At 44.7% G+C, this 132,839-nt stretch overlaps 7 protein-coding genes, 1 long non-coding RNA gene and 1 pseudogene across 17 annotated transcripts; 2 read left to right on the forward strand and 7 right to left on the reverse strand.

Annotated features, from left to right (window-relative positions):
* The first annotated feature begins 7,646 nt into the window (after nucleotides 1-7,646).
* On the forward strand, nucleotides 7,647-9,985 carry LOC123728222 (uncharacterized). Of its 2 annotated transcripts, none has more exons than XR_006760110.1 (2): nucleotides 7,647-8,359; nucleotides 9,052-9,985. It is a non-coding gene; the product is annotated as an uncharacterized lncRNA (long non-coding RNA). The 2 variants fall into 2 exon arrangements; XR_006760109.1 differs by having other exon boundaries at nucleotides 7,647-8,099.
* A 60-nt stretch (nucleotides 9,986-10,045) lies between these two features.
* Nucleotides 10,046-15,377, reverse strand: LOC106576054 (aldo-keto reductase family 1 member B1-like; annotated as a pseudogene).
* A 2,126-nt stretch (nucleotides 15,378-17,503) lies between these two features.
* Nucleotides 17,504-18,816, forward strand: LOC106576057 (short transmembrane mitochondrial protein 1). Its single transcript, XM_014152902.2, has 3 exons — nucleotides 17,504-17,723; nucleotides 17,895-17,948; nucleotides 18,549-18,816. Exons 1-3 carry the CDS (start codon nucleotides 17,709-17,711, stop codon nucleotides 18,621-18,623), a joined length of 144 nt encoding a protein of 47 aa, XP_014008377.1. The 5' UTR covers nucleotides 17,504-17,708; the 3' UTR covers nucleotides 18,624-18,816.
* Nucleotides 18,817-19,578: 762 nt separating this feature from the next.
* On the reverse strand, nucleotides 19,579-20,886 carry smkr1 (small lysine rich protein 1). Of its 2 annotated transcripts, none has more exons than XM_014152900.2 (3): nucleotides 20,681-20,886; nucleotides 20,421-20,496; nucleotides 19,579-20,254 (listed from the first exon to the last, which is right to left on the reverse strand). In XM_014152900.2, the coding sequence occupies exons 2-3, from the start codon at nucleotides 20,421-20,423 to the stop codon at nucleotides 19,979-19,981; spliced, it is 279 nt and encodes a 92-aa protein (XP_014008375.1). In that variant the 5' UTR covers nucleotides 20,424-20,496; nucleotides 20,681-20,886; the 3' UTR covers nucleotides 19,579-19,978. The 2 variants fall into 2 exon arrangements, with proteins under 2 accessions (XP_014008375.1, XP_014008376.1); XM_014152901.2 differs by having other exon boundaries at nucleotides 20,677-20,882.
* A 281-nt stretch (nucleotides 20,887-21,167) lies between these two features.
* Nucleotides 21,168-59,259, reverse strand: LOC106576058 (striatin-interacting protein 1 homolog). Of its 3 annotated transcripts, none has more exons than XM_014152906.2 (22): nucleotides 59,081-59,259; nucleotides 55,763-55,832; nucleotides 54,945-55,019; nucleotides 47,892-48,026; nucleotides 46,226-46,346; nucleotides 38,046-38,114; nucleotides 36,118-36,224; nucleotides 34,490-34,617; nucleotides 34,043-34,231; nucleotides 33,629-33,679; nucleotides 32,478-32,710; nucleotides 31,666-31,731; nucleotides 31,477-31,540; nucleotides 30,928-30,999; nucleotides 30,437-30,511; nucleotides 30,174-30,271; nucleotides 29,712-29,838; nucleotides 27,905-28,005; nucleotides 27,570-27,636; nucleotides 27,266-27,370; nucleotides 26,868-27,072; nucleotides 21,168-24,413 (listed from the first exon to the last, which is right to left on the reverse strand). In XM_014152906.2, the coding sequence occupies exons 1-22, from the start codon at nucleotides 59,099-59,101 to the stop codon at nucleotides 24,160-24,162; spliced, it is 2,433 nt and encodes an 810-aa protein (XP_014008381.1). In that variant the 5' UTR covers nucleotides 59,102-59,259; the 3' UTR covers nucleotides 21,168-24,159. The 3 variants fall into 3 exon arrangements, with proteins under 3 accessions (XP_014008381.1, XP_014008379.1, XP_014008380.1); XM_014152904.2 differs by having other exon boundaries at nucleotides 58,985-59,191; XM_014152905.1 differs by lacking the exon at nucleotides 33,629-33,679 and having other exon boundaries at nucleotides 58,985-59,189.
* A 2,122-nt stretch (nucleotides 59,260-61,381) lies between these two features.
* Nucleotides 61,382-105,159, reverse strand: LOC106576060 (putative adenosylhomocysteinase 3). 3 transcript variants are annotated; one of them, XM_014152909.2, is made up of 17 exons: nucleotides 104,771-105,157; nucleotides 78,388-78,496; nucleotides 76,277-76,420; nucleotides 74,308-74,408; nucleotides 73,971-74,073; nucleotides 73,779-73,873; nucleotides 73,568-73,674; nucleotides 73,255-73,371; nucleotides 73,065-73,128; nucleotides 72,088-72,176; nucleotides 71,920-71,990; nucleotides 69,931-70,025; nucleotides 68,330-68,428; nucleotides 65,997-66,065; nucleotides 65,703-65,781; nucleotides 64,679-64,799; nucleotides 61,382-63,796 (listed from the first exon to the last, which is right to left on the reverse strand). In XM_014152909.2, the coding sequence occupies exons 1-17, from the start codon at nucleotides 105,089-105,091 to the stop codon at nucleotides 63,790-63,792; spliced, it is 1,791 nt and encodes a 596-aa protein (XP_014008384.1). In that variant the 5' UTR covers nucleotides 105,092-105,157; the 3' UTR covers nucleotides 61,382-63,789. The 3 variants fall into 3 exon arrangements, with proteins under 3 accessions (XP_014008384.1, XP_045555664.1, XP_014008385.1); XM_045699708.1 differs by lacking the exon at nucleotides 104,771-105,157 and adding an exon at nucleotides 80,028-80,125; XM_014152910.2 differs by lacking the exon at nucleotides 61,382-63,796 and having other exon boundaries at nucleotides 64,675-64,799; nucleotides 104,771-105,159.
* A 1,014-nt stretch (nucleotides 105,160-106,173) lies between these two features.
* Nucleotides 106,174-111,896, reverse strand: LOC106576061 (transmembrane protein 209). Of its 3 annotated transcripts, none has more exons than XM_014152915.1 (15): nucleotides 111,796-111,896; nucleotides 110,829-110,950; nucleotides 110,652-110,710; nucleotides 110,379-110,510; nucleotides 109,996-110,222; nucleotides 109,566-109,758; nucleotides 109,142-109,317; nucleotides 108,950-109,021; nucleotides 108,749-108,845; nucleotides 108,531-108,656; nucleotides 108,223-108,320; nucleotides 108,012-108,126; nucleotides 107,828-107,928; nucleotides 107,641-107,714; nucleotides 106,174-107,250 (listed from the first exon to the last, which is right to left on the reverse strand). In XM_014152915.1, the coding sequence occupies exons 2-15, from the start codon at nucleotides 110,942-110,944 to the stop codon at nucleotides 107,196-107,198; spliced, it is 1,641 nt and encodes a 546-aa protein (XP_014008390.1). In that variant the 5' UTR covers nucleotides 110,945-110,950; nucleotides 111,796-111,896; the 3' UTR covers nucleotides 106,174-107,195. The 3 variants fall into 3 exon arrangements, with proteins under 3 accessions (XP_014008390.1, XP_014008387.1, XP_014008389.1); XM_014152912.2 differs by having other exon boundaries at nucleotides 110,829-110,998; nucleotides 111,796-111,883; XM_014152914.2 differs by lacking the exon at nucleotides 111,796-111,896 and having other exon boundaries at nucleotides 107,828-107,925; nucleotides 110,829-110,983.
* Nucleotides 111,897-112,151: 255 nt separating this feature from the next.
* LOC106576059 (PR domain zinc finger protein 4) lies at nucleotides 112,152-121,634 on the reverse strand. The gene is made up of 11 exons (XM_014152907.2): nucleotides 121,551-121,634; nucleotides 120,847-120,903; nucleotides 120,611-120,726; nucleotides 120,309-120,497; nucleotides 119,432-120,166; nucleotides 119,071-119,220; nucleotides 117,471-117,589; nucleotides 117,239-117,324; nucleotides 116,569-117,137; nucleotides 113,314-113,482; nucleotides 112,152-113,047 (listed from the first exon to the last, which is right to left on the reverse strand). Exons 3-11 carry the CDS (start codon nucleotides 120,723-120,725, stop codon nucleotides 112,696-112,698), a joined length of 2,484 nt encoding a protein of 827 aa, XP_014008382.2. The 5' UTR covers nucleotide 120,726; nucleotides 120,847-120,903; nucleotides 121,551-121,634; the 3' UTR covers nucleotides 112,152-112,695.
* A 4,438-nt stretch (nucleotides 121,635-126,072) lies between these two features.
* LOC106576063 (suppressor APC domain-containing protein 1) lies at nucleotides 126,073-128,561 on the reverse strand. 2 transcript variants are annotated; one of them, XM_014152917.2, is made up of 4 exons: nucleotides 128,222-128,561; nucleotides 126,950-127,132; nucleotides 126,534-126,698; nucleotides 126,073-126,361 (listed from the first exon to the last, which is right to left on the reverse strand). In XM_014152917.2, exons 1-4 carry the CDS (start codon nucleotides 128,240-128,242, stop codon nucleotides 126,266-126,268), a joined length of 465 nt encoding a protein of 154 aa, XP_014008392.1. In that variant the 5' UTR covers nucleotides 128,243-128,561; the 3' UTR covers nucleotides 126,073-126,265. The 2 variants fall into 2 exon arrangements, with proteins under 2 accessions (XP_014008392.1, XP_014008391.1); XM_014152916.2 differs by having other exon boundaries at nucleotides 128,239-128,555.
* Between the last annotated feature and the right edge of the window lie 4,278 nt (nucleotides 128,562-132,839).

A 132,839-nucleotide genomic window follows, 5' to 3' on the forward strand; every position in this document is an offset into this window, starting at 1 on the left:
TAAGAGGATAAAAAATGTAATAATATCAATAAAAACTGCAAGGCTAATAAAAGCACCCTGAGGAAAAGCAAAGCTAAAAAGGTGTGTTTTTAAGATTTATTGTTTCGGGCCCCTCAGGTTCTCTGGCAGGCTATTCCAGAGGCTGGGGGCATAATAACTAAAGTCTGTCTCTCCATGACTCTTGGTCCTAGGCTTTGGGATAGTTAAAAGGCCAGTGTCAGAGGACCTGAGGGACCTAATGGGTACATAACTTAAAAGGATGTCTGACATGTATTGGGGTGCACAATCATGGATTGATTTAAAAACCAAAAGAAGAATCTTACAATTATTTCTAAAACTCACAGGCAGCCAGTGCAGAGACTTTAAAACTGGTGTAATGTGTGATCTCTGTCTGGTCTTGGTCAGTACCCATGCTGCAGCATTCTGTCTGTTTTGCAGTTGACCAATGGCTTTCTTGGGTAGACCAGACAGGAGAGCATTACAGTAGTCAAGCCTGCTTGCAATGAAAGCATGGATGAGTCTCCCTGTTTCAGCCTGAGATAGAAACAGGTGCACCTTGGCAATGTTCCTCATTGTAAAAAGCGTGTGATTTGAAATTGAGTTCAGAATCTAAAGTGCCACCTAGATTTTTTACCTGGTGTTTTATCTTTATTGCCTATGAATTAAAATGTATAGACAGATTCTCTCAGTGCTTTGGCTTCAATAATAAGGACCTTAGTCTTGTCTTGATTTAGCTTGAGGAAGTTGTGAGTCATCCAAGTATTTCAATCACTAATACAGTCTAATCTATCTGTGGAGATAAAATCCTCTGGTGACACAGAAATGTAAAATCAATGCTTTGCTTTCCGATAGCGCTGTCAAGGGGTAACCTATATAAACTGAACAGTACCAGACCCAAAATCGAACCTCATGGAACGCCACATATGATATCTATAACCTCTGAGTAATGTTCACCCAGGGTGACAAACTCTCGACTGGTTAAATATGTCCTAAACCAATTTAGAACTGGACCGGAGAGGCCAAGCCACCTCCTCTGTCCAGAAGGACATCAGGGACATTAAATCCCAGAGTACAAGGAAAGAGAGCTGTTTGGCATCTGTGTTGGCTCTAAGATAATTTACCACTTTAACTTTAACCACTAAGGCTGTCTCTGTGCTGTGGTGGGCACGAAAACCAGATTGGAATTTTCAAAAATAATTTTGTTGTTTGAAAACCAATTCCTCCAGAATTTTGCTGAAGAAAGGAAGGTTGGCTGAAAATTGCAAAGAGCTGAAGAATCTAGATCACCCTTCTGAAGAAAAGTTTCATCATAACAGTTTAGTGCAGTGGGGAAAGCGCCTGTGAACAGGGATTGATAAACAATAGCTTGCACTTCTTCAGATATGCAATTAAAAACTGTTTTGAAGAAGGTGGTGGTAACAGGTTCGACAAGGCAGGTGGAAGGCTTAAGTTGTGATATCACTTTCCTGAGAATGTGTGTCAACCAGGGAAAATAACTCCATAGTGCCTTTGTGGTAGGCTAGGGCACATATTATCAAACTTATCAGGTCTTGTTTGACTGATAACCAACATTAGGCTGGATATCTTATCTCTGAAATATGCTGCAAACTCATCATATTTGGATGTGGAGGAAAGTTCACATACTGTAGGTTTGCGGGGTTAGGATTTATCAGGCCATCAATTGTCAAAGAAACATGAACATTTGACTGGTTAAAATATGTCCTTTGGTCTGGATTTTTGTTTCCTACCGCCGAGTCTTTGAGACACAGAGTAGGTGAACGGACGATCTCCGCATGTGTGGTTCCCACCGTGAAGCATGGAGGAGGAGGTGTTATGGTGTGGGGGCGCTTTGCTGGTGACACTGTCAGTGATTTATTTAGATTTCAAGGCACACTTAACAAGCATGGCTATCACAGCATTCTGCAGCGATACACCATCCTATCTGGTTGGCGCTTAGTGGGACTATAATTTGTTTTTCAACAAGACAATGACCCAAAACCAACCTCCAGGCTGTGTAAGGGCTATTTGACCAAGAAGGAGAGTGATGGAGGGCTGCATCAGATGACCTGGCCTCCACAATCACCCGACCTCAACCCAATTGAAATGGTTTGGGATGAGTTGGACCGCAGAGTGAAGTTAAAGCAGCCAACAAGTGCTCAGCATATGTGGGAACTCCTTCAAGACTTTTGGAAAAGCATTCCTCATGAAGCTGGTTGAGAGAATACCAAGAGTGTGCAAAGCTGTCATCAAGGCAAAGGGTGGCTACTTTGAAGAATCTTAAATATATTGGTTTAATACTTTTTTGGTTACTACAAGATTCCATATGTGTTATTTCATAGTTTTGATGTCTTCTATTATTCTACAATGTTGAAAATAGTAAAAATAAAGAAAAACCCTTGAATGATTAGGTGTGTCCAAACTTTTGACTGGTACTGTATATGCCAAGTTGCTCCCTCTTAATGGACTTGCAACTTTCTTTCTCTACTTCCGCTCTGTCTTTCTGCAACTTCTCTTTAGTTTATTTGTTACCTCATTCATCCAAGGGGCTCCGCATTTGGATGTGGCCTTTTTAAATCTTACTGGAGTTATGCAACAATGGTTGCCCTTAATTTGCTATTAAACTTATCAACCAAATCATCACAAGAGGAAGGCAGAATAGGTGATGGTGTATTGTTCATAATGTTAGGTTCTAATTTTTCAGAGTAAATAACTTGCAGACACTAGAGAAGCTTAACCAAGTTTAATTCTTCCCAAAGGGTCGTTACAGCTGTAATTCAGATCAAAAAATACATTTCACACAAGCACTGATATTTAACCCTTTCTCATAGGCTGAGTCTCCTCCTCCACAACTGAACATCCAATGCATCTCTGTTGCTAGATAGAACCTTAGTGGTATCTGTTCTTCCTCACTTCATCTAACCTGACCTCTAACCCAAATTGCTCACTCCTCCCCAACTTAAGGCTGTCATGGTTATTGATACAAGACTGTGTCTCCTCTCCTCCCAGAGTATCCTTGATAGTTTCCAAGATCTCCCCCTCAACACATTCCAAAGCCATCTGTCTTTCCACAGAAAACCATTAACTTCTGACATAAACCCAGTCTCTTTCACTCCTTATATTCTATGCTTCTGATCTATCATGTATTTAATATAACAATGTTCAAAGTTTAGCCTGACTTCAACAATACACTCAATAAAATCTGTAGCAAGTTCAGAGGTAAGATACTGTTTCTTAATAATGCATTCAGTATTACATTTTGCTGTAGTAAAAAGCACACAGTGGTAATCAGATAAAGCAACAATCAACCATAGAGGATTTGTCAATAGAAAGCCACTTGGTAATAACCAGGTCCAGAGTATGGCCGCAGTTATGGATGGACCCAGTAACATATTGGATAAAGTCCATAGAGCTAAAAGATGAATCAATTCAATGGCCTTGTTGTGAGTCTCTTTGTCAACATGAATATTAAAAATCGCCCAAAACAATGATTTTATCATAGTCCTCAAGGACAATAGACAAAAGTTCAGAGAAATCAGTAAAGAAAGTGGGGCAGTGCTTTTTGGTGGCCACCAGTGCTGGCTATAACCCTGTATAGCCAGCACTGGGGGCTGACATTTAAACAGTATAGCATGATAAATGAAATGTCCTTACAGCTGACTGCATTAGTAAAATGCCCACCCTTTTCCCTTTGTTTTATAGAGTATGAAAAGCTGTAGTCCGGGGGGAGGCTTCGACAAGAGAGGCGCTACAGTCTGAAGACAGCCATGTTTCAGTGAGAAACATGCGATCAACATTGCGCTCTGTAATGAGGTCATTCCCAAGAAAGGTTTTACTAGTGATTGCGCTAACATTTAAAAGCGCCATAATGACTTAGTGTGGGCCACTCTGCTCCTGGGGCATCTGCTTCCAGGTAACCAATGGAATAACAATCAAATTATTAATATTACAACCACGTTTTCTGATAGTCTCCTATCTATCAGAATGGTAGGATATAACAGTCGTATAAACTCACTAGAAGGCAGAGTTAGAGGAACATACTTCGGTATATATAGTGTATGTGGACACCCCTTCAAATTAGTGGAATCGGCTATTTCAGCCACATCCGTTGCTGACAGGTGTATAAAATCGAGCACATATCCATGCAATCTCAATAGACAAACATTGGCAGTAGAATGGCCTTACTGAAGAGCTCAGTGACTTTCAAAGTTGCACCATCATAGGATGCCAACTTTCCAACAAGTCCGTTTGTCACATTTTTTTATGCTAATTTTACAAAAGAGGAATTTGTATGCAAAACAAATGACTATGTGAATGAATGTTGCCGTCAACTATCTAAAGGTGACTATCGCAAACTGCATTATGTCCCTACCCTATAATTCCACCATAATATCTCATCCACAGTGGAAAGCTGTTTGGAATCAGGACAAATCACCAAAATAGAAGTTGTGTGAAATTTCCCAAGATACCAACTTTCCATACAGTCGCTAAATTACACAAACAAGTGTCTCCTCCTCCAGGTAGACCCATTGTAGCGGCAATCGACTCTGTGACATCCAACATTTTCTAAATTTGTGGATTACCACATTAAACCAATGGTTGAGAATCTCCCATCTTATGTCAGACACTAGTCACATGATCTCATTGATAGAGGGCTTTGGAAGGATACCAGAGTGCACCCTGCTGGCCACTTTTGATGTGGAGAGCTTGTACACTAACATCCCACACACTGGAGGCTTGCAGGCGCTACAACACTTCCTTCAGCAGAGAGACTCTACCATTGCTACATCCAATGATTCCATCTTACAACTTACTGAACTGGTATTATCCAATAACTACTTTGTCTTTGAGTCAGACTTTTCCCTTCAAATTCGGGGTGTAGCCATGGGCTCCCCTTTTCCCCTCAACTATGCAAACCTGTATGTGGGACAATTTCAGGAAGCGCTCATGTACAAAACAGACACACACACCCTATTTTCTAAAATACTCCTATGGAAGACATACATAGATGATGTCTTTGTTCTCTGGTAAGGAAGTCAGCCGGAACTAAATTAATTCCAAACTCTACTAAACGAGAGCTCTGAATACCTCAAATTCACCATGCACACCGATGAGAGAGAAATAAACTACCTGGACTTATGGATCATCAAAGAGAATGATGCATTACACACATACTTATACACAAAGCCCACAGACCGCAATACTTTGCTATGAGTGGATAGTATGCATCCCCTTCCCCTCAAGAATGGTCTACCATATAGCCAGTTATGCAGGGTTAAACAAATCTGTGGCCACCAGACAGATTTGACAGCAATGCTAAAAAAAATACACAAATTCAAAATGAGAGGACAAAACTCTTGATACTGCAATGATGAAAATATCTCAACCAAGAGAGGAATTACTAAAAACTCAACCAAAGAAGAAAAACAACTTAACTGTCTTTTGCACTACGTACACCAAGGGTTCAGAGAAAATGAAAGCAATCCTGAAAAAGCACTGGCATATTCTGCAATCAGACAAAATAATCGCACACCTCTTCAAGGAACCACCACTGGTGGTCTGTAAGCCTGGTCGTAATATTGGAGGTAGCTTGGTGAGATCTGACATGACCCCTGAGCTCACTCAGACACTGTTGACACCTATCCCAAATGGGAGCTACAAATGTGGCTCATGCGCACAGTGCATTAGCACTATAAAAACATCCTTCTTCAGACACCCACATACAGGTCAGAAAATACCTGTTAGGGGTAACATCTCATACAAGACCAATGGAGTAATCTATCTCATCACCTGATCATGTGGAAAAGTCTACGTAGGACAAACGAAAAAGACAATTAAAACAACGCATAGCTGAACACCACAGCTCAATCAGGTGTAAGAACATTGACTATCCAGTAGCAGCTCACTTTGTTGAAGCTAACCATCCATCTCCTCCCTCAAATACACAGGCGTTGAGAATGTTGCTCTACCAATGAGAGGAGGTAACATTGAGATCCTACTACTACCAAGGGAGGCTTACTGAATATCGTATCTAAAAACATTGACCCCTAGTGGTCTGAATATTGACTTTGATCTCAGGCATTTCTTATAAACAACTATTTATTTTATGAACAAGTATTATATATTCATATATTCTTTCTACAGCTTATTAGCGTACACCTATGTTTCTATATGATAAGAATAGCCTAATATATTTAAAATGACAAACTATTGTTTTTTTTAACAGTTTCACTAATTCATTCTAATTAACTTAATCATTATGACACACCCCTCACTATTGTCATTGGTTGCTCTAATTGCACTGTTTGTCTACATAACCTGGTTCAAGTATTCATGACATTACCCTGAAGAAGGCGCCGTGATGCCGAAACATTGGTAAATACCCAATAAATTACTGGGAGTTTATATATGGAGTCTGCGACTCTTTATTTTGATAGTTAATCGTTTTTTTCACCGTTAGTCAGCACTTCCAACAAACTACTTTTTTCTGTGTGTGCACCAGGTCATGTTTTTTATGTTAAATTCTAAAATAATTTGCTGTATTTTTCCATCCAGTGTTCTTTATTTTTGTAATACACTGAGTGTACAAAACATTAAGAACACCTGCTCTGACCAGGTGAAAGCTATCATCCCTTATTGATGTCACTTGTTAAATCCACTTCAATCAGTGCAGATGAAGGGGAGGAGACAGGATAATGAAGGATTTTTAAGCCTTGAGACATGGATTGTGTATGTCTGCCATTCAGAGGGTGAATGGACAAGACAAAATATTTAAGTGCCTTTTGAATGGGGTATGGTAGTAGGTGCCAGGCACGCCTGCTTATGTCAAGAACTGCAATGCTGCTGGGTTTTTCACGCTCAACCGTTTCCCGTGTCTATCAAGAATGGTCCACCATTCAAAGGACACTCAGGCAACTTGACACAGCTGTGGGAAACATTCGAGTCAACATGGGCCAGCATCCCTGTGGAACGCTTTAGACACAGTCAATCCCCGACGAATTGAGGCTGTTCTGAGGTGCAACTCAATATTAGGAAGGTGTTCATAATGTTTAGTATACTCAGTTAATATTACACTTGATCGTTCTTGAGTAAGCTTCTCCAGTTCTTTTTGTCTAACTTACTCTGTGCCTCTATGGTAGTATTTGTATTTAGTTATTTTTGTACTTTACCCCTTTTTCTCCCCAATTTCATTCATGTCTCCTCGCTGCAACTCCCCAACGAGTTCAGGAGGCGAAGGTCAAGTTATGCATCCTCGAAACATGACCCACCAAACCTCGCTTCTTAACACCTACCCGCTTAACCCAGAAGCCAGACGCACCAATGTGTTGGAGGAAATACTGTTAAACTGATGACCAAAGTCAGCTTGCAGGCGCTCGGCCCGCCTCGAGTCGCTAGAGTGCGATGAGTAAAGTAAAGTGGACAGACCCTCTTGTGCTTTCTATTGTCACCATACTGAACAACTTCCCAGGCTTCCTGAATAAACAGCAAAACTTTATTGGGATTATTTGACCGTAATACACAATGGGTCTTAATTAAAATATTTTTTATTTGTAATTAAAATATTTTTTATTTGTAATCCACTATATCATTTAATTCTGGCACCGCCTCCGACCCGTAGAAACAGGTTGGTCAACCGTTTGCTTCCGGGCCGCACAGGCTATGGGTCGTCCTCGCTCTCGTCTTCGTCCGGCTCGTACCTTCTTCCGCAGCTCGTGCCCCCACAGAGCCGCGGACAATCTCATCCCACTAGGAGAGGTACCGGCAACTCTGGTACTGCACCCACCATCATCTGGCAACTCCCTTGTGGCTTCACGATGTTGGCCCATACGGTTGGATACCGCTTTGTGTCCCCATGAACACAGGAAATGGACATCTCCCTACCACGATCAGTCTCCTGGTTCAGCAGGCTCGTGGTTACGAGGGTAACTATACTTCCAGAGTCCAATAGAGCTTCCATGTCGTGTACGTCAACCTTCACCGGGACCATGGGTGCAGTTGATTCATGGTGTGCCCAACAGGAGGTGACGTACTTCACTGCGTGACCCACCTCGCCTCCGGGGCTTGCTGATGGCATAGACTCCTCTCGAGCCGGGCAATTCCAGGTAATGTGTCCCCGGGCGCCACACTCAAAACACCTCATTTGGTCTCCATCTACCTGGGGTCGTCGGTGGCGGGTCGGCCCTACCCCAGCAGTCTCTCCAGGGGTTTGCTGTCCTTTGGCCCTGTCGACTTTCGGTTTGGGGTCCACTGCAGTGGGGCTGTCCTTCCGACTCCTCGCATGGGTCGCTGGCTCGGCCCGGCTCCCACTCAGCAGGGCCTGAGTGTTCTGATGCATCTCCACTGTCCGTTCAAACGTACAGATGTGTGTTTCGATGTCATCGTCTTCCGTTAGCTTGATTTAAAAACTGGTTGGGATGTGATTCAGGAGACGCTCCTCCTTGCAGCTTCCTGATTTCCTCAACGAGGCGGACGTTTTGTAGTCGCTGTTCCTCCAGCGTTCGTTCCTGAACCGCCTGTTCGGTTTCAAGGGTGTTTATTTAAATAATAAATCAAAAAAGAAAAGGATAGGTCTCCCCCATTAGACCCTCTCCGGGATACCGTCTTCTGGGCTCCGGGTTTTGCTGTAGCCTGTCAGGATCAAAACTGCACTCACTCCTGTTACCTCTGTAACCATCCCCAACTATACGGGAGTCCTTTCTTCCCCCACTCTCCCTGTGTGTTGCCCTTCTGGCAGCTTTATGAGCCTTGCACAGATGGTGAGCAATCAGCCCTTGATTACTTACCAACTCCCAATCAGCCCCTATTAGTCCTGGCCGGAAAACCCGTCGAGACCTGACACGTCCAGCAGATGGAGCCATCGCCTCGTGATGTATACTCCATCTGTCACCAGGCCTCGACGAGTCTCCCTCTGGTGGCTGACCTGCTATACGCTACAGTTGATTATGCTGTTACTTTTCTTTGAATGCAAATATATTTCATGTTTATTTGATTTCTGAACATGTGAACAACTGTACTGTCTCTCTGAATGGTGTTTTGTTTTTCTTTGTCACCCAGGAGCATGAAGCACAAGGACTACCCCTTCAATGCTGAATTTTAAGGAAACAGTGGATTCACAAAGTTACATCTCTGGTGCTGTGATTCGCTTGAGATGTCTGCCCTCTCTCTGTTCTCATTCAGATTCATTCTTATTTCTCCCTTTAAGACAATGTGCAGAAATAGCCATCCTTGAGCTAGTTTCTAGCGAATACACTCTTGTGCTAGCAAATACCCATACATACTATGATTTAGTATCTGTGTGTTGCAGTATTGTATTTCTCATGACATATACACTCTGACTTTATTATTGCCTTCTTTCATAGCCTAATGCACAATGGTCATTATTTTTCAACAATCATGGAAACATAATTTGACATAGGATCGATATTGGTGAAGTATAAAAAAGCTTTTGGTTTCTGGTTTGATACTGTAGGAAATCTGGCGCCTTGGATTTGCTAACGCACAATATGGTGTTTGTGGCTTCTCACATGACCCAGTTTGTTTGTTTCTCTTTGGTCACTCACAAGCATTTTCATCAATTAGCATCCACATTTACAGGCCATATATAATCTTATGACTTTAAAGAATTGATGTTAACCATAGGGATTCATAGTTGAACCATAGGAGGTGGGTATGTCATACCTGGTCTTACTGAAGTAAGTTATAGAAATACCACAGTGGTACATGGACATTGTGTGTGTGATGTACAGTATTACATATCAACTGTGAGATGTTTAATTTTTGTTTCAGAGATCAAAATGGCCAAAGAGTGGAACATTGGCATATATAAATTGTATCGACATAGCTTATCCTAATAGTACATTGACCTATGTTCATGAAGCTATGTTGTTGAACTCTCCTTCCCTCCAATGCCTTGTCATAGGAACCCTTTGGCCTAAAATGAGTCATCCACACTCCTTGCCTTACAGGATGATAAAGCACTTCTACTCATTAACTTAGTACTGTGTTCTTATTATATATGCAGATGAGGAAATATTCATAGATCAAGGTAGTCAGTTAGCAATTTATATTTCAGGATTAGAATCTTGTTTCAAATATGTAGAAATAAGTAACATCTAAGTGCAGAACATCAAGGCATTCTGGAATGAGTCACATTTTACTGTGTAAGTTGTCAATGTTAACATATTGTTTGAGATATATCTCTAAAGAGCTGTCTACGGACTGATTCATATAATTTCATATTAGAATGAGACGCACAGGGACACCATGATTTGAAAGGCACTTTCCAACATGTAAGTAAACTTACAACTATGCAACATGTTTAAACTTTGAACAAGTAAAGGCACTATTTGCCACTTATTACATTACACTGACATTTTCTGTTGCCGTTCTGTTCGCCTCCTGAACTTTTCTGTCATGAATAATGTCAAAGTAGTGGTTGAATCTATATACAACTACTGGACTTCTCGCTGTATGTCCCCAGTGTTTTTCACAGACCGGAAGACCGGCACTACAGTATAGGAATGTGGGTGTCAGGTCAGTGTCCTTTCTCTGTCTTTAGCTCCAGTTCCACTCTGAGGTTTCAGTACTCTGCATGCAGAGGGAAGTCTTTGTGCTTGTTGCCCCTGCAGTGAGGAGGAGGGTACGTCAGGGAAGAACAGGTAAAGAGGATAGTGGGGTTGAAGACAGCATCTAGACACTCTGGAACTCTGTGGACTCACCATTCCATAGTGAATCCTCTCCAGTTCCTGTTGAAACCCAGGATGACTTTCACGTCTGCGGGACTTAACTTGAAGTCAGACACCTGTTTATAGTCCACAAAATAACAATTTAGGAGTGTGAAGGAAACAGTGGCTCGGGAGTTACATTCCTGCCTTGAAACCAAGAGCTTGTGGGTTAAAAATCCCACAATCTCTTTTTGCGTGCAACTCTCAATGTGAAATATACAAAAATAAAAGGTAAAGGTCCTAGTGGCTCCCTAGTTAAATCCCTGCCTTGCATGTAGGTTCAAAACTACTCTCGCATGTTTGTGTACGACTCTCAATATCATATACACTGAGTGTACAAAACATTACAAACACCTGCTCTTTCCATGACAGACTGACCAGGTCATCCCTTATTGATGTCACTTTGTCTTGCCCATTCAAAGGGTGAATGGGCAAGACAATATTTAAGTGCCTTTGAACGGGGTATAGTAACAGGGGCCAGACGCACTGGTTTGAGTATGTCAAGAACTGCAACACTGTTGGGTTTTTCAAACTCAACAGTTTCCCGTGTGTATCAAGAATGGTCCACCACCCAAAATACATCCAGCCATCTTGACACGACTGTGGGAAGCATTGGAGTCAACATGGGCTAGCGTCCCTGTGGAACGCTTTCGAACACCTTGTGGAGTTCATGCTCCGACGAATTGAGGCTGTTCTGAGGGGGGGTGCAACTCAATAAGGGAGGTGTTCCTAATGTTTTGTACACTGTATACCAAGAGAAGGGTAACACGTGTGAAGGGGTCTGTGGCTCTGGTGTAAGGAACTTTCCCCCAAAGCACAAGGTTGTAAGTTTGAACTATTGTGCTGGCTCTTGAGCATAGTTGGCTACTGAGGACTCTGCTGGTCAGTGAGTCAAGACAACTTCAGGGAGTGGCTGCCACACATTTGATGTCCGGGGATGACTGGCATTGGCTGGAAGAGCGTGACAAGCGGACGGGCTAAACCACTCCTGGAAAAAGTGGGCACTTAGTTTTAAATGAAGATGTGCCTATATTTAAACAAAGTGCCCACTTTTTCCAGGAGGGGACACCAAGTATTTACCACCATGAGTTCTGACAGCCTTCCAACTATCCCAGAGTAAACGTAACTACATTCAGGAGCTGAGCCTTGGATCGAACCTACAACTCTGTACATCAGAGGTAAGATTCTTACCAGAGCCAACAGCTCTTCCACAGTTAGAATACTGCTCTTCGTATATTTGACATTGAAACAGACGAGAGGAGATTTGAACCTAGAACCTCCAGGTTGGGAGGCAGGGATTTAACCTCTGGGGGACCAACTCCTTCAGGATTCTGTGTAAGCACTCCCTTAAAATGCACTGACAGTGGTTTCCACATCTCTATCTAGGCAGTTATATTTGAATAGAAAAGACACTGCCAAAGTTCAACTTACATTTTACATTTTAGTCATTTAGCACACGCTCTTATCCAGACCGACTTACAGTAGTGAATGCATACATTTCATACATTTTTTTCCCCGTACAGGTCCCCCGTGGGAATCGAACCCACAACCCTGGCGTTGCAAACACCATGCTCTACCAACTGAGCCACACGGGACCTGTGTGGCTCGTGTGGAAGTGAAACATATTTTATTTGAAGTAAAAAATATATATATTTTATTGAATCGCTTCCAGTCACAATGGTAATTGTAAAAAAATACCTGGAAATTTTCCTTGATCCGGGAGGGCGTTGCCGACTTGGGAATGACGATCACATTCCTCTGGATTTGAAAGCGGATAAGGACCTGTGGAGATAAGAACAGGGATTGGTCCCTTGACTGACCCTAGACCAAGACTCCTTTTACCCAGCCAAAGAATGTAACTGTTACCATGTGAGTGTTGAGAAGAGTGTTGTAGAAGAGACTTGTCTTGGAAAACAGCATCCAAAACCTTCACAATTGAATGTCCCCATTCTAATCCCTAGGTGTTTTTCTTTAAATTGTACACAAGGGACCAATATCCAATTTCATACATAGGCTAATCATTATTTATAAATCTATCACCATATATAATTGTACTGTAAGGTTCTTTGAAGAGTGGTATATCAGCCACATTAACCTCAACTTGAATGGACTTTTGTTGAAAATTCAGAACTTCACAGGAGTAAGCATGGTTGAGAACACTTTGTTCTGCCCTTTGTATTCCCTATAGCTAGGACCCTGTGTTTGGTGCAGTCATGTAACATGCCTGGATTTGAACCTTTTTATCAAAGTGTCCTCTTTTCTTTTTACGTCAGATGGTCCAGCACCATCCTCAGATTTCTTTCATTTTTGGTGTAATTCAATATTTCTGGATAAGGCTTAAAATACAGGATCAAATCTTGCTACAGTATGTCACTAAAGGCAGAATTAGGGGAAAGTGTTGTTTCTCTCATACTTGTGCTGTGGTCTTATTGTGCTTATCAGCGATGGCCTTTATCTTTGGGTCCTCAAGCAGGGACGGCTCACCAGGTTTCGCCCTGTTCAAAATGTCATTTCTTTTATGTTGACGTGAAGTCAAACACACGTCATTGTTTGTGGTGGGTGGGGCCTGGAAGAAAAAAAATCTAGGGAAAGAATATGGTCCGACACTCATTGAAACGTTGTCAATAACCAATTAAACACAATGCATGTTTTCGATCATTTCAGTGTACAGGTTGAGTGTATTTAATTCTAGAACCTTCTATTTGATCCAAAGTGACTGTAAAAGTGTGATCTATCTCACCATGGTCTGTCTGGGGAACCCAGGGGGCTGTAGGCTGTCACAGAGATGCCCTTAGAGTGACAGTAGTTGATCAACTTCTCCTGAGTCAGATATGGGTGGCATTCAATCTGGACAAATACAAAGATGAGGTGTTGGGAATACAGAGATGGGGGTAATAATGCCTTGATACAAACTGTATTGACTTGTTTTGTCTGTCTTGATCACCACAGACTACAGTACCTGGATGTTGGCAGGTTTATACTTGAGGCCTGGCTTGTTCAGGATGGATTCAATCTGGTCTTTGTTAAAGTTGGAGACACCGATAGCCTTGACCAGTCCAGCATCCACCAGCTCCTCCATAGCCTATTCAAGAGGTCAAGATCTAGCTCAGTAAATTGTCAAATATCTTGTGGTATAATCTTGTTCGCTGGTGTCGGGGGATGTTTGTTTTGAAATACAGTATACAATTTATGTTTTCCTTACCTCCCAAGTGTCCAGGAAGTTGCTGTCACCTGCGATTACTTGTCCGTCTTCACCTAAAGGAAATAGATTCTCTCCAGGCTGCATTGACAAACAGATCAGTTACAGGGACAATGGTCCTCTCGCTCTTAACCAGGGACAGTTTCAAAGCTGATAGAGTCATTTTATTGACACAGACACACACAGTACCTGAAAGCACATCGGGGCGTGTATTAGGTAGAGGTCCAGGTAGTCTAGTCTGAGGTCACTCAGAGTCTTCTGACAGGCTCCCTTCACCATAGACTTCTGATGGAGAGTACACCACAGCTATTTGGGAGAAACAGTTATATTAGACTGCTGCAGTGCATGTTGAAATACATTTTAAATGACAATATTATCCTACGGACAAATTGAAGTGTGACGTGTGGCAGTTGAGTAAGAGCACACCCAGAACAAATGACAGTACTAGCATGACATTGGTCACCATACAGAGCATGCACATGACATGCCTTCAGCCCGTATGGAGCTCTTTGTCTGCCTGGCGTCTTGTGGGAAATCATATGAACAAATCTACAAACATGACTAACGAGTCTTGTGTTTCTTGACACGTTTTCCACTTTTTGACATAGTTACCAAGTCGATAATCGTCCTCACCTTACTGACGATGAAAAGCTCCTTTCTCTTCACCACCCCTTGGCCAATCATGGTGTGAATGCCATCCCCCACCTCATTCTCGTTCTGGTAATAGTAGGCTCCGTCTATGAGATGGCTGCTTTCACTGCCTCTGCTACCTTGCCCGCATCTGCCTGCACAGGGATTCAGAGGAATTACAGATTAGGGCCTAGATATTGTGTTCTATTGTGGTTACTTCACACTTGATTTGATCCTCTGTCAGAAAGGTTACAAAATACTGTAGAAATACTAATCATGATCGATGTATGATTACACTGTATAATATAGTCATCATCATTAATATCACAGAGTTAGGCCATAATTTAGTTACCTATGTGTGACAGTAAAACAGTGCAAAAATAAGATGCTTAATCTTGGTCGTCATCATAGTTCATTAAAACTCTCAGGATATATGGCAAATGAGAAGACTGTCATTTATTTGAACATAAACACACCGGTAGCTGCCAAAGGAAAGAAACAGTTAACTGCCTATTGTTGATTCCATGAGTTCAGTTCAACAATGATCAATGCCATCCATGCAAGGTGACTAGAAGAAACAAAATTGTGCTTTATCTTACCCTCCATGTCCCCAAGCCTATGATCGGCATGCTGGCCCCGGTGTTGAGAGTTACAGTTGGTGTGGGTGTCATCTTTAAAGATCTGCTGTAGTATCAATCCTAGGATCCTGGGTTGTGAGAGGAGAGGATCCCTGTATTCAGAGTGGAAGGAATAAGGAATCAGTATTCTCAGTGCAGCACAAAGAGCTGAAACACAGAAGTGAGGAGGGTTATGGGGTTTATGTAGAGGGAGAGCGACTGTGTTTGTATGGTTACGCCTGCCTCCCGCAACCCTACATCTAAAGCAGCGAATGGGGACAGAAAATGGGGAGTGAAGGAGTAGCTGAATGAATCAGCATGTATACGTGTGTGTACGTGCGAAAGAGGGTTTGCTTGTCACAATGACAAGGGAAACATTGTTTGTTTAAATAATTCAGCATGTGATGCAGGAGGCAATTCATGCTAATGTTGATTGAGTTGAAGAACATATGATAACAAGGTCAAGTATACAGCTTTTGTTGGTGTTGATCAGTATTTGTAGGTTGTCTAGAGCCAAATCATCTTCCTTATACAAGGTAATAACCTGCTCACAAATAGGCGAGTTTTTAAATACAATATTGGAGTGATTTTTGACCTTGCAATGATTGTGATAAAAAGGACAAGTCATGGGGATTTCAGCAGTCAGAGACTCATGGTACAATGCTTGAGACACTGACTGTTGAAATCAGCATCCTGTGCATACAGTTTTGTATGCAGGTGTGACTAGCATAAAATGTATGGAGGCCTAGCATAAAAACACAATAGATTAAACGCAACAGACCCACAACGACAGACTCCATATTTTATGCAGATCTGCAACACAAGCCTCAAAAGCATAGCTAGTTTACTAAATGTGAACCTACAAGGTTAGGCATACTGTTAGCAGTGTGGTTAAGGTTAGGTTTAAAGTCAAATTTTAAGAAGAGAAATTGGCGGGGTTTAAGACTTTGACAACTACTGACGGCCCTGAAGAGCCTGTCTAGATGTCTCTGGAGCCACAAACTAGCTAGCTACCTTCTGCAGTGCACACATTGTTTCATGCACGTTTATCTGAACTTGAGAAAAGTGGAAATGTACAAACAAAGGATGAAAAGCTGAGGGCGGGGGATTAGTATTAGTGTTACTTTAAATGATAGGTATGTACAATCCTGTTACTCTGGTTGTATAAAATGCTTTTGTCACCTAACTCTGTATCTAAATCCACCATGGCTGTGCACATCTCGTGTTCTTAACCCCACCCCCTGTAAGTCTGAAACTTGCATGTTCGAGATGAGGTATCTCTGTTCCGAACAAGTCTCTTCTTATCCTCTATTCTAAGGACAAACAGTTCTTAGTGCGAGAACACAGAAGACTATGGGTTGGTTTGACACATTGTGACAGTTGTGGTGGATTAAGAAAATGTAACAAGGTTGGGCTATATAAGGCAAGTCCCAACTCAGAATCATTAGGCTTTCACTCTATCTACATCTGTGTGTGTTGTGACCATCTGGCTGTACATACGGCGGAGCGGATGGCCATACTGTTGGCCTTGAAGTGGGTACAGGAGTAGTTATTTGTTCTGATTAATGTACAGTGTTGATGAGTCTCCAGTCCTTTAGCTCACGTAGCAGACAATACCTGCTTTATGAGGTACTACAAACCCATGGCAGGATTAGACAAATGTGTATACAGATAAGATTTACGAGGCAGTTGATGTACTGGCTAAACAAGCACTTAGTAGTGGGCATGTTTGATGTTGTAGTTTCAATGAGCACGGCAGAGGTAAAAAGCCTGATATGGACAGTGATGGTGCAGAGATGGCAGGAGTAGTGGAATAGATACTAAGGGCAGGCATTTATTTCAAGTACAGAGGAAAGTAGGGGAGGGGAGGACAGCAGGAAGGGAGACTATTTTTACAAAATGAAGGGTGGAACACAGTCAGTTGAATAAGTCCTTAAATGTGATAGGAAAGCATTTCGCTACACCCACAATAACATTTGCTAAATATGTGTATGTGACCAATATAATTTGATTTGAAAGCATCCAACAGGAAAGTGGGATTATTGCCAGGAAACAGAGACCATGGAGCATAGATTGCTACAGTGTGGGCAGTATCAGAGAGAAAGAAAGAGAGAGAGAGAGGCTGAGATCTAGTATGGGGGAGAAGGGGATACAGGAAATTAGTTTAAAACTTATATTAAGTACGTCATAAGATATAGCCTTAAATATTGTTTAAGAGCAACGGAGCTGGCAGGAAGGATTTAGTTTCTCCCTGTTTCTGGCCCACACTCCAGTACAGTAGGTGGAGGTAATGCACCTTAACTTTGGATGCCAACGGCCGATCAACCCCACCGAAGAAGAAGCAGCGGTTTTGATCACACAGCATCCGCGTAGACGACAGAAACCTTGCGACAGGAGTCGTGGCCAATGAAAATGCTTTTTGAAGGCGACATGACATGCGCGTTATACACTGTCGATGACTTCGCTAGCTGTTTCGACCGAGCTTTGAAGCAGGATTGCTGAAATACATAAAACTTCGTCTCCTTCGTTGTAGACACGACCATGCTACAGTTTTTGGTGAGTTGATATCGAAATGAAAACCTTCTGCGTCTCTTTGATGTGTTTATTGATGATGGGATAATTATGTTGTATGCCAGCTAGATAACCATGCATTGTCAGTGCTGCTGACCTAGCTAGTAAAAACATGTGTTCCGTCTTGATTAACACTTTTTATTTCTGATCTTGCAGGCTGGGTTTACCTTGGGAAACGTTGTTGGGATGTACCTCGCTCAAAACTACGAGGTACTAAGAGGAACAACTATCGCCTCGGACTAAACTCCACTACCAACCGAGCAGAGTAAGGCTTTGGAGTCTAACTACATCGACGAGGTCAATACTTAAAAATATATATTATGAAACGCCTACCCTGTACCAATGTTTGCCCTCTAGTTGCGTGCCTTTCTTTTGTTTGCTGAAATCCATACTTTTCCAATGAACGTCTTTTCTTGTTGAGATTCAATCGGCGGCATCTGCGCTGAGTTGCTATCTTAGAACAACAACAATGAGCAAACAGTCGGTGGTTGTAGTGGATTATATTTGATTGAGAAAGTCTGGTATTCAGCTAAATAAAAGCATACAACCAGGACAAGCATAAGTACAAGGTAGGCATTTCATAATTCACATTTTTTGAAGTATTGACATTGGGCGAATCGATGTAGTCAGAGATTCCAAATAGCCTGGTCTCTGCTCCAATTTCCTTCACGGTGGAGTTAAGTCCGCTAGGAAACAACCCACTATAGATGTCAGTCAGTGTCAATGTGTATTTGCCTAAACACAATAGGCCTATGTCATTGAACTCTTTCTTTTTGGCACTCTTCTCTGATTACTCCACTTCTGTTTAAGGTCCCCAACATTTCCAAAAAGATAGAAGCCTTCAAAAAGGATGTGGAGGCAAAGAAGAAACCTCCAGCGGAGTAAAGAAGAGATTGCTCAACAACATGGATAGAAAGAAACAGGCAGATTGAAGAGATGGGGACTCTTGGAGCAACAACATACACACTGTAAAGGATATATACCAAATGTTCATCTCATTTAATATTTTCTATCAAAAGCAGTATGTGTACTAAGGTTACCTGGCAGAGGAATAAATTGTAAAAATGTATTCTCCAAAGCAGGGTTTTCACAGTGCCTGGACTGGGCAGTGTTCTTCTTGTTGTTTGTATTCTTAAAGTAATTAGCTACTTTTCAAGATAGTGTTATGATGGTGCTATTTACGACTGGATATGGAAAGATGACTGCTGTGGGAACATCTACACTTCAGAGACCTTGGCCTTATCCTTGCAAGCAGCTGGGCAGGGCAGGCATTAGCATTCATATCAAGTCTATACATGGCATTTTTACAATACACGCTTGTCATTTTTGACAACTAAACAGAGTGCGGTTACTGCTTTTGAGGGATGTTATCATATACATTGAATTGGGAGGCCTGCTCTATGGATTGTATTTCTGTGGGTGTTATGGTACTGAGAATGAGTAGCTCATGTAAATTGCACTGTTTGCAATTCTAATCTAAATGCTATTCTCTAACATCGTAGGCCTCATTCAGATGTGAATACAGTTGCTGAATTTGGGACCGTGTCATAAATTGAAAAGAGAAAGGTGTTGCATCACATAAGATAGTGTTGTCCAGCAAGGGACCGATCTCCGATACTTCATCACCATCCAGTGAAATAGATTGTTTTGTAGGGCAGTTACTCTAACTCGCCATGTTTATTCTTAACATCCGTTATCCAGAGAAGCATTCTTTACACGAGTCACAACAATTTTTCCTGAGAGCATCTGGGTATGGTATGCCAGTAGGCCAGCAGAGGTCAACATATTTCCATGTTTTCTTTCCACTGTTCTCTGTAAATAACAACTAATCCACCAGAGGTAACCAGAGTTCTATTTTTTATTTCAACAGACTAGATAAACTAAAATATACATTATAATTAGGGCTCTATTAAATCTGTTACGGATTCTGCCATAGAAATGTAAAGGTCATTTCCGATTTAGCCAACATAAGCAGCGTTTAGCATGAATGCAGTCTGATAAATCGGGAATAGTGGAGTTGCTTAGGGTTGGAATGGAGTTAATGGAATGAAATCAAACGTGAAGCCAGTCCATTCCGGCCATTATTATGAGCCGTCCTCCCTTCAGCAGCCTCCACTGATCGGGAACATTGCCTTAACATTTATATCATGCTGGAAAGCTGGATTTCCACCATGCGGATTGAATAGAGCTGTACTAAACTGACAATGTTTGCTTTGGTCTTGGCAAGGTTTGTGGTAGAATCACTTTTTGTTTTTTGTTTTCTTGCCCTTCATTCCTGCTGTTTTCTTTTTAGTTGACTCAGGCCATCCAAAGCCTCGGAACGCCAGACAGTCAACTGCATTGTGGGAAATGTAGTAAACATTCTGCATGGCTGCTGGACTGAGAATGTCCACTTCTGACTTGGTGGCTTTGGCACTGACTGATCTCTTCTTGGATGACCTCCTCCTCCTCTCAGCCTTTTTGACAGGCTTGCCACTATGTGACCTTGACTTTCTGGATTTTGTTGATTGTGTAGGCTGTGGACAAACCATTTGATAATCACTATAGATAACATGGAAAAGTGAATGTTAAGCAGTATGTTTAGTAATGTAGGCTACTAGCTCTACACTGCACCCTAGACCAGTGATCAATGTATGCAACAACTGCATCAATGCTTCAAAAACTACATCCAATTTACTGTACCATTGTGTGGACATTCCTCTCCTATTTGATTTGTGAGATCATCATGCATTCTCTGCAAATGTGTCACCAAAGAAACCTGGAAACATCAGGGACATCACACGAATAGGTTACTTTTACTTTTGCCCACATCCCAAACCTTACCAAGTGGCATTTTTCTATTAGGTCCTTGTGAACAAGTGAAAACAATTTTTATGTCAAATGAAATCACACTAGTATTGAAATAACCTAGAATTGTAGTAAAAATAGTTATGCTTACCAACCTTTAAGTGTAAACGTCTGGCAGAGAGACGACTTCCCATGTGTTTGTATCCTGTTGTCGTAGAGACTAGGCTTGTTCTTGGTGTTTGAATAGGCAGCAGCTTTAACAAGGTTGTCCCCCGTCTCTGCTGCTGGGCATGGCGTTTGTTGCGGTCTCACATGTCCTTTGTCTCCCACAAAGAATGTCTGTTTACATCACCATGGTAATCTGCTGATTATCTCCTGGCATCATGAATATTATATTACAAAAACACCATTCCTTATTCACAATCGATAAATAGACCTATTTTGCTTACCTTTAACTTTGGGATGAAAAAAACAACCCTTTCAGGCAAGAAATCATCACGTATTCTCACACTACCTGATCTCCAGGGAAACTATGTGGAATGCACATAAGTCAGACAACACTATCCTGAATAGGTTGTAAAAAGGGCTGGAGTCAAGAGTGTAGACTTCCTAAACATTATCCATAGAAAAATGTATACTAAATTAAAACCAGTGATCTCTTTATTTAGAAAATACAGTATATGAAGGACATAATTATCTTACAAGTTTCAACTCTGATGTCTTTCAACAGAATAATGCTACTGTACAGGACAGTCATTGCACATACCCCTGAACAAAATCAATATTATTATTACTACCCTGTCCTATAATTATGACAAAAACACACAAATAGCAACATCCAAACACTGCAAAACACATCTAGGAACACATCCTCCAACTGCCAGAACTCATACATGTACTGTAGAGGATTTCCAGTGATTGTAGGTAGAAAAAGAGATATTGCATTGTTTCGAATGAGAGGTGCTCTGAGTAAGGCATTCATTTATAATCAAAACTGGCACTCATTACTTTGGCACAAGGTTAGAGTTTCTGAAACAAAGTCAGGAGTAACTGCAACAACAAGTGTAAAGAAATGATCGACATTGTGTTAGGTTACTGCATGTGCCAATCAAAGTGTAGACTACTTTTCAATGCTTAGATTGTGATTATCATGTTATTGCTATTCCACCAGTTGCAGTCATACTTACACACTGTATAGGTAGTGAGGAGGAAGCCATAGTTGTTGATCTTTACAATTATTGTACATTCTGAACCTGAGAACCTCAAGATAAGCAGTTATTTTTGAAAGCTTTTGCGTTCAAGAAAACTCAGAAAGTCAAATGACTTTCTCTTCACCTGTGTGGGACAAACTTGACATGTCTTTTGAGACATACTCCAGAAGCAGACATGGTGCTGACTCAGACAATGTAGGTGCATTTATCAAAACCCTACATATACCAAATCGTGAGTGAGAGTACATTTTGAATTTGTGTTCTATAAACGAAATTTCAACAAAAGTCACATTTTGAAATATTGTATAAAATTTCAGAATACAGTTTTAAATATGACATATTCAAACAGAAATATAAAACTGCAGCCATGCACACTTAGTTTCCACAAAGAAGCACAATACAGTTACACAGTCATCGTTCAATACAAAGATAATACAACAAAGTACATCTCAGGCGCCTACACAAATTCCCCGGAGAGAAACACTAAAGACTACACTAGATAATATGAAAAAGTGACCATGATCATGTCTTATGTGCTTGTGTCATCAGAGAATGTTCCATAACCTTAAGAGAAATGTACAGAACACTCAGAGAATACGTCATGGCCTTGACAGCCCAAGGTAGTTCTGCTTTACAATGAAAAAAAATTGACTAGACAACAGATCTCATAAAAATCAGCACCGTTGTGTGACAACTACTGTGTATTCAGCGAGGGAGATCAGCCTCACAAGGACACGTGTAGCCCTTCAGGTGTTGTGCTGTTATTCAAGGTTAGCTGCTGCGGGGAGGTGGACTGAGGGCTGAACCAAGACAGCCATGACACCTTTGGGAGGACAGAGAGTGAAGCACACAGGACTCTTCGGGTTCCCAGAGGGAGTCAGGGACACTGCCCTCGACTTACCCAGAGACAGCCTTCCCACGTTGGGCCGATGAACCCCCTCAAGCCTCCCAATCCCTGGTCAAACCCTTCAGATCGGCCTCAAAAAGGTTTTCCTGTGTCCTTATCCTTTCTTTTCTCTCCATCTGGCCAAAGGCTTCACAGACCTTTATAAACATAAATTAACTGCCACATATTACTTACAGCCGGGTTCCCCAACTGGCGGGCCATGGGTCGAATTTGGCCTGCGGGTGATTTTATTTGGCCCCCCAAGTTCTTATTTTTTTCTCATTGTTGGACATAAAAAAAAATATTTAAAAAACTTAAAACACCAGGAAATCAGCTCCATGTGATTTTAATTTAGGAAATCTGCTCCCAAGTATTCCCGCGCATAATAGAGAGACGGGGTCACATACAGATGTAAGCAAGTTTGGAAGTTATTATCTTTATCAAATACTATATCTGTTTGGGGTTTTTGCAGTCAATTTTATGTATACAAATTATTTGTAATGATGTTGTTTCGGCCCCCTGACCATCCGCTCAAGAAAAAAAACGTCCCGCGGCTGGATTTAGTAGATGATCAATGACTTATAGGAATATCTGTTTGTGATTACATACATTAAAATACTATTAACCTAGAAAGGGGAAATATTAAATTCTCCCATAAAGCTCAGTGCAGTCAAGAATGTGATTATCCTGTGTTTTATATACATTTCTACACTTTGAGGTTGGAATAATACTGTGAAAATGATGATAATGCCCTTTAAATGTAAGAGCTGTTTCTTCCTGTTTCTTTTGGATGGAGTTTTGATCTGCCTAGTGACATCAGCAGGCGGGGTAAATGAGTTAATAGACTGATAAAAGAATTCAAAACCTGTCTGCCAATAACAGCTAGTTTCCCCCTCTTCACGCAGACCAATCCCAGACAGTCCTAGCAAAATTCTTGCTTGAGAAATTGCTCTTGGCTAAGAAGCTATTTTTGTATATGTTTTACTATTTTAATTGAAAACAATCAATCAATTGTTAGCCTGTTAATACACAGTACTATCTTTCCAAAAAATGCCTTTTTCTAGAAATATATAAATCAACCACGATATCATCTGCAGCTATGAAATTTACAAACTAAAACATAATGGCTGTGACCATGAATAAATACACATGTAAAACATTACAACATAATCTAAAAACAGTGTCGGTACTTAAAATGTACATCTTCATAAAAAAAAGGACATGCCATGGATATACAATTAATTATTCCACCAAGCACAGAAGCGAACCAAATTGAGTGAGGAAAAAAATGAACTGGTGGTTTGGACATATTGGTTGTTGTGACTGACAGAATAGTGAGTGTTCTACATAGCTTGTACTGTAAGAGCCTGCTCCTGCCAAGTTGCCATGACATCGTTATTACTGTCGATATATCATTACTGTACAATTTCTGCATGGATACAGGTGATTACAAACAGATGTTCTATTTCTGCCACATATTTACATGAAGATCACAGTAGTCGTAGGCTTGTGTCCCTGGTATGTGTGTCCTCCTCCCTCATTGGGCCTGTTGTAGTAGACCCTCCCATTGGATAGGCTGTGAAAACACCTCTCTCTCCAGCCACATTTCATAGCTGTAGTGGAAGTCCTCCGGCAGCTCAACACGCTGGCCCAGAACGCTTTGCAGGCAGTTGTCCACCGGGGCGAACTCTCCGTTCTGGTTCTTGTCATAGCGACGGCTGTTGAACTTCTCGATACTCTCCCTCAGGGCGCACTCCTCCGCCTGGAAGTCCCACGGCCGCGCGTCGATATCTGGAGGACAAAAGAACAACAGACTTTTATTCTCAGGTCTATTAACTTGATGAACAGCACCACATAACCCTATCCATTGTCTCTGTCGATTTCCTGTTTGGAAAATACGTTATACGTTAAAGGACAATAGACCTCAATAATCAATCAATACAGAGAAAACAGTGAATTCTGGGATTTAAATTACAGCAGAGGGACAATGTTTACATATCTTACATTACTCATATCATATGTACAGTTGAAGTCGGAAGTTTACATACACCTTAGCCAAATACATTTAAACTCAGTTTTTCAAAATTCCTGACATTTAATCCTAGTAACATTTCTCTGTCTTAGGTCAGTTAAGATCACCACTTTCTTTTAAGAATGTAAATGTCAGAAAAATAGTGGAGAGAATGATTTATTTCAGCTTTTATTTCTTTCATCACATTCCCAGTGGGCCAGAAGTTTACATACACTCAATTAGTATTTGGTAGCATTGCCTGTAAATTGTTTAACTTGGGTCAAATGTTTTGGGTAGCATTTTGGCCACCTCCTGACAGAACTGGTGTAACTAAGTCAAGTTTGTAGGCCTTCTTGCTTGCACATGCTTTTGCAGTTCTGCCCACAAATTTTCTATGGGATTGAGGTCAGGCCTTTGTGATGGCCACTCCAATACCTTGACTTTGTTGTCCTTAAGCTATTTTGCCACAACTTTGGAAGTATGCTTGGGGTCTTTGTCCATTTGGAAGACCCATTTGCGACCAAGCTTTAACTTCCTGACTGATGTCTTGAGATGTTGCTTCAATATGTCCACATAATTTTCCTACCACATGATGCCATCTATTTTGTGAAGTGCACCAGTCCCTCCTGCAGCAAAGCACCCCCACAACATGATGCTGCCACCCCCGTGCTTCACGGTTGGGATGGTGTTCTCCGGCTTGCAAGCCTCCCCCTTTTTCCTCCAAAAATAACAATGGTCATTATGGCCAAACAGTTCTATTTTTGTTTCATCAGACCAGAGGACATTTCTCCAAAAAGTATGATCTTTGTCCCCATGTGCAGTTGCAAACCATAGTCTGGATTTTTTATGGCGGGTTTGGAGCAGTGGCTTCTTCCTTGCTGAGTGGCCTTTCAGCTTATGTCGATATAGGACTCGTTTTGCTGTGGATATAGATACTTTTGTACCTGTTTCCTCCAGCATCTTCACAAGGTCCTTTGCGGTTGTTCTGGGATTGATTTGCACTTTTCGCACCTAAGTACGTTCATCAATCGGAGACAGAACGCATCTTCTTCCTGAGCGGTATGACGGCTGCATGGTCCCATTGTGTTTATACTTGTGTACTATTGTTTGTACAGATGAACGTGGTACCTTCAGGCGTTTGGAAATTACTCCCAAGGATGAACCAGACTTATCGAGGTCTACAAAAAAAATTCTGAGGTCTTGGCTGATTTCTTTTGATTTTCCCATGATGTCAACCAAAGAGGCACTAAGTTTGAAGGTAGGCCTTAAAATCCATCCACAGGTACACCTCCAATTGACTCAAATGATGTCAATTAGCCTATCAGAAGCTTCTAAAGCCATGACATAATTTTTGGGAATTTTCCAAGATTTTTAAAGGCACAGTCAACTTAGTGTATGTAAACTTCTGACCCACTGGAATTGTGATACAGTGAATTCTAAGTGAAATAATTTGTCTGTAAACAATTGTTGGAAAAATTACTTGTGTCATACAGAAAGTAGATGTCCTAACTGACTTGATAAAACTATAATTTGTTAACAAGAAATATGTGGAGTGGTTGAAAAACGAGTTTTAATGACTCCAACCTAAGTGTATGTAAACTTCCGACTTCAACCGTATATACTGTATTCTATACCATCTATTGCACCTTGCCTATGCCGCTCTGCCATCGCTCATCCACATACGTACACACGTACATATTCTCATTCACCCCTTTAGATTTGTGTGTATTAGGTAGTTGTTGGGGAATTGTCAGATTACTTGTTAGATATTACAGCACTGTCGGAACTAAAAGCACAAGCATTTTTGCTACACTCACATTAACATCTGCTAACTGTGTGTACGTGACCAATAACATTTGATTTGAATAACCAATGGAGCTCTCTCCTCTCTTTCCCTCTGTCTATCTGGTCCATTGAGAATAGAACCTGAGACCTGTGATGACAGGCAGTCGTCTCTTTTCCTCTGAGGGCCTCTCACCTCTAACTGGCCCCTGGTTTGGTTGCTATGGCAACACATCCTTAGTTACCGGCCTTCATCTTACAGTAGTTGGCTGATTGGACTTTCAGTTACGGAGATCAATAATCAAAGGCACATAGTATGTACCTACCGAATTACATTTCACATTCATCATCAAATTCTGATTCGTTGCACAGCTTTCACATCTCCTACACACCAGTGAATTAAGAGTTGACTTCAGGTATGCGTTCAAAAGTTTATTTCCTCTGCATCTTACCGTTGCCATAGGCCCAGTCATCATTGAGCCTGTGTCGTACTTTCTGGTAGATGGCTGACATGGTCTTCATGTTGCTCTTCCTCCACTGGCGGCCCAGGTACTTGGTCTGGATCTTGAGCAGCTTGAGGACATACAGCTGCATCATGGCCTGTTTGACCTTCAGCGCCCTCTTCAGGATGGGAGCAGACTTGAACACCACCAGCATCTGGGAGAGGAGGTGGAAGAGAAGGACACAGTGGATCTCAAAATTGTCCCGTCACAAATCTTTGAATTCCAAACTGTCCGCTAGCCTGTACACCCTAGGCACTCTTGTAGATCTGAAAGGATCTGATTCTACAAGTGGGCACTGAATAAGGGACATATGATCATAGAGAGAGGCAACACCAGGTCTCTCTCACCATGGTCCTGGAGTGTTTCCACTTAGTCAGCTTGTTGAGGATCCTCAGCAGGTTGATGCAGGAGAAGAGATTACGCCAGCAGAACTGATTACTGTCTCCAGCTTCCTACAAATCACAGGCAACAACAGGGTTAGGAGAATTGAAACGCCCACAAAGAATACATAAATAACGGCCTAGTATTTAGGATGGGAAGCCGGACACGGCCAGTGTCTAATCACAGCCAACAGATAAACCAAACCCATAGCCAGGTCTTTAACATTTGAACAGTCTGATGTAAACACATGGGTTTGTGATCTGGACTCACCAAGCTCTCAGCCGTGAGCTCAGGCATCTCGTGGACCACACAGTGAGGGAAGTCCAGCACACATATACTACAATGAGACCACAAACGAGATTATTACAGCCCATATTTGTGTCAACAGTGGTGTTACACCTGTCATTGAGGTGAGAGAGACACATTTGCCATCCACATCTGGACCCCCTGTGTTTTGGCATCTCCACCCTGCAGCCGCCGGTGTCTTTTATGAGCAGGAAACAAATACCTGGCAGACGGAAGCCATGCCTTTATGTGGGTGCAGATGCACCTCTGGCACTGTGGCAGAATCTAATTGGCAGTCAGTTGTAGTCAGTGAGTCCTACCTGTTTTTGGCACTGATGTAAGACATGATGTTCTGGTTGAAGAACTTGAGGATGAGTGGGATGCAGTTAGCAAACACCAGGTGTTGAGAGACAATCTCAAACTGAAGAGAGAGAGAGAGAGAGAGACAGGAAGTACAAGGTCACTGCAAAGTCACTGCCTGTCTTTAGTGCACAAGAACCATGGAGGACCAGATAAAGCACTAAGGCCCACTAGCCCTTTAACTCCTAATAATAAAAAATCATAGCTATTAAATAATAAAAGATTAATCCTCCAACCCCCAGTCTTTCTATATTTTATGAGCAGCCTGCAGAGTTCAGGAATAAGCCGATTTCTCCTCTTTTATACATTCTCTGCAATCATTTACTATCATCAAAAGAACCTTCGAGACCACTTTTTGTTAGCACAGCTACTATTATTGCTGTATGCCTATGAATTCAAAGCAGGAACTATGATGAGCATTCTATCATCCGATGTTTGGGGTGTAAAAGACAGTCTGAAATGACAACCCCTTTACATTCTCGCGAGGGGAATGAGGGGGGTTCCAATAAGAGGATTTAGCCAATCTGCTCTCCCTAGAGGTACTCAGCTCTGCGCCACGGCCGTCTAAGAGCTAGCAGGATAGGAGCCATAGGCAGACTCATTTAACCCTTTCACTGAGCTGGGTTCTGCAGTTGCATTAATACATCTTTGTAACAAGCTTCATTTGGCAGTTGGTAGTGGGAAATAAGAGTGAAAGGAATCATTTTGGGCAGTAGATGGCGCTACTATAATTTTACATCCAGCTATGTTTCATCTTTCATCCTATTAAATGGGGAACTAGCTCCTTTTTCATTTAGGATTTGACAGAACAGTCCTGACATGCTGCCAGGTATGGGATGCAGCCAGGTATAAGCACACTATTGTCAAAAGAGCAGCTGCTTCATTTCTCTGTGAAGACGATTCACTACCTATCAATAGTGGTTGCGTGCCAAAAATTAAACCTTGAAACAATCCCTTTTAAAGGTACATGGTTTCGTGTGCTGAAGAGAGACACACTCTCTCATCTCAGGGAGAAGCAGCAGTAGGACGGCGATACATGAAGCTAATCGCCCCAAAATAGGAATTATAATCCTCCTTTACAAGAGCAGATTTTGGAAGAAGCTCAGCTTTGCATTTTGGAAAATGGATGGTGCAGCTATGTACCCATTTCTTGTCTGATGGTACTTCTCCAACCCTCCTCCTCCTCCTGCCTCCCTCTATCCTGCCTCCCTCTATCCTGCCTCCCTCTCTGTGTGCAGGGAGATGCACGAACCTTTGACTGTGTGCCTATCATTCCAGTGCAGGATCTGTGTTATCGGCTGCCAGAAGCCAAATGGGTGGGGGCTGTGAGAGGAGATGGAGACAGAAAGCCATAGAAATGTGGTGGTGAATGTGGAAGGCAGGGAGATGAGAGAGAGTGGAGGCTGACTTAGTGTGTGAGGGTGGGAAAGGTGTGGGGGTTAAGGGGGGGATGTAGTGGTTACATTTTTTGAGGAGATAAACTGTTCGCCGGCTGTGATGAAAAAAGTTACGCTTCCTATATTTTCAATGCAGCACTTTTCTGCAAAAGTGGTTAAACTGCATTTACTTGCGTTCACCCTCCACTACACCACTGGAAGAGATGAGAGCGCGAGAGCAGCAGCAGACCTGAGGGGGTGGGGGAGAGGAAGGGATGGAGAGCAAGAGATAGTGACTGACCTGGTGTGTGAGGGTGGAAAGGTGGGGAACAGAGAAAGAGAGAAAGAGGTAGAGAGAAAGAAAGACAGGTAGTGGTGGTAGGTGGCTTACTTGGTAGATGTGATTGAGTTTCAGGTGCTTGAGCAGCAGCAGCAGAAGTGCAGAGATAGCCTTGACAATGATCTCCTTGTGTCTGTTCACGTCAATACCCAGCTTCATGCTCTGGAGGACCGTGATTCTGCCATCACACACACACACACACACACACACACACACACACACACACACACACACACACACACACACACACACACACACACACACACACACACACACACACACACACACACACACACACACACACACACACACACACACACACACACACACACACCTTTTATGTGATTAGCAATATAGCAACAACTTCCCTTGACATGACAAATCTATAGTCATTCACTTTATTTATGAACAAACAAAATTAAATGTCCTCCTTATTGCCATCACTCAACTTAAGCATGAACAGCAAAGATGACCGTGAGGGAACAAGGAGAGGCACAAGGCTATTACACTCACGGCATCTCTTCTGGCAGCACATCAGCCAGTATATTGATGGAGTCCGTCTTGGCCTTGGAGGTCGGTGCTGCAGCCAGCAGCAGCTTCAGAAGGGCAATCTGATAAATACAACGTGGGTTTTAGCTTTCAACCTCTCAGCTCTGAAACATGACAGGTCTAGACAGCAAATACTTAGTAAAAATCTATGATTATTGAGATGCAAAGTAAGATGACGCCATGTGAAGTGTCTTGGTAGAGCAGAATATAACGGTAGATGTCCTCACCACATACTGAGACAGGTTAGGAAGCATTCCCAGATACAGGATCTCTGTTGGGGTCTCATCCACATCCTCTTCTCCCTGACACAACACAACACCACACAATATGAGTTACACACGGTCTATAGTCATATTGTTTCCATTCACAGAGCCCTGTTCCAACACTTAGAAAATGAAAGATCATATTTTTATTTGACCAGGTTAGTCTCATGGAGATTAAGAATCTATTTTAGAAGAGAGACCTGGCAAAAATAGAATTAAAATGTTATTACAAAGACACATTTACAACATAAAACACAAAGCTCTACAGTTTAAAAATATACACATTTTGACATTGAGCAGACATTATGCTTTTGGGAGGTGGTGCAGCTAGGGGTCAAAACATTGACAGCCCCCCACTTCATTTTCCAGTATAGTTTAAGCTTAGCATTAAACTCATTCAAATAGAGGAGTTCCTGTAATTTCATAAAAAGTAAACAGTGAGAAGCGTCACTGACCAGGGTCATGGGGCACTGTTGAAGCTCCTCTTCCCTCTTGATCTGCATCTCAGCTATAGAGACATATTTGTGCTGGAGGGGAAAGAGAGCATGGTGTTGGATATGGTGAGTTAGCCACAATACAATATAAAGCACTAGGAGACCCAACGCAAAGCACTTCATAACCACAATCCATTCTATTCCACTTCACACCTTTTCAATGAGACATCACCATGGCGATATACTATAGTACTCTGACATTATCTCGTCAGGCAGAGCCCGATGTGTAAACAGAAGCGGCTTTTAACGGGCGTTCATTAGTATTCACAGATTGACACACAGAAGGGCACTCCTCAGTGAGAAGGTGTTTCACAGTCAGCTCAAAACACACAATTGATTTCTAAGTGGGATGTCAACGTCCAGGGATATTGACTAGCTGGTCAAATAAACGTCAATACTTCATCACCAGTGTAACACTCGATCCTGGTGGAGAGAGAGCGATGGAGGGATTGAGAGGAGAGGGAGAAAGGACAGAAGAGGAAGGATAAGAGTGGTTTCTCTCCTCCTTACCTGTTTAAGGGTCTTGACACTCTCGTGTATGGGCCTAGGAAGACCGACCAGTGTCTCTGTGTCACTAGAAAAACAAACATAGCAGCCGAGAGAGAACATTCACTGGCACTGCAATAACTAGGACCACACACGGCAGTGTACTACACGGAGCGAGCCTTTCAGACACAACACAGAGAAAGCGACACTCACTTTCCCAGAGTGAAGCCGATGAACTTGTTCCTGCTGGTCTCCAGGAAGTGCTCGATGTCTTTCTCTCTGTGGAGACAGACCGATAGATTCGATAGAAGCCTGCTGCCCCTCACTAACCCCCAGTCTGAGATCCACCTTCTCACTGATCACACTACTAGACCTACTGTTGTGTCCTAGTCTGGCTTCCCGGGCTTGTAGCGATACTATCTAAACAGACCGATCAAAGACGTACAGCTGCTAACCAGATGATGCATCTCCTCGCCCACAGACATCCATCTTAGAGTGTTTGCACACACACACTTTAGGGTGCCGTGTTGGCCGCTTAAAGCCTCATCAGTCACACTCGATGCTGCCTCTGTACTCTGTGTGATATTGGGATCTGGAACTCCACCTCATGTGCTAAATTATTATTCATGTCGCCAAGTCCACCCACACACACACACGAGAGATAGGCCACTTTCACTAATGTGTAGACAGAGGCCATCTTGCGAGGGGGAACTGGCTGTTACTGTATGAGTGACTGAGGTGGGTTACTTTGAGACCTCCTAAACAGAGGGGGCACTATCAGCATGACGAGTGTGTAGAATAACAAAACTAGAACCCGGTGTACATTTTATTTTGCATGTTATCACTTGAGTTTGCAGATTTGAGTTAAGCAATAAGGTGATAGATCCACCCTGCCTTCTGATGGTTTTTGGGGAGCTTCAGCTATATTACACCTATCCAATCCCTTCAGATCTGCAAACACAGAAGGGTTAAGAGTTATGGCGAGGGGCGAGAAGTTTGTTTGGAACTGGGCGTTCCAGTCTTACCTGACTTTGGGGGCCCAGGGCAGACCCTTGGGGAGGGACGCTCTCTCAGTGGGGGGTCTGAGCGGGGGCGGTGGGGGTGGTGGCTGGATGATGACATCACGGTCCAGGGGGTCCACCTCGCCCTCGATGCCACTGTCGGCTTCCTCGCCATCCTCCTCCTCGTCGCGTGCGTCGTCGTTCTTAAAGGGGTCCCGCTCGTTGTACGTGTCTAAGCTGTCCTGCTTTACCAGGGGCTGGAAACCAGAACAACCAGCAGGGGGCATGAAAGAGGCCGTCCACACACACACACACACACACACACACACACACACACACACACACACACACACACACACACACACACACACACACACACACACACACACACACACACACACACACACACACACACACACACAGGGTTAGGCCCTGGCTTCCCACTTCAACCCCAAGCAACACTCATGACTTACCTACCATAAGGCTGCACTCCAAAACAAAAAGGTTACAGAAACTCCCAGTAAAAAACCTGAGGAATGTTTGGGCCCAACTCCATATTCAAGTGTTAAACATTCCACTTATAACCATAATCAGTCATACAACACAAACCCAATAATCTCAAACCACTTCCATAGTTTTAATGAATGACTGAGGCATCATCAATGCAACAAGCATCAGGCAAGGGGGTTGCATTTAATAGCAGCGGAGCGCCAGTGCAATGTAACGTATGGCGGTGTGGTGGTAGTAAGTAGTCGTCAGGTAGACTGTGTGCTGGTGAGGAGAGCAACAGAGGTAACGGAAGCAGTGTGACCAGCATAGACCTATATGACTCATATCCCATGGAGAACAAGCCATTCAGCTGCGTGGTGGGAAAGAAGCTGCAGTGAACTGTTGTCTACAGCGATACGGTGGCGGCTTAACAACCCAGTGGAGATGGCGACTAGAGGAAAGCTCCCGTCATGTCCGCAGGGACCTCGACCACAGCCAGCCCCTTCTCTGTACCCACCCATACAGTGCAGAACGCAGTGAAGGAGGAGAAAAGGGAAGGAGGAAGAGGAGGAGGACAAGGAATAAGAGGAAGAGGAGAAAGAAGAGGAAAAGAAAGAGGTGGAGGAATAGAAGGTGCAAGAACCAGCCCGAGGCAGAGAAAATGCAGAGGGAAAGTGGGTAAAGACCTGCTTCTTGGGAAAGGGACTGTCTCCTTCCAAGCTATCAACAAAGGCACTCTGTAGGGACACAAGGAAGAGGAGGGCGGTTGAGAGCCTGGTGAAGTCAGAGCCCTAGTCTAAAAACAGCACAGTTAGGATTAGAGGAAGAAGTTAAAAGAACAAACGTGTCAGGGGGAACACAGTACACTGATGGTGTGAACATAGTTCCTATTCACATTCTCTACTGCTATAGTCAAGCTGAGCAATCCATGCTTGTTAGAGGGCATGGCGTGTGAGGCTGTGACTGCACGGGTTTAGTTAGGCTCGCTGTTAGAACACATCAGGTGTGTATTCAGTCAAGTGAGTCTAACGCACAGGTGTGTGTGTGTGAAAAGCTCCAGGAACCGTATGTGCATGATATAATGGTTGTAGAATACGTACCCTGCGGCTGCGGCGTCCTCTCTTGGCCTGCTGCTGCTGTTCTATGAGCTCCATTGCCGAGGCCGGAGGAGAGGCTGCTCTCATGCTCCGGACCACCTTGATGCTGTCCTCAGGTAGGGGGGGCAGGCTCAGCCTCTCTCTGCCTCGAACCTTCATCTCCTGGAGCTCCTCGAAGCCCCCCATGGTGAACTGTAACACGCACAGAGGCAGATGGACACAGAAAGCCATAGAGATGTACATGAACACACGTAACATCCATGCAGATATTGGCAAACTGAATTTTACAAACCCACCGATTCCATTGTGGGAGCTAGTCTAGCCTGACACGACGTTAGCATTCTAACAAGTGTTTTGAATTTACAATAGTGGTGGATGAAATACCTCTGTTATGAAGCGGCTAGCCTACTAAACGGACAGGTAATGGTGTCTGTGTTGTAGCTTACTGACCAGGATGGTCTTCCAGAGCAGCAGCAGGACCTTCTTCATGGGAAAGTGTGGAGCGTTCATACTGCAGAACTTGGTCACCATGGTGAAGAGCAACAGGGCAAATGGCTCTCCGTTGTACAGAGGAGAACCTGAGGTTAGAGGAAAGGGTCAACAGCCAGCACACACATACAGTGCACACACTAAAACATTTCCTGTATCATTTACAGTAACTTACTGGCAGCAATTGGCCAGTAAGTTACTGTACTTTCTTTTACAGTACAGCTACTGTAATCCATTTTACGGTACCAAAAATGTTACTGTAATCTAATTTACACTACCAAGTCAGTTACTGTAATCTAAATTACAGTACCAATTACAATTACAGTATATTTCTGTAATTACCCAGTGTTCTTTGCAAGTTATCATTTTTACATTTGGGTCATTTAGCAGGTACTCTTGTCATTAGCAACTTACATTGTGCATTCAACCAAAGTTGAGAAAAAAAACATATCAAAGTCATAGCATGTAAAAAGTTTCTGAAACCGTTACTGAAAATATTGTTTTAGTTAAGGATACACTGGTCTTCAAAATAATTGTTATTACAGCAAGATATCTTATGATATCTCTGACTATCTCTGGATAGTGCCAATACATTACTGAGATATTCACAGTAACTTGACGCCACCTTCCTGTAAATGACTATAATGTCAAAGAAATGAAACACAGTCCAATACAGTAAAGGTGACTTATAACTGTAGAAAGCAATTATTGCAGTATTTTACTGTAATTACAAGGGATTGGAGCAAGAAGGTTGGCTGCTAGGTATTTGTATATTACATCATATTTATGAACATTTGGTGTTTTATATCACTTGCACTTCTAGAGGCCTAAACAAAGGCTTCCAAACTGGCCGGGAGTACAGGGCAAAACAGATTGAATGGACATTGTTAAATATTCAACCATTAAATGTTTAAGACCCACTGCCACTCTGATCTAGTCTGGCAGACACCAGCTCTCGAGCTGTGTAGTCACGTGGGTCACGTCAGCCAGGCTAACTCTGATCTGTTCCCTATATACATTTCATTGTTAGGGAACTACTACCACATATCAGTTAAATTCGTACAGCATTCTCACTAATATAGCCTCTTAAAAGACAACAATACCATGCACCCACTACTGCTCAAAAGGTTTTTGGCACTCCAAATATGCAGTTTAGTACTGTATTCTGAATTAAAGTCAATTACTGCCAGCAATTGTCAGTAAGTTACTGTAGATTTTCAGGACAAGGTTTGTAGAATTCCTAAAATACAGTATATTACTGTATTCTGGGTGGGTACAGCATTCTCACTCACGGGTGCAACAAATATAGCCTCTCACAAGGCACACATTAACATACAGTATGTTAATGAGCAACACGCTTTCCCCGCTCACAACATTAACCCACAATGCACCATAATTTTTAATTCTGTAAAACACATTTATGGTATTTTACTATGCATTTCACAGTGTTTTACTGTTGAAATTAAAGTCTTATTGTACTGTAAAACACATTTATGGTATTTTACTGCATTCTACAGTGTTTTATTGTTGAAATTACAGAAACGTCTTACAGTGCACACATACACACACACACACGCACAAACACAAACCCAGTTCAGTCTTGAAGGCCTCTCTGGCAGTTCTCCACTCGGGCCTGTCGTCCTCTGTCTGCAGACGGATGGTCTCCACCATCAGGTACATGATGCTTAGCAAGACCCTAGTGGAACACAAGAGGTCAGAGGTCAGAATGAACAGGTGTGTGCATGCATGCATCAAGACAAATAGTCTGTAAGCTACTGAGGTAGAAAAGCTCTCCACTCCAAAAACATAACTGTCTGTGCTTGTGCATACATTATGTCTGCCTATGTGTAGTTTGTATATGTGTGAATCTGTAAATGTGTGTGTGTGCATACTTAATGCTCTTGTACACGTTCCCACATGCACTATCCTAGCTAATGCATCAGCCTAAATCACCCTACAGTAATTATACAACGTTAGCGAGGCAGTGTCCTGTGCATTAACGCCTTGATTCAGATGGAAAACAAGCCATAATGGCCTCCATTTTCTACACGCTATTAGGACGTGTTATTTAGTTTCCCACCTTACTGTCCCTAGAATTTCTAAGCAAACAGCTGGAGGCAGGGCTTTCTCCTATAGAGCTCCATTTTTATGGAATGCTCTGCCTATCCATGTGGGGGACGCAGACTCGGTCTCAACCTTTAAGTAATTACTGAAGACTGATCTCTTCAGTAGGTCCTATGATTGAGTGTAGTCTGGCCCAGGGATGCAAAGGTGAATGGCAAGGCACTGGAGCAACGAACCTTCCTTGCTGTCTCTGCCTGGCCGGCTCCCCTCTCTCCACTGGGATTCTCTGCCTCTGACCCTATTACGGGGCTTGAGTCACTGGCTTACTAGTGCTCTTCAAGCCGTCCCTAGGAGGGGTTTGTCACTTGAGTAGGTTGAGTCACAGATGTGATCTTCCTGTCTGGTTTTGTGCCCCCTTGGGCTCGTGCTGTGGAGGAGATCTTCGTGGGCTATACTCAGCCTTGTCTCAGGGTAGTAAGTTGGTGGTCTGTTGATATCCCTCTAGTGGTGTGGAGGCTGTGCTTTGGCAAAGTGGGTAGGGTTATATCTTGCCTGGTTGGCCCTGTCCGGGGGTACCGTTGGACAGGACCACAGTGTCCCCTGACCCACCCCTGTCTCAGTCTCCAGTATCTATGCTGCAATAGTCTATGTGCCGGGAGGCTAGGGTCAGTCTGTTATATCTGGTGTAATTCTCCTGTCTTATCTGGTGTCCTGTGCAAATTTAAGTATACTCCCTCTAATTCTTTCTCTCTCTCTCCCTCCCCTCCCGGAGGACCTGAGCCTTAGGATCTTGCCTCAGGACTACCTGGCCTGATGACTCCTGGCTGTCCCCAGTCCACCTGGTCGTGCTGCTGCTCCAGTTTCAACTGTTCTGCCTGCGGCTAGGGAACGCTGATCTGTTCACCAGACGTGCTACCTTGTCCCGGACCTGCTGTCTCTGTCTCTGTCTCTCTCACTCACACACACACACACACACACACACACACACACACACACACACACACACACACACACACACACACACACACACACACACACACACACACACACACACACACACACACACACACACACACACACACACACACACACACACACCTGCTGACCTCTGAATGCTCGGCTATGAAAGGGCAACTGACATTTACTCCTGAAGTACTGACCTGTTGCATCCTCTACAACCACTGATTATCAATAGACCCTGCTGCCCATCCTTGAACATTTGAACATCTTGAAGAACAATCTGGCATTAAATGGCCAGGTACTCTTATAATTTCCACCCGGCACAGCCAGAAGAGGACTGGCCAGGTTCCTGCCTTTCTAGGGAGTTTTTCCTAGCCACAATGCTTCTACATCTGCATTGCTTGCTGTTTGGGGTTTTGGGCTGGGGTTGAAGACCTTGGCTTGGCTGATTGGGGGACTGCTGTAGAAATCAGTGAGGTGGAAGGATGCTCACCTGAGTTCTGTGCTGTCCGCCAGAGAGATGGCAGGTTTCCTCACTGCACTGCTGCAGGCTTGGTTGTTACTGCAGAGTCAAACACAGAAGCAGTTTAGCATGCATACAGTACAAAGCATACCACACCACAGCTAAACACAACAGACTAGAGATATCGCTCATGTCTAGGACCTGGTCAGGTCATGGGGTCAGGAAGTTCTCATTTCCTATAATTAAAGTGACAAAGACTAGAATGGCAATGGAATGTATAGCGGTCGTTTTATGAGCTGATCCCCCCCCCCCAAAAAAAATTGTACATAGATGTTTTCCCCAATTTGTTTCCTATGACCGAAAAGAGCTTCAGGACATCAGAACAGCGATCAGTAACCTCGATTTGGAAGAATATTCCTACTTCAATGAGTCGGCAGCTCATGACATACTGCTCACCCCGGACCAGGCCCTATCCCCCAACACTCAGAAGAGAAAGAGACGGCGATATAGAGGCCGACGTGCGGGCACCCTGATGAAACTACGGCTATGGGTAGATAATCCACCTCTACCCTCTGTTCTATTGGTGAATGTACAATCACGGGAGAACAAACTGGACGAGCTCCGCTCGAGACTATCCCATCAACGGGATCTGAAGAATTGTAATATCCTATGTTTCTCGGAAACTTGGCTGAACAAGGACATGGATAATATACATCTAGCTGGCTTTTCTATGCATCAGCAGGACAGAACGGAAGTATCAGGTAAGCTCAAGGGGGGTGGCGTGTGTCTCTTTCTTAACAACAGCTAGTATTAAAGGAAGTCTTGACGTTCTGCTCGCCTGAGTTAGAATACCTCATGATAAACTGTAGACCATACTATTTACCAAGTTTTCATCTATATTTTTCGTAGATGCCTATTTACCACCACAAACCAATGCTGGCACTAAAACCACACTCAACGATCTGTATAGATCCATTAGCCAACAAGTAAATGCTCATCCAGAGGCAGCGCTCCTAGTGGCCGGTTATCTTAATGCAGGAAAACTTATATAATTTCTACCAGCATTTCACCTGTGTAACTAGAGGTGAAACAACTCTAGATCACCTTTACTCCACACACAGAGACACATACAAAGCTCTCCCTCACCCTCCATTTTGCAATTATGACCATAACTCTATCCTCCTGATTCCTGCTTACAAGCAAAAGCTCAAACAGGAAGTACCAGTGACGGAAGTGGTCCGATGAAGCGAATGCTAAGCTACAGAACTGTTTCGCTAGCACAAACTGGAATTTGTTCCGGGAATAATCCTAAGGCATTTTGAGAGTTTACCACATCAATCACCGGCTTCATTAATAAGTGCGTTGACGACATTGTCCCCACACTGACCGTACATACTTTTCCCAACCAGAAGCCATGGATTACAGGCAACATCCACACTGAGCTAAAGCTGCCACTTTCAAGGAGAGGGACACTAACCCGGACAGTTATAAGAAATCCCGCTACACCCTCGAAGAACCATCAAACAGGAAAAGTGTCAATACAGGACTAAGATCGAATCCTATTACACTGGCTCAAATACTCGTCGGATACGGCAAGGATTGCAAACTATCATGGATTACAAAGGGAAACTCAGCCACGAGCTGCCCAGTGACGTGATACTACCAGACAAGCTTAATGCCTTCTATGCTTGCTTTGAGGCAACACTGAACCATGCGTGAGAGCACCAACTCTTCCAGACGACTGCATTATGTGATCACCCTCTCCGTAGCCGATGTGACGTGTACTCAGAGCATGCGCTGACCAGCTGGCAAGTTTATTCACTGACATTTTAAACTTCTTCCTGACCCAGTCTGTAATACCTACAAGCTTTAAGCAGACCACCATAGTTCCTGTGCTCAAGAACGCCAAAGGTAACCTGTCTAAATGACTATCGCCTCGTAGCACTCACATCTGCAGCCGAGAAATGCTTTGAAAGGCTGGTCATGGCTCACATCAACACCATCATCCCAGACACCCTGGACCCACTCCAATTCGCATACCACCCCAACAGTTCCACAGATAGCGCAATCTCTATTGCTCTCCACACTGCCCTTTCCCACTTGGACAAAAGGAGCATCTACATGAGAATGTGGTTCATTGACACCATAGTGCCCTCCAAGCTCATCATTTTTTACATTTCCGTTTTTTGTCATTTAGCAGACGCACTTATCCAGAGTGCATACATTTTCGTACTGGTCCGCCGTGGGAATCGAACCCAGAACCCTGATGTCGCAAGCGCCATGCTCTACCAACTGAGCCACACTGGACCGACCATCACTAAGCTAAGGACCCTGGAGGGTTGTGGGTTAGTGTGTACGGCCCAGTACATCCCTGGTGCCAAGCTCCCTGCCATCTAGGACCTCTATACCAGCCGGTGTCAGAGGAAGGCCCTAAAAATTGTCAGACTCCAGCCACCCAAGTCTGGAACCAACAGGCCCTCGTACAGCTTCTACCGCCAAGCCATAAGACTGCTAAATAGTTAGTTAAATAGTTAACCAAATAGCATTGACCCTTTTTGCATTCATTTTTCTGACGAGTCACATATGCTGCTGCTACTACTGTCTGTCACTTTGTTCCTAGTTATAGGTACTTATCTACCTCAATTACCTCGTACCCCTTCACATCGACTCGGTACTGGTACCCCTTGTATATAGCCAAGTTATCGTTACTCATTGTGTATCTATTATTACGTGTTTGACTTTTCTATTATTTCTCTATTTTCTTTCTCTCTGCATTGTTGGGAAGGGCCCGTAAGCATTTCACTGTTAGTCCACACCTGTTGTTTACGAAGCATGTGACAAACTTGTATTTGATTTGAAGTGAAAAAAAACAGCGTAAATCACAACTGAGAATGAATACCAGTGCAGGCAGGAGAAATGGCAGAGGAGAAATACAGACAGAGATCAATCCCTGTGTGTTGGCTCCGCAGCTTAACAGGTGCTGCGAAGTAGTAGGAGGCGGCTGCTTGCTTGCTAAGGCTAAGCTGTAGAGTCAGAGCTCAATAAGAGACCAGGACAGAAGAGCACATAGACTAAAGGAAGGAAACAACGCCTTGAAGGCTCTGCCGCCTCGCCAGTGAGCTGTGAAGTGTGAATCACAGAGGCCGGTGCTCTGTCTCCCTCTCTGTCTGCTCTCAACCTGTTCTCGCTGTTCTTGTCCCCCTCACTAAGAGCCAGTAGGTGCCTCATATCCTAGCTGAATCGAAGAGGGTAGGAGGTAGGAAGGAAAAGAGAAAGAGAGAATGGTGTATTCATGAATTAACATTTCTGGTGAATGTGTGTGTGTGTGTGTGTGTGTGTGTGTGTGTGTGTGTGTGTGTGTGTGTGTGTGTGTGTGTGTGTGTGTGTGTGTGTGTGTGTGTGTGTGTGTGTGTGTGTGTGTGTGTGTGTGTGTGTGTGTGTGTGTGTGTGTGTGCGCGTCTCTCAGCCAGTCTATGAATGTGCGTGTGCATGTACATGCCTGTGTGTGTTTAACTCCACACTATCCAGGGTCCCTCAGCAACACTCAGCAGGGATTAGCCTGGCCTGGCGGTGACTCTCTCATTAAAGAGGAGCCAAGGGGATGGACAGAAATACCCAACAGAAGAAACAGAACAGGAAGCCATTCCTGGACACTGAGTCATAATCGAGCTGTCTGTCTCCTCTCCACACACACATAGACCATGGCCTGTACCACCTCCCACCTCTCCCAGTCACTCCCACCAGGAGAATAATTAAAAATAGATGTTCAATTCTGTTCAATTCCCTGCCTTCTCTCTCTCACACACACACACACACACACACACACACACACACACACACACACACACACACACACACACACACACACACACACACACACACACACACACACACACACACACACACACACACACACACACACACACACACACACACACACACACACACACACACACACACACCACCTAGCCAATCAGCTATTATCAGCACCATCTCTACCAGCCTCTCCCTACGGCATTCCTATTAGGCAGATTAGTCCATGGCTAGGGTTGGTAGAGATTCAAAGGACTGAGGCAGCAGTAGATCTTCCCTTAGGTAGAGGAGGGAACCTCAGGCAGGAAGGTGACAGAGAAATTGACTCAGTGGGGATATTTAATATACCTACTTATTGATTCAGTGGTATGCTTATGTGATGCCCTTTAAGTGTAAGAGCTGTTTGAAAAGACCACCTGAAATTGTACAGTGTATAAAACATTAAGAACTGACCAGATGAATCCAGTTGAAAGCTATGATCCCTTATTGATGTCACTTGTTAAATCCACTTTAAAATCAGTGTAGATGAAGGGGAGGAGACAGGTTAAAGAAGGATTTTTAAACCTTGAGACAATTGAGACATGGATTGTGTGTGTCTGCCATTCAGAGGGTGAAAAATATTTACGTGCCTTCGAACCGGGTATGGTAGTAAGGCGCACCTATTTGTGTCAGGAACTGCAACGCCGCTGGGTTTTTGCACGCTGAACAGTTTCCTGTGTGTATCAAGAATGGTCCACCACCCAAAGGACATCCAGCCAACTTAACACAACTGTGGGAAGCATTGGAGTCAACATGGGCCAGCATCCCTGTGGAACGCTTTTGACACCTTGTAGAGTCCATGCCCCGACGAATTGAGGCTGTTCTGAGGCCTAAAAGGGCGCTGCAACTCAATATTAGGACGACTGTCCTTAATGTTTTATACACTCAGTGTATAGTATTTGACTTATTGACATACTTGTTCTGAGAAATGAAGGCTATTCCATGCAAGAAATTGCCAAGAAACTGAAGATCTCGTACAACGCTGTGTACTACTCCCTTCACAGAACAGCGCAAACTGGCTGTAACCAGAATAGAAAGAGGAGTGGGAGGCCCCGGTGCACAACTGAGCAAAAGGACAAGTACATTAGAGTGTCTTGTTTGAGAAACAGACGCCTTGCAAGTCCTCAACTGGCAGCTTCATTAAATAGTACCCGCAAAACACTAGTCTCAACATCAACAGTGAAGAGGTGACTCCGGGATGCTGGCCTTCTAGGCAGAGTTGCAAAGAAAAAGCCATATCTCAGACTGGCCAATAAAAATAAAAGACTAAGATGGGCATAAGAACATAGACAGTGGACCGAGGAAGATTGGAAAAAAGTGTTATGGACAGACGAATCTAAGTTTGAGGTATTCGGATCACAAAGAAGAACATTCGTGAGACGCAGATGTTATTTTTTTTAAACGCTGGAGGAGTGCTTGACGCCATCTGTCAAGTACTGGAGAAGGTGGAAAGTTTTAAGTTCCTCGGCGTACACATCACGGACAAACTGAAATGGTCCACCCACATAGACAGCGTGGTGACGAAGGCGCAGCAGCGCCTCTTCAACCTCAGGAGGCTGAAGAAATTCGGCTTGTCACCAAAAACACTCACAAACTTTTACAGATGCACAATCGAGAGCATCCGGAAACTGCTCCACCCTCACCCGTAAGGCTCTCCAGAGGGTAGTGAGGTCTGCACAACGCATCACCGGGAGCAAACTACCTGCCCTCCAGGACACCTACACCACCCGATGTCATAGGAAGGCCAAAAAGATAATCAAGGACAACAACCACCCGAGCCACTGCCTGTTCACCTTGCTATCATCCAGAAGGTGAGGTCAGTACAGGTGCATCAAAGCTGGGACCGAGAGACTGAAAAACAGCTTCTATCTCAAGGCCATCAGACTGTTAAACAGCCATCACTAACATTGAGTGGCTGCTGCCAATATACTGACTCAAGTCTCTAGTCACTTTTATAATGAAAAATTGGATGTAATAAATTATCACTAGCCACTCTAAACAATGCCACTTTTTTCTAATGTTTAGATACCATACATTACTCATCTCATATGTATATACTGTGCTCTATACCATCTACTGCATTTTGCCTGTGCCGTTCGGCCATCGCTCATCCATATATTTTTATGTACATATTCTTATTCATTCCTTTACACTTGTGTGTATATAAGGTAGTTGTTGTGAAATTGTTAGATTACTTGATATTACTGCATGGTTGGAACTAGAAGCACAAGCATTTCGCTACACTCACATTAACATCTGCTAACCATGTGTATGTGACAAATAAAATTTGATTTGATTTGATTTGGTGGAGGCAATGCGATGGTCTGGGGGTGCTTTGGTGATGGTAAAGTGGGAGATTTGTTCAGGGTAAAAGGGATCTTGAAGAAGGAAGGCTATCACTCCATTTTGCAACGCCATGCCATACCCTGTGGATGGCGCCTAATTGGAGCCAGTTTCCTCCTACAACAGGACAATGACCCAAAGCACAGCTCCAAACTATGCAATAACTATTTAGGGATGAAGCAGTCAGCTGGTATTCTGTCTATGATGGAGTGGCCAGCACAGTCACCGTATCTCAACCCTATTGAGCTGTTGTGGGAGCAGCTTGACCGTATGGTACGTAAGAAGTGCCCATCAAGCCAATCCAATTTGTGGGAGGTGCTTCAGGAAGGATGGGGTGAAATCTCTTCAGGTTACCTCAACAAATTGACAACTAGAATGCCAAAAGGTCTGCAAGGTTGTGAATTGCAGCAAATGGAGGATTCTTTGACGAAAGCAAAGTTTGAAGGACACAATTATTATTTCAATTAAAAATCATTATTTATAACCTTGTCAACATCTTGACTATATTTCCTATTCATTTTGCAATGCATTGTATGTATGTTTCTGAAAATGTAGCTACTAAGAAGTTCTAATAAGGCTAAACCTACAGAGCAGTATATTACTTTACTGATTTCCCCTGTTGTCCCTTTCCCCCACTGTGTCTCTTTCCCCCACTGTATCTCTTTCCCCCACTGTGTCCCTTTCCCCCACTGTGTCTCTTTCCCCCACTGTATCTCTTTCCCCCACTGTGTCCCTTTCCCCCACTGTGTCTCTTTCCCCCACTGTGTCTCTTTCCCCCACTGTGTCCCTTTCCCCCACTGTGTCTCTTTCCCCCACTGTGTCCCTTTCCCCCACTGTGTCTCTTTCCCCCACTGTGTCCCTTTCCCCCACTGTGTCTCTTTCCCCCACTGTGTCTCTTTCCCCCACTGTGTCCCTTTCCCCCACTGTGTCCCTTTCCCCCACTGTGTCTCTTTCCCCCACTGTGTCCCTTTCCCCCACTGTGTCTCTTTCCCCCACTGTGTCCCTTTCCCCCACTGTGTCTCTTTCCCCCACTGTGTCCCTTTCCCCCCACTGTGTCCCTTTCCCCCACTGTGTCCCTTTCCCCCCACTGTGTCCCTTTCCCCCACTGTGTCTCTTTCCCCCACTGTGTCTCTTTCCCCCACTGTGTCTCTTTCCCCCACTGTGTCCCTTTCCCCCACTGTGTCTCTTTCCCCCACTGTGTCTCTTTCCCCCACTGTGTCTCTTTCCCCCACTGTGTCTCTTTCCCCCACTGTGTCTCTTTCCCCCACTGTGTCTCTTTCCCCCACTGTGTCTCTTTCCCCCACTGTGTCTCTTTCCCCCACTGTGTCCCTTTCCCCCACTGTGTCTCTTTCCCCCACTGTGTCTCTTTCCCCCACTGAGTCTCTTTCCTCTACTCCAGCGAACAACTAGTGAGAGAGTGAATGCTACTGTGTACCATCTCTGTAGCATTAAAGGCCTAGTGCAGTCAAACATGTGAATTTCCTGTGTTTTCTATACATTAGGTTGGAATAATACTGTGAAAAAAATAAAATAATGATGTCCTTTTAGTGTAAGAGTTGTTTGAAAAGGCCACCTGAAATTTAAGCTTGTTTTGGTGGGATGGAGTTTTGGCCTGCCTGGTGACATCACCAAACGGTAAGTTAGTTAATAGACCAATAAGAAACAGTTCCAAACATCTCTGCCAATAACAGCTAGTTTTCCCCTCCCCACTCAGACCACTCCCAGACAGTCCTAGCAAAATTCTTGCTTGAGAAATTGTACTTTGCTAAGAAACAAATTGAGTTTATTTTTGACCATTTGAAATCGAAAACAATAACAGTAAGGTACTTAATTGTTACCCTGTAAATGATTTGATATTGAGATAAAAACAGCTGCTTTGGACCATTAATCAAGGAGGAAGTAAGTGCTAACCACAGTGGTGTTTCTCAACACTTGTTGAGAAACATAATAACACAGTAATTACGAGACATTGTAGTGATGTTATGGTGCGGTTGTAGTAATGTTGTCCTACTCACTCTATCTCCATGCTCAGCAGCTCCAGGAGAGCAGTGAAGATGCCCATGTCATACAGCAGGAACACGTTGTGGCGAGACCAGTGGATCACGTCCGCGTCCGTGTCACACTCATCAAACACCCCTGGGGAACGCCACACAACAGACACACATAGGCTTCAACAGAAGCTCACTCACCACACAACTCTCTCCCCCCGCTTCTCCACCCAAATCCAGACAGCTGATGTCCTGAAAGAGCTGCAGAATCTGGATCCCCACAAATCAGCTGGGCTAGACAATCTGGACCCTCTCTTCCTAAAATTATCCGCCGCCATTGTCGCAACCCCTATTACTAGTCTGTTCAACCTCTCTTTCGTATCGTCTGAGATTCCTAAAGGTTGGAAAGCGGCCGCAGTCATCCCCCTCTTCAAATGGGGGAGACACTAGACCCAAACTGTTACAGACCTATATCCATCCTGCCTTGCCTTTCTAAAGTCTTCGAAAGCCAAGTGAACAAACAGATCACCGACCATCTCGAATCCCACCGTACCTTCTCCGCTATGCAATCCGGTTTTCGAGCTGGTCACGGGTGCACCTCAGCCACGCTCAAGGTCCTAAATGATATCATGACCACCATCGATAAAAAAACAGTACTGTGCAGCCATCTTCATCGACCTGGCCAAAGCTTTCGACTCTGTCAATCACCGTATTCTTATTGGCAGCCTCAACAGCCTTGGTTTCTCTAATGACTGCCTCGCCTGGTTCACTAACTACTTCTCAGACAGAGTTAAGTGTGTCAAATAGGAGGGCCTGTTGTCCAGACCTCTGGCAGTCTCTATGGGGGTGCCACAGGGTTCAATTCTCGGGCCGACTCTTTTCTCTGTATATATCAATGATGTCTCTCCTGCTGCGGGTGATTCTTTGATCCACCTCTACGCAGACGACACCATTCTGTATTCATCTGGCCCTTCTTTGGACACTATTAACAAACCTCCAAACGAGCTTTAATGCCATACAACACTCCTTCCGTGGCCTCCAACTGCTCTTAAACGCTAGTAAAGCTAAATGCATGCTCTTCAACCGATCGCTGCCCGTACCCGCCCGCCCGCCTAGCAATACTACTCTGAACGGTTATGACTTAGAATATGTGGACAACTATAAATACCTTGGTGTCTGGCTAGCTAGACTGTAAACTCTCCTTCCAGACTCACATTAAGAATGTGACATCCAGTTCTCTGCTGCCAATGACTGGAACAAATTGAAAAAAAAAATCACTAAAGTTGGAGACTTATATCCCCCTCACTAACTTCAAGCATCGGCTGTCAGAGCAGCTTACCGATCGCTGCAGTTGTACACAGCCCATCTGTAAATAGCCCATCCAACCAACTACCTACTTCATCCCCATATGTGTTACACTGCTTTGCTTTATCTTGGCCAGGTCGCAGTTGTAAATGAGAACTTGTTCTCAACTGGCCTCCCTGGTTAAATAACGGTGAAATATTATTTTATTTAAAGGACTCAAGCATAAATACTGTACATGTCCTCTGTTTTGTAAGAAAATGTTAGTCAGAGAAATCACAAGGGAAATATTTCAATATTCACTTAATCTCCTAGATGCATGTCAAAATATGCTACAACCAAAGCAAATGATCTTGTAGTGTGCAGTGACGGTGACGATGATGATGATTACCCTGTGCCAGGTAGAGGATGGCCCGGGCCACCTTCAGCCTCTTGTCCCGGTCAGTGACCTCCAGAGCATCGAGTAGTCTCATCACATAGGCCCTCTGCTGCTCCTGACCCAGCTCTATCCACCTCCTCCCCCGCACTGCAGAGAGACAGGGAAAGGGTGAAAGAGACCAGGTGAGTCATGCCACTTTGTAGGACTGTGTGACCTTGTGACTCTGCGTCTGTCGCTCTCTTATTCTGGCTCACTCTAATTCACTTATTTCTCCCATTCCCTCACTTTTTATTTTCTTCGTCCATTTCTCTCCCCCTCGCTCTCTCTCTCTCTCTCTCCCCCACTCCCTCCCTGCCCTTTTCACACGTGAAAAAGATTAGCAGGGATCAACTCTGGTCATTAAACTCACACTGACCCAGGAGCAGCTAGCGGTCTCAGAGTCAAAGTGTCCTGGCACCCAGCTCACATGCATGGTCACAGCAGGCTATTTCAGCCCTGGCCAGGTATAGCAGTACACACACTGATCACCCACTGTGAATGCTCACTAAAGAGAAAAGAACGCCATGATCCAACATCAAGGCAGCAACGCCTTTTACTTCTAGGCTATGAGCGATTGATTCCTAAAAGTGAAGTATATTGTACAATTAGGAATGTTTCTGTCCTTTATTTTTTACCTCAACTCTTGGGATTCTTGTAGGACAGCATGATCAGTTTAATTCAAATAGCTAGTCAGTGCCCCTCTTTGGTAGAAATTGTCTGACATACGGTGCCTTCAAAAAGTATACATACGTATTCCAAATGTTATTGTGTTACAGCCTGAATCCAAAATGTATTACATTTATTTTTCTTCTCACCCATCTACACACAATACGCCATAATGCAAATGCATCGAAAATGAAATACAGAAATATCTCATTTACGTAAGTATTCACACCCCTGAGTCAATACATGTTAGAATCACCTTTGGCAGCGATTACAGCTGTGAGTCTTTCTGGGTAAGTCTCCACGAGCTTCGCATACCTAGACTGTACCATATTTGATATTTGCACATTATTCTTTTTTAAATTCATCAAGCTCTGTCAAGTTGTTTGTTGATCATTGCTAGACAGCCATCTTCAAGTCTTGCCATAGATTTTCAAGTTGATTTAAGTCAAAACTGTAACAAGGCCACTCAGGGACATTCAATGTTGTCTTGATGAGTAACTCCAGTGTATATTTGGCCTTGTGTTTTAGGTTATTGTCCTGCTGAAAGGTGAATTTGTCTCCCAGTGTCTGTTGGAAAGCAGACTGAACCAGGTTTTCCTCTAGGAATTTGCCTGTACTTAACTCAATTCCATTTCTTTATATCCCCCCCAAAAAACTCACTAGTCCTTGCCGACAAGCATACCCATAACATGATGCAGCCACAACCATGCTTGAAAATATGAAGAGTGGTACTCAGTGATGTGTTCATCCATCCTCAGTTTTCTCCTATCACACAACCTTTCATCTCTGTAACTGTTTTAAAGTCACCATTGGCCTCATGGTGAAATCCCTGAGCAGTTTCCTTCCTCTCCAGCAACTGAGTTATCTTTGTAGTGACTGGGTGTATTGATACACCATCCAAAGTGTAATTAATAATGTCACCATGCTCTAAGAGATAATCAATGTCAGCTTCTTTTTTTTTACCCATCTACCAATTGGTGCCCTTCTTTGCGAGGCATTGGAAAACCTCCCTAGTCTTTGTGCTTGAATCTGTGTTTGAAATTCACTGCTGGACTGAGGAACCTTAAAGATAATTGTATGTGTGGGGCACAGAGATGAGGTAGTCATTCAAAAATCATGTTAAACTCTATTATTACTAACACTGTTATTATAAATACAACTTGTGACTTGTTAAGCAAATTTTTACCCCTGAGCGTATTTAGGCCTGCCATAATAAAGAGGTTGCATACTTATTGACTCAAGACATTTCAGCTTTTCATTTTTAATGAAATTGTAAAAATGTCTAAAAACATAACTCCACTTTGAAAATATGAAGCATTGTGTGTAGGCCTGTGACACAAAATCTTAATTTAGGCTGTAACACAACAAAATGTGTTAAAATCAATGGGTGTGAATACTTGCTGAAAGCACTAGCTCTCTGACAAAACTTCACTGTATAAAGTTCATCCCATGTAACTTTTATGCGCAGCTCTGATAAGTGCTCTGATCATGTCATTATGATAAAAGTGCTTGGAGAGTAGTGACGCAGAGGACATGGGTGCATAACAGATTTAGCAGTGACGGAGAGTGGCAGTCTGGCAGATGTGTTAAAACATTGATGAGGGCCCCGTCACCGTTTGACATATTTAAAACCCAGATACAGAGAGACAGCACATCCGCAGCCAAGCTTTCCACGGATCCATCTATTCATTCCTATTGGCTTTATGGAAACAGAGTGGGAAGAACTAGCCTAGCTCTCTTAATTTATGTAATATGCTGCAGCTGCAACAAAATTGCCCTTTGGGGACAATAAAGCTCTGTGGAATTGAATGCCTGGCGCTACACATGTATTATTCCTCATTATGAACCTTCCTTTAACTCAGTAAGCTAAGAAAGAATACAACCACATTTACAGCACAGCAACCAACTGGGCAGAGTTTTAAAGAATATGAGAGGGGTCGAATGAATGTGGAGATTAGACCAGCAAAATGGACACAGTCCAATTCATCCGGTCAAAAGGATTCACATTAGGAGATAAACCATAAATCGACCAGCTGTTTAATAACAATGCTCATGATATGGAACAGTTGGTCACGGTAGTAGGCTATGGCTGTTATCTATTCGCTGCAAAACCACAGCTAAGACAGCTCTGTTTGTCACGGCGCTAAGAGAGGCAATGGCTGCAGAGCAGAGTTTGGCAAGATGCGCGTGTTCCTGTATGTATGTATGTACAGTTGAAGTCGGAGGTTTACATACACCTTAGCCAAATACATTTAAACTCAGTTTTCACAATTCCTGACATTTAAAAATTGACCTGTCTTAGGTCAGTTAGGATCACCACTTTATTTGAAGAATGTGAAATGTCAGAATAATAGTAGGGAGAATTATTTATTTCAGCTTCTATACTGCTCAAAAAAATAAAGGGAACACTTAAACAACACAATGTAACTCCAAGTCAATCACATTTCTGTGAAATCAAACTGTCCACTTAGGAAGCAACACTGATTGACAATACATTACATTACATTACATTACATTTACAATACATTTCACATGCTGTTGTGCAAATGGAATAGACAACAGGTGGAAATTATAGGCAATTAGCAAGACACCCCCAATAAAGGAGTGGTTCTGCAGGTGGTGACCACAGACCACTTCTCAGTTCCAATGCTTCTTGGCTGATGTTTTGGTCACTTTTGAATGCTGGCGGTGCTTTCACTCTAGTGGTAGCATGAGACGGAGTCTACAACCCACACAAGTGGCTCAGGTAGTGCAGCTCATCCAGGATGGCACATCAATGCGAGCTGTGGCAAGAAGGTTTGCTGTGTCTGTCAGCGTAGTGTCCAGAGCATGGAGGCGCTACCAGGAGACAGGCCAGTACATGAGGAGACGTGGAGGAGGCCGTAGGAGGGCAACAACCCAGCAGCAGGACCGCTACCTCCGCCTTTGTGCAAGGAGGAGCAGGAGGAGCACTGCCAGAGCCCTGCAAAATGACCTCCAGCAGGCCACAAATGTGCATGTGTCTGCTCAAACGGTCAGAAACAGACTCCATGAGGGTGGTATGAGGGCCCGATGTCCACAGGTGGGGGTTGTGCTTACAGCCCAACCCCGTGCAGGACGTTTGGCATTTGCCAGAGAACACCAAGATTGGCAAATTCGCCACTGGCGCCCTGTGTTCTTCATAGATGAAAGCAGGTTCACACTGAGCATACGTGACAGACGTGACAGTCTGGAGACGCCGTGGAGAACGTTCTGCTGCCTGCAACATCCTCCAGCATGACCGGTTTGGCGGTGGGTCAGTCATGCTGTGGGGTGGCATTTCTTTGGGGGGCCGCACAGCCCTCCATGTGCTCGCCAGAGGTAGCCTGACTGCCATTAGGTACCTAGATGAGATCCTCAGACCCCTTGTGAGACCATATGCTGGTGTGGTTGGCCCTGGGTTCCTCCTAATGCAAGACAATGCTAGACCTCATGTGGCTGGAGTGTGTCAGCAGTTCCTGCAAGAGGAAGGCATTGATGCTATGGACTGGCCCGCCCATTCCCCAGACCTGAATCCAATTGAGCACATCTGGGACATCATGTCTCACTCCATCCACCAACGCCACATTGCACCACAGACTGTCCAGGAGTTGGCGGATGCTTTAGTCCTGGTCTGGGAGGAGATCCCTCAGGAGACCATCCGCCACCTCATCAGGAGCATGCCCAGGCGTTGTAGGGAGGTCATACAGGCACGTGGAGGCCACACACACTACTGAGCCTCATTTTGACTTGTTTTAAGGACATTACATCAAAGTTGGATCAGCCTGTAGTGTGGTTTTCCACTTTAATTTTGAATGTGACTCCAAATCCAGACCTCCATGGGTTGATAAATTGGATTTCCATTGATTCTTTTTGTGTGATTTTGTTGTCAGCACATTCAACTATGTAAAGAAAAAAGTATTTAATAAGATTATTTCATTCATTCAGATCTAGGATGTGTTATTTCAGTGTTCCCTTTATTTTTTTGAGCAGTGTATTTCTTTCATGTCACGCCCTGACCAGGTGAACTCGGGTATTTTGGGTCAGGGTGTGTCATGTTGGGTATTTTTCCTGGGTTTGTTTTCTATGTTTGCGTTATAGCCTTGTGTTAGCTCTATGGGGTTTATTTCTATGTTGGGTTCTGTCGATTCCCAATCAGAGACAGCTGTCGCTAGTTGTCTCTGATTGGGATCACATTTAAGTTCCTCTTTCCCCCACGCCGTTTGTGGGGTGTTGCCTCTTGTGTTTGAGCAGTTAACGTATCGGCATTTTCTTGATTTTGTGTACGTGTTTATTTCAGTGTAAAGAATAAACATGTGTTCGCTCCCAGCTGCGTTTTGGTCCGCTTCCTCGTCACCCGACGGCGATCGTTACATTTCATCACATTCCCAGTGGGTCAGAAGTTTACATACACTCAATTAGTATTTGGTAGCATTGCCTTTAAATTGTTTAACTTGGGTCAAACGTTTCGGGTAGCCTTCCACAAGCTTCCCTCAATAAGTTGGCTGAATTTTGGCCCATTCCTCCTGACAGAGCTGGTGGAACTGAGTCAGGTTTGTAGGCCTCCTTGCTCGCACACGCTTTTTCAGTTCTGCCCACAAATTGTCTATAGGGTTGAGGTCAGGGCTTTGTGATGGCCACTCCAATACCTTGACTTTGTTGTCCTTAAGCCATTTTGCCACAACTTTGGAAGTATGCTTGGGGTCATTGTCCATTTGGAAGACCCATTTGTGACCAAGCTTTAACTTCCTGACTGATGTCTTGAGATGTTGCTTCAATATATCCACACAATTTCCCTTCCTCATGATGCCATCTATTTTGTGAAGTGCAGCAGTCCCTCCTTCAGCAAAGCACCCCCACAACATGATGCTGCCACCCCCGTGCTTCATGGTTGGGATGGTGTTCTACGTCTTGCAAGCCTCCCCCTTTTTCCTCCAAACATAACGATGGTCATTATGGCCAAACAGTTCTATTTTTGTTTAATCAGACCAAAGTATGATCTTTGTCCCCATATGCAGTTGCAAACCGTAGACTGGCTTTTTTATGGCGGTTTTGTAGCAGTGGCTTCTTCCTTGCTGAGCGGCTTTTCAGGTTATGTCGAAATAGGACTCGCTTTTGTACCTGTTTACCCCAGCATCTTCACAAGGTGCTTTGCTGTTGTTCTGGGATTGATTTGCACTTTTTGCACCAAAGTACGTTCATCTCTAGGAGACAGAACGCGTCTTCTTCCTGAGCGGTATGACGGCTGCATGGTCCCATGGTGTTTATACTTGCGTACTATTGTTTATACAGATGAACGTGGTACCTTCGGGCGTTTGGAAATTGCTCCCAAGGATGAACCAGACTTGTGGAGGTCTACAATTCTTTTTCTGAGGTCTTGGCTGATTTCTTTTGATTTTCCCATGATGTCAACCAAAGAGGCACTGAGTTTGAAGGTAGGCCTTGAAATACATCCACAGGTACACCTCCAATTGACTGAAATGATGCCAATTAGCCTATCAGAAGCTTCTAAAGCTTTTTCTGGAATTTTCCAAGCTGTTTAAAGGCACAGTCAACTTAGTGTAAACTTCTGACCCACTGGAATTGTGATACAGTGATATATATATATAAGTGAAATAATCTGTCTGTAAACAATTGTTGGAAAAATTACTTGTGTCATGCACACAGTAGGTGTCCTGTCCTAACTGACTTGCCAAAACTATAGTTTGTTAACAAGAAATTTGTGGAGTGGTTGAAAAATGATTTTAATGACTCTAACCTAAGTGTATGTAAACTTTCTCCCAAAACCTCCTGCTGAAAGTGTCAGGTTAGAGCAAGCAATCAAACACACACACACACCACTGGGCAGAACGCTGCTGACAGTTCACTTGTATACTCTCCCTCCTTCTCTCCATCTGAACCACTTACAGAAAAAGGGAAATGTTACACCTGGGAGTGGTCAATTAATCAGCTCCCTCGACCCTCTCTCCCTCTGTCCTTCTCTCTCTTTCACCCCCTCTCTCTATCAGACTTTCTCTCTCCCTCTGTCCTTCTCTCTCTTTCACCCCCTCTCTCTATCAGACTTTCTCTCTCCAGATGATTACCAGGGCGGGAATCCATTCCATTACACTTCTACATACTCTCTCTCCGTAAACGCTAGAATAACAGGCAAACACATTAGAGGGTATGCAAACAAACAGCATGTTCAAGGTGAGTCAGAAAGCCTTTTGGCACACTCACTGCTTTAGAAAAAAAACAAGCGCACGTATGCTCAAGGACACGCACACACACACACACACACACACACACACACACACACACACACACACACACAGTTGGCTGGAAAGACAAATCCGCCACTGACAGACAAGAAGGTAACAGTACCATGGCTCCTGAAATCCTCCTCAAAGTAGTCCCTGTTGAGGGCGAACTCAGGCTCCTCCGTGTAACTGTATATCTCTGTGGACAAACATTAGAGACAGGGGAACCATCAGACAGACCGGATGACATACAGTACAGTACTGAAGGATTCAACAGAGGTAATGTCATGAAAGACGTCACGGGGTATACTGTAGTGGATGCACTGTATGGCTCAGTTGGTAAAGCATGGGATTTACAATGCCAGGATTGTGGGTTTGATTCCTGGGGCCACACATTTGTCAATTTTATGGAAGCAATGTGACTAAGTCACTTTGGATAAAAGTATCTGCTAAATTGCATATATTATAAGCCAACTGTTTCATTAAGTCCCTTTCATAAAGAATCTATTTTGGCTCCCAGTTATCCTTTCTGTAGAGTGTTTTTATTAGATTCACGACATCGTTGACTAATCCTTCTTCAGCGAGTATACAGTAGTTAAAGTCCAACTGTCACTCCAGCCTGAGGAACACTCACAAGAGAGCAACTGTAGTGTGTGTTTGTGTAAGCTAATGTCTCAGCGGGACTAGCTACCTAACCAATGTAGCTGCATTCAACAAGGGAAAACTATGATCTTGCATTGACTCAATCCCATGTCGCTGCTGACAGCGCAGCACTGTACAACAGTGATCACCAAAGCTACAGGGGTTACCTTGCATGATTTTGTTCCAGCAACTGTTTCAACTAATCAATAAGGTGCTTGAATAAGGTGCTTTGTGGTTGGAACAAAAGCCTGCCCAATAGCTGCCCAGGTCTAGGGCTGGGTTAGGGTTTAAAGACCTTACCTGAGAGTTCAGCAGTCAGGCTGTCTGTGTCCCCATACTCAAATTCCAGGTTAGGGGACTCCATGGAGCTCTGAAAACAGAAAACAACATTGAAGTCTAGGCAGAACTGCAAAGGGAAATGAAGGCACATGACACACACACACACACATCCCTGAATTCCTTTATAACTATTGCATAGCTATGCAAATACAGGCAACAGTCAGAGTGGAAAAACTGAATGAGAGGGGCGCAGGAGTCAACATGCCCTGCATTTCAGAATGGGTTAACGGACGTATCCAGTTAAGGATCTTTGATGCCGCTCTGACATTAGCCTCACCCCATGCCCTCTGGGCATTTTACTGCAGGACACCATAGTACACACACACACACACACACACACACACACACACACACACACACACACACACACACACACACACACACACACACACACACACACACACACACAGAGCCCACCTCTGTTTGCCGTCATAGCCGCTAAAAACCTTATTTTCCCAGGTTGAGACAGACTGATACAGTATGCATGATCTCACCAGTTATCAAAGCACCACAGAACAACAACATTCTCATACTGCCAGCCAATACAAAAGATTGTAGCACTTGGACAGAGACAGACTAGACTTTGAAATAGGTTGAGACCTGCCGTTAGTCAGCCTTGAGAGAGTGTCTCAGCAGCAATTTAGTGACAAAGAAAATTACAGCTAATTACAGCCCTTAAATGGCATGTGTCAGTGCCTGAGCCTTTGCTGAAGTGTGAAGACTGTCTGTAGTTGTTTTTCCATGCATCCTACCACAGAAGGGCAGCAATAGCCAGGAATAGGCTAACATCTGTAATTCACTGGAACCTGAAGAACCCAAAGCCTCAGAGCCAGAAACAGTCTGTCAGATTAGGTTGAGATTCAATAGGAGGGATTGAAAATGGAAGAATCGTTTGGCCTAATGATTTGTTCATTCCAAATACAGTTGGCACAGATCCCACTCCAGATGCAGACTTGTTGTGTCTTATGAGGTGGTTTTCAGTTACAATCTGAGAGCTAAGACGTTCTGAGTCAGTGGAACGAGTCCAAATAAGTCATTCAGAAACTGGTCCCCCCTCAGGATTGTTTGGCTGCTATTTTTCACACTCCACTTCTGTCCATTCCTCTGCATCCAGATTAGACTCTTGGGCTGGACTCAGAATGACCCACACACACACACTTTGCATCTCAGATGGCTGAGAGAGTCACAGCAGGCTGAGGAGAGAAGATGATGTCGTACCCTCTGACAGGGAGAATGACACATTCCCAGAGGATGAGCCTGGGGTTCAGGGGCCGATAGTCTCACAATGTGACCGGGAGACAATGGAGGTAAGCTTTGGGGGGAAATAACTAGGGAAGATATTTTGGTCTACAGAGAAAATGGACCAGTCAGGGTTTGATGTGCTACATCGAAAATGTGCTCTATTTAGGTGTTCAAACTGTTGGTTAATTACACACTAAACCACTGGTCCCAGGGATCTGCAGGGTGGAGGCTTTCGTTCCAGCCCAGCACAGTATCATCACCACTAGAGAAAAAAAAAATCAAATCGGTATCATATTTCACTCTAGTTAAATCCATGTCATGCCAGTCTAACCACTGACACCGGTGTCACTGTGCTGTCTGTACTGACCGTGACACTCATCACCTTGAGTGCAGATTGTGATGTTTCTCAGAGACCAAGCTAAACCCTCAACCCCATTAACATTTCTGCGCACGATTGTTTGATTGGGATTATAATAAAACACAGGCCTCAATCCTAGTGTCTGATTGGCTTAGTCACCCCCCCAGAGGAGATGAGAGGATGCCAGAAGGTTGTGTCTGTTGCACTGGAAAAAAACAGAAAGGTTTTTATTGTTATTGCGCTCAATAGAGCTCTTTCATGTTTGTCTGAAGGAGAGTGGGGAATTTGGTGTCTCTCACTCAGCTACCCATGGGCATCAACAATTTTCTCCACCCCCCCAACCAGCTTGCTATGAGCACTAGCCTTCCTTCCACACTGGCACATTGAACCCTGCGCTACACCGTCAGTGTGCGCAAACACTGGGCATCACGTCAAAATACCCACCAGCCCCCATCAATCCTCCTCTCATATGAGCATATGTTAAAAATAACCTATGACCAAAGCCAGCCAAGCCAATGGGCCAATGCAATAATAAACGTGAACACAGATCACATGAGGAATAGCCTGGACAAAGAAATATAATTAAGTGGGATGATCATATCGGCAATGATGATTTAGGCGTGCATTGTGTGGCTTGCGCACTGAACCTTGTCTTAGATACTTGACTATACCAGGTTTTGGCCGGGGTAGGCCATCTTCGTAAATAAGAATGTGTTCTTAACTGACTTGCCTAGTTAAAGAAAGGTTACATAAAAAAATGAAGATGTAGGCTGCCTACCACCACAGTTCACCCACTAGCAGGGCTAGCCTGGATCTGGGTAGCCCTGCCAAGACATGAACCCAAAATGCAATTGATTTGTTTTCCTTTTTAATGGCTGAATGAATTAGTTATTAGAAAAACAATATGCTGTATCATACTAGTGTGGAACATAATGTCAAGCGTGTTTACTTGAATGTAACTACAGGCCATTGAGGTACAATATAATTACAGAAACAATTTGATAAATATCCAGTTAGTAATTACATCTTAATATGTAACAATTAGGAAACTAGCTTATAGCGTATGCCTTTATTCTATCAATTTCAAAACCACTCTTCTGCACTGACAAAAAAAATGCAATTCAAAAATAATATTGAGTTACACACTGACATATCTACAGATAGGCAGCTGCCAGAGCATATGGGACAAATAAGCACACACCGAATTATTATTTATTCTTATTCATTATATGCCGAACATCAATACTGTGTATAAACCTACTGTATATTTGCCAATCTGACACCGGTCTACGGTGTCATGCACAAATTCACAGGCGGCGGGTGCAAGATAAGATTCGACCACAAAACGTCCTGGACATTGACAGTCACATAAGCTACCTGTATTTGCCACGTTCAGAATTAACCATAAGCTTACGGTATTTATAGCATCCACTTGCGCTGTCACCAAAATAACAACCCAGGGCTGCAAGCTTTCAAAAGCGGCTCTGTAGCAAAAGGGCATTTAAAGCTCCCCAGCAACAACACACAACACCGACACGGACCCCTCTATACTGGCTCAACGATTAGCTACAAACTGGCTTTACCTCCCAATCCTTCAGCAGATTCTTGAACACATCTCTCCCATTCGGCAGAGGCCTTTGTTTGTTGCAGTTATTGTTAACGTTATTAATGATAGGTACCTCCATGTCGTCTGCCTGCATCTTTCTGTGTCGGTTCGTTCACTCTCTCTGCAGCTCGTGCATTCCGGTAAGGTTCTCGAGCCTGTCAAATTGTAACCGATTTCAGTATTCCAAGTTCAGAAAATCCGTCCCCGGCGGTGTGATTGGTTGACTGGACGCCAGAGCGGGCGGGGTTAACTTCTACTGTAAATGGTGACTGGCGGGTTGGTCTTGCCCACGAGGGAATCAGTACGGTAGATGATGCCAGTGATCTAATGCGGTCAATGAATTGGTGCTGATGCTGAGCATTCCATAATGGCACCTACATTAGAAACATTGTCCGCTTCTGTGGATTGATTGAAACATTTGCTATTATGATTTAGTATTGGTAGACTATTCACTTGCATCTATTGCTTGAATGTAACTATATCGTGTTCACACAGCTGTTTAATCCGTCTTGATCTGTCAGAATGACTGGATTGTGCATATATTATCTGTCATATCCTCCACACCTTAGTCAGAGCAGGTATTTCAATCAATCCAAGACCTGATACAAGACACAAAACGTATGAGTCAATAAAATGATTTCATACCAACCTAGTAGCAAACCGGCTTATACTAATCAAGAGCTTGATGACTATTTCGTCGAATCAGGTATGTTACTGCTGGGCCAGAACAAAAGCCTGCACACCCTGTCAGGGCTTCCAGGATCATGATTGACGAACACTACTCTAGAGGGAATTTAATATTTCCCCAAAACATCCATCCCTTGAGGCAAGCTGTCACACTGAGTGGTGGTAATGTAGGGATCGATAGACCAGACCTAGACCACTCAACGGTCACTCTCATCCCACCACCGCCACAGTGAACTGAGTGAATTATTGATTAGTGACTGTAGCAGGAGGCGGCTTGATGTAGATCGCCTGGCTCACTCTCAGCCCCCGTAACAACCCCTGGCTGAGAAAAGCACTTAACATGATCTGATTGGAGTGTACAGTTTAATGAAAGCTCAAAGGTCATATCTGTTTCACGTAGGTGAACTTGACACACGGTGGCTGGTTGTGTGCTGGGGTGTTTATACTATATGCAGGGATTTATGGATGAAGAACACAGGTCAAAACAAACATGATTATGGTGTGAAACACCCCTGTTAATGTCACTCTGTTAAGGCCACTTTAATGGTGTTACTATTAGCTTTTTTTTCTTATTAGCACCTTTTTTAAATCTGCGTTTTGGGGAAAGAACTCATAAGTCAGCATTTCACTGTAAAGTCTACACCTTTTGTATTCGGCGCATGTGACAAATACAATTGATTTCATATGGTTAATATTGGTGTCTGTTAGGGACCAAAATAACAGTTTAATAATGAATTCTTTAACTTGCGTTTTTGCCATTGTGTGACAAATCTTTCACATGAACTGAATGAAATCGGTGTGTGTGTGTGTGTGTGTGTGTGGCATGAACGGGAATAATAGGCAGTCAACGTCTGATTGTGCGTGTGCCTCAGGGTGTCTGTGGCAGAGTGGGTGCACTCTGATTAGGTCACTCACTACGACTGTGACTGAGTGGCAACAACAGCTGCTTTTCGACTGCTCGAGACACAACCAGTGTCTCCCCCCCCCCCCCCACTGTGTCATGTGGCAACACAGTAATCAATTTTATCTGAGCACAGAGCCCAATTATAACCCCATGACCGAATAAGTATCCAAACGTATGAGTTCTGAGAAAATAATTAAAATGGACACAGAATATATCGTTTGTTGAGTCACTGAATAACCCGTGTTAATGGTAGAAGCATAGCATGTTCTTTCACAATTTAACTGCAGTCAATAAGTCTTATAGGACACATGGCTTGTTAATAAGATTGAGGGAACATAACCTAAAGCCATCCTGTAAAACTTGGCCAAACACTGGTACAGGGCCTTGTGATCAAATCATCCAAGCTGTAGTGAACGCCCCAGTTCACAATGATAATACTGTGTTTCTAGCACGTCACATAACGTCCTCTCTTAAGTGGTGTCATTATTGATATCTGTCTTTCCTCCCAGCAGCAGCCGATCAGCCGAAGTCAAGAGATGCCCTCCTCAAGGCCATGGGAAATCAGTTTACACAGGCAGCCCAATACTGATCTTTTGTCCATTAATTGTCAAAAGACCTGATCAGTTAAAAGCATTTAGTGGCAAAAGATCAGAATTGGGCTGCCTGTGTAAACGCAAACATGGATGCCTAATAGGCATTGGTGGCAATCTTTCTATTTAAATGTAGGTATATTCAAGAAAATACATGAAAATGAATAAAAATACAGCACATAAACGACAAAGGTTGATACAATATTTTACATTTTTATTCTTTAAGATTGCAGATTTATTATTGCTCATCTATCATTATCACTTGCAATATTTAAACATCGTTTCGACAACTTAAAAATTTGAGAAGAATTTTCCATTTGTACTGACTGAGGATTTACAACAATAAATACAAGAGTTGATATGCTGTAATTCCTATACTTTTGAGTTAAGCATACAAGATGCTGGCGTTAACCCTGCCCATGTGATGCAGCTATTGGACCGACTAATGCTCTTTCACCCCCGGAACGCACAGGCTATGATCCTGAGACAACTGCATCGAAGCAACCATGTCCTAACAACAAATGACCCTAACACACACACACGGGTAATGTTCTAAAAGTCAGACAAACAGACATATGGGTAGTATGGATGGTCACACAGACGGGGTCTCCGACTTGGAAGATGGTTATTATGGAGGCGGGTATGACATGAACACAGGGACATTTTAGAATGTATAGTATGGGCACAATTAACATGGGAGCATATGGGCGTATAGTCTCATGGATTTAGTTAATTCTATGCAATGTAAAAAATAAAAATTAAAGCTGGATCCTCCCCGCGGGCTTGTAGTATGGGCTTTTGGTTCAGGAGAAAACCCTAACGGCTGGGATTCTAACAAAGTTTATCTAAAATGTTGAGGAAATCAAGTTGGACTAATAATCGTACCAGAGGAGTTTGGCCCTCAACAGAAAAACTCAGCAAACTAACGATGAAACCAAATCTTGGACATTTATAAAAAAGGTGACTATTACCTTTTATCATAAATACAGAAGAAACTGGAACAACGAGGTAAACTGAAGTCTGAAGCGTGACCATTTTTTAGAACGTGTGAAACGTTGATCCCCAACTAATTACAAGCATATGTAATGATCCCATCATCAAGCTATAGCCTCACTGCACTTTAACACAAGTAACCCCTGCCAACGGCTGTGTGTACCAACTGGTTTTAGAGCTGTAAGTACTGTACAGAGTTGCTTACTATTGAGGACCTGGCCAAAGAAACTAGTACCAGCCTGGCTGTACATTTTGTATCTCACTGAAATAGTCTGTCACAGCATAAAAAAAAAAAAAAAATCATCCAGAACATTTATTACATTTATCATATAACATTTAATTGCTTATCTTTATAATGAGACAGATATTTAATTTCAAAAAAGTAAGATATTAGATGGGTGGAGGAAAGATAGAAAAATCGACATTTCTACATAAATATATCCCCTTGTAATCATCTCCCATACCTGTCATGCCTCTAATTAAGCAATAAAGCACGAGGGGGGTTTGTGGTATATGGCCAATATACCACTGCTAAGGGCTGTTCTTATGTACGACGCCGTGGTTTATTTGCCATATAGCACGAACCCGAGGTGCCTTATTGCCATTATAAGCTGGTTACCAACGTAATTAGAACAGTAAAAATAGATGTTTTATCATGGTGGTATAAGGTCTAATATACCACGGCTTTCATCCAATCAGCATTCAGGGCTCGAACTACCCAGTTTATAATTCAGCATAATGCTTTGAAAGGAGAATCTAGCTCCGGACATCGTGGATGTCATAAACTCTGGTTGGCGGAATACTTGTCATATAACTTCAACACTAGCATCATCATGAGAGCAGTTTGGGAGCTGAGGAACACAGTTTATTATTGAGTGGCTGTTGTACAGGCAGCTGAGATGGATTCCCTGTGTTTGAGTGACTGGTTGAGACCTCACTCTCCCACCAATCACAGGGAAAGAACCCGGCCCCACACCCGTCACTGTCCAGTTCGATTGAGGGAATAGGACAACCAACGCATTAAAACATACCTAAAAACAAGACAACGAACAAATCGGAATCAAATGATCAAATGAAAGACAGGATATGATTGGACCCAATGACCCCCCCTCCCACCTCTTCATCTAATCCCTTTCAATTTATCTTTGAAAACAAAACACAAATCAAGAGTAGGAAAAGACAGACAACAGGACATGAACCACATGTCCATCACTAAATCTTCAGAGGTCATCTTTCAGATTTTTTTTTGTACATTTCAGTTTTTTTGTTTTTCTTCATCAATAGTTTTTCCATCTCTAGTTTTGAAACGAACAATAAAAAGATCTCGTAATGGAGTTTTTACGTACGACTGACTGACACACAAGTAGCTAAGAGAAAACGAAATGGTGGAAACTCCAGGAGACGCTTGCTAAGGAGCGCAAGATGGCAGGAGCAGCTCAAAAAGGTTAGAGTTACACTATTCTAGCGTAAATAAATAAACACTGCCAAAGCGCAGGTAAAGCCACGCCCTCCACTCTGAGCAATAAGCACAGAGCTCCTCCCCTCTCCTTTCTTCTGGGTTCTGCACGATTTATGGAGCCTTGGTATGTTCTTCATTTCAGAGTTGGTTTAATACCTCGGGGAGAAAAAAATGAATGTCAAATCATGTTGTTACAGTTACCATTATGTAACATGGGAAGAATGGAACAATCTTGCACTGTGGATATCTCTCTACCAGCATATCTCTCTAGCAGCATAGCAGTCTTACAGTGCTTCTACATCTGCATTGCTTGCTGTCTGGAGTTTTAGGCTGGGTTTCTGTATAAGCACTTTGTGACATCGGCTGATGTAAAAAGGGCTTTATAAATACACTGTATTTATAACATCACACCTTTGTAATATAACGCCACGAAACATAGACACTGAGTGGACAAAACATTAAGAACACCTGCTCTTTCCATGACAGACTGACCAGGTGAATCCAGCTGAAAGTTATCATCCCTTATTGATGTCACTTGTTAAATCCACTTCAATCAGTGTAGATGAAGGGGAGGAGACAGGATAAAGAAGGATTTTTAAGCCTTGGGACAATTGAGACATGGATTGTGTATGTGTGCCATTCAGAGGGTGAATGGGCAAGACTAAACATTTAAGTGCCTTTGAACGGTGTATGGTAGTAGGTGCCAGGCGCACCGAGTTTGTGTCAAGAACTGCAAAGCTGCTGGCTTTTTCACACTCAACAGTTTCCTGTGTGTATCAAGAATGGTCCACCAACCAAAGGACATCCAGCCAACTTGACACAACTGTGGGAAGCGTTGGAGTCAACATGGGCCAGCATCCTTGTGGAACGCTTTCGACACCTTGTGGAGTCCATGCCCCGCTGAATTAAGGCTGTCCTGAGGGCGGGGGGGGGGGTGCTGCAACTCAATATTAGCAAGGTGTTCATAATGTTTGGTATAGTCAGTGTATGTGACACAATATTAGCAGGAAATCTAAGCATTCAGGCATTAATGTTTACCTGTAGTAGTTTGGCTTGAAGGGCCCGTTCTTGTTCAAGCCCAGGTACTTGGCCTGCTCATCACTCAGCTCTGTGAGGTGGGCATCGAACGTAGGCAGGTGAAGACTGGCCACATATTCATCTGGAATAATACAGAAGGAGGGAGTGGGAGGGGGGGGGGGGGGTGGACGAGAGAGAGAAAAAAGAGCAAGAGAAAGATAGAGAGTGAGAGTGCTAAGTTAATCTAGCTAGCAGGGACACAGGGCTGTTGGTTATTTACTAATGTATTTGTTTGTGATGAGCGCACTGGGGCTGCTTCTCCCGTCTCGGTCTCTCCCTCCCTCCGTCAGCGATGGTGCAGTGAGCTTAGCAGCAGGCTCTGACAGGCTGACCTATATTGAGCCTCCCTGCCAGTCTGCCTCTCGTCCTCCCTGTTTTTAACTCTATACGCTGGGTGGGGGGCAGAGACCCGGCTACGCTGTGAGCTGCAGTCACACACACCAACGCATGCACACTCAGGCTCTCAATGAGATGCACTCTACTGTGAATGAAGCACACCGACACACACACCCCTTCTCTCTAAATAGAAAGCATTCTACCATGAATTTTCTATTTTCCTAGTCCGCGCAATGGCTGTAAATGAATATGAAAAATGACTAACCCCCACATACACACCCTGATACACAAACACCCAGTGTTCGTTTCGTATCATGACATAGAGCATCTATAACCCAAGACATGGCTGCAGGGGATGAGTTCATACCATCTTTATCCCCATCCTGGATATCTAGCGCTTCTCTTTGCTGAGTTGAGTCTTTGTTGTGCATTCTGGCTGATCCCCTTCCAACTCAATGTTTTCTCCTAAAAAGGGTTTTGTCAGAGGTTCAGACAGGCGGACGGGTGCTGTCAGGTCACTACTGGCTGCTGAGGCTGAGGCCTGAGCGTATAAGGATTAGGGCGCGTGTGTGTGAGACCGAGGACAGAGGAGGGATGAAGGAGTAAGTCTGTGTGTGTGTCTGTGTGGACATAGAGCACGATCTCTTACCCATCTTCTTGGGCAGCAGGTAGACATCCTGTTTGTAGCGTCCCTCCGGGGCGTTGTACAGCTCTATCAGAGCCAGGGCCTGAGGTATGAGACAAGACCCGGATGTCAATCCCACACGCGTCGGTTACCATGGCAACGCCACGGTCGCTCTCATGACGCACACGGGCTGGTGCCAGCGGCAGAGCAATGGACGAGACCCTAATCTCTACGATTACTGTACGAAGTAACACACACACACACACACACACCGACGCTGATCCACCCCACTCACAAATCCCAAACGCACACAGGTACCTGGGTGGTGGCGGTGATGGACAGGACAAAGGTAGGGACCGTAGAGCAGCTCAGGTTCAGCAGACGACCCTGAGGACAGATAGAGACACATTGGGTTAACAACCAGTTAACAGCACACAGAATCAGAGATTCTACACCTCCGTTGCAATTATAAGATACTGTGTGTGTGTGTGTGTGTGTGTGTGTGTGTGTGTGTGTGTGTGTGTGTGGTTGACGTCATCAAAATATCAGAAAAAGTGTTGCAGAGTCCAAGGTCAGAATAACAGAAGTTGCCTGTTATCCCAGACAGATGTGGTGCACACAGACATGTAAACAGAGAGAAAATGGGACTGGTACTGTTCCTGAGCCGACTGCTAACGAGGCAGCATTCACAAAGGAGGAGGAACTGATCTGCATTTACTACCGCTATCATACACTCCTTAGTGACACAGAAAGCCTGCAATAATGTTCTCTTTTCTAGAGAGCTGCGACATTTCGTGTTAGTATGTAGAAATTAAGCTTTGGTGGTGCTGCTTCAGTTTCAATTCCCTGTTTGCTGCGAGTACCAGTAACAGTACAACGGGGCGTACCGTTACTTTATGCAGTATGCACACACTGCCTGGTGGAACTGAGGCAGCCCACACTTCCCTGTTCTGTAGAGAGTGGAGTGCGTCAGCAGAACCAGAACACAGACAAACTAACAGACACTTCTCTTTGGAAAAAGCCTCTCAGATGGAGACAGCAGAGGAGAAGTGAGAGAGTCCAGGAGTGAAGATGGAGAGAGTAGAGTCAAAAAGAGGGAAGAGAGAGAGGGGCAAACAAACAGCAGAGGAGGATTCTATTCTCTGATTAAAGCCTGGAGGAGATCAAACAGACAGATACACTGAAGCACCTGGCCAGCCTGTCTTTCTACCTGGCTCGCTCTCAGCGGTTTCATTCTGTCAGAGACTGCTATCAGACCCACAGAGAGCCTCTCTTTGCTATGAGAGAGGGAGACAGAGAGACACAGAGAGCGAGAGAGAGAGAGAGCGAGAGAGAGAGACAGAGAGAGAGAGAGAGAGAGAGAGAGCGAGAGAGAGAGAGAGACAGAGAGAGCGAGAGAGAGCGAGAGACAGAGAGAGCGAGAGAGAGCGAGAGACAGAGAGAGCGAGAGAGAGACAGAGAGAGCGAGAGAGAGAGAGCGAGAGAGAGCGAGAGAGAGCGAGAGAGAGAGAGCGAGAGAGGGCGAAGAGAGAGCGAGAGAAAGCGAGAGAGAGAAGCGAAGAAGCGAGAAAGCGAAGAAAGCGAGAGAGCGAAGCGAAAGCGAAGAAGCGAAGAGCGAGAGAAAGCGAGAGCGCGAGAGAGCGAAGAGAACGAAGAAGCGAGAAGCAGAGAAGCGAGACAGAGCGAGAGAGGCGAGAGCGAGAGAGAGACAGAGAGCGAGAGAGCGAGAGAGAGCGAGAGCGAGAGAGAGACAGAGAGCGAGAGCGAGAGAGAGACAGAGAGCGAGAGACAGAGAGCGAGAGACAGAGAGAGCGAGAGAGAGAGCGAGAGAGAGAGAGAGAGAGAGAGAGAGAGAGAGAGAGAGCGAGAGAGCGCGAGAGAGCGAGACAGCGAGAGAGAGAGCGAGAGAGAGCGAGAGAGCGAGACAGAGACAGAGAGAGAGCGAGAGAGAGACAGAGAGAGAGAGCGAGACAGAGAGAGACAGAGAGCGAGAGACAGAGAGAGACAGAGAGGCGAGAGACAGAGAGAGAGCGGTTTTATCTCTATATATATATGCTCACACACGTATTGTGTTACCACTTTGTGTACTATTATTGGCACACGTCATGTTATTATTGCTCGCGTTTATTGCCGCAATATTACGCATCGCGCATATTTTCACATATCCGCATCGCACATGGTCACATCGCATATATACTATTTCAACACATATATCGTCTACATACGCAATTATGTGCTCAATACGTATGTATTATTTCGCTACGCATATTATCACACATATCTCGTACGATCTATCACTCGCTCTCCACACCCAAGTGCACCCGCAATATGTTGTCACACGCGCATATATTATTCGACATCGCTGTCAATACATATCGCAAGCACACGATTATTCTCACACGTATTAGCTCTCGACACCGCATATTCCCCTCATAGCGACGAGAGACGGAGAGCGAGCGAGAGACAGAGAGCGAGAGACAGAGAGCGAGCTTATGGAACATTTGGATCTATTCAGCTCAGTTATTCGGAAGTTGAGAGGATTTATAGATCAGATCATTGACACTTGTGACTGAGCAGTGATTTGAGTCAGTCGTCATAGACAGCCTTGTACTAATGTGACGAGGATGATGATGATAATGATAATAGATCACCTCAGCCAGCAACACTATCCTCTTGCCGTCAGGCCAGATAACGTGGTCCACCTGTGACCTCACTCTCTCCCAGGTCAGCTCCGGGGTCCGCAGGCTAGCCTGTAGGAGTGGACAACAAACAGACAGGAAACAGTTACCATGAGAACAGTTTCACTATAATAACCAGGGCCTAAAATGATTTTGGTATTGGTGGGTAAGATGTCCATTTCACCAGCCACGTTGGCGGGTGGTCAGGGCCCCACAAGCATTTTACTCCCATTTGCGAATAAAAATTGAGTTAGAAGTCTAGTATGAGCTCATGTATAGCTAAACAAATGTTGCAGTAGCTGTTTTCAAAGTATTTCTGTCGTTTTGTTTCATAGCTGGTAGCTAATCACACAAAGAACTACAAATCCTATAATAACATCCCACCTGGCGAAACGTGCAGGAACACCGCCCGGCCGGGGAGCTGTGTGCACGGTGCTGAAGACTCATTTTAGAACCGGTACACACAAGTATAAAAGGTGGTGCTATCTAAATTGGTAGTTGCAGTCTTGTCTCATTGCTGCAACTTCCCCAATGGGCTCGGGAGAGGCGAAGATCGAGAGCCGTGCGTCCTCCGAAACACAACCCTGCCAAGCCGCATTGCTTCTTGACACACTGCTCACTTAACCCGTAAGCCAGCCACACCAATGTGTTGGAGGAAACACCGTCCAGCTGGTCGACCGGTAGTCTGCTTGCAGGCGCCCGGCCTGCCACAAGGAGTCGCTAGAGCGCGATGGGACAAGAAAATCCCAGCCGGCCAAACCCTCCCCTAACCCAGACACCGCTGAACCACTCGGGAAGCCAAAGTTGGTCTAATTTACTTGAAAGTCAGAGTTTGTCCTTGTGTTTCTTGGCTATTTACATTGTTTTGTTCACAAGCTAGGTTGTTTTTCAATGTTTGAGTTTGCTTCAACTGCTAGCAAAGACATCGGCTACTAGTCAGATTCTCTATATCACAGGCACACTGTCACTGACGAGTCCAGCTGCTCGACTCCAGAGGCGCAGTACCCTCATTGCCATGGTAACCTCCCACCCTTAAAGGGGCAGCTGAACATTTTTGTCTCATCTTTGATATTTTGGTTAAAAGTGAAATAACATTGAGTAATATACCACTTCACTTCTTACTAGTAATACATGTATTATTTTAGAAACATTACAAAGCATGCTCATCCGTTTTGAAAAAATGATTATGGTGAAAAAATATTTTTGCTGGTTAAAGTGTCTGGTAGATTTTTAAATCCAAAAAAGTTGGACCAAAAAGTTAGTTTCAGGCCCTGATGACAACATTCTCTACAAAAATGGTTTCACTATGACCCTGGGATGTCACCGTAACAGTGATAACTGACAGGCATAAGCCATAGCAAGCCAACCCGTAACTATGACAACGTCAGGTCAAGGACGGTGTTGTATCACAGCTTCCCCCACAGTGACAATAATGTGACAAGCATTAGTGACAGCAGTGTCTTCCACCCACACGATCAGTTAAGCTGTCACAGTCACAATAACACACCCACACACACGTACATTCAACCCCCCACCAATATGCACACACGCTCGCACACACACACTTGACTCACCACGTCGATCTCGGTGTTCGAGTGTCCCATGTTACAGACGATACAGCCGTTCTTCATACGGTCCAAGTACTCTCTCACCACCACGTTCTTATTTCCTGGAGGAGAGGGGACATCATAAAACATACCATCAATATTACACTCATCATGTTCACTACTGTACACTGAAACGTCAGAGAAATTCATAAGTGGGCAGAGGAGAGAGGTGAACACTACCAATAACTCTTGCTGGGTCGATACATGCTGAATGATGTTTATATCACTTCAAAAAGGAATTATGTTGCTGTAAACGCTACACAAATGACGCTCGGAATAAATCTCCTGTACTAGATTTAATATATATATATAAAATAATTAAAAATAATACATTTTTAAAAAATCTACTCAAAATGCACCATAGTTCTCCACATGCACTCTCCACATAGACCTACTGTATGAATAAGTGTCTAAATTGCATTGCGTACCTCTAAGTAAGTCTGAGTGTGTGTGTGTGCACGTGCATGTCTGTGTGCACACACACATTCGCGTGAGTGATTAAGGTTGTCTGTCCTTTTTCAATTAACATTGATGAGAACTGCAGTTTGTCAATAGGCTTAATGCTTAATTGACTAGGGAGGTATGCAGGTTGTCGCTATGAACTCTTCACTCAATCTGAACGTGGAGCACTAAAGGACTGGCTACACGCATGGCTGCCAGGTCGGAGTGACTGAGACCACTTTGGTAATGTCTACACCAGTGGTCACCAACCTCTTCTGAGTCAAGATCACTTTCTGAGTCAAAATGCAAGCCAGTAATATTATTATTTTTAAATATGACTTCAAAATGTAAGCCTACGCAACATTAACCAATTAAAAACAGTTCTGTAGTAATGAGGTTTGTGGAGTAGGTTATAGGCCCAATATATTATCACCGCATATTGGCAATTCTTCAATTGCGCCCTGCTAATGTTGTTCTTCTCAGACCTTTTTGAAATGATATTTACAAATTGTAGGTGCATGGCCGAAGTGGTAATAGATCATTTGTTGTACTACTTGTTAGGAACAGAACTGGACTGATGGCCTGTATGCATCTGATGGTCAGTCTGAGGGGAGGGAGCAGCGGTGAGGCTGCCTCTCACCTGATTCACCGTCCCTCCTCTTTCCCTCCCCTGAGAAAAGGGGACTTCTGACGACGCAACTCAAGTTGCACTGCATTATATCTGCCTCATGGACCAATTCATGTTGTTACTCCTATGATCAGAGAAAGTGAAATATTCCTCCATATTAAAAAAGACAAGCCGCTAATAACAACAACGCAAGCTTATCGGAACGCTTTGCTACTCATTTATTAAAGCTGCAGTGCTGGTTGTAGCGTGAGTGGAAGTAGGGAGAATGCCTAAGTGTTGACAGTGTCGAATAACAACTGAAAACATAGAGCTCTTTGCTGTATTGGTTGAGTCTCTCTCTAGTCATGTTTAAAAGTTTAGAAAGGTTTCTTTTTGCAGTCTATGGCTCCAGGAAACCGGGCCGTCACGGTGATCTGAGCCATCTGATTGCACCAATAGGCCTACCGCTGGCTATTTGATTTGCTCTCTGGGCCTTCCGGGTAGGCAGAGTTCTACTTTCAGACACATGAAATGGTTCAGAATGGGAACACTTTGCCTTCCAGTCACTAGGTCTGCTGAATCAAGTGCTCCCAACACCAACAGCTCAAAATTAAAAGTAGGAACGCAAGACTTTATCATAGTTTTTTTTACAGAAATGTTTGGTGACTAGGAATGCCTTGGAGATGGCGATGGACCGGTTGTTGACCACTGGTCAATACCCTACTACCTAGACACCCTCTAGGCTGCTGGGGGAGTGAGTGTGTGTGTGTGTGTGTGTGTGTGTGTGTATATAGAGTGGTGCAGGCTGAATCAGTCAAGCCTGGTTGGTAATTTTGACACCGTTTCCACTTATCTGTTCTAACGTGGCCATCTAGTGCTGACTGAGGGGACAAGGGAGAGGTGTTCACCTGTGCAGGTGATGACAATGTCCACTTGTCTGATCACTTCATTCAGCTTCACCAGTCTGAAGCCATCCATGCTGAACAGGGACGGGAAACAAACGCGTTACTTCCTCGTTCACCCTGCTGACATTGGCCGATCAGTTCATGTACCAGGCTCTGATTGGCTGAACTTACCAGGCCTGCAAGGCACAGATGGGGTCGATCTCTGTGACGTACACGATGGAGCCCATGGCCTTGAGAGCAGCACAGCAGCCCTTCCCCACCTATGGATACACAAATAAAAAACACACATTGGCATAGGACTGCTGGAGGCTCTACTATAGACTTGGATGGTAAATCGTTTCCTCTGGTGGTCCATTTTGATATAATAAGGTGCAGCATCCCATCCTGCATCCCACTGCTGGCTTTCCTCTGAAGCTAAGCAGGGTTGGTCCTGGTCGGTCCCTGGATGGGAGACCAGATGCTGCTGGAAGTGGTGCTGAAGGGCCAGTAGGATGCATTGGGGACATTTCCCTGTATAGGGACCCGTCTTCCGGATGGGCCGTTAAATGGGCGTCCTGACTCTCTGTGGTCACTTAACATCCCATGGCATTTATCGTGCTAACCCCGGTGTCCTGGATAAAATTCTCAATCTGGCCCTCATACCATCATGGCCACCTAATCATCCCCAGCTTCCGTTTGGCTTATTCATCCCGCCCTCCTCTCCCCGTAACTCTTCCCCAGGTCGTTGGTGTAAATGACAAGTGTACCATATACAGTAGGCTGGGAATTGCCAGGGACCTCATGATGCAACGTTATCACGATACTTCGGTGCTGATTCTATACGCATTACGATTTGATGTTCCAAACACATTGCTCACCAAATGTCTGCTGCAGAGAGACGAGAGAGCATGAGAAAGCTAGTTTTGATCAGTCAGGGAAATAAAAGTGCTGAAAACACATAGGCTCCATTTAAAACGGAGAAAAACAGCTGGGTTTGGTGCAGGTACAGCTAATGCTACCTACAGTAGCAAAAACATTATTGTATTATTATTTTAGCGATACTTGGGAGTCAAATATCAATCTAATATCGTCCACAAATAATATAGCGATATGCAACTATAGATGTTTTCCCCGCCATCACTAATACACAGCAGGTAAGATAGACTTACCTCTCCATATCCACACACCACCACCTGCTTTCCCCCAAACATTACATCAGTGGTCCTCTTCAGACTGGAGGGAGAGCAAAGAAACACAAATCACGAGCAGTTAGCATGACAAATGTTTAAGTCGTCCACAACAACGAAGTCATCTTCCTCCGCCTTTCTGCTTTGAACGGGCATGCCGGAGTTGTCCTACCCGTCCAGGATGGACTCCCTGCAGCAGTAGAGGTTGTCAAACTTCTGCTTGGTCACAGAGTCGTTGACATTCATGGCCGGGACACACAGCTTCCCCGCCTTGGACAGCTGGTACAACCTACACAGAGAGAAGCAACAAGAGGGGGGGCATCATTATAAAGCAGTAAAACCTGACATTAGCCGTTATGGCCACTAGATGGAGACATGACCATTGAAGATAGACCACCCACTTCGAAACAAAACCCTGATGAAGGGGAAGCTGTTTTCCTCAGTCTAGACATAATGAAGTTGCGTGTGAGCAGTGATCCACCCACCGGTGAACTCCAGTGACGCTCTCCTCCACGATGCCTTTGATCTTCTTGAACATGTTGGGGTATTTCTTATAGATCCAGTGGGTCAGGTCTCCGCCGTCATCCAGGATCTGGAACAGGGGACACAACTGATCGGGGTAAACCACGACGCCATTCACAACGCAACAAAGTCTGCTACTGAGAGACGGCGTTTGACGGGGGGACAGACACGTACCATGTTGGGCTGCCAGCCCTCCAGGTTGACACAGCGGTCGATGCACCACCAGAAGTCATCCTCCGACTCGCCCTTCCACGCGAACACAGAGAACCCTAAGAGAGAGAGAGAGAGAGATATGATGGGCACTGAGAGAGCCAGCGGTCGTGAAAGACAAAGACGCTCAAACGAAGAGGCCCGGTTCACACTCACCTCCCTCAGCCAGAGCCGCTGCCACCTCATTCTGAGTGGAGTAGATGTTACAGGCAGCCCACCTGCACTGAGCCCCCAGGGCAGTCAGTGTCTCCATCAACACCTGCAGGGACACACACGGACCAGACCGCGCGCTCAGTTAGGACACAGACAGAGGAGACGTTCGTGTTCAAAGCAAAGTCCTGCCGCTGAAAGAAGTGTAAAGCTGGCTTAAGACTAGTGACATTCAGTATGTCGGTGAGTCGTGGCTTTCTGAGCAGAACCGGCAGACTCGCAGTGGTCTGAGCGGTGGATGGTGGCGTGTATGTGTGTGTGTGTGTGTGTGTGTGTAACTCACGGCTGTCTGAGCTGTGATGTGGGTGCAGCCCACTACTTTGGCCCCAGCCAGCGGTTTCTCTCCCTGGGCTCTCTTCCTCAGGGCCATGAGAGCTGGCATCTCTGTGAGGAGGAGAGAAGACAACCGACAGGTTATTTTAGACCCAACGTTACAACAACATTACTACAAAACCATCAGTCCCGTTTCAAAAACTTAAAAGAAAAAAGGCATGCTTCTCTGTATAATCTTTAAAAATTTCAAATAATGGGTAATCAAAGTTATCTGGCCAACGTGCTTTGGGAACACTCCCAGATGGTGGAATATTTCCCCTCTGGTTTTCTGTTGCCCTGTCACCTAGACATTCAGAGCTAGCCGTGTGTGATAGGGCCTACCGAGCCAGGGCTGAGAGGTCAGCTGTATAGCAACTTCTAAAAGTTGAAAGTGTTGTAGCCCGCAGTAGAGACTGAGTTAGGGCTATCTGGGGTCAGCTGTACAGACAGAGTCGGAGCTATGCAGCTCTGGCTACGGTATGCCTGTAGTAACATAATTGGGAGCGATGTGAGGTCAGCTGTACAGACAGCGCTGGGGTTGTGTCTTGAGTAGTAAACAAGGCAATGTATGATCAGTAGTGCAGACACGTGGGACTGTGAGTGGCCAGCGGCGCAGTACAGACACGTAGGACTGTGAGTGGCCAGCGGCGCAGTACAGACACGTGGGACTGTGAGTGGCCAGCGGCGCAGTACAGACACGTGGGACTGTGAGTGGCCAGCGGCGCAGTACAGACACGTGGGACTGTGAGTGGCCAGCGGCGCAGTACAGACAGGTGGGACTGTGAGTGGCCAGCGGCGCAGTACGAACACGTGGGACTGTGAGTGGCCAGCGGCGCAGTACAGACACGTGGGACTGTGAGTGGCCAGCGGCGCAGTACAGACAGGTGGGACTGTGAGTGGCCAGCGGCGCAGTACAGACAGGTGGGACTGTGAGTGGCCAGCGGCGCAGTACAGACACGTGGGACTGTGAGTGGCCAGCGGCGCAGTACAGACACGTGGGACTGGGATGTGGCCAGCGGCGCAGTACAGACACGTGGGACTGTGAGTGGCCAGCGGCGCAGTACAGACACGTGGGACTGTGAGTGGCCAGCGGCGCAGTACAGACACGTGGGACTGTGAGTGGCCAGCGGCGCAGTACAGACACGTGGGACTGTGAGTGGCCAGCGGCGCAGTACAGACACGTGGGACTGTGAGTGGCCAGCGGCGCAGTACAGACACGTGGGACTGTGAGTGGCCAGCGGCGCAGTACAGACACGTGGGACTGTGAGTGGCCAGCGGCGCAGTACAGACACGTGGGACTGTGAGTGGCCAGCGGCGCAGTACAGACACGTGGGACTGTGAGTGGCCAGCGGCGCAGTACAGACACGTGGGACTGTGAGTGGCCAGCGGCGCAGTACAGACACGTGGGACTGTGAGTGGCCAGCGGCGCAGTACAGACACGTGGGACTGTGAGTTCCAGCGGCGCAGTACAGACACGTGGGACTGTGAGTGGCCAGCGGCGCAGTACAGACACGTGGGACTGTGAGTGGCCAGCGGCGCAGTACAGACACGTGGGACTGTGAGTGGCCAGCGGCGCAGTACAGACACGTGGGACTGTGAGTGGCCAGCGGCGCAGTACAGACACGTGGGACTGTGAGTGGCCAGTGGTGGGTCCTGTTGGGTTTCAGCAGAGGATGGAGTGTCCCATCACATTGTGCTTGATTGGGTATTAGTGGGAGAGGCAGGTGCCCCCCCTGCTGTTTATCTCACAGGCTGGGAACCTACGGCCACTGAGCACACAGCCCTGGAGGAGATGGGCTGTCAGCATGGCACACACACACACACACACACACACAGAGGCACAATCACACACGCAATCACACAATCAGAGAACCACAGTCTCTCTCGCTCGGTCTCTCACACACTTGTACGCACACACCTCGTCCCTAGCCCTAACCCACCTTGCTCCGCGATCTCGATCTCCCTGCGCCCGAAGTCGGCCTGCTTGATGTTCTTGATGCAGAAGTCTCCGTTGCCCTTGGAGTTCTTCTGCTGCTTGTCCCGAGGAGAGGTCTCGTCGTCAGAGCTGTCCGTGTACGACGCAGCTAAAAGAGAGAGCGGGGCAGAGAGAGGGGTCAGAGGACAGGACTCGCGCGCACGCAACAACACGTCTACGCACACTCAACAGCAGCACACGAGCTGCACGCACACACCCACACATTATAATGCACATTCAACATGTCCTTAGGATATAGACGTTAAACTAACAACATACGTGACAGGACTACACACTAGTCCACAATCTTCTCTGACGTCCAAAACAACTGCACAGCTCACATTATGAGCTCTATCTAGGGACTGAGCCCCGGGGCAGAATACACCTGCACAGCATGGGCGTCTACATACTAGGTTCGGTTTGATCCTAGCAGAACTTGGCTAGGTGAAGTGAACATCTGTGCCTCGCATACTCCCTTAAAAAGACCTTGGCTTGAAAAACAAGAAAAAAAGCGGCAATGGTACCGTTTGTCCATCTTGAGATGCCATAGCCAGTGTACACTTCCTCAAAATAGTCTGAATTAGTCTAAGATAATTCAAGAAATCTGTCATTATTTTTGACGTTTTCGCCGAGGAGATCTTAGTCACGCAATTTGACATTAACTTTTGGTTAGATGCAGTATTTCTCAAGTGAACAAAATGTGCATGAAAACGAGTCGTATCTCGTCGAATGCCAACAAACACTTAATTGAAGAATCCCTACTGTTGACCAATCACCGACGAAGGGCCGTAGACGTCGGCTACCGAACGTCAGCGTGATTCGAGAAAGAAATCTGTGCACGAACAACCGAAAAGAAGAAAAAAAACAACGCTGAAGACCAATACAAAACAAAATGTCATAATATATCTACAAACTGTTTCGGATGGGAAGCATGTGGACGCCTTAAGCCGAATTACAGCTCTCCCACAGTGTGTGTGTGCTGAAGGTCCAGGGCTGGGACAATGAGGCTGGGACAGAGAGCACGTGAGAGAGAGAGAGAAAGAGAGGAACATTTTAAAAAAAGAGAGAGAGAAGGGTCAGTGGGGACAGTCAGGACTCTGGCTCTGTTCACTCTTTCGTTCTGTGGGAAGAATTATAGCAACCACAGAGCTGAGGACTACAGTACAGGGGACCAGGGAAGAGAGGGAGAGAGGAAGAGAGAAAGGGTTGAGAGTGGGGGGACAGAATGCAATGAGGTACAGTGAGAGGACAAAGAAGAAAGGAAGGAGAGAGGACTTTTGAGGCATTTGGGTGAAGCGGCCGGTGAGTGTCTGTACGTGACATTCAAAAAGACGAGAGACAGCCAGGTAGGCTGAGAGTGACATCTCTTCACAAGTGGAAGAATGAGAGGCCACAGTCACACCAGGGACGTGGCATTTCACACTTCTCTCCTGACAAACATGTCTCCCTACCAGATTAACTCTGGTTGTAAAGCAAGGGTCACACCCTTTTTATGACACGTGGGACTGACAGGCCCCTCATCCTACTACAGAGCCATTCCCAACGCTTCAGTGGAAATGTCACCTCTCCTCTCTCCCTCCCCTTTTTTCTCCCCCCCTCTTGAAAAGGGGCATCTAGGAGCCCTGGGAACAACCAGGAGTGGGACAACCAGGTGACCAGGACAACTAGTATAGTAAAAACATTGCCTCTCCTCTACCTTTCTCTCCCCCTCCCCTCTTTTATGGACCCCCAACCTTAAAAATAAAAATTGGCTTACACTGGCCCCCAAAAAATACTGATCTCAAATTTTCACAAGGACATTGGTGTGTGTGTGTGTGTGTGTCTGCAAGGTATTATTGACTGGAACACAGTGTTAGAAACTAGAGAGAACACTAGCAGCTCTCTGTGGCCTGTATCGTCTCCTCTTAATCCAGTTTTACGTGACAGAGAACAGTCCTGCTCCCTACCTGTCTGGGAATAGACTCTTACCGTGTGATACTGGACACCGTACCTGGGCTGTGATTTGAGTTAGGCACAGGGGGTGTGGGGGCTTGTGAGTGTGTCAGATGTGTGTGTGTGTGTGTGTATTCTCGGTACCTGAGCCGTAGCTGTCTGTGGAGGACTGGGAGATGGATCGGGACAGAGAGCGGCGGCCGATCTTGGTGGGACGTTTGTTGAACTCTTGTTTCTGGTCCGCAAACTGGATCTGCTGGCAGAGAGGGAGGAATGAGACCACAATGTCCAACCTCCAACACCCAGTCCAAAACAAAAACTCCTTCCCTGATTAAGACTTTTCCCTCGTTGGCCCCTTGTACATCTTAAAAGGAAGTAGCAGATGGGTATATCCTAAGCAATGAGAGAACCGTAGCACTCAAGGCTATGTAGAGTTTCCACCATTTATCCACATCAGGTTCTGTAAGATCTATAAGGGGTGTGGGGGCATCAAGTGTCCACGGGTTAGGGGCTAGTGATTGATTTTGCACAACAGTTCATCCCTAAGGTCTGAATTGAGCCTAGTCAGCTCAGCACGAGACTCTATTTACAGTGAACAACCACTGGTTAAAAAAATTAAAAAAATCTCGATTAATCTGCAGTAGCATTATGTAAGACCTACATGGCCAGAGCCAGCTTTGGTTAGGATGGAATACGCTGCTGGTAATATTGATGGATTACTTACTGGTGCCATATAACAGGCAACAAGGACACAACGGAAAAATCGAATAAAATGTGACCGTGATAAAACGGTATGTAGAAGGTATGAATCTCCGTGGCGTAGAGCGGTATTGTTTAATGATTATTTGAACGTTCTACAAATCTGTTCAAATCACTACAAATATGAGCCCGGGGGATTTCACAGATAAAAATAGGATTTTTGCAGCACCAAAATCACTGAAAATCTTAACTACATTAACAGATTTTTTCCCCCTTTAATCCTATCCGGTTTTCCAACCACCTGGACTACACTGCACTGTGTGCAAACGCTCCGCTTCTCATTCGGAGTGCAAAACAAAAGCGTAAACAGTCGAATGAGCGTGTGCACGCACAAACGCTGACACAGGACACAGTCACGCAGGAAATAAGCCCACAGAGTGTCTGACGCATACCCAGAGTACGAGATGCGTCTGTTCACCTCTCGATACAGGAACTACGGCGTGACTACTGAAAGAGAGCGGGAGAGGGAGTGACTCATGGTTGTGCAATCTGGATTTCACACCACCAACCAGACAGATTGATTGAGTCACAGGGTAGACAAAGGTCTTGCATACTTACGATAGCGAGTCATTCCCCCCCCCCAAAGTATCCACTTGGTTCCCTCATCATGGCTTCCTTCCCCTTCACTCAGAGGGAGAAGCATGGCTGGTGGTAATGCTTTTTAATTGGATCCCCATTAGCTGTTGCAGAAGCAGCAGATACTCTTCCTGGGGTCCACACGTGGCATTTATTCCACTCGCATTTCAACCATGCAGGGTACTGACCAAATGTATATACACAGTCCTCAATCATCTCTCTCTCTCTCTTTCCTTCTCCCTTACACACCCACAATGCAGTGCTCGGACACAAGTCTGCGTCTGCCAACCAAATAAATGCAGAACAAGTGGGAAAAGTCACTGGCAAGGAGGCCCAAGACAATGAGATCCACAAACGCCTGTTCACATATGTAGATTGAATTTCATTCATCTTCTACCGAAGCCTGTCAAGTCCCAACCTAATCCATCCTCCTCCTCCTCCAGTCTTACCTTTCTCCTACTGGGTTCACCTCCACTGTCGTCATCCTTCTTCTTCGACAACATGACTCGGACTGCTGTGAGGTGAGAAACTGTGTTTGGACTAGAGGGGGTGGGTCTGGAAAACTAGCAGTTGTGGGCATGGTCCATTTATACCCTCTCTTTACCCAGGCTGCTTTACCCCCGATCCAGCCCTAACTGGTCCGGACTGTCACCCATGTGCTGTGCCTCAGAAACAATGCAGAATTGTTCCCTACTTTTGTTTTCCCCTCTCCTCTCTCTCTCTCTCTACTTGTTTAATTGTTAATTGTTCACAGGCTGGATTGGATTGGGGCTTCTTTATCAGGGCCAACAACTGTGTGACCCTGAATGGCTCTTGGCTGGGGGACTATTGAGGTCATCCACAGTAGACCGGTGGACGCAGGGAGAAATGGTAGGAAGGAGGATTGCAGAGCTGTATTTTGAGGCGGTGTTACCTCAGAATCAGGGGGATCAGGACAGTGGGTTCTGCCAAGGAGAGACCCTGGGCTGCCACCACTGGGACAGACAATAGAGACTTTGTGTAAGTGATTAGGCCCATTTTGTTTGTGTGAGACCAAGGCTGCTGAACTAGAAAATATTGTAGACTAGAAGAAATACAGGATCTCTATGGTGGCAGTTTACAACAAACAATGCCCACTTGCCCAGCAGTGAGAGATCACATAACATCAAAGGTTTGGCTTCATTTCTTACAAAACATTTTAATCTGTTACATGTTTTAATCAAAGTTCAAACCAAAAGGTCAACGAGGGGCATCAGGAAACTGATTTCAAACTTGGCCATCCGACTTGCTCCTTACGCCAGATCGTCATGCTAGGGTGTGACGGAAACGGACTGCTTGGACATCCGACTTGGTCCTTACGCCAGATCGTCATGCTAGGGTGTGACGGAAACGGACTGCTTGGACATCCGACTTGGTCCTTATGCCAGATCGTCATGCTAGCGTGTGACGGAAACGGACTGCTTGGACATCCGACTTGGTCCTTATGCCAGATCGTCATGCTAGCGTGTGACGGAAACGGACTGCTTGGACATGTGCCTCCTGATCTTATGAGTGTCCGGAGCAAACTTCTCTGTGACAGTCGACACACACACACACACACACACACACACACACACACAAAACCATGACATCTGGGTCTAAGAGGTTTCATAGGGCAGGAGGAGATGACCCAGGGTCAGTAAACAAGACATTGAGCCAACAGTCTTAATCAAGGATTTAGACCTGTGCAATCAGACACACTGGCTGACTGATGACACATTGCAGGAGAGCTAACTGTGTTGGTTATCAATAGGAGATAGAATGCCAAAGAACGAAGAACGCGGCAATTGATCATTTCCATTTCGCAATGTGTGTTAGACTAGGTCAGCACCAGAATAAAAAGGGAGGCTGACATGCATGATCACTGTTAGTACATTCAATGAATGCATGAGCAACCACAGGATTATGAATGAGTTCCATTCAGAATGCTGACATCCAGCCACCACTACATTGAGGAGACTGTTGTTACTGCAGAGAATTTGAATGGATGTTACGCTACTCAAATTTGTTTCCTCAAATGACCATGTCGCTCTAAAAGCCTATTCGTGCTTGATCCGAAAATGTGGTTGGCGGCTTCGTACGGAGGGTGTGATGTAATTGCGGAGCCTCCGGATGCACGCAGAGGCCAAATCAATCTCCTTACCGCGTCGCCGCACGCCTCTCAAATGTTGTAGCAACGCCGAGGGCTTCGTATAGCTCCGCATTGACATGATTGGTTGATGGTAGGTGAGCGCGGTACGCCCTGTGTGAACACAAACTCACTTCCTTGGCAACTACCTCCACAATAGCTCTGCTCTGCTCCCCTAAGCACAAGAAGTACGAAAGCCCTGACGTCTGCGGAGGCTGCGGCGCAGTAAACTTCAGACGACGGCTTGACCACGCAGAGCCTTTACAGGCAGGCCTGCGTGCACAGTGCTCACAGCTGCATGCATAGCATTAGCTAACATGTGAGTGAGATATGGTTATGCAAGAAGAACAGGGAGGGAGGACCACAGACTGCTAGCAGTGTACAGGGTAAACTGCCTGCCCTACAGCAGCATTCTGGCCCTGCACTAGGATTACCTAACCTGGTTAAACCAGACTGAACGCTGTGCCCACCATTGTAGTGAACAGGAGAACGCAGCGAAAACAGTTCGGATGCCAGGCTAAGGATTATCAGCAGAGCATGATGAATGAACTACCCTTCTAGAAAACTGGTTAGCCTACATTTCCTGCGGAACAGTAACACACACGGATCACAGAGCAGAGGGTGGAGATGTTTAAACAGATTACAGGAAAATATTATTGACTGTAGTCAGGAAGACCATTCATCTTGATCACTGACAAGAGAGCAACCATGTGGATCTCTCTCCAATGCGGCTAAGGCAATGCCTCGTAGCCAGGCCTAATTGTCCATATTAGTGCATGAAATGGACACATCGGATGAATCCTTTTCTATACCACCAGTAACGACTGAAGTCGGATTGGGCTGGGCCAATCCCGCATCCCGGGATGAGACAGGGCAGAGATCAAAGCCTTGTGGCGCACCACCAATGCTGCATAGTAGTGAATACTGGCCTTCTCTGTCCCTGCATCCTACTGCAGTCTGCATTAACGGTATTAACCTTGCAGCACTGCACAGCACATAATACATACATTATGCATGTTCAGTGATTGCAAGGCTAATGAGATGTAAATAATAGATGCTAACCCAACACTGCTGAACAGAGCCCACTGTCACCTCTCAATGGAGCTGGGCATGGCTAGTTGACTGTAGCCTTGAGAGGAACCAGGTCAATGTTGGCCAGCCAGCCAGGCAGAATCACAGGCACACCCATGGCCCAAACAACCATCCCGTGCCACATTTACAGTGTCTGGGAGGACAGGTGGCAGGTGCCCCCTCAGCCCAGACAGAGGTATCTGCAGTGGCAAGGTCGCGTCACCAGGTGGCAGTGTATTCGCTTGGCAAGGCGGGCTTTTGGTAGTTGTGTAACATGACTGACTGGCCAAGACCACCAAAGGTGAGCTCTCATTATGCAATAAGGCCCGAGGAAGTGTGCTATATGGCTACGGGCTGTTCTTACGCATGAAGCAACGCGGAGTGCCTGGATACAGCCCTTAGCCGGGGTATATTGGCCATATACGACAAACCCCCAAGGTGCCTTATTGCTATTATAAACTGGTTACCAACGTAATTAGAACAGGAAAAATACATCTGTTTTCATACCCATGGTATACGGTCTGATATACCACGGCTTTCAGCCAATAAGCATTCAGGACTGGAACCACCCTCTTTATAATTGTGGTTAATTGTGCTCTAGTCATATGTATGTACTAGAGAATAATAATAATAATAATAATAATTATTATTATTATTCTCTAGTACATACATATGACTAGAGCACAATTAACCACAATTATAAAGAGGGTGGTTCCAGTCCTGAATGCTTATTGGCTGAAAGCCGTGGTATATCAGACCGTATACCATGGGTATGAAAACAGATGTATTTTTCCTGTTCTAATTACGTTGGTATATATATATATATATTCATACCTCGCTCAAAGTAGCTTAGGTCACTTGTTTTACCCATTCTAACATTCAATCGAACAGTAACTGAATGCCTCGATGCCTGTTTTATATAGCAAGCTATGGCCATGTGACTGTCTGTAGGAGCGAACCATTTTCGTGAATGGTGTACCTAATAAATTGAGTCTATATTAACTCATATTACTATAGCAGGTATACTGAGGCCGGCATGTGTGTTGCTCCAGGCCCAGCCTCACTAGGGTCGGCTGCAGGGTAAGCTGTTCCAGGGCGAAGCCACGGAGCGGAGTGATACCCACTGAGCAACCAGTCACCATGGGGTCAAATCTCTGGAAAGAGTTCCAGGAGAACAGCGAGAAGAGGGGCTTCAAACAGCACAAAGCAATAGGCTACAGTCCTGAGGAAAACAAACGGGCACAGATGTGATCAGATCTGATACTGTGGAATCGCACCAGGCAGAGTCCATGGTTCAACAGAGAGAATGAAAACAAGACAGGGAGGGAGGTGCCGGAGACACACGGGACCAGTACAGGCCTGGGTGGATGATACTGGGTGAGTTGGAGGACTATGAGATGTGAGACACATGGGACCAGTACAGGCCTGGGTGGATGATACTGGGTGAGTTGGAGGACTATGAGAGAGGGAGAGGGAGCATGTGACAGAACGAGGAAGAATGAAGGCCAGACAGGAAGAGGAATGAACCGTTTGAGGGGGGAGGGAAAGGAGGTGAGTGAGAAAGTGAAAAAGAAAAGAAATAGGGGAGGTAGAGAAAGAGTGAGTCCAAGATAAATGTACTATAAGGATACGTATTACGACACCAGCCTGTTGAAACACTGTATATGCAGTTGGAGGATGTGTGTGAGAGGCGTTTGAACTCTGGGCACTCTTTCGACTGCCAACACTAGCTACAGACTGTGCTCTACTCTGGCTGGAGGGCTCATAGCTGGATGGGGAGAAGAGGAGTCTCAGGCATGACTGCACATCAGCTGGATCAGACCAGGAAAGAGAGACACAAACCCCTTGAAGCAATAAAGGGAGGCCAGGACATGTTGAGGGGAAATATTTGCACAATGTTAAGAAATGCCTTGTATTGACACATTCATTGATTTGTTTTTCCACTATTGAATTGGTGCCTCTAGAGCAATTCAACAGGGCTGATTGAGTACCTTTTCACTGGTTTCTATGACCGTGTTTTGCTTTTTGTGTATTGATGTGTGTATTGTTGGGTACAGTGTATATTGATGTGAAAGCATGACTCCCTGTCAAAAAAACCCCTACACATTCTGTTTCTGGTTCCCACCAATACCTGGGTATTATCTATAGACAATTCCTTAGCTACAATTTAGGTTAGCCTACCTTGTCTTTACTACACATTGCGTCATCCCCTTTTCATTAAAGAAAATGTTTTTCCTCAACACAGGAAGGAGACGCAAAATACTGTTTGACCAAATCCCCAGACTATCCCGCCTGCGTGTGGAATCGCTCTGCCTCCGTTCTCTCGCTCTCCTCTTTCCCAGTCCACAGACTTTCCTCATGGCGTCTTCTCCACTCCACAACGAAGGACTGTATTCAGTGGGCAAACACTAGTCCGACTAAGTTCACTTCCAGTCTCCTTTACTCATCCACAACCAGAACTAACTATGCATTCAGAGAGGTACCACAAAACAATGCACCCAGAAGCACTGATATCAATAATGCACTGATCATTTTGGGCGGATGACAATGATAAGCCTGCATGTGGAGCCCACACTGGCATGACACGCAATATGATTGAGTCAGTACAACGTGATGCCCTGAAGGAAGTTTGAACACTGAGGAGCAGGCCGTAGTAACAGGAGCATGGGAACTAGCCTACCCCACATTGGCAGACATGAGATGGGCTGGCTGCTCACTGCTTAGACACTGATCTGCAGAGTGTGTTGGGGCCTGGAGTTTGATAAATGAACAGATTAATTCACATCGCTTTTCAAAACACTTTTGAGAAGAGGTGCCTACAATGTAATGATTGACTGCATGACAACTCGGTCCACTGAAACGGACCAGATCCGAAGATGCTGTCATTTAGCCATTATTGAGGGAGTGAGGCATTTAAAATATATATCTCCCAACATCGGGTACACGTCTTTGAGGAGAGATGACATGGATTGCTCGTCCTCTATGACATGGCACAGCCAGGACAGTCAGGCCTTGGGCCATGCCAACAGGAACAGACAGGACAGGCCATTCCTCAGAGTCCTTATCCTCTCAGAGAGCTCACAGATCAGTTTGTTACAGCAGAGGAACATTCATGGAAGATACAGTAGAGGGGAGTTAGAGAGAGACAGAGAGAAGGCTTATTGTCTTTGATTCCAGGGGAGGGAGGATTCCCTGTGTGTGTGTGTGTGTGTTAACTGATCCTTGCATGTGAAGTGTGCATACTCCATTGTGACCCTTGAGCTGTCCTGTGTGTGTGCACTAAGCAGTAGCGACAGGGGTTGGAGCCTGGACTGCTACAATGTGGTTGGTGGGGGAATGGTTGCTTCAACAAATAAACCAGACCCAGTCTTAACTGGGCTATAAGAGGAAGTGTGTGATTGAGCTGTGCTTTGGTTTTAAAGAGATCCCAAATCGGTCTTTAGGACATGGGTTAACCTAGATCTTTAGTGCGTGTAGAATCAGACTGCGAAAGGTAACGAAGGGTGAGATAATTAGGCCTACTGAGAAGAGATTGTCGACACCATAAGTCTCTCTGGCACAGTTGAGGAGAGTCTTGGCAGGGTGGGCTGAGGACAGCCTGGCATGAGTGTCCCATTGTTCTCATCAGAACAGTCTTCAAACATTTCAGCCAATCTGCCTCTTACTGCCCATTTTAGCTGATACTGGTCAAAACTAACCATGATGCTACATTCCCCAGGAATTTACCCATTTACTACAAGTTACTGAGTTTCCTTCAAGATGAACATCTCACCAACTTACTGCTGCAGACTCCTTCGGAGTCTTATCGGCGGTGGGTGTTGTAGTTAGAGAACCTTTGAAACCGAGAACCACAGCACAAACCTGATCAAACTAGGCTGCCTAAACTCATTCCGGAAACTTCTGTTTTCTTCCTCGAAGTTCTGCCAGCTGCTGAATCCCACGTACAATGTGCGTATCCAACAAGTCTGATGATCCAGTCATGACACTGGCCTGACACCCTGGCTTGAGGACGTGAGATCCTGCACATTGTTTTTCTGAACGATGCCTACTATTCAAAAAGGTTTAAATGGAGATGGGAAGGACACGGGGACAAGCTCCACCATGTTCACAGGAAAATATAGCTTCAGGCTTTCATTGAAGGGTCATACAGTACACCTCCATCGGTACTTGAGTTGAAATGATGCCCTTATGATGAGCAGAGTTGTGCATACTCTCTGCACGCTCCACTTTTCCACAGATTCTCACAAATCTGCAAAGTTAAAAGTTACCCTGGTTAGTCTCCATTAGAATTTTGTTTCAAGAGACCCATGGTTCACGAAACCTACCATTGTCATCCACCCACTAAGTCAGTCAGTGCAAAAGTGACATGCAAACTGTTGCAAGCTTGTCAGTAGTCACCCAGAGGAACGATGGAAGTGTCTCTATAGGGGAACAACTACAGGCTGTTAATCCTCTCAGACCTCACTCCGACTCTCCTCACAGGGGGAGTTGGCTACCCTCTCAGACCTCACTCCGACTCTCCTCACTGGGGGAGTTGGCTACCCTCTCAGACCTCACTCCGACCTCTCTCTGACTCTCCTCACAGGGGGAGCTGGCTACCCACAGGCAAACAAGTTCTTGGAACAGACCGTCCAGGAGTCAGATGCTTTGCTGTTTGCCGAGATAAAAATAAAAAAATAAAAAAACATTTTAAAAAAAATAGGTCACTGACACATGGTGGTGGCAGCCTTCGACAGCACAGAGATTGAAGGTCCATTTTATGAATTCCGGTTCTAAATGCTTAACAAAAACAAATGGACTGGCGAAAGATCAGGGTCAGGGATATAAAATGGAGAAAAGATTAATGATGGTCAGAAAATCCTGATTGTTCAGAGAGAAAAAAAAAAGCACATCTCATGTGTCGACTGCAGCGGTGAGGTCTGACAGTAATGAACTTTATGACTCCAATTATAACAGACACACTCCACTTTGTGTCAACATCTCATGTTTCCCTCCGCCACGCCATATCACTGGCAAGACAGGGCAGGCACCAAACCAATCACTGGCTGGCAACATTTGTGACAGCGAGGTTAATGTTTGTCAGCAAACAGGGGAAACGGAGGAACAGGGCACCACAGACTACTCCATAGAGACCTGGTATTGAATAGCCTATTCAGCGATCCTGAAAAGACAACGTCCTAGAAACTAGTCTAGGCTGAACGGGACAAGAGCAGAGCACAGGCCATGTCAACAACTTAGTCTCCCGACCGGAGTCCTTTTTAGGAGTGTAGTTGAGGGAGAAACAAAGCTCCCCTCTGGGACCAGCTGGCCAGGGTGACAGGGCAGAGAACACCCACACACTGCCTGCTCCCCCACCTCTCAGGGAGGGGAACACACTGCTTACCCCTTACAAGAGGAAGTTCTTAGAATGTGACACTGTTCTAACAATATGGATCTCCAATGGGTAATAAGAGCGGGGTAAGCAGCAACTACTCACAGACCGCTGAGTGGAGAAACACGTCCTATATTGAATTTTTATTTTAGTCACAATAATAAGTTGAGGCTCAAGGATACTGCTTACCCAAAGTGCTTTGTGTTTCCACTTACGTCATTCCCTGGTGCTTACCTAAAAGCCGCAGCACTCCTTCGCGCTACAGGACCTTCAGAGCAATTGAAGAGGCTGTTCTTGGAGCTCGCCCACTAACACGGCCTCATATACACTCATTCACACACTCCTTTCCCTCATTCACACACTCCTTTCCCTCATTCACTCGCGTCCGCCAGCCACGTCTCGCCTAACACAACAGACGAGCGAGAGGACAGGCCACGCAGCAGTCTACCCATTTTATCCAGCATCCCCAGCCCTGCTGTCGTGGAACAGCACTCCATTAGAGGACGACTGGATCAAAACAGACCCAGATAATGCAGGACAAAGTGGTCCCTGATTATACTGAGACGAGATACAAATGACAACAACAAAAAAGGTACATGGTGTGCTATTTAGAGAGACTAAATGTGGGGCTGAGTGAATAGATTTGTTACCAACAGAAATATCAAAGCATAGTAGGCCTAGCTCTGAAAATAAATGTTTTGAGTGGAAAATCCTCACAAGAAAACAAGATATGCTTGCAGCTACAAAATGAAACAGTGCATCTTTTGATTGTCATTTGTACTTTATTTTACCTTTAAAATATGGATCTCACTTCAAATAAAAAATACTAAAATACATTGCTTACTACAATTGACATTTGCAGGCCTAACACTATTTAGACTTTGGATTGGGGGTGGGTGGGTGGGTGGGGGGGGGGTTGAGTTGAGGGTTCAGGGAAGACCCAACCGAGTGTCTACTAGGAGCTAATTCTGGCGTTTGGGACAGCTGGTCAGGAGGGTCGTTTGGGACAGCTGGTCAGGAGGGTCTGGTTTTCTGCACTTATCAGCATATCAGACACCCACACAGTTAATCATTCTATTTCTTCTGTGAGCAGGACAGACAGACAGACACTGACTGGGACAGTGAGAAAAATAAAAGTTAAACGTTGAAATCCGGACAGACAGCCAGAGGCTCACCCTGCTCAGCTACCATTTAGGGACAGCCAGCACGGCCAGGCAGGACCCAGGGTCGGAATCAGCGTGGGCTGGATTGCCCTGAGTATTCCTGGACACTAAAACCCCCTTTACCCTGAGAGAGCCACCATCTTCTTCTCCCCACCCACTCCTCAAAGATCCAATAGAAGAAACCCACACAATGACCATGCCATACGACCCCAAATGGAAACAGACCACACATTCACAAGATTGGAACAGAGACAAGTGTTATATTAACAGTATCTTTGGGGTCCTAAAATGGTGGGAGACTTCTCTGGCCTCCACACCATTGAACGTAGGGGGTTTGTCCACGGCTAGGCAGATGAGTATACGAGATGGATAAGCCGATAAATGTACTGGTGCTGCAGTGCCAGACTAAGTTCACTCTGATTTCTGAAGCAGAGCTGCTCGAATTCTCCATGCCAATGTCAACTTGGTTTGCGCTGCTGCTTGGGCTGTGTGTGAGCAGAGCAGCACAGTTGGAAATGGATGCCTGCAGTTTTGACCTCGAGGCCATTTTCAAAGCAGGACGATGAGTTAAAAGGCTTTCGTGTCCTTCCTCCGCATTTCATGACGTAGGTTCCGGGGGGGATTTTTTTTTTTTTTAAATCACTGGCCACATTTCATCCATTCACCAAACTCTGAGCAATAATCCATTGGATGAATGGTGGAAAACGAGAGATCCAACAGGATCATCCCCGTCAATGACAGATAAGAAGAGGGTAGTGTATGCACACTGAACCATGCGCACACACAGTGATGATGCAGAGAGAACTCTCCAAAAGAGGACTGCTCCATCCAATCGCTGCTCGGAAGTGTCTCGCGCGCTCTTCCAATGGCTGCTGAGGAGGCTGGCTACGTGAGTTAGAGGAGAGGAGAGTGCAGCGCCGCATGGCTGCCCTCGGGGGTGTGACGTAAGAAAAACAAAGCGGTGCCCAGCTGATTTATACTCACAGACAAGTGTTCCCATAAATAAGAGACAATTGAGGCACACATTCAGAAATACATCCGTTAGCACATAAAGCACAGAAAACTGCTCCATCACCAGCAGTTGGCTTCTCTTCACCCATTTCAACATGTAGCCATGAGAATGGACTCGGTGACACTGAAAAGAAGCATCTAAGTCACTGTAAAACCAAGCAGGGAAAGCCAAGGCAGGGATTAAGGGTGGCTACCTGCTACCTACCTGCACATTCAGGAGAAGATATATATTTGAGTCAGACTCGATCACTGCAAAAGGGGGCTTTCCCCATAGCCGCACGCATATCGCCAACGCTCTAAGCGCGGCAGCTGAAAAGTCTATCAATTGATATAAGATAATACAAAACATCATGAGAACAATGTTCCAACTCAACTGTTGGAGGGTCTGTGTCACTTAGACAAAAGGTCACTGTCCCAATCCCTCAGGGTCGTTTTGAGAATCCAATCAGTCTAACCAAACATCCATTGACAGCGACACCACCAACCAATCTCAGTGACTATTGATAATGGGATCTAGTGCTCTTCAATAATTTCCCTGGTCAGAGAAACACAATCAATATACTAGATTGCCCCATCCCCCAAATCCCAGCCACACACTCATTGATGTTGCCTCTGCCTCCATTAGCTGAGTGTCTATAAATGCAGCAGGATTAATACTGCAGCAGTTCTGCCATTTATGTTTTTTTTTGTGAATAAAGCTTTAAAAGAACAATACTCAAGGTCTAGGGGTCAGTGACATTTGCAGAAAAAGTAACAGACGGCTAGGCCTGTATCTAGCCTAAACCTGAGTGATAGAAAACAACATATACAGACGGGGGGAAATTTAGAGATTAGTTCTCCCACAACAAAGCAAGGGAGGGGGAGCTGGGGATTGTGGAATTATATGTTTGTAAGAAGTGTTCTGAAAATAGTTTTGTCTCAATGGAAATGTACAATTACATAAAAACACACTGAGGGCGGTTAAGTCATTTTTAGGGTGATGCTATTCGGAGTCTGCACGGTTTAACTGCGACCGTGGAAGGAATCCAACCACCTGTGAGCTCTGAAAAAAAATGACTAAATGTCTGCTCACGCATTTGTCAGCCTGACCGTAATGTAGCTTTCCCTCGCAAAAGTCAGTGGTTGTGTAATCTGGGCCGAAAAAAAACCAGGCGGTGTCAGTGGAAGCAGGCGGTGTCAGAGGAAGGCCCTAGAAACTGCCGAAGAATCCAGCCACTGACTGCTAGCGCGGTATAAGTGGTACCGATGCACCAAGTCTGGAACCAACAGGATCCTGAACAGCTTGTACCCCTAAGCCATAAGACTGCTAAAATAGTTAATACACCGATAATACACCGTTTGGTTATCTATCCTGTTGCCTAGTCACTTCACCCCTACCTAGGCTATATTTACATATCTACTTACATATCTACCTGCACATGGACTTCAGTCTACACCGGTTGTTTATGAAGAAAGGGGACACCTAGTCTGTTGCACAACTGAATGCCTTCAACTGAATTGTGTCTTCCACATTTAACCCAACCCCTCTGAATCAAAGAGGTGCGGGGGGGGGCTGCCTTAAAAATCGACAGCTATGTCCCAGGGAGCATTTTTTGTTGGGGTTAACTGCCTTGCCCAAGGGCAGAATGGCAGATTTTTCCACCTTGCCGGCTCAGGATTCGAACCAGCGACCATTTGGTTACTGGCCCAACGCTCTTAACCGCTAGGCTACCTGCCACAACAGCTGTGAGGCGTCAGGATCCATGTATTACAACCCAACAGATGCCAATAGTCAAAGCCAGTGCAACAGAGGGTGCAGGTTGAAAGCAATGCAACAGAGCTGATTGTACAGTCAGGCTAATCCAGCTCATAGGAGTCCTCTACCCCTTCGCCACGGGAATGGTCTTTCCCAGTGCTGGATTAGCCTACCGCTGCTCGTGCCTTTTTAGCTCTGGCGGGGAGGAAACCGGGCAGACAGAACAGTGCATTTTCCTTTGTGAGGGGGCCTTTTGTGATGCCACACTTTTTGAATACAATGCTGGCTCTTTGTACAGGGGCCTGGTGTCAGAGTCTGAACGGAATTCCTTCCCTGTGGGGAGGCCTTTGTCAGAGAGATGTACTGTCTGGGGTCTTTCCGATGAACACTCAGCACTCTGACTCCACCTAGCCCCGCTTCACTGGTTCTTCATCTTCCTAATATTCCTACTCTTCAACTTCATCATTCAGAATGTTTACCTTCTTCAGCTAACGGTTAGCTAACGTATAACTGTCAGAATATTCTCAGTACACTTACCGAGGCTGTGGAAACCAGTTCTGACGACTTCAGAAGCTCCATCGGTTACATTTCTACCTGGGACGCTCTGAACGTTTCACCTGACGGAATACACTCTCCGGGGCTATAGTACAAAGTGACGACAGGAAGGGAGAGGGTCTGAAGGTGGAACCCCAGACGCTGACACAAGGCCACACATGCACCTGATAGCTTTTTGAGAACGTGTGCCTGGCTGCAGCACAGAGATATCCCAGGCCAGATCAAGCTGTAATGCGCTCTAAATATCCTCTGTCCTTTTGTGTGTCCAGGACTAATTTGGAGTAGCTAGCCTACATTTTTCACTTCCAAAGCTTATTTGTGTGAGAGAAAAATGACAAACACGTGAGCCGAGTTCATTCAGGGTCTGGAGTCTAGCAGAGAGATTATTATCTAGCCGTGGTGCGAACAGCCAATTTCCCTGGTAATAAATCACAACACCACAGATGAAGGCGACGGAAGGTGCAGTAGCACTCCAGTATTGTGCTGTAATTACATTGTAAGGGAGAGTGAATTAACACCTTTCCAGAACACAATGACTATCAACCCACTGGAAGCGCGAGTCAGCAGAAACGTCTTTGTTTGGTTCGGTTCACGCTATTGTTTGCCTACAGCAGAACACTGAGGTAACGAGAGCGTGGGGTGATTTCAGGTGAACACAGCGTGAGTGAACAAGTGCGTGAGAGAATTTTTTTCCAAGGCCATTAACAACCGCTGCGATAATCAGTCGGAGACTCGAGTGCACTGATTGGGTACCATGCCAAAAACACACTCACATCCCTACTGAGTGTCCAAGGAGGGCTGAGAAAAACGAACGCTAGACATTCATATCGTTATGATATCTATTTTGGAAAATATATCTGCACTGGTGATCAAATGCGAGTTCTCCTACTGCGTGTGGCGGACAAAAGATAAAGTGTGTTGGATCGGAAACTGGTGTTTGCCAGTTCTTAACACAAACGGCAGAATAGAAAAGCCCTCGACTGATGTACATAAACAAATTAGTTCCAGGATCTAGCTATTAAAATCAGATCCAATAACAACATTAGAGGATATGAAAACCAAGGCTTAAAAACAAATAGGTGTCCATGAATGCCGATGACTGAAGTTTTGTATTAAGTCCGCAAGCTAGATCCCTGCAATGTCTCAATGAAGATCTAGCTAATTTTTCTGGACTAAAACTTAATTATGATAAGTGTACAATATTATGCAGTGGATCTTTAAAAAAAAAAATACAACTTTTACATTACCCTGCAGTTTACCTATAAAATGTGTTGATGGTGAAGTAGACATGCTTGGTATTCATATCACAACATATATAAAATAAGCTCTCCACAAAGAATTTCAACAGAAAACTTGTAAAAATAGACAAGATCCTGCAACCATGGAGAGGTAAATACCTGTCTATTTATGGAAAAATTACCCTGATTACCCTGATTAATTACCCTGATTTAATTACCCTGATTAAATCCTTAGTCATTTCTCACTTACTTACTTATGGAGCTGCCTACTCCTGATGATTCGTTTTTCAAATCATATGAGCAAAAAATATTTTGCTTTAAGGAAGTCGGAAGTTTACATAAACTAGTTTTAATGACTCCAACCTAAGTGTTTCAACCACTCCACAAATTTCTTGTTAACAAACTATAGTTTTGGTAAGTTGGTTAGGACATCTACTTTGAGCATGACAAGTAATTCTTCCAACAATTTTTTACAGACAGATTATTTCACTGTATCACAATTCCAGTGGGTCAGAAGTTTACATACACTAAGTTGACTGTGCCTTTAAACAGCTTGGAAAATTCCAGAAATTATGTCATGGCTTTAGAAGCTTCTGATAGGCTAATTGACATCATTTGAGTCAATTGGAGGTTGACCTGTGGATGTATTTCAAGGCCTACCTTCAAACCCAGTGCCTCTTTGCTTGACATCATGGGAAAATCAAAAGAAAATCAGCCAAGACCTCAGAAAAAAAATTGCAGACCCCCACAAATCTGGTTCATCCTTGGAAGCAATTTCCAAACGCCTGAAGGTACCACATTCATCTGCACAAACAATAGTACGCAAGTATAAACACCATGGCACCACGCAGCCCTCATACAGCTCAGGAAGGAGACGCGTTCTGTCTCCTAGAGATAAACGTACTTTGGTGCGAAAAGTGCAAATCAATCCCAGAACAGCAGCAAAGGACCTTGTGAAGATGCTGGAGGAAACGGGTACAAAAGTACCTATATCCACAGTAAAACGAGTCCTATATCGACATAACCTGAAAGGCCGCTCAGCAAGGAAGAAGCCACTGCTCCAAAACAGCCATAAAAAAAGCCAGACTACGGTTTGCAACTGCACATGGGGACAAAGATTGTACTTTTTGGAGTAATGTCCTCTGGTCTGATGAAACAAAAATAGAACTGTTTGGCCATAATGACCATCGTTATGTTTGGAGGAAAAAGGGGGAGGCTTGCAAGCCGAAGAACACCATCCCAACCGTGAAGCACGGGGGTGGCAGCATCATGTTGTGGGGGTGCTTTGCTGCAGGAGGGACTGGTGTACTTCACAAAACAGATGGTATCACGAGGAAGGAAAATTGTGTGGATATATTGAAGCAACATCTCAAGACATCAGTCAGGAAGTTAAAGCTGGGAAAGAAATATAAAAGCTGAAATAAATCACTTTACCATCATTCTGACATTTCACATTCTTAAAATACAGTGGTCATCCTAACTGACCTAAAACAGTGAATTCTTACTAGGATTAAATGTCAGGAATTGTGAAAAACTGAGATTAAATGTATTTATGCTAAGGTGTATGTAAAATTCCGACTTCAACTGTACATAATGAATATGAATTGGGTGGGTTGAGATTATTAAATATAAAAGCACTAAACATCTAAAAGGTTCACTTACTCAAAGGTTTTACTTGAACCCTAAATGGTTCTTCAGTAGATTACTAAGAAAACCTCATGCATTGTTTTAAAATGGAGATTGCCATGTCTCATTTCGAATGAATTGAAAATGCTACATGTCCCTTTTCCAAACAAGCATTGCAGAGCTGGCTACAATTGAAATTTCATCCCCCTGAAAATATGTAATATTTGTTCTAACAATGATTATGGCTGAACAGAAATGTGCTGGTTGATAAAATACCTGTATTTATGGGAAAGATGTTTGAAAAGGGTATTCTGTTCTTAAATGATATTGTAAATTGGAATGGTAGAGTTGCGTCTTTCATGGAGTTTTCAGAATTGTACGAGAAGGTCGGCTCAATCCAAGAGCACAACCAATTGATTACAGCATTACCCGAAAAATAGAGGAGGCAGGTGGCAGCGAGAGGAGGTAGGGAACTGGTCTGTCTGCCCAATACAAAGGATCAAAACCGACGGAGGAATAAAAATAGCATAAATAGGAAAGTACACCAGTTTCATTTGAGGAGCAGGATGTTGACAACCGATTGCAAAATAGTTGGGAAGAGATTTTTAATGTAGCGATTCTATGGTTCAGGGTGTATGAGTTGATATATAAAACGACGCAAGATTCAAGACTTCGTGCTTTTCAGCTAAAATGATTATATAGAATTCTTGGCACCAACAAAATGTTGACCCTAGAAATTAGGAGATTGAGAGACCAGGTCAGTCAAATACTAATACTCTTAGTAAAAGTATTTATCTGTGGATTCTATTCGATAGATTGAAATTATAAGTTAAACATCACAGCATAGTTTAAAGCTGTTCTAACAATCAGCCTTTTAAAATGATCAACTTAGATTAGCTAACACAACGTGCCATTGGAACACAGGAGTGATGGTTGGTGATAATGTGCCTCTGTTCGCTTATCTAGATATTCCATAAAGAATCTGCCGTTTCCAGCCACAATAGTCACGTACAACACTAACAATGTCTACATTGTATTTCTGATCAATTTGATGTTATTTAAAAAAAAAATACATTTTTTTGGCTTTTCTTTCAAAAACAAGGACATTTCTAAGTGACCCCAAACTTCTGAACGGTAGTGTGTGTTGCGTAGAAATCCAAAGAGGGTGGGCAGCAGAGATAGGTGGGATGGGCTGAGGGAAGCGGAGGGTTGGGATGTGGAATTAGAGACAAGTGAAGAGTGGAGTTGCTGTGCGGGAAATAGAATGATGGTCAAAGATAAGTCAAAATAAAACATGATAAAAAGTACGTTTGAATGACACTGAGGGGCAGCGTTTTTACAGCTAATGCCGGGTTTGCCTGAGGCTGATGCCGTGCAGGTGTTTGTACACATTCAAAGACACACACACACACACACACACACACACACACACACACACACACACACACACACACACACACACACACACACACACACACACACACACACACACACACACACACACAGTTGGCATTGCTGTTATGGTTTTAGTTGTCCTTGATGTCCTGTGTTTGCTGTTTTCTTCTGTCTTTTAATTTTTTCTCTTCAGTTCAGTTTCTTGGTTGTTGGTGCATGGGGGGGTGGGGAATGGAATTAATTGTATATTTATTTTTTTATTTTTTCTTCAACTGTGGGAGGGGTCTCAAATGGTTGAGGGACAGCTATTGGGGTGGACAGCTATTGGGGTGGATTTTGGAGGGTTCAGGTTCACTTTGTTGGCCTGGTGGGAGATCTGTCAACGTGCCCTTGAGCAGGGCATTGACCCTGGATGCTTCTGTGTCGCTCTGAATGGGAGTCTGTTGTGGTGAAGTTGTTGAGCGGCTTCACTGCAAGTATAACTGTGTGTTTCGGATATTCAATCAATTCAAAAATAAAAACTTCCAGGAGCTCCTGTAGACCGGACTGGAGTGAGGCAGTAAAGCCCAGGCACAGAGGGATCTTTCCAGCTCAGAGGGCTGACGTGAGCACTACGCCAACAGATCTAGTCCCCATCCCCCACCATTCAGCTTCCTCCTCCAACCATCCTCCATGTTAATGAACACCGCATCACATGAACGGCTCTCCTTGAAGCCCCACTGGAGCGTGTCTTTCTCAACTGGGCCCTCTCTTGTTGACACAGGCCTCGATCTCTGGTTTCTGGGGGTGGCCCTGGCTAAAGACCTTTGCTGGATGTTCAAACTTATTCACAATCTTTAGCCAACAGTTAATGGCTAATGTGGGACCAAGCACAAGTGATTTTTCTATAACCCTTTTTCCGCTAGAATGGCCAGGACAAGGACTGATTTAGCGTGCAGAGACAAAGAGACTTACTTATGCCTCCAATCCATCCTAGTGTATGACTTTACTGTCAAATGGACACCCCCTGAGTAGGAGAGGCCCCTTCGTTGCGAAGTAACATCTTAACAGAAAAGTGAAAAAAGACAGAAGCAGTCTCTCATATGGCATGCCATGCGAGTCAGCTTCAAACTTCACACTATCGTGCTACCAAAGACAGTCTAGTATGACAGGCAGAAACAGCTTCTCCAATAGAAATCCCCAATCACGCTTGTAGGCGTTGTCATGGCAATGTTGGCTAGCTAAGGTAATGCACAGAAATCTAACAGTAGTCTTGAGATGAACTGCGCATGTGCAGGCCCTCAAATCAAAAGGCCTTCCGGAATAAACAGCCTCCCCCTCAACAAGACAAAGGAGCTGATCGTGGACTACAGGAAACGGAGGGCCGAGCACGCCCCCATCCACATTGACGGGGCTGTAGTGGAGCAGGTCGAAAGCGTCCAAGTTTCTCGGTGTCTACATCACTAAGGAATTATCATGGTCCACACACACCAAAACAGTCGTGAAGACGCCATGACAACGACCTCTTCCCCCTCGGAAGGCTGAAAAGATTTGGCATGAGCCCTCAGATACCGCTGCACCATTGAGAGCATCTTGATTGGCTGCATCACCGATTGGTATGGCAACTGCTTGGCATCCGACTGCAAGGCGCTAAAGAAGGTAGCGCGTACGGCCCAGTACATCACTTGGGCTGAGCTTCCTGCCATCCAAGACCTCTTTTCTAGGCGGTGTCAGAAGAAGGACCCAAACAATTGTAAAAAATGCTCCAGCCACCCAAGTCATAGACTGTTCCCTCTGCTACCGCACGGCGAGTGGTACCGAAGTCTGGAACCAACAGAACAATGAACAGCTTCTATACCAAAGCCATAAGACTGCTAAATAGTTTGTTAAACAGTTAACCAATAGCTACTGAGACCCTTTTTGCACTACATCTTGAATCAAATTGTATTGGTTACATACACATAATTAGCAGATGTTAATGTGGGTGTAGCGAAATGCTTGTGCTTCTAGTTCTGACCGTGCAGTAATATCTAACAAGTAATCTAACAAATTCACAACAACTACCTTATACACACACAAGTGTAAATGAATGAATAAGAATATGTACATATAAATATATGGATGACCGATGGTCGAACGGCATAGGCAAGACGCAGTAGATGGTATAGAGTACACACTATGTGATCCTAAATGACCAATGACAGGGTCAGTTAAGATCACCATAATCATCACATATGCTGCTGTTACTGTTTATCTATCCTGTCACCTAGTCACTTTATCACTACCTAAATGTACAGTTGAAGTCGGAAGTTTACATACACCTTACGCAAGTACATTTAAACTCAGTTTTTCATAATTCCTGACATTTAATCCCAGTAAAAATTAGATCACCACTTAATTTTAAGAATGTGAAATATCAGAATAATAGTAGAGAATGATTTATTTCAGCTTTTACTTCTTTCATCACATTCCCAGTAGGTCAGAAGTTTACATACACTCAATTAGTATTTGGTAGCATTGCCTTTAACTTCGGTCAAACGTGATGGGTAGCCTTCCACAAGCTTCCCACAATTAGTTGGGTGAATTTTGGCCCATTCCTCCTGACAGAGCTGGTGTAACTGAGTCAGGTTTGTAGGCCTCCTTGCTCTCACATGCTTTTCAGTTCTTCCCGCAAATTTTCTAAGGGATTGATGTCAGAGCTTAGTGATGGCCACTCCAATAACCACAACTTTGGAAGTATGCTTGTGTCATTGTCCATTTGAAAAGACCCATTTGCGGCCAAGCTTTAACTTCCTGACTGATGTCTTAAGATGTTGCTTCAATATATCCACACAATTTTCCTTCTTCACAATGCCATCTATTTTGTGAAATGCACCAGTCCCTCCTGCAGCAAAGCACCCCCACAACATGATGCTGCCACCCCAGTGCTTCACAGTTGGGATGGTGTTCTTCAAGCCTCCCCCTTTTTCCTCCAAACATAACAATGGTCATTATGGTCAAACAGTTCTATTTTTGTTTCATCAGACCAGATAACATTTCTCCAAAAAGTACAATCTTTGTCCCCATGTGCAGTTGCAAACCGTAGTCTGGCTTTTTTATGGCCGTTTTGGAGCAGTGGCTTCTTCCTTGCTGGGTGGCCTTTCTGGTTATGTCGATATAGGACTCGTTAACTATGGATATAGATACTTTTGTACCCGTTTCCTCCAGCATCTTCACAAAGGTCCTTTGCTGTTGTTCTGGGATTGATTTGCACTTTTCGCACCAAAGTACGTTCATCTCCAGGAGACAGAACGCGTCTCCTTCCTGAGCAGTATGATGGCTGCATGGTCCCATGGTGTTTATAATTGCATACTATTGTTTGTAAAGATGAACGTGGTACCTTCAGGCGTTTGGAAATTGCTCCCAAGGATGAACCAGACTTGTGGAGGTCTACAATGTTTTGTCTGAGGTCTTGGCTGATTTCTTTTGATTTTCCCATGATGTCAAGCAAATAGGCACTGAGTTTGAAGGTAGGCCTTGAAATACATCCACAGGTACACCTCCAAATGACTCAAATGATGTCAATTAGCCCATCAGAAGCTTCTAAAGCCATGACATTTCTGGAATTTTCCAAGCTGTTTAAAGGCACAGTCAACTTAGTGTATGTAAACTTCTGACCCACTGGGATTGTGATACAGTGAATTATAAGTGAAATAATCTGTCTGTAAACAATTGTTGGAAAAATTACTTGTGTCATGCAGAAAGTAGATGTCCTAACCGACTTGCCAAAACTATAGTTTGTTAACTATGTGTGGAGTGGTTGAAAAATGAGTTTTAATGACTCCAACCTAAGAGTATGTAAACCTCCGACTTCAACTGTACATTTCTACTTCAAATACCTTGTACCCCTGCACAGCGACTCAGTACTGGTACCCTGTGTATACAGCCAAGTCATCGTTCATTTATCCTTGGGTTATTATTTTTCTAGTTCTTTCTGCATTGTTGGGAAGTGCCTGTACGTAAGCATTTCACTGTTATTCTAAACCTGTTGTTTACAAAGCATGTGACAAATCAAATTTTAAGTTGTTTTTGACGAAAATGTAAATGTCAATGTCACTTTAACGAGGTTGGAGTAATAACATGCTCAACTCCTTGGCTTGAGTCTAGGTTGTGCCTTTAGATTGAGAAAATGAACTACTAAAAGGAAGAATTTCACACTTCTCTCATTGACTTCTTGCTTCGCGAGCGTTCCCAGAAGTCTTGCGATGTTGCGCCTCTGGGTTTAGAAACTCTGTGGTGCTACATTCTCCCCATCACAGGCCCCAGCTCTCAGGTGATAATCTCAGCAGCGTCACGCTAGGGAATGAAGCCTTCATGGACCCAGAGTAGAACACAGTGGCTGATTGAACACAGAGATCAATGGATCTCCTAGTCCTTAAGCAAGGAGAAAAACAAGAGCCAGGCCTTCCCATATTACAGCTAAAATAGGCTACAGTACAAATGGTATATAGACCCAGAGTCCTGCTTTATTGTAGGCTACATTTGGGAATAGTGGTCAAATAACTGGGCAACGTCAAAAAAGTAATTGAAGTACTGTAGCCTGCTAGCCTTTTATGTAAGCATAATAAAGCATCGGCCAAGATATCTGCATTTTTATGACACAGGAGTGTTTACCCTGTCGGTCGCTGCCCTTTCAAGGTCATTGTGAAAATCCTCATTCTGGCTGTTCCTCCTGAATCACTGGCTACATCATTGGAGCAGGCATCTCAGAGGGACCAGGCACTCAGGCTGTTAATCTGATGGAAGCGACGCTGGTGTCATAGAGCCCGTCTCAGATTAGGAAGGATCCCCGGGGCGGCTGCCAATGACCAGCACTGTCGGGGGCCATGTCACGGCAGCCATGCCCAAAACTCATCTTCCTGACAGCAGAGGATAGATGAGCAAAAAGAGCAGGGAAAACACACTTCCCCATGTATTTATTTGAATAGCTAGGTAGAGACTGTATTATGTTTCCTTCTCCTACACTTTGGAACAGCAAGAAGTAGTAGGTTACAGGTCGTAATCCACAGGGCTAGAGAGAATCCTCTCCACTCCAACTCTCCCAGAGTAAGGCCCATGCCCCTTTGGACGTTCCAGCTTCAGAGGGTCAAAGGGCTTGACCTAGATCAATACCGAACCTCGGGTAATCAGGTTCCTGAGCCAAGAGACTTATGAGAACATGTCTCCAAGACATTAGACTTTCCTTGTTAACAGTGTTCAACACAATTCAAGGTACCAACTGCCCATAAACCAGGACGTTTTGCAATGAGTTTTCTTTACGAACTCGAACAGAACTATTTTCTATACAGATCTGTCTGCAAGCCATTTAACCTACAGGTCTTCCCCAGCCCACAGTAAGCTAGTGACACCTACTAGGACCTCCATTTTAATGAATATATCTTATGATGCTGGGGGACCTTTTCCTTGGGTCAAAGAGTAGGGCAGCAGACGACCAGGGAGATTGTCCATGTAACCCTTGGCAGTCGTCAGCACCTACCAGTGGCAGTCATCAGCATCTGTAACTGGGCACTGCTTATGTGTGTGTGGCGGCGAGGATGGGTACATTCATTAGCAGCCGTCTTAGCCACACATGGCGCCGAAACCTGAAACCTACCGCTGCTAATCCGTTCTTCCTGGCAGGGCAGCGTATATTTCCCCGCTCCTTCCAGAAACATCATGATAGGATGGCAGAGTCCGTCGGTGGGGGGGGTTACGCGAATCACTCAGCCGGTCCGAAGGCTAACATCTGCCCACCTGGAGTGGGAGGCAAGCCGCTTAATCCCTCATGTGGTGACATGGTAAGGCATGGATTAGAACCAGCCGTCCATGCCACACACCATCAGCTCTACTGCTGCTCTCCATCTCACTGCCCTTTCTGCACTGAGGGATTCAACAGCCTATATACACATAATGCATAGGCCTAAAACTTTGCATGCACGTTCCCGTTCCAATGCATGGCTACTTAGATGATTGTGAAGCGATAGGACACAAAACAAGTTTATTGGCCGGTATAAATATGTTTTCCCCTTCAGAAAATGATTGTGATGTTCAAAATACACAGTCTAAGTAGCTCACTTCATGTATAAAACAGAACAGGGAATCTGTGCCATGGCGGGTGGCACTAAATCTTCACATAAAGGTATTGCCGGTGGTCCCTTTGAGGACAAGTCACCACGAGCCAGATGCCATGCAGCAGCAGCCTCCTCTCCCTGCTGCTCATAGGGTTCCTGGTCCTTCTCTTATCGGACACGGAGGGCTGATGGACCATCTGTCATAAGCCAGTCCACTTTCACTCCCTCTCTCGCTGTGTGACCGCTATATTTCAGTCCTGTGTTCATAGTCACTGGCTTGGTGGCAGAATAGTGGGAGGGTGTTTTGTCAGATCGGTTGCCTATTTGGGGACAAGGAATTACATCATTGGTATAAACCAATCTATGTTTCAGGGAGGGTCTGCACAAACTTGGACACAAAAAAAAGTATGCATTTGCTGTAATGTTGTATACACAGTTATGACCCTACTTTATATCCTGAAGAGAGCATAATTGAATTGCCGCCTGCAAATGAACTGCCTTACACAACATTGATTTGAACACCTTTGATTAATAGCTTTATGACAGTGAGCACGGGCCATAAATCCTTAACAACCATTTATCATGAGACTTCTTAGGCCAAGTCGACACCGGTCTTTTCAAGAAACTACTTATCAGAGAAGTTTTACTTTCCCTTGAACCATGATCCCATTATTCTCTTCAGATCAGAACTTTCCATGACGCCGACGAGATAAGATTAATTGACCAGTGAGCTGAGAGCTTTGCCATCCCCGTCCTGAGGAAGAGGTGTTGAGACAGGAAACACACACAGGCCTAAATCTTCTGGTGATGTATAGCCACAGGAGAGCCTAGCAGAGTAAGCCTGAATGATGGAAACTAGTCTGTGTGATCCATTGCCAGGCTGAACGAGACAAGAAATAGGTGACAAAGGAGTGACAGACCAGTCAGAGGAGTCTGCTACTGTTGTGGTGAGGTTAAACTGGAGCGGTGGCAAAAACAGTCATTGATAAAGTGATGTAGCCTAGCTACCCTTCAAAGCTGCTTCTTTCCTGATCACACACACCATTGCTGTGCTCTACAGCCGAGAACCCAATGCAAATTCAGATCTCACAACAGCATTTAAATCACTTCTTACAACAGTCTTGGTTGAATGCATTTTGCCTACCATGACCACGATTTGACTAATGCTATTTTAGTTGTATTGTCATGGTCGTAAATGTGTGTCAAATGTCCATTCGCTACAATACGGTTACAAAACCAACATTTTGATGAACATGTGTGGACATCACATTATTACGTTGTCAGGACAAAAGTGTGATATAGGCGCGAGTGAGTCTTGAAACGCTTTAACAAAACCCATCACCAGGTAGAATGCAGATGCCGTTCAACTTCAATCAAGACCAGTTACTTTGTTCACAGCTTCATTGTTAGTTTAGTTACACGTACACGTTGTTGTCCCAACATTGGCATCTCACAGCGCCACGACAGCGCAGTGGGTAAGTTGGGTAAGCTAGTGGGTAAGTTTAGACAGCAATATGTAGGGTCTGTGGCTGCGTCCATAAACACAATATAGTTAAAAATATGATAACTAACGTTGCCGTTACTTGCTGATAACATTTTATAAGAACGACTTGTCTGACTAGCGACCAAGACTAGTCAGGTAACAGCAAAAGTGCTTTTTATTGCTAGCTTAAACTACAGCCATCGTCACACAATGCAAGATTTCTAGCTTGCTGGCTAGCTAGTTAGCATTGCAAACAAAACAAAAACCTTGCATCTGCCTGGAGCAGAATACCATAATAAATGCCAACATCCCATTTACGTTCGCCCTCACCTTTTTCAATCTTGGGGCCTCTGCCACCGTACCGTCGCGATTTACGAAAGCTTCTCCGCCGTTTTGTTGGGGATCTGTCCGTTTCATCGCGGACGCCTGCGGCATCTTAGTGTTCGGGGTGAGAAAACCAGGGCTCGTGTCCCCGGTTTTTACGATAGGCTCCATCGTTGGGGTAGTAGCCGAAGTAGCCTTTGGTTCGTTTTCAACTATCCCTTTGTCATCTGTCTTTGGTGTCAGAGGCGATTCGGGTGTTAATTCTTTGCCGGGGACGTCTTTTAATTCGACCTCGGCCATTTTCGCTGCCAAAACCTGGACTGACATCGCTGCTATTTCGCGAAGTCCTTTTCCCAACACATAACAAGGCGACGGATTGTGAGTGGCGGAGACCTGATTAAAAGCAAGGCATTGTGGTCTTCGTCGTTTTCAAGAGTCTCAAACATTTAGTGGAAATATTAAAATGATCAATACCAGACAAGCACTGTTAATGATACTATCAAAATATAAAAAAGGAAATAGACTAGCTACATAAAATGACTAACCGAGCCGTACCAAATAATTTGACAGAAAACACTACATCTCCCAATAAGTATTACCTTTTCAAATGCATTATGGTAGAGTCAGTTTGTATTTGACGGGATTATGCAGTGCAGTACTACAACAGTTACTCATGTGAGGGATGACATTTCATATTTGATTTAACTCTTGTATCCAAACCACATTGACTATATCTGAAAAAAAGTATGATGATTCAGAAAGAAATGTGAAAATGTCTCATGTAGTCCACTTAGCAAGAATACAAAGCAAACGCATCAGTGACAAAAATCCTGATTTATATTATTTTAATGTATTTAACCTTTATTTTAACTATTTACAATGCTGCTGTACTCTGATATGAACGCAATGCAAATGTATGTAAATTGAAGCCTTTCAGTTCTGCATCACATGGCACAATGCCATCTGAAAAACATTAATATTTCATTAGTGGAAAACTTGGAAATGGTTGCTTACATCCTTTCATTTGACAACCCCCTCTGCACATCTGTATATAGCCATATTGCTAATGTATTGTGCGATTTATTATTTTACTTTAGTTTATTTCGTGAATATTTTCTTAAAACTGCATTGTTGGTTAAGGGCTTGTAAGTAAGCGTTTCACAGTAAGGTCTACACCTGTTATATTCGGCGCATGGGACAAATACAATTTCATTTGACATTTCATTAGGTCAATCTAGAGAAAATGGGTTCTGGGAGCAAAGAAATACTGCCACCATGGGGTGGGTTCTGGTAATGTGATATAGAGCTCTTGCACCTAAATCTATTCGCATTGATAACAGAGTAAGGACTAAAGAGTAACTCTAATAAAAATATATGGAAACATTAATATGTTTTCAACCATAGACAGATTAATTCAATCAATGATGTTTATTTCCATGTCTCAATTGAAAACCACATCACTACAAACAATTCAAATTTGATTGAATGAGGGGAGTTGGAGTGCATTGGAGTTGCCCCATGAGCCCACACAAGTCCATGCAGCCCGTTACCATCTTTGAATTAGCTTCAAAAAAATGTATCGAAATGAATGACATTCACACAACCTATCATAAAAGACACCTCTTTGACCACTATACATCATAATTCTCCAAGTAAAGACTTTAGTAATAAAAAATAACAGCAATTTACTTGGAACCTTCCATAATATTGAAATTCTAAAAAGGCAATTTACATGGCTTTGTATCTATCAAACATTTGAACCGTGGAACAAACATCTAGTTAGAATAGATATAATGTGCATGCCAATGCAAGTAACTGCAGCCCTAGTAAACAAAGCCATGCATTCGTATGCAGGTAATTTTCTACCACTACCCTGTCATTCAACAAAAAGGAAGAACTCAAGCATCCTAGCTGCAATATTCAAGCTCTCATAAACAATTCATACAAAAAGAAAAACACTGACACACATTCAAGCCAGGAGGGTTCAACCCAATGCTATTTACAAGGACACTATCCTGAGACATTCACAGAATATTTCAAATAAATCGAGTAAATTGTGGATGTCTCAGGTTAAAATACAGTACTGTTGTTTTTGATGCAATATCAAACTAAATGTCATGGTCTTTGTAATAATTTGATTTAAAAATGTCACAAATGACAATAGCTACTTTCAAATGAAGTAAAACGGATAAAATGTGGTCTGCTGTTTCTAAGAAAAATGACTCAACAAATGTACAACAAAATGTTACTCTCATAAGTGCTTCCTTATGAACCTGGATCTGAGGACAGTTATGGTAACTAACATCTACAGAATATTCGTGTTATCAGAAGCTACGATGTATTGTTTCAAACAAACCTTGAGGTGACAAAATATTTTAGGAATTATCTGCTCTCTGACACTGCTGTGAAATCCTCAAGAAGAGAGATTGCATCAGTCCCCAAATATCCACAGGATGTTCACTCCTGAAAGGCCCAGATTTACTCTCCTGTAAAAAGACAGACGAGTACAACTTATGTGCAATTAAAACACTCATGTTTTACATAGAGATTGATTGCCAATGTGGTCTTGACAAGTTTACTTTACTAAAGTGGCATAGCAGCACATTTTTATCACAAAGAGCTTATTACAGTGCCCATCTGGAGTCAGTGATGGCACCCTGGACTGGGAAGTTTAAATACAGATTTAAATATATATTTTTAACTAGGCAAGTCAGTTAAGAACAAATTCTTATTTACAATGACGGCCTAGGAACAGTTTACCTTGTCAGCTCGGGGATTCAATCTAGCAACCTTTTGGTTACTTGCCCAACGCTCTAACCACTAGGCTACCTGCCGCCCCATGTTAGTTATACAGTGGAATAGTTGGGAGTACTCACCCCAGCATCCCAGACTCCTTGGTTTTGATGACGAAGAGGAACATGAGAACAGTGTGGAACAGGTTGTTCCTTCCCTGGGAGTACAATCAGAGGGGACTCGAATGAATGGAGCACATGTGGTTTTTGACAGATACATCTCACTCACTAAGGCATGTCCAAAAAGGCCATGGGGACAAAAGAGACTTACCTTGGGCAGGCTGTAGACATGGCCCTGGTAGATAAGTTGGTAGTGTGGGGGATTTGTGCTACTTTGGTGAACGCAGAAGAGGTTTTCATTCGTCACATCTACTTAAGAAACAAGAACAGGGTATCAGTAAAGAATAGGAGAAGAACGATGTCCATTCTGTGTGTGTTGTGCCGCTCGGCCTTACCAGGTTTGTCTGGCGTCTGGGTGAAGTGCTGCGAGGTGAAGGTCTTTCCGTCGGGGTACTTGGGGTGAGGCGGGAGTCGGGAGTCCAGGTATGTGCACAGCACATGCATGAGGATCTAATAGACAGAAAATACAACACGTATTTGAAATTCAACCATGTAGTAGATGACTACTTTTTTTGGTCTCGACTAGGGGTGATGGATGAGACTCACGGCGCAGTCTGAAGGGAGGTCTGTGTCCCACTTCCTGGCTTTGAGATCCCCCCCCCTGTTCCAGCGGAAAGAACTCATGCAGCCACTATGGGCCAGCTCTGACGAGGGGAAACAAACATATTGTCAATAATGATATGTCAATCTCTGCTTTCATCAAGTCTTACGACCTTTGACTCAAATCTCTCTAGAATCTTAGCTGCTTTGGCTCTAATGTATTGGACGCTCAGTTGTGGACACGTATAGTATATGACAGGAATATAGCACAGTCAATAAGCAAGGAGTCAAAACGTAACTTCTCATAGGCCTACCTTTGATCCTCTCCACTAGATACTCTTGGTTAGGGGTGATGTCCAGGTACTGCACAATAGCAGGCATGGTGGGGATGACTGAGGCCTTCAAAACAGCAGCCTGTTTTAGACTGGCTATACTGGCTTCTGTTGAATAGGGCGACAGACTGGGTAAGTATAACTGGGTCGGCGTAAACTACATTTCCCATTTTGCCCCATTGCACATGGGCAGTAAATACCTCCAATCTGGAGCTCAGAGCAGCCCATTCTCCTGAGCTGGCCATTTACTGAGTCCATCTCCTTCACAAGTGGCACTAGAATGGTGTCATTTATCCACTGAAAGAAAGAGAAACTACACGCGTATCAACCACTTTTTCCAACTAAATTTCAGATTTTACCAGAGCTTCAATGTTACTTCTAAGCTTGTTATATTGTCTTACATTTCTGAGCTTGGCCGTCCAGCTGTCTATGCTGTCCACCACGAGACGACTGGTTGTGATTCTGGCCCAAACCTGCAGATCAAAAAGAACGGTTACAGGAGAATGTGTATTCATGCTTGGAAAACCAATTCCCCTCTGGTATAATAAAGAATAGTTATTTTATTGATGAATCGATTGATTGACCCCTCAAACCTCCTCTGCAGCCTGTTTGGAGCCCAGGTCAGTCTCGTCCTTGCTGGCTGAGGGGGCCTGGGAGCGGCAGGCCGGCTGGTACTGGAACTTCCTCAGGCTCTGGGCGTAATCCCCCACCGAGCGGCTATAGTTCCAGAACGTCGGGCTGTGGGAGGGCGACACCGACTCTGGGCTCCCTGAGAAACAGTCAAAGGATGCATACAGGATATTACAATAATGCTCTTCACAGTTGAGACAAAAGCTCAGTTGGAGTTCATTATTATTTGTTATCCTTTATTTAACCAAGAGAGTCACATTGGGATTGACAGCGCTTCATTAAGTGAGCCATGGTCAGTTTTTTTTTATCCAGAAGAGTTTCACTAGTAGTAATGCATAGTGAAAATGGTAATAAGGCCAGGCCTAAGCTACACCGTCACACTCATACCTAACTGACTGCGGTGGCTCTTCTCCTCCTCGGTGCGGAGGAACCTGTCCAGGGTCTTCAGGGACTCCATGTAGTCCTCCTTGCCCCCGGGGGAGTTGAACACGGAGGGAGAGGTGCGGTAGCGTGCCCTCAGGCTGGTGCCATCCACTGGGCCAATGCTGCTGGGGTAGGATGTGGGGGGGCTGAAGTTCAACTGCAATCAACAGAAAGCTGTTACAAATGGGAAAGCATGATCTCCCTGACTTCATGCCAGTAGATTTCTGACATGACAAGGAAAACCAAAAAGTGGTAGCCACAACACAGGAAACTTGAAAGGATAATGGTAGCTAGATAGTGCCTTGGTTACAGTACCAGATTAATTGACAGACACCCAACACAAATGCATCAGATTGATAGCTAGATAATAGAGAGCATTGTGAGTCTGACAGACCTTTCCAAAGGCCAGGGAGGGGGAGAAGTGTCCCCCGCTGCCCGGGGTGGACGGGCTGCTCAAAAGGGGGCTGTATCCGGGAACACAGCTGGGGGAGAACTTGGGGCTGGTGCTGGCCGGCCTGGAGGGACTGAAGCTGAGCACACTCTGACCCTGGAGGGGTGACGACTGAGCCGGGGCTTGAGCCTCCTGCTTTTCTTGCTTCAGCGGGGGTGATGCCTGGATACCTGAGTAGAGATGAAGACCAACATAGTATTAATTGATTTGGGCAGTTTAAAAACACAAACGTACAAGAGGGATAGACTACATTTGGGATTCATAGATAATACATCAAAACATGTACAACACCATCACCGTAAACCACTTTGCAGCCAATGACTCACCTGAGTTTCTGAGGCCAAGGAGACGGTGCTGTTCAGGGGTAACAGCGATGGTAGAGGGGGCCATGGTGTACTTGAAGTACTTCCAGAAGTCAAACAGGGCGTTGAGGCTGAAGACTGAGGCGAAGGCCAGCTCTGTTGGAAAGGAAAAGGAAGGAGATAATATGAATTTCACAGGTTATGGCTCATCTCTAACCAGTGTGCATCAGTGCCACACCTGGGCATTCCCTCCCAAAACAATGTTTAACTTCTCTCCACAGCAACCAGAGCACTCACCTATGTACCAGATAGGCCAGTAAGAGATGCTGAAGTACAGGCTCAGCAGTTTCCCTGACCTGAGAGGACAATGTACATATTACTGTGAGAGGCATTGGCACCACTTGCTTCTGGTTAGGCATCTGCAACAGACTGCCAATCATGAGATTCAGTCGTTGACAAGAAAACACAACCTACATCTCAGTGTAGATCATGCCAGCTAGCGACACATTGAGGACTGCCCAGGCGAGGACCACCTGGCGCGCCTGTTCCTCCCTTCTCATCCTCATCGTCCTGTCGATGAGAGTAGACATGCCCTCCTGTTTCATCGGAGTCATGTCCACATAACGTTATCACACTGTCGGTTGCTTAATTCAGACAGAACGGTTAGCTAGTTTTTAAATAAACCACGTGTCTGACACTCAACATTCCGACCCTACCTTTACACTTTCTCACACTGAGCGGCAATGGGGTCGGAACGCAATCATGGTTAGTTTCATTAAGACACCATGGTGCCGGCACAAGGTATGGGTCGGAAAACTTACCTCAATGCAGGAATGGGATATGCCACTGTTAACCAAATTTGACCTTTATCCACACTGCTCCATCGAGAAGATTGAAATACCATTTTCGTCCTCAGGCTAGTTAGCAGTAGCCATTATGGAATGGCACATGTTGAACAACAAAGGGAGCTAATTGCCTGACACTACAATTCCAAAATGGCTTCGATCGATCGCTACTGCTAGCTGGCATGAAGCCAGGAAAACATGCAGTGATCCATCTTCTCAATGTATCATTTTGGATAATAGTAACATTTTGAGTAGTGTCACTGGCATATCCCATCCCTTCATCGAGGTACGTTTTCCGACCAATATCTCACGCCAGCTCCAAAATTTCTCAACGTAACCATGATACTTTCCGACCCCAGTGCAGCTCAGTGTAAACAAGCATGACGGTAGGGTCAGTATCTTCTGGTAATCAGTTGGCTGGCTGGCTAGCATAGCATGCGAACGTCAACAGTAAACTAATATAAACACTGAATCACTGGCAAAGTATGACTTTTGTTTTTACCAACTCGTTTAACTTGTTTTTAATTATTCATACCACCAATAAGTGTAAGTGAATAGAGTAAATACAGCTAAATATAAGTACATTTCATACATACCCCGTAAGCTCCAACGGCGCTGCACAGAATTTATATTTCAACCGGAAGTGTAATGTCCTAGAGCAATCTTACTTCCGTTCTGTACACCCGCCCCTTTTCAAAACATGCTGCTGAGATGTGGATTGGGTAATACCTTGTTACAGATGAGATGTGGAATGTAATTTTTCGTTACATTATCACAATCAATAAGGAATTCAGACGTTTTACATCATTCATATATTTGTACATAGATACAAAAAGAAGTGGCCGACATCACAATACCTCTTCAACATTCAACCAGCAGCAGAGCCAGCATCTAGCTAGCAGTCAGCATCCAGAGAGACTCAAACTCAGTATCTATTCCATAAAGAGATGACCACTGTTAATTTTTTTTATTGTGGGTTAGAAGGCCATGGCTTTTGAGTTAAAACATAACTTTTTCTAGGAAAATTATTGCCTGGCTACCCAGCCACATCGCTCCGGCCAAATGGCACACCAACTAACGTTTCTTCTCTATGATGAGTCTGAATTTGCTTTCCTCCCCGACTCTTTAAGAACGCAAACACATTCTGATTGGTCTCAGTAACCGATGGGTTGGGCCAAAGCCAGCCTACATGAATCACTGAGGTCGGCACAAACGACTTCTAGGATGGCAGTTTCATACTGATGTATGGAGCGATGATAGAGCAGCAGAATACAATTCAGGATGAGCTGTTAGGCAAGGAAAATGTACCTGAAGAAATAAAACATGAAGCCTAAGCACATACAGTACCTCTACATCAAAATCTGGATTATCCTTGTTTGATTGTGCCCAATGTTAAACTGACCTGACACAACAAATAAGATTTTGGCAAAACAAAGTAACAGTTAAAAATAAGTAAATAAATTAACATATATGGTAATGGAACAGTGAAGTCACAGTCAATTGTGTGGGGACAACGGTTTCTCAGAATCATATCCCTCTAACCCACAGTCCTCTCTGCTATCTGGATCTATCAGTCTCTCTACTTCCTCTCCTTCCTCTTCATCATCGTCATCGTCATCATCATCTTCATCATCCTCTTCCTCCCCCTCCTCTTCCTGGGCCCCTCGGTCAGTCTTGGGGCCTTTGCAGATCTTGAGGTGTCTGGTGAGGTGGTATTTGGTGAGGAAGCCCTTCTCACACTTCTCACAGATGTAGTCCCGGCGGCCCTCATGGGAGTTCATGTGCTTCTTCAGGTGGTTGGTCCTCAAGAAATGTTTGTCACACTTGGGGCAGTGGATCTGACGCTCTCTGTGTGTTGGGAATGATGATGGGAGAGGGGTGGAGAAAAGAGTGCAGAGGGTTAGAAGGTGAAATGGTGATAAAACAGAGGAAAATAGACTGATGGAAATCCAGATACTTTATAAAACGTGTTTACCAATATGTCTTATGTCCAGGAGTTTTCCCTGGCCATGTGACCTGAGCAGAAACCTTGGGCCCTGGTTACAGGCTATCGACTAGAACCAATACCTTTTCCACACTATTCATGTCAATAGCTTGGTTAAGTTTAAACTTACTGTGTATGTGTGAACATGTGCTGCTTAAGGTCCTGCTTCCTGATGAACATCCTGTCACACAGGTCACACTTGAAGTTCTTGGCCCCTGTGTGAATCACCATATGAGACGCCATGTGGGCCTTCTGAGTGAACGACTTCTCACACACATTACACCTGTAGTTCTTCTGACCTGTGGGAGCACATGAGGTTAGAGTGAGTAAAACCTATACGAGAAGCATATGTAGACCATATAATCACCTTATACAGTACCAGTCAAGTTTGGACACACCTACTCATTCAAGGGTTTTTCTTTATACATTGTAGAATAATAGTGTAGACATCAAAACTATGAAATAACACATATGGAATCATGTAGTAACCAAAAAAGTGTTAAACAATTTTATATTTGATATTCTTCAAAGTAGCCACGCTTTGCCTTGATGACAGCTTCGCAAACTCTTGGCATTCTCTCAACCAGATTCATGAGGTAGTCTCCCCGGAATGCATTTCAATTAACAGGTGTGCCTTGTTAAAAGTTAATTTGTGAAATTTCTTTCCTTCTTAATGCGTTTGAGCCAATCAGTTGTGTTGTGACAAGGTACGGGTGGTATACAGAAGATAGCCCTATTTGGTAAAAGACCAAGTGCATATTATGGCAAGAACAGCTCAAATAAGCAAAGAGAAGAGAAACGACAGTCCATCAATACTTTAAGACACGAAGGTCAGTCAATGAGGAAAACTTCAAAAAGTTTCTTCAAGCGCAGTCGCAAAAACCATCAAGCGCTATGTTGAAACTGGCTCTCATGAGGACCGCCACAGGAAAGGAAGACCCAGAGTTACCTCTCCTGCAGAGGATAAGTTCATTAGAGTTACCAGCCTCATAAATTGCAGCTCAAATAATTGCTTCACAGAGTTCAAGTAACAGGACATCTCAACACCTGTTCAGAGGAGACTGAGTGAATCAGGCCTTCATGGTCAAATTTCTGAAAAGAAACCACTACTAAAGGACACCAATAATAAGAAGAGACTTGCTTGGCCAAGAAACACGAGCAATGGACATTAGACCAGTCAAAATCTGTCCTTTGGTCTGATGAGTCCAAATTTGAGATTTTTGATTCCAACCGCCGTGTCTTTGTGAGACGCAGAGTAGGTGAACGGATGATCTCCGCATGTGTGTGTGGTTCCCACCATGAAGCATGAAGGGGGAGGTGTGATGGTGCTTTGCTGGTGACACTGTGTGATTTATTTAGAATTCAAGGCACACTTAACCAGCATGGCTACCACAGCATTCTGTAGTGATACGCCATCCCATCTGGTTTGCGCTTAGTGGGACTATCACTATCGTTTTTCAACAGGACAATGACCCAACACACCTCCAGGCTGTGTAAGGGCTATTTAACCAAGGAGAGTGAACGAGAGCGGCATCAGATGACCTGGCCTCCACAATCACCCGACCTCAACCCAATTGAGATGGTTTGGGATGAGTTGGACCGCAGAGTGCAGGAAAAGCAGCCAACAAGTGCTCAGCATATGTGGGAACTCCTTCAAGACTGTTGGAAAAGCATTCCAGGTGAAGCTGGTTGAGAGAATGCCAAGAGTGTGCAAAGCTGTCATCAAGGCAAAGGGTGGCTACTTTGAAGAATCAAAAATAGAAAACATATTTAGATTTGTTTAACACTTCTTTGGTTACTACATGATTCCATGTGTTATTTCATAGTTTTGATGTCTTCACTATTATTCTACAATGTAGAAAATAGTTTAAATAAAGAAAAACCCTTGAATGAGTAGGTGTGTCCAAACTTTTGACTGGTACTGTATACAGTAGAACAATCATGTGTTTTAAAACAACTTCAATAATATCTTAACTAATCTAAAAACACCCCTAAGACTGACACAGAAAATGCTAAGCTGCTATGTTGCGAGGTCCCATGTCAATGTGTATGTGTGCACGTGTGAGTGTAGGCCACGCCACCCATCCCCTACCTGTAAGCCCCGCCACGCCACCCATCCCCTACCTGTAAGCCCCGCCACGCCACCCCTCCCCTACCTGTAAGCCCCGCCACGCCACCCATCCCCTACCTGTAAGCCCCGCCACGCCACCCCTCCCCTACCTGTAAGCCCCGCCACGCCACCCCTCCCCTACCTGTAAGCCCCGCCACGCCACCCATCCCCTACCTGTAAGCCCCGCCACGCCACCCATCCCCTACCTGTAAGCCCCGCCACGCCACCCATCCCCTACCTGTAAGCCCCGCCACGCCACCCATCCCCTACCTGTAAGCCCCGCCCGCCACCCATCCCCTACCTGTAAGCCCCGCCCGCCACCCATCCCCTACCTGTAAGCCCCGCCCGCCACCCATCCCCTACCTGTAAGCCCCGCCCGCCACCCATCCCCTACCTGTAAGCCCCGCCCGCCACCCATCCCCTACCTGTAAGCCCCGCCACGCCACCCATCCCCTACCTGTAAGCCCCGCCACGCCACCCATCCCCTACCTGTAAGCCCCGCCACGCCACCCATCCCCTACCTGTAAGCCCCGCCACGCCACCCATCCCCTACCTGTAAGCCCCGCCCGCCACCCATCCCCTACCTGTAAGCCCCGCCCGCCACCCACCCCTACCTGTAAGCCCCGCCACGCCACCCATCCCCTACCTGTAAGCCCCGCCACGCCACCCATCCCCTACCTGTAAGCCCCGCCCGCCACCCATCCCCTACCTGTAAGCCACGCCACCCACCCCCTACCTGTAGGCCACGCCACCCACCCCCTACCTGTAGGCCACGCCACCCACCCCCTACCTGTAGGCCACGCCACCCACCCCCTACCTGTAGGCCACTCCACCCACCCCTACCTGTAGGCCACGCCACCCACCCCCTACCTGTAGGCCACGCCACCCACCCCCTACCTGTAGGCCACGCCACCCACCCCCTACCTGTAGGCCACTCCACCCACCCCCTACCTGTAGGCCACGCCACCCACCCCCTACCTGTAGGCCACGCCACCCACCCCCTACCTGTAGGCCACGCCACCCACCCCCTACCTGTAGGCCACTCCACCCATCCCCTACCTGTAGGCCACGCCACCCACCCCCTACCTGTAGGCCACGCCACCCACCCCCTACCTGTAGGCCACGCCACCCACCCCCTACCTGTAGGCCACTCCACCCACCCCCTACCTGTAGGCCACTCCACCCATCCCCTACCTGTAGGCCACTCCACCCATCCCCTACCTGTAGGCCACTCCACCCACCCCCTACCTGTAGGCCACTCCACCCATCCCCTACCTGTGTGTATCTTGAGGTGCATCCTCAGGTTGCTCGGATCACTGAAGGCCTTGCTGCAGTATTCACACTTGTGCGGCTTCATCCCCACGTGTCCCATGAAGTGCACGTTGAGCTTAGTGGACGTGGTGAACGCCCGTGAGCACATACTGCACTTGTACTTCCTCTCAAGTGAGTGTCTGTGTGTGTTGGAGCCAGAGTTGTTAGTGCTATTAGAGAGGCTGCTGTTGTGGGAGTGGCAGGCCCAGGGGGATGAGGAGGAGATGGAGGTACCGCTGGGCAGCTTGCCCTCCTGGTGGTGGTCCTGGCTGGGGTTGTGGTCCTGGCTGGGGCTGTGGGAATGGCCGTGGTTGTTGTGGCTGCTCAGGTGGGACTTGAGCTCGGCGAAGGACTGGCACTCTTTACCGCACTGGCACACCTGGCCCTCTGGGACCTGAGGGACCCCCATCTGCCTGCAGTAATCCCTGGTGTAGTAGAAGAGCAGCTCCTGGTCTGGGAGGATCTCAGTTGACGTGCAGAAGAACAGCTTCCCGTTGTCGGGGTAGGCCACCAGGTTCTGCTCCTCTCTGGTCCTGCTCACAGAGACACCACATATCTGAGTGGAAGCCATTTTGGATCAAAAATAATAACACTGAGCCAAATGCATGAGATTGCTTCACTAAGTGATAATTACCTTGCTTTGCGGACAAACATCATCCAGTTGCATTCATTCTCATCTGTGGTCACAATACAGAACTCCAGCACGTTGTTGTGAAACATCTGAAACAACACCACCATCTACTGGTCAGAATGGTGCCTCCCTTCATCCACATAATTGACATAGCATTTCATTGACTCACATGCAATTCTATTACAAGGTCATCTGAAATCTAAATGAGGAGATGTGGATAGTGTAAGCCACTGACCTTCCATATCTGAGGGGTGTCTTTGTCTGGCCAGTCTTGCAGGTCTACGTTGCTACAGTGCTGACCCACCATGGGCCCAAAGCAGGTCCTGGGAGGTATGATGTCCCGGGCAAACACTCCTTAGAGACACACACACACATATATAGAGATATTAATGACGGGCAAACAAGCTATAAGTTGTTTTTGAGTGGGCAGATCTCATAGATGGGCAATTCCACAGTAACGGAATAGAGTAACGCTGAGACTCAGATGTTTCACTTAAAATGTATGGCAAACACAGTAGAGTACAATACAGCACAGTAGAGCTCAGAGTACAGTACAGTACAGTACAGCACAGTAAAGCTCGGAGTACAGTAGAGTACAGCACAGTAGAGTACAATACAGTAGAGTTCAGCACAGTAGAGTACAATACAGTAGAGTTCAGCACAGTAAAGTATGGTATAGTTCAGTACATTAGTGTACTCAAATCTAGTGTGTTCTACTGTACTATACTTTCCTGTACTCTACTTTACTGTACTGTCCAATCTTGTGAACCCAACTGTGGTTTGTGACTACTATAATTTCCCATTGTAGCCAATTCAATTTCAGAAATTATCAATTTGGTAATTGTGTTTGGTAACGTAATTTCAAGGCACAAAATGTTTTTTGAACTTACAGAAGGCAGGAAAAAGTCTCCAAAACTAAATAGAAGTGTTGACATTAGTTGGCAAGGGTCTTCAACATTAGTGTTTTTATCCATTTATAATACCTATTAAGACCTTTTCCAGGTAGAGGTTTTCTAAGACCCATTTTCCATCTGTTTGACCAAAAATCAAAGCCTTTGCTTATTCAACAATTTTAGGAGGGAACATGGTTGAAAAATTGATATATGCATTAATGTAAAAAAAAAATAGACACTTGGCTTTCATTTGACACCCAATTTGAAATGCTTCTATGAACTTCACGTTGGTGCTTATGGGTTCTTTTATATGGAAATGTCCAAATCAATATACACTGAGTGTACAAAACATTAAGAACACCTGCTCTTTCCATGACATAGACTGACCAGGTGAATCCAGGTGAAAGCTATAATCCCTTATGGATGTCACTTGTTAAATCCACTTAAATCAGTGTAGATGAAGAGGGTGAGACAGGTTAACGAAGGAGTTTTAAGCCTTGAGACAACGAGACATGGATTGTGTGTGTGCGCCATTCAGAGGGTGAATGGGCAATATAAAAGATGTCTGCCTTTGAACAGGGTATGGTAGTAGGTGCCAGGCACACCAGTTTGTGTCTACAACTGTAACGCTACTGGGTTTTTCACGCTCAACAGTTTAACGTATGAATAATGGTCCACCACACAAAGGACCTCCAGCCAACTTAACACAACTGTGGGAAGCATTGGAATCAACATGGGCCAGCATCCCTGAGGAACACTTTACACCTTGTAGAGTCCATGCCCCCATGAACCGTGGCTGTTCTGATCACTCAATATTAGGAAGGTGTTCTTAATGTTTTGTACACTCAGTGTATAAGCAATAAAATTGAAAGGACACATGACACAGATGGGGAGAAACAGAACATTAGAAGCGAACTTGCATCTCCACAGGGGTTTCCATACCTAAAGGCTCATCAGCTACAGAGATGCGGAGGCAGAGCGGGCGAGGCAGAGACAGACGGGCTCTGCTCTGGATAGGCGTGTCAGGAATAAAGGTGACCGGGCCGTGCTCTGGGCAGTCGGAGGGATACGACCGCTCACACAGCGTACACCCTGTTCACAAACACAATATAACAACAAGCTAAGAAAGATATACAGATCAGAAGTTCAAAGACTTCCAATGGATGACAAGAACAGAACAGTAAGCTAGTAGAGCTTTACACATTACCAAGCTCAAATTTTCCTAACAGACAAAAATGAGCCACCGTGCCCAGCGCAAGTAAACACAAAACAAAAATGTCTGCCATTCTTCCCTCTTACTCACAGATGGTGAAGGCAGTGACCATGTTCTCCTTGTTGGAGGTGGAGTCCTCCAGCTGCAGGGTGGAGTTGACCAGCAACAGGCTGTTCTCTGGCCCCATGGACACCTCTGCCGTGATGGGGGACACGTTCACCGGCTCTAGGCCCATGCCCGAATGACCATGGAGGGACACAGGCTCCAGCTGGGACTGGGTGAGCACCACACTCACCACCCCAGAGTTCAGCTCCCCTGAGCTGTGTAAAGACTCCCCCAGACCCCCTCCCCCTGAGTTCCCCACCCGGCCCCCTAGGTGCTCTGGCTCCATCCCCACAGGAAGCTCCAGGCCAGGCCCGTGCAGGGGCATCACGCCCCCATTGGACTCAACTCTTCCCAGGCCCTCGTGGTTCTGGCCTCTCCCTCCCAGCTGCTGCTGGTTCTCAGCCCCCACCACCCCCTCCATGTTGGCCAGGTCCTCTCCCATCCTGTCTGGGGACATGGGGCTGCTGACCCGGGACTCCATGTTCAGCCCTGTGGAGTCCAGCTGCACCTCGTGGCCCCCACCCTGGTGGAGGTCTCCCTGGCCACTGACCTGACGGGAGTCCAGGGACACCAGGCCCTGTTCCAGAGGCCCTCCAGGGCCACTGTAAGGGTCCAGCCCTGAGGGGTTCTGGCTGGACACAGAGAGAGTCCCATCCATGTTCAGACTGCTGGGGTGAATGTACTGAGGGGGAGGCCGGTCTGCCAGGTAAGACAGGATACCTTGATAGAGAGAAATCATATCCAATCCATGTACATATAGACCAGATAATGTGTCATGGTGTAATATCATCAATCCTTAAGATATCCATGAGAGATACAATGGAGATGACAGACAGTGGTGAAGAGAAGTGCTCAGCCCTACCTGGCAGTATGTGTCTGAAGTAGCTACTCTCCAGGTGTGGGTAGGGGGGAGGAGGTAATGAGTAGTTCCTCTCTGGAAGGCCACACATGACCCCTCTGTCACCAAGAGGACCCATTGGCAGCATGAGCGACAGAGCAGAGGGCAGAGACCCAAGAGAGGACCCAAGGCTGGGTATAGCCACAGACATGCCTGAAGGGGGACAAAACTAATGTATCAACCATTGTATCAATAACTATAATTGCCATAAATATGTAAACGAATTAAGATAACATAGTTTCACCAGATAAGTGAATGTGTTTTACCTGGTGTAGTGATGGGGTTGTGTGTTGGGGAGGTGGGTAGACCCAGATGACTGGAACTCACAGCAGGCACACTTAACTGGTCCATCCCAACAGGGCTGAGGTTCATGTCATTCATTCTAGAGAGGAATCAAAACAAGTCTAAGGTGTTAGAAAACGCTGTGTAATATCCCATTTGAGGCTGACCAAAAAAAAAACATTAAAATGTGTGTGGAAAGTCTATCACAGTGGTTGGATACCTGACTTCGGCAGTGTGTGCTCATCCAAGATGGTGTGAAATGTGTACATTCTGCCGGCTGGAGAGGATAGACACAGATACCAATCATCAATTTGCTTCATGTCACATTCACCAAAACATGTTGCGAAATATGACACAATGCATAAGTTAGCTAGCTAATAACAAGATATATATTTCATAGAACATGTTACAGTCCCAAATCAGAGCCACTGACCTGAGACCCTATCAACAAAGTAAGCAATATGTAACTTTTTGGGCGACCCGACCAAATTCACATAGAAATGAATTGAAAGCAAGTCAAACAGCAGAAAGTACAATTATTTTTAGTTTAATTAAAATATATTTCACAGCGATTTATATGGGGAAATGATTCTCTACACTATCCATTGTTTGTTTTGTCACAAACTTAAATTAGGCGAACTATTAAGTAAAGGCGGAACGATTCCTGCCTATTGCAGCTTTTCGCTACACATGAATACCATTGGTAATGTAGTTAGCTGGCTATCTAGCTAGCATGCTAAATATAGCGTTAACGAGAATCAAGAGAAACTAACAATTTGACCTAACAAACGTTACGAACCCTATTTGAGCGTATAGCTCACGTTGACGATTCAATGACAATGCTGCGATGTTGTATATTCATGCAATATATAAAAATGGAGCATAGAGTAAATTAAAATTGTAAGAAAACAAAAGCTAACATACCAAAAGCCTTCCTCTCCGGGTCCATGACAGCGTGACACACTGAGCATGCGCATGCAAGATGCTGCGCTGCAGGACGAATATCTGATCTAAGGTCATTTGCCAAAGCCTCTCTGTTTTTTTATTTTATCACGGACCCTAACAAAAAGGTTTTTGTTACAACTTTGTAACTTTAATGAAATGACTTGGATGCTTATTTGATATGCAAATTAGACATGGCTTTTGTTTGACAGTTATATCTCCCGTTGGCCCCACTATCCCTATCATTTTCCTGTCAAAAGTAAATCCCCAATTATTTTTCCAGTAATACATGTCTACTCATATACATAGCATACTGTAGTTTTGTCTTGAGGGAAAGGGTTGCATATCTCTTTCTCCCCGCCCAGTGTAAGATCACACCCACCTGGCATGATAACCAACAAAAACTAGAGATTGTCACAGACAGAGGGAATGGGGATGTGACAACTTGTTTTCTAACAGGTTACAATTTCACCTGCATACTTCAATAGTCTAACATAAACGGGGAAAGGAGATAACGCACGATGAGAGATAATTATGAAGACTCTGTGACGAGGTAAACTCAGGTCATTAATTAAATTGTGGAATTAATGGGAATGTTCTCGTCTGTGCCATATATTTAACACTGTAATTTCGAAGGCTTTTGGTTGTTGGGAAAATGAAGATGCATGAAAGTTAGAAATATCCTATAATTTCTAATAAAACCATGGGTGGGATGAGTTTCATAGTTTCCATGATGATAGGCTAACCTAAGAGTTTTGTGTTATAATGAATAGCCTATATCACCAGCATAAATCAACCCTAAATTATTTTTTATCTTTGCAGAGAGATGTCGGGCTACAAGAAGGGATTATTTGAGCGCATGCCATATGTCAGACCCATAGCGCTCGGCCTCTCCATGGATCACCAGATAGCGCATTACAAGGACACGCGTGGACTGCCCTTTCCCCTGGACACAACAACCTACCTGGATCCTGTGTACGGTCAGAGATTCACAGGGAGTCTCTCGTATTTCCCATTCCACAGGCACATCGGTGTATATGACTATTCATTCGAACCAGCGTTCATTCGAAAAAGGAACGAAAGGGAACGGCAGCGGGTGCGCTGCGTAAACGAGGGTTACGCACGGCTCCGGGAGCATCTTCCCCAAGAGTTCGAGGACAAAAGACTCAGCAAAGTGGAGACACTTCGTGCTGCAATATACTACATTAAACACTTGCAGAGTCTGTTAGATGTCAACGTGTCCAGTGGTGGTGGGATAGTTGAAATGTCAGCTGGAGAGATGCGCAGCCGTGCGCCCGTGCCAAAGATGACAGAATGCTACAGCGACGGCGAGTCAAAGAAGAGCGACAGTGGAGAGTTGAGTTTCTAGAACTGTGTAAAACGAATAAATTGTATTTCCCTTCACTTTATTCCATCCTTGTTGAGGTTTGTTCCATGAGCTGTGTCCTCTCTATCATTAATTTCAATGAACATGTTGATCACTTGATTTTGACAAAAAGCCACAAGACAGTGCATTTTGACAACGAACAGCTGGACTCTGTAAAGCCTCCTATCAGATGCTAAATCAGGTTGAAAGTTACACAATGTTTCTCTCATGGAGATAGTGCATCCCAGGCCAGCCCCAGGGATGAGGGTATTGTTGTTTGCCTTTGTAAGGATAAGGGGACTTATTAGTCAGTTGTACAACTTAATGCATTCAACTGAAATGTGTCTTCCGCATTTAACCCAAACCTTCTGAATCAGAGAGGTGCGGGGGGCTGCCATAATCGACGGTGCCCGAGGAATAGTGGGTTAACTGCCTTGCTCAGGGGCAGAACGACAGATTTTGACCATGTCAGCTTGGGGATTCAAACTTGCAACCTTTCGGTTACTAGCCCAACGCTCTAACCACTAGGCTACCTGCCGCCGTCTAAACCAGTGTGAGGCGTAGAATGACCTTAACCCAAATATCTTTTGCATAGGTACAGTACGTGGTTTGCAATGCATCACTCCCAGGTGGAAAACAGGTCACTAGAGATATAATTGTGTAGGTCTACATTCCTTTTGACACGTTCCGTTGTGTCAGTGTCTCAGTGTGCCAGTAAAATGATTGGAGAAAAAAATCTCCAAACTTTTTGGGTTGAGAGAATTAATAATGTTTAATCCTTAGCTATTTGACACTGATGTGATGGACTGAAAGCAAGTTGATTTGATTCATCCATCCTTTCAGCATTTTAACTCAGTCCAGGGGAGAGTAGGCCTGAACATCAATGCCTTGAGGACAGGAGAGCCTGGAGTGATATATCCATTGGAAGTGTGTATCTCATGTCTGTTTACACTATACACTCTGACTAATAGGTTAACATCTATCACACTTTATTATGTGTGGATGATTGACAATTTTAAATTAGTTTTAGCATAATCTTTGGCAGTGATGAAAGGTGACACTTATTTTCTTTGTGTGGTGCCCTTTTGGGACACCATATTACAACAAGTATTAAAATAGGATGTACAGTACTTTCAGTATCATTTTGTTAATGAAATGGACACCATTATCTAGTTGTCACAAACAAACACATCCATTATCTGATATTACCAGGCAGCCAAGAAAAGAAAATATACAGGACTTTGTTGATGCAAACGCAACACTACAGTTTTACTGTAATACATCTTGGAGATAAAAACATCTTGGAGATGTTATAGATTCATTTAGACCCCCTGTGAAGTATATTAGACTTCCGGAGTACTTCAAAGCTAGTAACCATCTGAGGGTGCCATCTGAGGGTGTGCAGGATGTTCTCCATCCGAATAGTCTCAGGAATGCATTAAAAACCTTCAGCACCTGAGAGAAAGCCATCCAACTATTTATCTGTTTACATTTCACACCTCTACAGACCTGCAGGGAAGTAGGTGCACGTATATCCTTATTCTCCTTAAGAGGAAAACCATAGATTAAAATCAATACATCTCTAGGAAAACACACAGAATAAGAAAATAAATCATAACAGGTACAGGATAGATTAAGTGGGAGACCAGCAGTGTTGATAGTCAATGAACCATGCTGGCAAGGAAGAATGATTGTCAGTGTCATAGAAGCGTGACATCCTCAATAAAAGGTTGTTTGGCTCTGCGGTGGGAATTAGAACCAATAATTAGCAGAGTGCTGGTACCCAGGGCCTTGATGGTTCACTGGCAGTCCTGTAGAGAGGGAACAGGAGCTACTTATATGAAAGCACGTTCCGTAACGGATGTTTTCTTTTTTTCACAGAGATTTTAATCACAGTCAAACACATTCCTTGGTTGCAAGCCTCCTCTCTCAGTCCAATAGGTGCTTTTCAAATGTGAGTTTCAGGCAGTCGTCGTAATCTGAAAACTTTGGCCAATGACAGCACATTATATGTACCTTGGGAAACGTGCAGTGCATGGGTATGTCCATCCCAGTGCCCTGCTTCTGTCGCTCTCTTTGTGGGATAACTATACATCTTTGGTGGGATATGTATAATTCCAAACACAGACAAACAACATCAACATTACTTCTCTGGGCCAAACAAATGAGCAGAGACACTGGGCCAGTATCGGTACAGGATAAACACTCTCTGGGGGACAATGACACCGCCATTCTCTCTATTTGATGAAGATCACCCACAACAAGATTACTGGTCCACATCTCCAGAAGATAGCAAGAACAATGAAAACAGGAGTAGGAAGAAAACATAACAAGGAAGTACTAGAATGTTAGATAAATAAGGCTGCTGCCATATAGTAGACTGCACTAGTATTCCCAAAGCAACATTCCCAAAGCTACTGTTCATGATAGCCCATAAAAGCCAGAAAGGTAATGATATTTAGTCTGATAGTGTTTGTGCAAATACATGGACTGCAGGGCATGGCTGCCTAAGTGTGTTTATCCTCATGAGGTGTGTGTGTGTGTGTGTGTGAGCCAGCCATGTGTCAGTGATAGAGAGGCTAGATAAGTCTTATCAGCTGAGGCAACATCAGTGCGGGACCACCGGTGGAGGAGCGGTAACGTGTATCGACAGAAACCTCACAGACTTGTGGCGGAAACGTGAACTGTGATGAACGGTGACAGAGAGGAGGGTATAGGGTGCTGGCTGGGTACTGGCTACTGCTCAGAGACAAATCTAGTGTATCAGATTGCAGTTGGTGTATCAGATTGCAGTGTTCTTGGAGATACAGATGGCTTTTTCAATCTCTTTAAAAAAAAATCATATTACTGGACAATTATTGAAATATTATAGTTTGATTGTAGATTTTGAACTGCAGCATATGCATAGCTGAGGGTCTACTGCCCCCTTCTGGGGATATTTGGTGTTGCTCTGTGTTTCACAGGTGGTACATGTCCAATAGACGACCTACATAATTAGGCTAAGACCACTTCGCATTTGCATATCAGTTTGGAAGGTGAGGACCTGAGCCTGAGGTGATGAGCCTACATGTCAGTCTGGTTATTCAGCAAACCATTCCACAGGACTGAACAAGACAAAGAGACAATAACACACTCATAGTCTTTGTACATACAGTATATTGAATGATTATTTTTCAAACATATTTACAGTGGTGAGAGACAATGAAATCATGACATTGAAGAACTTTAGTTGAAGAGTTATGAGGCAGTGTTTAGTCACGTGTGTGTTCATGTGTGATAGCAGTGAAACGGGCTTGATAGCAGTGTACAAACAACTCAGTCAGGATGCCCACTACACTTCTACACCCAGACGCAGACTCAGCTCTTGCAAAAGGCTGTCTCTCTCCCGCTCCAACAGGGATATTTGAACATTCTTCTCACCCACCTCCTGCCAAAATAAAAAACATATGAAAAACGACCTCCTCTACCTACCAACCAACAGCAATCAAAAGAACTGAAGTAGGATGCTTTAGTGCTAGGCTGTGAAATAAACACCCGTTAGCTCTCCAAGACCAGGGTCGGAGATCAAGGATAAAGATACTATAGGGGTTCTCTCTCACCTGTACCAGTACCGTGTTCTGCCACCGTAGCTCACAGTCTGATACTTCCACCCCGTCCCTCTTTGGAGATGAGGGACAGCTGGTTACGTTGGGCATACTCATCAGACTACCCAAAGATCCATTCACCCTCTGGATCTGAGACCTCAGGAGGCACGATGACGCCCCCTGTACAGAGTAATGAGAAGTGACATGTTTAATATCAACAGGAATGGCTTAACGACATTTGCATGCTTGTAAAGTCATAAACATAGACATACAGAGTCTGCAAACTCAGCTTGCCAAGGCATACAATTCCTAAATCAAATTCTAGTTAGACTACTCATGTTTATTGTTGGTGCCAACATGGAGAACAATTTGCCAAGTTCTGTATCTATGTCTATCTGTGAAAAAGTCTCCATCTCGCTGTAGTAACTCACCGCTCTTCCCCACACCTCTCCTCCCCACTCCTTTGCCCTAGTCCCAGCCCTGGTGCACACGTTAGCCTGCCTGGCTCTGTTGTCCTCCAGTATGCGTCGGTACCAGATCCGGGCTTGCTCCAGAACCTGCAGCCCGGCCCACAGAGAGTCCTTCTCCCTTTCCAAGTCCTTCAGCCTCTTTATCTGAGACAACAGGAAGTGAGATTTAGGCAGCATTCAAGTTCAATGAGGTTTATTTTCCATATAGGAGATTTGTCATGGAAAGGGAAGTTGGTAGGGCTACAAGTATGTTGTGTTGGACATGGAAATAGAGTGTAGATGAGTAGCCTACTACTGTGTGACTGGAATACTATTTTAGGCTTTTGCCAGGAAGCTGTGAGGAGCTGGATTAAACATGTGGGAATTTGTCATCGGGGTGGCTGTTGCTGTGGAGTCATGCTGCTCTGCCATAGAAGACAAAACATGGATCCGTATCCATGAAACTAGAACTGCCTCATGAAACAAGGAGTGAATAGAGTCATTTTATTAAGCACTGACAAAATGTGTGTAATGAATCTCCAGATGAAAGCTGGAGGCTAATATGGCTGGTGTCACTCAATACAAACTCAATACAATAGCTTGTGTTTACAACATTTGGAATTGATTACCTCATTGTAACTCCCTCTCTCGTTTCATGTTGAACAGACACTGAATATCTATAATCACATCTACAGTTCTCTACATAATCCTATGTAAAATAAGGCCATGTGAAATGCACACAACGGCATTCCTGTCTCGATACACTGACTTTAGTAATATACAGAACGTACTGTACAATTACTAAGTCAATCTGTCAGACAGAGACACGTTGTGCACGTCTGTCAAACTGAAGCCCCAGACAAGTATCAACACACACACACACACGCTCATCAACACACACACACACACACACACACACACACACACACACACACACACACACACACACACACACACACACACACACACACACACACACACACACACACACACACACACACACACACACACACACACACACACACACACACACACACACACACACACACACACACACACACACACACGCGCTCATCAACACACACACGCTCATCAACACACACACACACGTACACACGTACACACACACACACACACGGACACACACGTACACACACACACACACACACACACACACACACACACACACACACACACACACACACACACACACACACACACACACACACACACACACACAAACACAGATCTTACCCACACACAGGTCTCACCCATAGATAGAAGCGTAGGGCGTCAAGGCTGTAGAGGCTGCTCCGGAGAGGGATAATGACCGAGGTGTAGGACCCAGGGGCCGGGCACTGCGGGCAGGCCATGGGAGAGCCCTACCTCTGCCAGCCCAACACAGCCCTCGTGTCCTACACTGCCCTAACAGAGCCCTACACACAGCCCTAGACTGTTCTACGTGGTCACACGTTGTCCTGCTCAATCCTACACAGCTCTACTCCTCCCTAAACAGCAGTACAGCCAGCTAGGGAACACAGCCGGCTTCGTCTGAACAGGACAGGAACAAATAGAGAGGGAGAGAATCCGAGAGAGAGAGGGTGTGAACAGGAGTGGAAAAGAGGCATGGGTAGTGAACTACACAGTGCCCTGGGGAAAGGTAATAAAACATTCCACGTGTCATTGTCATGACTGGCTTATTGATAGATCCAGTAGAGGGGACTGAACAAGGCAATGAAAAAAAAAAAAGATGGCAGCGACAGAAAACAGAAAACAGGAATTGGAAAAGTGAGGCTGAGGTATTTTTGACTGGGGGGGGATGACACAGGCATGGAGACAGCAGCCTCTTCCCCTGCTCTACACACTGCATCAAAAACATTCCCTATTGAAACAGAGGAGTGCAGACTGAATGGGTGTAGCCATGTCGTGAAGAGTTATCCCTGGTTTCAGACAAACCGTTTCAGGTTCGTTCTGTTCCAACATGTTATGGAATGTGACTTCAACTGAGAATAGAGGTCACGCAATGCAAAGTACCATAAAGGAGTGTACAGGTGTGTACAGTACGCTTAGGTCATTGACTGCTGTCAAACGAGACTGACAAAAAGCTTCAAGCTTAAATGACTCTTCACTCCTAGAAAAAAAGGGTGACAAAAGGTCTCTTTGGCTGTCCCCATAGGATAACCTTTTTTGGTTCCAAGTAGAACCATTTTGGCTTTCATGTAGAACCCTCTGTGGAAAGAGTTCTACATGGAACCCAATGGAACCCAAAATGGTTCGACTTGGAACCTAAAGGGTTCTACCTGGAACCAACAAGAGTTCTTCAAAGGGTTCTCCTATACGGACAGCCAAAGAACCCTTTTATGTTCTAGATAGCAGTTTGATTCTAAGAGTGTATACCAGTATACTAGTATAACTGGTTATGTTTTTAATGTGTGAATTTGTTTTTGAGAGTCTGGTAAGCCTGGTTGAAATAGCAAATTGACACGGCACGCAACACTCGGTCACTCCCATAGAGAAGAAAATCAATGATTACCTTGGGGTTTTGCTGCAGATGCCCATGGCAAAATGTAACCCTGGTCAAAATGTAACCCTGGCTAAATGTAACCCTGGTCAAAATGTAAGCCCGGTCAAAATGTGACCCTGGCTAAATGTAACCCTGGTCAAAATGTAACCCTGGCTAAATGTAACCCTGGTCAAAATGTAACCATGGTCAAAATGTGACCGTAGCACAGAGAGCAGTTTGGCCCCATTTCGTTTTTTCAAGGGTCAAGACAATGTAGCCTACTGTAAAATCAAATCAAATCAAATCTGATTTGTCACATGCGCCGAATACAACAGGTGTAGACTTTACAGTGAAATTCTTACTTACAAGCCCTAAACCAACAATGCAGTTTTAAGAACATCGCTAAAAAAAGTAAGAGATAAGAAAAACAAATAATTAAAGAGCAGCAGTAAATAACAACAGCGGGGCTGTATACAGGGATACCGGTACAGAGTCAATGTGTGGGGGCACCGGTGTCGAGGTAACTGAGGTAATCATGTACACGCAGGTAGGTCATTAAATTGGCTATGCATAGATAATAACAGAGAGTAGCAGCAGCGTGGGGGGGCAATCCAAATAGTCTGGGTAGCCATTTGATTAGCTGTTCAGGAGTCTTATGGCTTGGGGGTAGAAGCTGTTTTGAAGCCTCTTGGACCTAGACTTGGCGCTCCGGTACCACTTGCCGTGCGGTAGCAGAGAGAACAGGCTATGACTAGGGTGGCTGGAGTCTTTGACAATTTGTAGGGCCTTGCTCTGGCACCACCTGGTATAGAGGTCCTGGATGGCAGGAAGCTTGGCCCCAGTGATGTACTAAAACCACATCAATCTAAATCTCCTCTTAGCGTCATTTAAATGATGAGAACAGAGATTAGCAGTTCCATAACTACAGCAAGGGAATGTGTAAACAGGCTAATTCAGACGAGAAATGCTACAGAAAATAGAACTATGTGTTCCCAATTTTCAGATGGGTGTGGCACAAAAAATCTGACTTGACGCCTGACAGCATCAATGGGTCACTCCCTATACCATACATAGAGTCAATGGGTCACTCCCTATACCATACATAGAGTCAATGGGCCGCTCCCTATACCATACATAGAGTCAATGGGCCACTCCCTATACCATACATAGAGTCAATGGGCCACTCCCTATACCATACATAGAGTCAATGGGTCACTCCCTATACCATACATAGAGTCAATGGGTCACTCCCTATACCATACATAGAGTCAATGGGTCACTCCCTATACCATACATAGAGTCAATGGGTCACTCCCTATACCATACATAGAGTCAATGGGCCACTCCCTATACCATACATAGAGTCAATGGGCCACTCCCTATACCATACATAGAGTCAATGGGCCACTCCCTATACCATACATAGAGTCAATGGGCCGCTCCCTATACCATACATAGAGTCAATGGGCCACTCCCTATACCATACATAGAGTCAATGGGCCACTCCCTATACCATACATAGAGTCAACCCTATACCATACATAGAGTCAATGGGCCACTCCCTATACCATACATAGAGTCAATGTGCCCTATACCATACATAGAGTCAATGGACCACTCCCCATACCATACATAGAGTCAATGGGCCACTCCCTATACCATACATAGAGTCAATGGACCACTCCCTATACCATACATAGAGTCAATGGGCCACTCCCTATACCATACATAGAGTCAATGTGCCCTATACCATACATAGAGTCAATGGACCACTCCCTATACCATACATAGAGTCAATGGGCCACTCCCTATACCATACATAGAGTCAATGTGCCCTATACCATACATAGAGTCAATGGACCACTCCCTATACCATACATAGAGTCAATGGGCCACACCCTATACCATACATAGAGTCAATGGGCCACTCCCTATACCATACATAGAGTCAATGTGCCCTATACCATACATAGAGTCAATGGGTCACTCCCTATACCATACATAGAGTCAATGGACCACTCCCTATACCATACATAGAGTCAATGGGCCACTCCCTTCCATTCACTCATCAGATGTCTATGGAAAATGCAGTGAAGCCCTGTATCCAGCAGATAGAGACAAAGCTACTTGTTGAAACAGTAGTGCCTGTTCACTGCTGGTAGCAGCTGATTCACAGATGACACTTTCTAACTTTCTAAACAAGGTTGTGCCCTTTTACAACCACTTGGGGGCAGTATAAGAGTAAAATTCAGTGCAGTCTGGTTCAGTTGGTTCAATGCCAAGATTTTCCAGGATTTAAAAAACCTCTTTAATCACAAAGTATTTCAGCTACATCATGGGAGATTCCTAAATCTATATGACAGGATCTAAGTCAACTCAGGAGAACTTGTTCTGGAGATCTCCAGGACAGGGTCTTTAATCTCCAACTCAAATAACATAATCCTAAAACTAAAATCAACCAGAGTCAGTCTAGATCAAAACAACAAGGAATAAACTGACACGTCATTGGGCCATGCTCTAAAATCTTTGAAACATCAGGCTAAAGAGAACCCGTGACTTTGTGTCACGCTACGTGCTGTAGGACTCCAGCAAGATAAACAACATAACTCTGGTCTTCACCATAGAAATCAAATCAAAGTTGAGCGTACACAGATTTGAAGACGTTATCGTAGGTGTAGCAAAAAGCTTGTGTTTCTAGCTCCAACAGTGTAATAATACCTAGCAACACAAGACAACACACACACAATCCAACAATCTAAAAATAAATAAATTAAGAAATTTCAGAATGAGCAATGTCAGAGTCCGGAATATAAGTTTGGACACAGCTACTCATTCAAGGGTTTTTCTTTATTTTTTACTATTTTCTACATTATAGAATAATAGTGAAGACATTAAAACTATGAAATAACACATATGGAATCATGTAGTAACCAAAAAAGTGTTTTAGTTTCTTAAAAGTAGCCACTCTTTGCCTTGATGACAGCTTTGCACACTCTTGGCATTCTCTCAACCAGCTTCATGAGGAATGCTTTTCCAACAGTCTTGAAGGAGTTTTCCCATATGCTGAGCACTTGTTGGCTGCTTTTCCTTCACTCTGCGATCCAACTCATCCCAAACCATCTCAATTGGGTTGAGGTCGGGTGATTGTGGAGGCCAGGTCATCTGATGCAGCTCTCCTTCACTCTCCTTGGTTAAATAGCCCTTACACAGCCTGGAGGTGTGTTTTGGGTCATTGTCCTGTTGAAAAACAAATTATGGTCCCACTAAGCCCAAACCAGATGGCATGGCGTATCACTGTAGAATGGTTACGTGTGACTTGAATTCCAAATAAATCACAGACAGAGTCACCAGCAAAGCACCCCCACACCA

This window comes from Salmo salar, chromosome ssa17 (assembly GCF_905237065.1).
Source record: "Salmo salar chromosome ssa17, Ssal_v3.1, whole genome shotgun sequence".
In the NCBI taxonomy this organism is placed as follows: Eukaryota; Metazoa; Chordata; class Actinopteri; order Salmoniformes; family Salmonidae; genus Salmo; species Salmo salar.

Bases quoted from the DNA above. Each gene is read 5' to 3' on its own strand.
- LOC106576057 (XM_014152902.2), top strand. The intron at 17,949-18,548 runs GTACTAAGAGGA...CTTCTGTTTAAG, and splicing joins ACCTCGCTCAAAACTACGAG to GTCCCCAACATTTCCAAAAA.
- LOC106576058 (XM_014152904.2), bottom strand. From the start codon at position 59,101: ATGCAGGCAGACGACATGGAGGTACCTATCATTAATAACGTTAACAAT. The intron at 55,020-55,762 runs GTAAGGTCTTTA...GTTTGTCCACAG, and splicing joins CCTGACTGCTGAACTCTCAG to AGATATACAGTTACACGGAG. The intron at 36,225-38,045 runs GTGAGCATCCTT...GTGTTCCACTAG, and splicing joins GCGGACAGCACAGAACTCAG to GGTCTTGCTAAGCATCATGT.
- LOC106576060 (XM_014152909.2), bottom strand. From the start codon at position 105,091: ATGTCAGTCCAGGTTTTGGCAGCGAAAATGGCCGAGGTCGAATTAAAA. The intron at 72,177-73,064 runs GTAAGTCTATCT...GTGTATCCATAG, and splicing joins TGGTGTGTGGATATGGAGAG to GTGGGGAAGGGCTGCTGTGC. The intron at 66,066-68,329 runs GTGATCTATTAT...ATCTGTCCTCAG, and splicing joins GGATAGTGTTGCTGGCTGAG to GGTCGTCTGCTGAACCTGAG.
- LOC106576061 (XM_014152912.2), bottom strand. From the start codon at position 110,968: ATGACTCCGATGAAACAGGAGGGCATGTCTACTCTCATCGACAGGACG. The intron at 110,511-110,651 runs GTGAGTGCTCTG...CCTTTCCAACAG, and splicing joins CTGGCCTATCTGGTACATAG to AGCTGGCCTTCGCCTCAGTC. The intron at 107,715-107,827 runs GTAAGTCTCTTT...TTGTACTCCCAG, and splicing joins ATGTCTACAGCCTGCCCAAG to GGAAGGAACAACCTGTTCCA.
- LOC106576059 (XM_014152907.2), bottom strand. From the start codon at position 120,725: ATGAATGACATGAACCTCAGCCCTGTTGGGATGGACCAGTTAAGTGTG. The intron at 113,483-116,568 runs GTAGGGGATGGG...GTGCTCCCACAG, and splicing joins GCACCTCAAGATACACACAG to GTCAGAAGAACTACAGGTGT. The intron at 113,048-113,313 runs GTAAGTTTAAAC...CCCAACACACAG, and splicing joins CACATGTTCACACATACACA to AGAGCGTCAGATCCACTGCC.
- LOC106576063 (XM_014152916.2), bottom strand. From the start codon at position 128,340: ATGGCCTGCCCGCAGTGCCCGGCCCCTGGGTCCTACACCTCGGTCATT. The intron at 126,699-126,949 runs GTGAGTTACTAC...TACTCTGTACAG, and splicing joins GAGAGGTGTGGGGAAGAGCG to GGGGCGTCATCGTGCCTCCT. The intron at 126,362-126,533 runs GTGAGAGAGAAC...TTATTTTGGCAG, and splicing joins AGAACACGGTACTGGTACAG to GAGGTGGGTGAGAAGAATGT.